The 144179-nt window shown below is 42.4% G+C and overlaps 5 protein-coding genes across 7 annotated transcripts; 1 reads left to right on the plus strand and 4 right to left on the minus strand.

Annotated features, from left to right (window-relative positions):
* Positions 1 to 6659: 6659 nt before the first annotated feature.
* mych (myelocytomatosis oncogene homolog) lies at positions 6660 to 12543 on the minus strand. Of its 2 annotated transcripts, none has more exons than XM_067504909.1 (3): positions 12318 to 12543; positions 10179 to 10737; positions 6660 to 9216 (listed from the first exon to the last, which is right to left on the minus strand). In XM_067504909.1, the coding sequence occupies exons 2-3, from the start codon at positions 10720 to 10722 to the stop codon at positions 8633 to 8635; spliced, it is 1128 nt and encodes a 375-aa protein (XP_067361010.1). In that variant the 5' UTR covers positions 10723 to 10737; positions 12318 to 12543; the 3' UTR covers positions 6660 to 8632. The 2 variants fall into 2 exon arrangements, with proteins under 2 accessions (XP_067361010.1, XP_067361009.1); XM_067504908.1 differs by having other exon boundaries at positions 10179 to 10748; positions 12318 to 12542.
* A 36150-nt stretch (positions 12544 to 48693) lies between these two features.
* On the minus strand, positions 48694 to 64843 carry ergic3 (ERGIC and golgi 3). 2 transcript variants are annotated; one of them, XM_067504482.1, is made up of 14 exons: positions 64647 to 64843; positions 63801 to 63871; positions 62546 to 62633; positions 62338 to 62457; positions 62073 to 62169; positions 61782 to 61947; positions 61533 to 61590; positions 59219 to 59233; positions 57732 to 57763; positions 57316 to 57412; positions 52500 to 52564; positions 52051 to 52187; positions 51805 to 51860; positions 48694 to 51711 (listed from the first exon to the last, which is right to left on the minus strand). In XM_067504482.1, the coding sequence occupies exons 1-14, from the start codon at positions 64732 to 64734 to the stop codon at positions 51632 to 51634; spliced, it is 1170 nt and encodes a 389-aa protein (XP_067360583.1). In that variant the 5' UTR covers positions 64735 to 64843; the 3' UTR covers positions 48694 to 51631. The 2 variants fall into 2 exon arrangements, with proteins under 2 accessions (XP_067360583.1, XP_067360584.1); XM_067504483.1 differs by lacking the exon at positions 59219 to 59233.
* Positions 54844 to 56760, plus strand: romo1 (reactive oxygen species modulator 1). Its single transcript, XM_067504484.1, has 3 exons — positions 54844 to 54967; positions 56105 to 56235; positions 56497 to 56760. Exons 2-3 carry the CDS (start codon positions 56105 to 56107, stop codon positions 56603 to 56605), a joined length of 240 nt encoding a protein of 79 aa, XP_067360585.1. The 5' UTR covers positions 54844 to 54967; the 3' UTR covers positions 56606 to 56760.
* A 550-nt stretch (positions 64844 to 65393) lies between the features above and the next one.
* On the minus strand, positions 65394 to 71031 carry hesx1 (HESX homeobox 1). Its single transcript, XM_067505177.1, has 4 exons — positions 68682 to 71031; positions 67657 to 67811; positions 67410 to 67511; positions 65394 to 66465 (listed from the first exon to the last, which is right to left on the minus strand). Exons 1-4 carry the CDS (start codon positions 68800 to 68802, stop codon positions 66244 to 66246), a joined length of 600 nt encoding a protein of 199 aa, XP_067361278.1. The 5' UTR covers positions 68803 to 71031; the 3' UTR covers positions 65394 to 66243.
* Positions 71032 to 71180: 149 nt separating this feature from the next.
* On the minus strand, positions 71181 to 75683 carry cyc1 (cytochrome c-1). The gene is made up of 7 exons (XM_067505176.1): positions 75540 to 75683; positions 73852 to 74042; positions 73483 to 73609; positions 73167 to 73324; positions 72919 to 73079; positions 72557 to 72657; positions 71181 to 71837 (listed from the first exon to the last, which is right to left on the minus strand). Exons 1-7 carry the CDS (start codon positions 75618 to 75620, stop codon positions 71733 to 71735), a joined length of 924 nt encoding a protein of 307 aa, XP_067361277.1. The 5' UTR covers positions 75621 to 75683; the 3' UTR covers positions 71181 to 71732.
* Between the last annotated feature and the right edge of the window lie 68496 nt (positions 75684 to 144179).

Below are 144179 nucleotides of genomic sequence, written 5' to 3' on the forward strand. Positions count from 1 at the left end.
CTGCTCTTCTCCTGCCTACTACATTCCCCCAGGCTCAGCACATCCTCTCAGCAATTACCCATTATACATTTAAATGCTGTCACGTGTACTAACAAAGCAGAGATGTGTTGACTTTAATTGGAGGAGCAAATTTTCTTGTTTTACACGCCCCTCCGAAAGTATTGGAACAAGGGGCCAATTCCTTTATTTTTTGCTGCAGACAGTGTAGGTAATGTCACGGCTTGGGCCGCCTGGCTTCTTCTGGGACGGGCTCTTTAATCATCACTGATGATGTAGCACATGATGGCAGCAGCGAAATGAACTCAGAAGTCTACGGAAACAGTTTGTCTGCCAATTAAAAGAAAAGTGCGACCAAACTGACTGGGAGATCCTTCATCGTGCCGCAAGATAAGGACCCGGAACAACAAAGGAGATTATCAGGGGCAAGAAGTGGAGGAGCTGCAAGAGGGGGACTGAAGGGAGTAACCTCCTCCCCCCCCCCCCCAAAACAAACACCACCCGAAAGAGGCTGTGGTGAAAGCCTGGTGAAGCATCACAAAAGAAGAATGTAAAAGTGTGACAGTGGGTCACGGGCTTGATGCACTTATTGCGAGTGGAAATGTTATTCTCTTTTTCTCTTTGTCTCTTTTTCATCTTTTGATGTCGACCCCAAATGTTTTCAGTCTACAGCAAAAATAAAGGAACTGGCCTCACTGTTCCCATGCTTTTGGAGGGGATGGTATTTTCTCCCCCTGACCAAGTTGAACTCAAACATCTCGTCTCCCTGTCTCCCCAGGGGCTCCTGTGGCTAATTTGAAATTCGGTTCCTTTTCTTGTTTGAGAGGAGACAGTAGCCTTCTTCATCTTGCTGTAAACGGCCCGAGGGTCTCAACCGTCGGAGAAGCGTTTTCATACTAGGCATAACAGACACAATTTAAATTAGGACCAAACTGAAGAATCCAAAGGGTCCAGGACAAACCAGGTGTGAATACGTCAAGGACCTTCAAAGAAATGTGTTTAAATTTGTGTATCACACATTTCTAGAATTTGTCTGACAAATATCGATGAGTGAAACATTATACATGCAACTAGATTTGTTATAAACTCATTGCTGCCAGTGTGGAAATTTACCCTTCAAACCACTGACTTCAGTGTGTGAAGCACTTCAGGTTTCTATGTCTTTATACAATTATTATAAGGCTGTTTATCAGTACTCAGCAGTGTAAATTGTATTTATAGTTCGGCTGCAATAACTGCTGTGACTCTTTCTGGTTGTCACCCTCTGCATGGAAACAGCAGTCGGCTGAAAGCTGAAGTAGGAGGCAGACTCTGCGGAGTCTACTGCGCCTCACAGCTACGATCTAACAGCAGGCGGAAAGCGAAGATGTGAGACAGATACGGGGCTGCTTCCTTTAGCGTGCTAACGACGAGTTCATGTGAGCACTTTCACACTTTAGATGGGCTGGAGGCGCAAGGTGAGCGGCAGGGTGGAGAGTGGGGGGTGGAAAGTGACAAGAGGGGAGAACGATCAGTGTGGATCAGTCTTCAGCCACCATGTCTCAGTGTCCCACTTCACAGCTCACGCGTTATTGTTGACCCAGTGGAGGCAGCCCCCCCCCCCCCCCCCCCCCCTTGATTTAACATCTGCCCTTATAGCATGTCCAGGGATTTAGGAAGGAGAAGCTCAAAGGAAATCGATGCAAACAATGGGAGAACGTACAAACCATGTGTGATGTGAGTAAAAGAAATATTTACATATGCAAAGAAAAGGTTTGTGTGCTTCCATTGTTTGGTGGAAATGACGTACGACGCACGGAGAACCATCCGTGCTTTGTCACTTGAGTGGGAAGCAGTTTAACAAGAACTACTACAACACACGCGCACGTTTGGCACAGATAGGCAAACAGACACACACATTCATGCTTTCTCGGCATCCAAGCTGGCTGAGTTCCCACACACACACACACACACACAGTGGGCCTCTGGATGCCGCTGGATGTTGTGCTCGTGACAGACATTATAATAGCCTTATTATTTTAACATGACTCTCATAGCAAAAGACATGCAGACAGGAAACGCATTGTTGGGGGGGGTTTGTTCGGTTAATGGTTAACAGCTGAGGGCCCGGCTTCGTCAGCCTTGGAGCGAGCTGAGAAGAACTACAACTCACAGTCTGCTGAATCACGTCCAGCTTGAACAAAAATTTCACATCTCAGCATGAGCACATGAAGATGATGATGATGAGGAAGATGGTGACTGAGAACAGCTGCTGCGACACACTGAATGTCCAAAAAGGACAAACGGCCTCTAGAAAAGACTCCAAAGGTCGTCCACTGGTTCGACTCCCGTTTCCTCTCGTCCAAGTCTCTTTAGGCCAGAATTTCAAATCTCACTGGGACTAAAAGGAGGAAACTGGAGAAAATCAGCATTTTGCGTAATTGTCTTATCTCCTGATCGGGAAAGTCAGCAGGAAAACTATTTTACTTCAAAGAAAAATAAAACCGTTGCATATATATATATATATATATATATATATATATATATATATATATATAAATTAAAGAGCAACTGTAATGTTTTTTGTCTCCTTCAAATGTTGCAGACATTTTGCCCAAATATGGCAACGGGTGAGAGCATTGGCTGTTTGGATCAGTCGCAACGACTGCACCCACCTTGTTTCCTGTTTGACTGAGTGCAGTCCGAAGACACAAAGAGACGCACAACAACCACAACAACACTTCAACAGACTCAAAACAACCATAAAGAAACGGGTGGGGGCTCCTACTTTATGCACGGAGGCTCATTTTCTCCTAACGTGTCTAACGTGTCCATGAGCCTTCTAATTGGAAAACACAGTCAGCAATCTCAGGAATATCCAACTTGGCAAAAATAAAAGTGTTTGACGCAGTTGCAATGATTACAAATTCATCATCTCTGACAATCACAGCAACACGGCCAAATCGAGCTTCCCCGCGTTAGCACTAACTGAGCAGGAGGTGAACAGAAAATGTTAAATCATAATTGTGCACATTCCACCCTAAATCAGATTATATAGAGTAGACAACATCTGGAATATTCCAGTGAGCAGCTTCACATGTTTCTGTGGATGATCGGACTGATTTTGGGACTCAGCCCACTTGAATCCCATTAGTGGCTGTAAAGGCTGAATCTTTCTTTTCTAGTTGAGAAACTAAATCTTTTCAACATGTTTCCATTGGAGTAACCTTTAGTCTAAAAATGTAAAATCCACATGCATGCGTGAATCGTGTGTGTGTGTTGCTCTGTGGCTCAGCTCTGTGGTTTGGATCGTCTTGTGTTCTTGTGTTTTAACATTCTCGCTGAAGTCCCTCATCATTTCCTGCACCGTTGGAACATTTCAGCCTTTCGCCCAATTTTCCATCCGTGCCTCTCGTGCATTTCTCTCTCCATCTTCTCCTTCTTTTCACTTTTTCATCTCCGTTGTATGGTTTTCCGTCCGTCCGTCCTCTGATCTCTCTCTCTGTCTGCCTGTCTGTCTGTCGTGATGTGGCAGATCAAAAAGAATGAGTCACGACATTTGGGTCAGTGAACCACACGAGACGCGAACACAATCAGCTACTGTACAAATGGAACCATGCTACAGTTGGATTCAGACCCAGACCAGCTCTTCTGCTCAGACCAAATTCTACTACTTTGGTCTTGACTGAGGGTCCAGACCTAACATGGTAGGTGTGACATCAACTGTGATGTATGTTGTTTCAATGTATTTATCACGACTATTTATTTCAAGACTTTGTCTAATTTGTCTGATAAATGTCCATGACTGAAACATTATACAGCATATATGTGTGTCAATGTAGAAACGGACCCTTTAGTGACTAATTTCATTAAATCACATTCTTGAGGGATTAATAAAGTTCTTTGAATCTGGACTGAATCTTGAGAGCTGAGAATTCATCTAATATTTTAGTTTCCTCTTTCATGGAGAACTCCAGAAGCTGGACATATCTTAATCCACATTGGGAGCCCTGGTTAACTATTTCCTGCAGCAGGATGTCGCATGGCAGGGATTCAAAATAAACCGCAGTGTGCCACCAATGGATGTCACCCAGTGGAACTGTGTGGCTCAATAATATGCTTCCCATTCGGGGTGACTGGATGGCAACGGGGGGTCAGTCGGTCGGCCGATCTACGATTACAGGCAAGAGACTTCTAACACACAGCCGTATGATTCAATTACACAAGTGCAGCGTGGGAACAAGCAGTAACATAAAAAGAGATACGTACCGAGTGCCAGGCACCTCCAAGTGCCCTTTGACCTACTGCGTGTTTTGAAACGAGTCAAGGAGAAAAGAGACTGGGATGATATGAGCGGTGTTCGTGTTATCAGGCCTCTCCCTGCACTCACAACAGGCCTAATCTGTCACTTGTTGATCACAAGGCTTTTATGGCAGCAGGGGCAGCTTGTTAGTTGCTATCTGAGACACCTGACGGTCACAGTCCCTCGCTCAACTTGACCTACATAACTGCACACACACACACACACACACACACACACACACACACTACATCCATGCTTACATTATTTACTACGTTCTTTCTTTAATAGATTCTTTCGCAAACCCTGAAACTGATCTTCACTCTTCCCCCATTACCTTTGCTCTGTACAGAAATCCTTTTAACCCACTTCTGTCTTTTATGCCCATTCTGGGTGTTAGATGATTAAAATGCTCAGACTTAACGATTTCTCCCTTGTATTGCACAAAATCGAGCAAGAAACCCGCTAAAAGTGATTTTGGAGGAACCTTCTTCGGTCTCCGTGGTCTATTTTATACCCTTTTTATCACTAAAGTATGTATTCAAACCACTGACATCTTCTCTTTGACGCCTAATGACTAAAGTATTTGAGGACCAACCAGAAATCGAATAACTGAACTGTGGCGTTTTGGCTGCTGAACTGGTGAAGGAAAACATCCTGAAAAGCTGCATGGGAATAAGATAACACAGAAACTCTATAACACACCTGTCTGGCACATTTTCACCTGTTCCACATGCGCACTGGGATACATGGACTTGAGTTCAGGTTGCACAACACCACTGCCTGCAGCAGCCTCACACTTTGCTCCGAGAAAAGCATCTGCATATCTTCACACCTGGGAGGGGGACACCGCCCATGACAGGTGTGTGACCACAGTGATTTTCGCACAGAGTAAGAGCTGTGGATTTCTCGCCGCGTGTTCAGACTGAAATTTGCTCCACGTTTTTTGTTTCCTCCAGTGAGGATGGTGGATCAGTCTAGTTCAAGCTAACTGAAACTTCGGTGGCTCCACGGTTTCTCATTGTGCCCATGACTTTGATATATTGAGTTTTGATATCCTACTAATGTTGTGGTGAACTGGGGTGAGCGAGCATGAGAGGGACGAGCTGCTCATGATGAACACGTCATAGAAAAACATTGGATGTTTGCTGCACACAAACAGCCGTTCAAACAGAGGTTTTCTGTATCGAGTGCATGAAACTGATCATTTACATACTGTCCAACGTCGGCAATGTTTGCTCCTGCAATTTCTTCTTACAAACGTCCCTGGACACTGGGATTTGTGCACCTACTCAGTTTATTGTTATTGTATTTTAGGTGATTATTCCAGTATAGTGGAAATTACACTACTACAGCACCTGCAAGTACCTAGAACTTTTGAAAGCTGTACAGTCTGCAGACATCCAGTCTTGCTGTGATTGGACAGACTAAGCCTGGGTTAGAAAATAGGATCTTTAAACCAACATCACACCGTGGTCACACAGAGAGCACTGTGAAAAATGCAGCATGCTCTTCATTTGTCAGAACAAGCAGAGGCACAAAACACCATCAAACCTTCTGGTGTTTGCATGTAGGAGGTAGTTGTCTTAAAGATTACTACTGCAACGGAGAACAAAGCTGTATGAGGCCTGTAATGGCTCCAGCATCGGCCGATAGGATAATCAGTCACTAAAGTGTTGGTACAGATAGAAGACAAGATTGGAAAATAATTTGCGTTTATGAATTTTGTAGCCCACTCCTCATCCCTGCTTGGAGGTGACATTAGCTACAAGTATAACGCACCTGAACCTCTGAACTAACTAATACTACTACTGGGAGGGTTTAGTTTGGGCTTCAGTCTTAAGTGCCATTAATGGCCAGTTCCTGGTGCAAGTAACACTAAAGAAAGTAGTAAATGGTGAATGTTCTGAACTTATATAGCACTTTTCTACCTATTGGCACTCAAAGCACTTTACACTGCTTCTTATTCACCCATTCACACTCACACACCGGTGGGGGAGCTGCTATGCAGCTGGCCAACACTCACCGGGAGCAACTAAGTTGGGGTTCAGTGTCTCGCTCAAGGACACTTCGACATGTGACCGGAGGAGCCGGGGATTGAACCAACAACTGAGAGATTGGTGGACAAGTTTCTAAAATCTTCCAGGTCGAGAGACATTCGTGTTTTGATGGGTTGTCATTTGTCTTGGTTGCTACTAGTTTGTAGGCATAAATTACTAAATTAGTGAAAGTGAATTATCTTTGACTGTATTATGAAGGTAATTCCAACAGTTAACTTCAGGTAGCGACAGCTGACCTAGAGAGTGTGGACAAATCAAGGCAAACCTGAAGAAACACACATTTTTCATCGTTTATATTTCACATAAAACATACCACTGCCTCATTTGTTTAGAATTTTGTTTTAATGCAGCATTAATTTACAACATAGAAAAGTCAACATTGTATCTGTGCAACAAACCACAAACACTCCAACTACTGTTGACATAATTAAAAAGTGCTGCAAGGTAAATAAAATCTTTTAAAATCAAATGAAGACAAAATAATTTATGATACAACAAAAATATGTACAAAATACAGCCACATCGTGGCCATGTGGAGGTAGGTTTAATCATGCCAAAAACGAATAAAATAATAGTCCCTGCTGTCGTTGTAAAGCCTCAAAGCATCTTCAGAAGGCAACTCTTTGTGAAACAAAACAAAGCTTTTCCTGAAGAACATACAACTGTAAGAAAGAGATTTTAACGAGACAAACGCGGGGCTCTGAACAGGGGTTTCAAAGACAGGTTATCGTGACACCGAAACAGCCATTTCTAATTATTCCTACAAACCAGGATGCGTTCAAGGACACTTTACACTGGTGTAGAACTCTAGTTGCGAAAAACAGGATGTGATTTTAAGACTTAACACGTAGAACAATACTCCGACATTTCATTATATGAAATCAGATGAGCAACGTTGGCAACAGGCAATTAGAACAAATGACATTCAACTGAATATTCAGCCCCATTATTAACATTTGAACAATCAACTCTGATGTCTAAACTTAACAGAACACTTAATGAAAGCGGTACAACGGCCCTCCACTGACCAGTTTTACCTTTACACAATATTCAGTGGTGTCACAGCTACTGTCAGCGCTTACATTGGATCACACGGACACAGGATAATAGTTTATTGGGCACAAAATGGTGCCAGTAAAGGTTCTTCATTTCAAACGGGAATGTTGGTCAAAGTCAGTGTCACGTATTAATGCAATTGATCCAATCTTACAAAATTGAATTTCACTGCAAAAACTTTGTTAAATCACAAATTAGGTGTTATTTGTTTCATGTTTGATGAGCCCCCCCCTCACTAATCAGACATTAATCACCTTATACATGAAAAACAAAAAAGATTTACACTTAAAAAAAAAAGAAAAGGCTGCTCCGTGAGCGACAACTACATATCACAGTATTACTGCAGTTGCTGCTTCCTCCAAGCAGAACCTCAAATATTCCAGGACATTATCTGTCTGTCACTCTGTTTCAGATGTAGAATAAATGTTGAACAATCAGAGGTTTTCGGTCTTTGGCTGATTTGCTACGAGAAGAGAGTAGGAAAAAAAAAAAAAAAAAAATACAGATCATAGTTCCGTTCGCACCCAGATTACATTGTTGAGCTTGACATAAAGTAACTCAAGAAGTAAATTGACTGGTTGTGACCTGAATCAAAGGTGACGACTGTTGCATTTATGGTATCAAACCTGGTCAATACAGTATTGTCATTAAAACAGATTAACCTGACAGAGTGGTGTTGAGCCCAAGGGGGCTGCCTGAGGCCAGACATGGCTGAATGCACACTGAAGGACCCTTTTCCCTGATCAAATTAAAGTAGCGTTAGAATTGGAGATCAGCTGGAACCAAATAACTTTAAAGCCACCTACAAACATCTGTTAAGAATGGAGGGATTACCGGTGAGTATGGCTACTGGACATTCTGAAATCACAAAATTCAAGTTTTAATCAGCTACCGAGTTGTGGTGGCTTCCAGTTATGGAACAGGCCGTTCTACCATGTATTAGATATTTATTTATTTACCCCCCCACGTGACATCTGGTGTGCCCACAGTAAAAGATCACCTTTCAGGGTGCATTCAACCGATATACAAATATAAAACCTGGTCACTTCATCCAAAATAAAATCCTACACTCTACAACAGTCAGCAGTCAAGGCATGATCCATTGTCATGGCTTGACACATTAAAGTCTTTGAAATGCCACACTTTGTGCGCTTTCTTTAGCTCAGTCTTTGTACAAAGTCTCTAAATAGCTAAAATAAAAATAAAATAAAATAAAAGTCAATAGTTCAGTCCTGCTCCACTACCTGCGGAGCTGCTCTAGTCTGGCTTTGAGCTCCTCCTGTTTAGCTCTTAGTTTGTCTCTTTTGGATTGGAGTCTGTGTTCCTCGTCCTCCAGGTTGTAGATGCAGTCTCTGGCCTTCTTCAGGATCACCACCTTGGACGCCTTGTCGTTGTGCAACAGGTCTGGCACGTTATCGCGCAGGCGCATGAAGCAGTTCTTCAGCTCATTGCGTCGTTGCCGTTCCATGACATTGTGAGTCCTTCGCCGCTCCTCGTCGTCCTCCGTTTCAATTGAATTGCGGGACGAATGGTGGCTGTACCGCGACGATGACGACGACGACAGCGACGAGCTGCGAGAAGAGTGGTGAAAACGCAACGAGCCATCGCTCCCTCTCGTGCGCTTGTTGGATGAGGAGAACGGTGGCGGTGAGGCAGGGCAGGGCGCTGCATAGTTGTGTTGCAGCTGGATCTCGAAGTGGTGGCGGCGCTTAATAGCCTCTTCTTCCTGTTTCTGCTGACGGACCGACTCCTCATCCAGTGAGGGCGGCAAGGAAGAGGGGCTGGCTGGACAGCGGACCACCGTCACCACATCTATTTCCTCCTCTGTCAGGAATGAGATGAAAAGAGAGACGGCTTAGGCAAGTTTTCTAAAACAAGCTTGTTTCCTGACCCTAATTTTATCTGATCTGTGATGGTGTGACATTTCAAACGGCTGCTGACACTAAACACGAGACTGTACACAGTGTACACATGTGGGCCCACAGGACACTTGTGAGTAAAACTGTTTTCCTTCTACTGTAAACACAAAACGCCATAAATGCTTGCACACTTTGTTAATGAGTGAGGGCAGCTTTAGTTTACAGCAACAGTTGCCCATATAAACTAAAGTCTCAGTGTTTGCAAGTGTTTCCAGTGAAACCTGCAACATGAAAACAAAGTCACTGATTAAATGAATGGGTAAATATGGTTTTTTGAAAAACACAAAACTACAAATTTGTTTTTTGTTTTTTTTTAGAAAGGTTACTGACCCACTAATACCAAAAACAGAATTCAATAAGTGCCAGTGTACCACTTCCCCTTAAGTAGGGCTCGAGTCAGTACAATGACTCATTAGGACTTAATGGATGGAGGAAAATGACTCATGCACACACAGAGCTAATCATCTTCCTTAAAACCCTCTTTTTACTCACATCAGTCAACAGCAAAAACCACGCCCATGCTCCCAACAACATCCACGAGCCATCTAGGCTCCTGCGGATTACAGGTGAGCTGCTGGCCTCCAGATAAGACAAGTGCAAAGAACAATTTGGGCTTAGTGCCTTTAAATATTAACAGTGAATTATCAATGAATGGCCAGTGAGAAACCGTTGTGGGCAGTGAGTATAAACGGATAAACAAGGGAGGGATGAAATTTAAAGCCTTATCTGACAATCAGTCCTACAATGTGCAATAAAAAATTAATAACAACAAAACAAACATTAGGCCCAAAGTAGATCACGGACACTGCCCCATAAAAACTAGTCTAATCATCCCCGGGCAAAATAAGGATAAAGTTCTGAACTCACCGGAGTCACTGGAGGAATAGGTGGACAGCTCGCCACCGGTCGAACCGTAGTCTGATGTGGCCTCGCTGGGTTCCTGAGTCTCCATCAGGTTCTGGCAATCTAGCATGGAGCCAGCAATCTCCTCAAAGATGCTGGTGTCAATGTCAGAAAGCAGCGGGCTGGTGCCGAGCATTGTGGAGGCGAGCTTCTCTTCCAGGCTCCTCTCCACCGACAGGCACTGCCACAGGCAGTCTTCACCCCCATCCTCTAGAGGAGAGCAGGGCTGGCTGTGCTCCCCCTCCTTCTCGGCAGCATCAGAGTGGAAGAAGTCGCAGTTCCAGTTGAGCTGCATATCGTGGTCCTCCAGCAGAATGTCTGACACGTAGCTCAGCTGGTCCTCCTTGGACAGGGGCTTACTGCTATCCAGTCCAGACTTCATTGGGGGAGACTGTGGTGGCGTTGGCAGAGACTGAAGGTCCTTCATCAAACTCTGGCAGAACTCATCGTCAAAGAGCAGCGGCTCAGAATAAAGCCAGTCTTGCGACTGAGCGAAGCTTTGCAACATTTTTGATCGTAGAATCTGGGAGAAGACTACAAAGCAAGACAAAAAAAAAAGCTCAATCAGGAGGTAGTGGTAGCTTATAGAGTTTTATAAAGTTGAGCCTGTAGTGGGTTTTAACTAATGCGTTGGTAGAGCAAAAACCCAGCAGCAGCACCTATTGTAGTGAAAGTTTAAACCGGTTTCCCCAGACTGAGACCCTAGCCGGCAGCGTGCCACCTTTTATCTGTGTTTACATCACTGCGGCCCCGCCCTCTTTGATCTCCACAAACCCCGCCCCCTCCCATTACATCATAGGAGCAGCTGGAGGAGACAAGGGGGGGGGGGGGGGAACTCAACACCTCTTTCCACAATTTGCATTTTTTTACTTCTCAGAAAGTCAATAAAACCACGCACCATCAGTGCTCGGCTGATACGGAAAACAATAGTTTTAGAGGAGGGTGGGGGAGGGGGTGGAGGGGGGCTTGGTGTCCCCCTTTGTTACTCAACACTTGAAACCACTGCTGCTATTTCACGCACATGACTGAACACTGCAGGGAATTCTTTTTAGAGAGAGCTTAACAAAACACTTTGCTCAGCACAAAGCCTCGGTAATTATCTTTTTTTTTTTTTTAAAGCCACACACACACACTTTACATGATAACGAGTCAGACCGGGCTGAGTTTCTGCTTCTTGGATTACAACATTTTAATTACACGGCAAATGTCTTGAAACGGTCTTATTAAATGCACTTAAGGATGGAAGAGGCTAGAAAACCGGTTCATTTAGTGGGTGGGTGGGTGGGTGGATGTGGGGGGGGGGGGGGGGGGGGGCTATAATATTCCACTGGGGCTTCATGGTATGTGTGGCAAGCGGCGTTGGAGAACAAAGCGGCAGTGTGCGCGCTGCAGACAGGCGCTGGAAGTTAAAGGCAGCCTTTCTTTACCGTCGCAGCTTGTGTAACCTGAGCCAAAACCCAAATAGAGGCGAGTCTGCGCCGTGACAGTAAAATGGCCAATTCGTGTCATTTGTGGCATTATTATCGTCATCCAACACGACACTGAGCGACTGTGTGTTGCATATGAATACACGTCTTTGAGCAAAAAAAAAAAAAACTGCAGAGTCCGACGCAACGTGTAAAAACCGCTAAATTCTCTATGAGATTTTGAATGCAGGTTGGCTGAACGCTCGCTTTCTGCCTTCACTGCACGTTTCCCCACCAGACTCCGTTTAAAACCCAGCACATTGGGGAAAGATTGGCAAACCTGAGTTGTATTAAAAAAACAAAAGACGCCGTAACACCATCCAGTAAGTCTTATTTTCACTCTACTTCTGTTTAGGGGGGGTTAAAAAAAGGCAAAAAACACCATTTAACTACCCACAACCCTGATTATGGGCCATTTAAAGCCCACATGGGGCTGGGCAACGCCGGGGTGTCCACGTGAAACCGGCACTCTCCGTAATTCACCACACACACACACACAGAACATGAAACGCATCACTAATTGCACCAAAACTCTAGTTAACAACCAGCTACAATGCATATTAAACCTCCAGTGTACTAGGCAACTAGCAACTAGTTGCCATTAGTTAAGTTAAAGCGAAGTCGTGCAAACTCTTACCTTCAACCGTCCTTAGAGGAGAAATTCAAAATGAGGAAAAACAATTGGAAGAAACGTCCAGAATATCCAATAAAGTCCACATCGAGGTGTTTGCATCTACAACTTTGTGTGTGTGAGGTTTTTTGTGCGTGTGCAAGTAAAGTTAGAACAGGGCAGCATGGTGTGTGTATGTGTCCCTCCCACGGTTCCTCTTCCGACACGACCGGACAGAATAGGTGTGGCCGTCGGAGTCCGTTTCTTTATACGGCTCCCTCACGCTCGGTGTCCTTCCGCCGAAAAAAACGCGCCAAAATCTATAAAACTACAAAAGCTCGTTGCCGGCTATCAGCCCCATTGCTTTCATAATCGTCCTTGGTTGCCGTTTCGGTTGAGTCCCCGCGGGAAAACCGGACGCGAGTGCGAATATCGTTAATGTCGCAGTGAAAATGGGTCTATGTCGTCCCACCAGCGGAGTGATACGGTGCAGGCCACAATTCCAGGAAAATGGTGGCGGGTAAAAGTTGGGACAGGCGAAACACGTGTCCTCTTCGAAGCCGGGTGTCTCACTCCCCGCTGTAACTGTCTGTCTGCCCGGCACAGGGCGTCACGTGGAGGCGCAAGGAAAACCAGAGACGATGCCTAGATCTATGCGGTGTCCAGGACAGGAAGCAGTTCAGTGTGCGGTGATTAAGACGTGTTCATGATTCATGGCGGAGAAAAAATAAACCTCCTTTCTCTGTCATTACTAAAGCATGTAAATTGGTACAGTAACCGGTTTGGTATTTTTACAGTACTGGTAGAGGCGGGTGGGGGTTGCAGAGGGTGCCCCCCGCCCCCCTGTCCTTCACTCCTCACTGTGCCTTTAACTGCAGGAATGTGACAAAGAGAGACAGATGGACCGGGAGACAGGCTGAATGCTTTCATAGCCGCCCTGTCCTCTGGTTCCAGCTCTTGCTGGCGCATTTCACCATCCATCCATTCAACTCCTCCTCACTACTACTACTACTACTACTACTACTACTAACAATGCAGCTAAAGCCACAAACTATCTCAAACCATCATCATCATTATTTACATAAGCAAAGCATTTTATGCTGCACGGAAAACTGATATGTACTTCCTGTAGTACAGGCTGTTGTGCGCGTGCATGCAGTTTTGTGGTAAAATCTATTATGTCAGATACGTTGTTACCGTATTTACAGTGTGTGCTCATCTTTTTTGTTGTTGTTGTTGATTACAGACAGTTCATATGAAAACAACACACACACAATAAGTGTAGGTGAAAGAAAGTGCATTGGGATGAATTATTACACTATCACTCATTCCGAAGACCCCCCCCCCCCCCTCCCTCCAAACCATCACACGCCTCGTTCCTCTTTTGCACTGCACGTTACATAATGGACATCAAGGGTTTGTCGGTGCTGTGTGACTGTTCCCCTTTTACCCAAATCTGATCCACATTGACTCCAGCCTGCAGATTCATAGTAGTGGCCCTTGAAGTTGTCTCTGCTCCTGCCACACTAAGGAGGGGCCACTACATCCAACACCAATTTCATATTTGGCTCATATTTGCGCACACATGATTCGTAGCATTTCACAGGGGGAGGTCTGGGTCTAGATATATACAAAGGCACGCTTCATAGCCTGTAATCCACATTTTTAGGTTGTGTTTATTAGCACAATCTTGCAACAATAGCCAAATCCCTGCTAGGTTAAAACTGGCGAAATGTCTATGGAATCTGGTCTATATATAACAACGTGTTACATGTAAATAAACTGCACATTTATGGTTTAGACTATTGTCAATCGTGCATCTTTTCTGCATAAGTTCTGCACGTTTAGAACAAGCCGGGACTCCACAGCCTAACACAGTGAACTGCAGACAGGGTTTCTGTCTGTAGCAGCTGATGTAGGGTGGATCACAGCAGCAGAGCAGGATAGTACATTATGTAACGAGAGCAGCAGAGGACACGCTACAAAGAGGGAATGTGTGTGTTAATGTGCCACCTACAGGTCAACGGGCAGGCTGACTGACTGACTGGCCTCCAGAGCTCATCTGCCTTATTGAGTCACTCGTGACTAAGTTCTGGGGTTTTTCGAATCGTTTCACACAAGTCTCCGCTCACACACATCTGAATTCGTTTAATAACGGTCAGAGCTTACCCTGCAGTTTAGATGCGCGTTTTGGAACGAGCTGTGTGCTGATAAGTGAGTGAGTGGTGCACCAGGCTGAGTTACACATGACTCATTTACAGTTTCAGTCTGGAACTGAATTCAGTATTAAGTAATTAACATATAACAGTCGTACATGTTGAGCTCAACATGTGTTCGGGTTTGACACTTGCATGTATGCAGGGGTTTTTTTTCAGAGGGGGGGGTCTGTACCATTGTATGCTGAACGTCCAATGCTCAGGGGTACTGCAGGAAACAGAGGGCCTTTTATTTAAAGAAGCAGAAAGTGACTATGAAGGGGGTCAGATCAGAAAGGAAGCATCTTCTGCATCCTGTCAAATCATACAGCGAACGCACTTTCTGGTGCTGGGATCTTTCTCGGCCGTGTTGCAGATGCAACATCACCATAATAAGGAGGTTTTACAGAATGTCCCCATGGCAGATTACTGGTAAACCTGCATCCCTTCTTATAAAACCCCAAACCTATTAGGTTTTGCTGTTAGAGGTGATTTCATAGAAATGTGTGTGTACAATACAAAAGCTGTATTTTTTAATACTGGCACATATTTGTTACATTTTCTAGTTATATTCTATTAAAGCAAAATAAACATGTATGGCCATCATAGCCTCGCTAAAAGCAACACAGGACTCTTTAACTTTCCCAGCCAGAAGCTTATTGTGGAGAACAACCTATTTAGTAGGTGCATACCACTATTGTGTGCTCGCCTGCTCTCTTCCATTGAAACAATGAGCTCACGCTGCACAAATGTTGCACCTCTGCTTTTGGTGCAAACACCTTGCGTGAACCGTGGACTCCTCTGAACTCCCGGCTTGACTTACGTGTTTAAATGTCGACAGAAATCAATCATCTCTCTGTTACAATGGAAAGATTGAGATCTTTACTCACCGGCTGGTTGACTAGTTGCTCACCCATTGTCCCTCACTTGTTGAAATGCTGATCAACTGGTTGGACGGCGGGATTTCAAGAAAAGTGACAGTGTAAACGTTTTAACATCCTCACAGGCTTAAATAGCTGAGTGATGTTCTTGCACTAATATCCAAATGTTCGCAGAGATTAATGTCAAAAAAAAAGTTCCTCCAATGTAAACACTGCTTCTTTTTTTTTACATTTAATTTCTCACCTGTGCATAACTCAAGCTCACACTATGTTTTAAAGAGGATTCAACGATCCGCTGTTTGTCAGAGTTTCATTGGGTTTTATTGTTGTGTTTAGGAGACAGGGTGGAACAAATCGGCCAGATCTTGCAAATCAGCTTAGACTATCAGTGTCGGTGTGTCAGCGGTTGATTTTGTGGACTTACCTTATACAAATAAACATTACAAAAGATAAGATAAGAAATAAAAATCAGTCTGAAGCAGACCTGGGGGTGGGGTCTCTTATCATCACCCCCAAGAGTTACTCAGGCATTCATGTGTAAGCAGCACTTTATTTTTTGAGGTTGGCTCAGGACTGAAAGCAATTTACTATTTTTATGAAGTTACACAAGTAGTATAATAGCTGTTTTTGGTATTTTCCATGGAAATTGGCTTTTAACCACAGTAGCATTTTACATGCTTTTGATATCTTTGCCTAAAATATTGCAAAATTAGAATTCTGGCATAAGAAACTTTAAAGTAACTAAAGCTCTTAGCTAAATGTGTTAAAAGTACAAATTTGTTCTTTTTCAAATGTAGCCTGTAAAGCGACATGGAAATAAATTGTCAAAGTAAAAGTGCTTCAGATTTTTAAATAGGTGCAAAAAACACAATTCATCTTCGAAAATGTAATTTTTTACATCCGTTCCTTTTGTATGCTCTGCAGCTGCTTCTAATTTACCAAATCTGGGTACAATTATTTTATAAATAAAAAGCTTATAGAGGCTGTTAAATTCGTTTGATGCCGCACGTAGTAAACAGGTCTTAGACCAGTTGCATTTATTTTAAGTTGTCTTAAGTGATTGTGTAGTTTGAGCTGATCAAAGACAAACGTGTGACACAGATATAACATATTTAATAATCTGTTACCTCCAGCTGGATGGATTTTAAATTGTCAAACTGTAAAACGGTAAAAGGTTTATTAACTGACTGACTGACCCCCAAACCAACTGACTGACTGGCTGAGTGAACTCGATGACATAAGAAAACTCATAGGACCCACACACACACACACACACATACACACACACACAAACACACAGCCGAAGCCCCGGGGGCACAGAAGGCAGCCAGGGAATGGGCTACGTCTCTGTGTGAGTACCTGCTGCTGTGATCGCCTCCTTATTAGGAGTCTTCATCCTGCTGTGTGTCTCTGTGCAGACAGACAGGCTGCTGCTGCTGCTGCTGCTGCCTGCCTGGCTGACTTCCTGCCTTCATGCCTGCCTGTCTGCCTGCCTGCCTGCCTGGCTGACTTCCTGCCTTCATGCCTGCCTGTCTGCCTGCCTGCCTGCCTGCCTGTCTGCCTGCCTGTCTGCCTGCCTTACTGCCTTCCTGCCTGCCTGCCTGCCCGCCTGCCTTCCTGTCTGCCTGCCTGCCTGCCTGTCTTCCTGCCTGTCTGCCTGCCTGCCTGCCTTCCTGCCTGCCTGCCTGCCTGTCTGCCTGCCTTCCTGCCTTCCTGCCTGCCTGCCTACCTGCCTGCCCGCCTGCCTTCCTGTCTGCCTGCCTGTCTGCCTGCCTGCCTGCCTTCCTGCCTTCCTGCCTGCCTACCTGCCTGCCCGCCTACCTGCCTGCCTTTCTGCCTGCCTGTCTGCCTTCCTGCCTGCCTGCCTGTCTGCCTGCCTGCCTGCCTTCCTGCCTGCGTGTCTGCCTGCCTGCCTTCCTGCCTGCGTCTTTGCCTGCCTGCCTTCCTGCCTGCCTGCCTGCCTGCCTGCCCGTCTGCCTGCCTGCCCGCCTGCCTGTCTGTCTGCCTGTCTGCCTGCCTGCCTGTCTGCCTGACTGCCTGCCTGCCTTCCCGCCTGCCTGCCTGCCTGTCTTCCTGCCTTCCTGCCTTCCCGCCTGCCTGCCTTCCTGCCTTCCCGCCTGCCTGCCTGCCTGTCTTCCTGCCTGCCTGCCTGCCTGCCTGCCTGGCTGTCTGCCTGCCTGCCTGTTTGCCTGCCTGACTGCCTGACTGCCTGCCTTCCTGCCTGCCTACCTGCCTGCCTTTCTGCGTGCCTGCCTGTCTTCCTGCCTACCTGTCTGCCTGCCTGCCTGCCTACCTGTCTGCCTGCGTGTCTGCCTGCCTGCCTGCCTGCCTGCCTGCCTGTTTCCTGCCTGTCTCCCTGCCTGCCTGCCTGTCTGCCTGCGTGTCTGCCTGCCTACCTGCCTGCCTTTCTGTCTGCCTGCTGCCTTCCTGCCTACGTGTCTGCCTGTCTGCCTGTCTGCCTTCCTGCCTTCCTGCCTGCCCGCCTGCCTGTCTGTCTGCCTACCTGCCTGCCTGCCTTCCTGCCTTCCTGCCTGCCTTCCTGCCTGTCTGCCTGCCTACCCGCCTGCCTTTCTGCCTGCCTGTCTGCCTTCCTGCCTGCCCGCCTGTCTGCCTTCCTGCCTGCCTTCCCGCCTTCCTGCCTGCGTGTCTGCCTGCCTGCCTGCCTGCCTGCCTGCCTGTCTGCCTGCCTGCCTTCCTGCCTTCCTGCCTGCCTTCCCGCCTGCCTGCCTGCCTGTCTTCCTGCCTGCCTGCCTGTCTGCCTACCTGTCTGCCTGCGTGTCTGCCTGCCTGCCTACCTCCCTGCCTGCCTGCCTGCCTGCCTGCCTGCCTGGCTGTCTGCCTGCCTGCCTGCCTGCCTGTCTGCATGTCTTCCTGCCTGCCTGTTTGCCTGCCTGACTGCCTGCCTTCCTGCCTGCCTGCCTACCTGCCTGCCTTTCTGCGTGCCTGCCTGTCTTCCTGCCTGGCTGCCTGCCTGCCTGCCTTCCTGCCTGCGTGTCTGCCTGCCTGCCTTCCTTCCTGCCTGCCTGCCTGCCTGCCCGCATGTCTTCCTGCCTGTCTGCCTGCCTGCCTGCCTGCCTGTCTTCCTGCCTGCCTGCCTTCCTGCCTATCTGTCTGCCTGCCTGCCTGTTTCCTGCCTGTCTCCCTGCCTGCCTGCCTGTCTGTCTTCCTGCCTGTCTGCCTGCGTGTCTGCCTGCCTGCCTACCTGCCTGCCTTTCTGCCTGCCTGCCTGCCTGCCTGGCTGTCTTCCTGCCTGCCTGTTTGCCTGCCTGACTGCCTGCCTTCCTGCCTGCCTGCCTGCCTGCCTGCCTGCCTGTCTTCCTGCCTGCCTGCCTTCCTGCCTGCCTGCCTACCTACCTGTCTGCCTGCCTGCCTGCCTACCTGCCTGCCTTTCTGCCTGCCTGCCTGTCTACCTGCCTGTCTGCCTGTCTGCTTTCCTGCCTGCCTGTCTGCATGTCTGCTTTCCTGCCTGCCTGTTTGCCTGCCTGCCTGCCTGCCTACCTGCCTGCCTTTCTGCGTGCCTGCCTGTCTTCCTGCCTGTCTGCTTGCCTGCCTGCCTTCCTGCCTATCTGTCTGCCTGCCTGCCTGCCTACCTGTCTGCCTGCGTGTCTGCCTGCTGCCTTCCTGCCTACGTGTCTGCCTGTCTGCCTGTCTGCCTTCCTGCCTTTCTGCCTTCCTGCCTGCCCGCCTGCCTGTCTGTCTGCCTACCTGCCTGCCTGCCTTCCTGCCTTCCTGCCTGCCTTCCTGCCTGTCCGCCTGCCTGCCTGCCTGCCTGTCTTCCTGCCTAGCTGCCTGCCCGCCTACCCGCCTGCCTTTCTGCCTGCCTGTCTGCCTTCCTGCCTGCCTGCCTGTCTGCCTTCCTGCCTGCCTTCCTGCCTGCGTGTCTGCCTGCCTGCCTTCCTGCCTGCGTGTCTGCCTGCCTGCCTTTCTGCCTGCCTGCCTGTCTGCCTGCCTGCCTTCCTGCCTGCCTGTCTGCCTACCTGTCTGCCTGCGTGTCTGCCTGCCTGCCTACCTGCCTGCCTGCGTGCCTGCCTGCCTGGCTGTCTGCCTGCCTGCCTGCCTGTCTGCATGTCTTCCTGCCTGCCTGTTTGCCTGCCTGCCTGCCTGCCTGCCTGCCTTCCTGCCTGCCTGCCTACCTGCCTGCCTTTCTGCGTGCCTGCCTGTCTTCCTGCCTGTCTGACTGCCTGCCTGCCTGCCTGTCTTCCTGCCTGTCTGCCTGCCTGCCTGCCTTCCTGCCTACCTGTCTGCCTGCCTGCCTGCCTACCTGTCTGCCTGCGTGTCTGCCTGCCCGCCTGCCTGCCTGCCTGCCTGCCTGCCCGCATGTTTTCCTGCCTGTCTCCCTGCCTGCCTGCCTGCCTGTCTGCCTGCGTGTCTGCCTGCCTGCCTACCTGCCTGCCTTTCTGCCTGCCTGCCTGCCTGCCTGCCTGCCTGCCTGCCTGCCTGCCTGGCTGTCTGCCTGCCTGCCTGCCTGCCTGCCTGTCTGCATGTCTTCCTGCCTGCCTGTTTGCCTGCCTGCCTACCTGCCTGCCTTTCTGCGTGCCTGCCTGTCTTCCTGCCTGGCTGCCTGGCTGCCTGCCTGCCTGCCTTCCTGCCTATCTGCCTGCCTGCCTACCTGTCTCCCTGCGTGTCTGCCTGCCTGCCTTCCTTCCTGCCTGCCTGCCTGCCTGCCCGCATGTCTTCCTGCCTGTCTGCCTGCCTGCCTGCCTGCCTGTCTTCCTGCCTGCCTGCCTTCCTGCCTATCTGTCTGCCTTCCTGCCTGCCTACCTGTCTGCCTGCGTGTCTGCCTGCCTGCCTGCCTGCCTGCCTTCCTGCCTGCCTGCATGTCTTCCTGCCTGTCTGCCTGCCTGCCTGCCTGCCTTCCTGCCTGCCTGCCTTCCTGCCTGCCTGCCTGCCTGCCTGCCTGCCTACCTGTCTGCCTGCCTACCTGCCTGCCTTTCTGCCTGCCTGCCTGCCCGCCTGCCCGCCTGCCCGCCTGCCTGCCTGCCTGTCTGTCTGCCTGCCTGCCTGCCCGCCTGCCCGCCTGCCCGCCTGCCTGCCTGCCTGTCTGTCTGCTTGCCTGCCTACCTGCCTGCCTGTCTGCCTGGCTCCCTGCCTCCCTGTCTTCCTGCCTGCCTGGCTCCCTGCCTCCCTGTCTTCCTGCCTGCCTGTCTGCCTGCCTGCCTGTCTGTCTGCCTACCCGCCTGCCTTTCTGCCTGCCTGTCTGCCTTCCTGCCTGCCTGCCTGTCTGCCTTCCTGCCTGCCTTCCTGCCTGCGTGTCTGCCTGCCTGCCTTCCTGCCTGCGTGTCTGCCTGCCTGCCTTTCTGCCTGCCTGCCTGTCTGCCTGCCTGCCTTCCTGCCTTCCTGCCTGCCCGCCTGCCTGCCTGACTGCCTGCCTGCCTTCCCGCCTGCCTGCCTGCCTGTCTTCCTGCCTGCCTGCCTGTCTGCCTACCTGTCTGCCTGCGTGTCTGCCTGCCTGCCTACCTGCCTGCCTGCGTGCCTGCCTGCCTGGCTGTCTGCCTGCCTGCCTGCCTGCCTGTCTGCATGTCTTCCTGCCTGCCTGTTTGCCTGCCTGACTGCCTGCCTTCCTGCCTGCCTGCCTACCTGCCTGCCTTTCTGCGTGCCTGCCTGTCTTCCTGCCTGTCTGACTGCCTGCCTGCCTGCCTGTCTTCCTGCCTGTCTGCCTGCCTGCCTGCCTTCCTGCCTACCTGTCTGCCTGCCTGCCTGCCTACCTGTCTGCCTGCGTGTCTGCCTGCCTGCCTGCCTGCCTGCCTGCCTGCCTGCCCGCATGTTTTCCTGCCTGTCTCCCTGCCTGCCTGCCTGCCTGTCTGCCTGCGTGTCTGCCTGCCTGCCTACCTGCCTGCCTGGCTGTCTGCCTGCCTGCCTGCCTGCCTGCCTGTCTGCCTGCCTTTCTGCCTGCCTGCCTGCCTGCCTGCCTGCCTGCCTGCCTGCCTGGCTGTCTGCCTGCCTGCCTGCCTGCCTGCCTGTCTGCATGTCTTCCTGCCTGCCTGTTTGCCTGCCTGCCTACCTGCCTGCCTTTCTGCGTGCCTGCCTGTCTTCCTGCCTGGCTGCCTGCCTGCCTGCCTTCCTGCCTATCTGTCTGCCTGCCTACCTGTCTCCCTGCGTGTCTGCCTGCCTGCCTTCCTTCCTGCCTGCCTGCCTGCCTGCCCGCATGTCTTCCTGCCTGTCTGCCTGCCTGCCTGCCTGCCTGTCTTCCTGCCTGCCTGCCTTCCTGCCTATCTGTCTGCCTGCCTGCCTGCCTACCTGTCTGCCTGCGTGTCTGCCTGCCTGCCTGCCTGCTTGCCTTCCTGCCTGCCTGCATGTCTTCCTGCCTGTCTGCCTGCCTGCCTGCCTGCCTTCCTGCCTGCCTGCCTTCCTGCCTTCCTGCCTGCCTGCCTGCCTGCCTGCCTGCCTGCCTACCTGCCTACCTGTCTGCCTGCCTACCTGCCTGCCTTTCTGCCTGCCTGCCTGCCCGCCTGCCCGCCTGCCTGCCTGCCTGTCTGTCTGCCTGCCTGCCTGCCCGCCTGCCCGCCTGCCCGCCTGCCCGCCTGCCTGCCTGCCTGTCTGTCTGCTTGCCTGCCTACCTGCCTGCCTGTCTGCCTGGCTCCCTGCCTCCCTGTCTTCCTGCCTGCCTGCCTGCCTGGCTCCCTGCCTCCCTGTCTTCCTGCCTGCCTGTCTGCCTGCCTGCCTGTCTGTCTGCCTGCACTAATTAGACAGTGGCAGCTACTGTACGAGGTCGTACACTCACACACACACACCAGCAGAGCATGTGTCTGTCAAACTCTGGTCTGAGGGCTGTTTCTGCTTCACCAGCTGTTGATTGATGGACGGATTTTTTTGTCTTGCTTATTCTTAGAAAACCCAACGACCTATTATGTATTTATTATGGCTTCATAGTACGTAGATCGAAATATATTATCATCATGTTCAAGTAAAACAAAAAACTATTATCGTGAAGGTATGAGACGTCAAATATTATGGTCTCTCTTCTCACGCTTGCCTATCTCACGCACAGTTATGAGCTACATAATCCAATGTTTATGATGGTCAGGATTTTTAAATCTGTTAACAGATTAATTCTTTTAGTTCAGTGAACTATGTCATCCACCTAGTTTCACCGTATTCAGAGCAGTATTTGCTTAGTGATCCAAACTATTTCAGGCTATTAATCAAAGTTTGTGGTGCATAGAGGACAAATCTTCAGTTTTGTATTTGTGAAAGCAAACTTGCGGACTCATTTTTTTATTTGGCGTCACATGCTGTTAGTCATTTAGCTAAGACGGCGGCCCTGGTGCAGTGTTCTCCTTCACACGTCATCTCAAACAAAGTTTTAGAGATGAAAATATATTCAACGTCAAAAACTAAACTTAAAGCAGCTTAGTTGCTTTTTCATTTCTTTAACTTGACCTTCACTGACGGAACAGTATTGCCAATATACCAGTCACTGGGTTTTATCAGATACATCAGTACTTCCTCAAGATAATACTGTGACAACTTTCACACCATATAGCATTCGTGATTATCACAGGTCTTTGCGGTCAGAGAGGGAAAGTGCTTTGTTCATCCTGTCTTCATTCCTCTGAAATTACAGTTCACAGTGTGTCACCACAGGATCTGACCAAACTGTAATGACAGACCCCTCCCAAAAGAAAGACACTCTTCCTCTCTAAATGTTTGTGCTGATGTGTTGTACAACTGAAAAATCCTCCTGCACACAGGCCCCAGTGTGTTCAATGTTTCCGAGTTGCTTCTAGTAAAGACAAGAAGACATGGGCCATTATCATCATGACAAGAGTGCTGCTCCATATAGAAATGAGAAATAAAAACGTGGAATAGGGTTTTATGAAACCCAAGTGGTAGAATGTATGAAGGTAAAATGCCGTGATATGCTGCAGAAAACAGACCACAATCCAACAAAAGTGCATACAGGGTCGTCATGGCAACGAGGAGAGAAACAGAGTTGGATGGCAGCGATTGTAACTTTATTCCATGTTTGGTCCTTTATGAATTTGTGAATCTAATGGTTCATATACTCAGTGAAAATCTCCCATTTTTTTATAGTACATCAAATGAAGAAAAAAAAAAACTTCAATGGTCAGACAGATCATTATGGTTTTATTTGTTAGGGCTTTGAGATGTCTGTGTCTAGCTTTTTATTTCTTAGGCGTTGTCACTTATTGGAAAAGAAAAGAACAATATTACAGTTTGTCACTTTTTTGTGACACCTTTTTTTCTCTGTTTTTGTCCAAAACTCGGTAACTTAAGCCGTTTTCAGGCATGGACTGAAACCCTGAACATATCCAGACTCCACCAGAAGGCACACACAAACACAAACGTCCAAATCAGTTAGACCCAATTTTAAACAGACTACACTCAGCCAGCTACACATGATGAGAACTGCAGTCTGGATTTTTCCAGCTTCACCAAACCACATGGACTGACTGGATCAAATTCCCCCCCCCCCCCAAAAAGAAATCTGCACGGCTGCAATGGCTCCAAAATCTGCAGAGAATGAGTTAATGGTGCGTTCATAAAGACCAAAACAAGGATAATTGTGTTTTTGTAGCTTAAGCACATTGTGTGTTCTTGCTTGTGACATGATCACACAATCACATTTTCTGGTTGTACCACACCAGATCCATTCATCACCATCAATTTGAACATCAAGAATCAAACATTTACACATGTTTTTACTGCCGTCGCGTTCATAATGTCTGACGTGAGAAATGTTTGCCCTGTGTAAGATGTTCCTTGGAATTTCAAACGTAAATGCTGATAGAATGTTTGCACCACCAGCCCCCCGTGAAAAATTAAAAATAAACTAATTTCTGATGAAGGAACATTCATCACAACTTGGTGGAGCCTTTACAAAAACTTGCCCTAAATACTGACAATTCTATTGTTTCAAAGCAATGAGCAAGGAAACCTTTTCCTCCGGCATAATGGAAATATCAGGACTGCAGAACAAAAACACCAGGCCGAGCCAAAAGTCGGCGGCAGACCACCAGCAACTGGCTTTTAGAGGTCTTAAGTGGTTTTGGGAGGAGTTTTTTCCTTCAAGGATTTTAACTGTGAGGGAACATTCGTCTGACCTCAGTCAGCTGCTGGAAGGAGGAGGAGGAGGAGGAAGAGAGGCAGGCAGCCGTGGATTCTGGGAAAAGCCTTCATGTGGTGTGTGTGTGTGTGTGTGTGTGTGTGTGTGTGTGTGTGGTTCAGCATGCTTGGTGGTAGTCATCAAAAGGAGCAACCACAGCTTTACCAGGAACATGTAAAAGTGCATCCTGCTGTACTTTCTCCAACGCTGTGTGTGCGGCTCGCTGATAGGCCCAGTGTCCTTTTAAACATTAGAAAGTAGCTGTCAGTTCGATGTTAGACACGCTGACTGTAGGCGCTGCAGACCCCACGCAGGTGTTACCACTTACTCCGTCTGACACGCTGGGATGGAGGAATTTCACACGGCAGGGTGAAAGACTGGCCGTGTCTCAGTTGACTGTCGCAAAAGTAAAACAAAACCCCGCACGCTGCAACACAGCGGCCTAAAAATTAGATGTCGTTTGTTTTCTGCACGTCAGATTCGAGAGGATGAGGACGAGGCAACGAAGAGTAATTGACTCCCAGAGTGGGTACAAGAGATCGAGCTGCATGTGTGTGTGTGTGTGAGATGCAAATTGATATTTAAAAACGATAAATAATAATTATGTCACTTAAGCCGAAAACTAGATCGAGCAGGTAAATCCGTAAACGTGCCTTTTCCTTTTCCGCTCTCCATCCAGACTATGGGGGAAATGGGGGGGCTCTGCTGCAAATGTCAATATTGTATCAGTGGTGACATTTTATTCACACGTCAGACTTCATTGTCTGGATAAAGAATCAGTGGTCTGAGCGATTCGTTGGTTTTAGTTTAGCTGTAAATATGGTTGAATGAGGAAATAGACAAGAGGATCCTTTAAGGAGGAGATCTTCTCTTTCCTCTCCGTCTTTGCTTAGTGGACACATTCAAACAAAGTCCACTTAGATGCACACACAGCACTGTGTCTTAGTTCCTTTTACTCTGATTGGTTGTAATTAGATTATCTATAATTTCTATATGTTTAAATGAAGATGTTTTCATTTACACGGAGGCAGCTAATATTGATATCAGCTAATTGGCTGAATTTGAAACGTCCTGCTGCAGGAAACAGTTTATTATGTCTGTGTGTGCTACCGTTGTGTTTCAACACAGAGGAAATCAGTTGCTTGTGCAAATGTGTACGTCTGCGTGTGTGTGTGTGTGTGTGTGTGTGTGTGTGTGTGTGTGTGTGTGTGTGTGTGTGTGTGTGTGTGTCTGGTGTGTGCGTTCGTATGTATAATCAGTTGCCTGCTGTGTCAGGACAGATAAGTGAATCCTGACAGATAATCAATGGAAAACAGAAAACACGTTGTTTATGCATAGAGTGACATCAGCGTTAAAATACTGCTCTCACACACAAACACACACACACACAAACACACACACCAGATGCAAGTTCATTGATAAAAAAACTGATGGTAAATTGCAACACTTGGTATCTGATTACACACAAAGTTACACTATCACTACACTTCATACACATCACACTTCCTCCTGCCTGTACCTACCACACACACACACACACACACACACACGGCTGGTATCAGGGTTACTGAAACCCCTGACTTCTCTTTAAGTGGAAAAACGTTAGGAGACAGTGTTTTTTCCTCAGCCCACACTCACCAATACGAAATGAACACACACCATTACATCCAACCCCTCACCTAAATTTGTACAATGAATAAAAGCTATGACGCTGAACTTGAGTTTGTGAGTTTGTGTGTGTGTGAGTGAGTGAGAGAGCAGGTGGCAGCTGTGGTGGCCTCATGGGTCAATCCTTCAGGATGCCCAAACACACAACAAAGCCTCCATGCAGCTCAGATTCCCATCACACTGATGGATTTTTGCCAGTGCTGCTGGTGCTTAGCAGTGTGCAATCGACCTGTTGTGTTTATGACAATCAGCGAGCAAAATCTGACGAGGTTCAACTGAAATTCGTACAAACCGGGACGTTTTTTTCAGATCGTGCAGTAGTAGTTTTGACAAACTGTTGCCCTTTTTTTGTTTTTTGCTGATATAAAAAAAACACTCTTTATTCCTCTGACTGGACATTGGTAAGTGAATGCTCCACACTGAATCTTCTTGTTATCTCCTGCTTATTGATTGGATAGTTTGTTTTTCCACTTGAGCCATCGGAGGCCAGTAAGACAGGCCGCGGTAGCAGACGTCAGCATTCAGTGAGCTCTGCCTGTTGTGGGAAGTATATAGATTTTTGAGGTATGAACTTTAGGGAGAAAGTTCATTAAGGAAGATCTTTTTCCTCCCGTTCTGCCTGTTCCTCTGTGGGCTAATGTTTCTCCCCATCACTTCTGCTTTCCCACGGCAGTCAACTCTCTCTCCACTCACAGTCTTGCACTTCATTCACTGGTCACGTCGTGACAACTGTATATGTGAATGAACACAGGGCAGCAGTTTACCTGGTAGCTAGAATGTAACGAATGGGAATACAAATGGGCACAGGAGACATTTCATAAAAAGTTTTTTGGGCCTCCAATCTAAATCTCCAGCACATTCTCACGAGACACATTACATTGTAACCTTCAGTAACCCGTTAGTCACCTGTTTGTATAGTAACCTATAGTCACACGTTTACGAGGCTGCACAGTGAAGACTCCACTAATCCTGTCCCATCTCCTGCCCAACAATAACCTCTGCTGATTTCGAAGTCGGCTTGTCATAGCCGGTACAGCTGTGTCCTTCTCATCCATGCTTGGAGGCATTGTTCCAGTACTGGCACAGGAAGGTACAGTACAAACCCTTTCTTACTCCAGTTGCATGAGCACAACACATACAGTAAAGGAACTGCTGAGAAAAATCAGAGCAATAACTCTTCGAACCGCTGCCCTTTAGGCACAATAAAGTCATGCTTGATCTTGATCTTGATCAGGCTGGTATGATGAATAGCAGATGCACCAAGATCATATGCAGCATTTTTGAAAGTGGTTTCTGCTAAAAAAAAAAAAAAAGAAAAAAAAAAAGTCCAACGTGACTGTTACCATCCCGACCACAGACTGAAATTTAGCACACAAACTGTGTCATGAAAACACCTGCCTTTCTACCCCCGAGCCCTTTCCCACCCATTGCCACTCATCATCCATCCATCTACCCATCATCTTTAGCGTTTATCCTGTTCGTGGTCGCAGAAGGGCTGGAGCCTATCCAAGCTGTCATTTGGTGAGAGGTGGGGGATGCCGTGAATCAAGCCGGGGAGGCGGCAATGCAAACCACTCCACCACCTTGTTGCCTCCTCACACACACACACCAGTATTTCACTATAACCTGCTCAGCTACTCCCTCACATCAGCCTCAGTGTAAACACTGTGTTTTCCTCGTTGACCATTGACCAGCATGAGGCCTTCAAACCGGCCAAGAGAGTCATGATAAAGAAAACTGCTGGAGCTCCAAGCAAAAGCTGCAGATAATCAGTGACAGCAGACATGATGCCAGTTTTCTTCTGTTGAAACTGACAAAGATACAGATAATCTCAGCTGAACCAATAGGACTTTGCAGTCATCCAGCTTATATTACAAGCATTGCTGTTACATGACAGTGACAACATGTTCAGTGATACTAGTTCCACTGCTCTGTTCTTATTCTTCCTTTTTCGAGCTTTTTCGTGTTGACAGATAGAGGAGTGTCACAAACCACCTTACACCACAGCGCTACCCGTTCATATGACCAACAGCACCATTTTCTCAAAGAGCGGCCCCACTTAGGGTGTGATGAGCTTTTTTCTTTTTTCTGAAATAGCAACGAAATGGAGGCTGGTGTAACGTTTTTTTATTTTATTTTTCTGCAGTGAAAAGTGCAGGATTAAAACTGGATAAGCATTAAATGCAGATGGTAAGGGACAGAATAAAGTTGAGGATTGCGTTGTGCTGTTCAATGACGAGTCTGTACAAAATGTTTGCGAGCGACCAAACGAAATTGTATTGCATCTCGTAATTACGAGTTACAGAACTCCAGATCTTTACGACTTGTGCTTCTCATAATTGTGAGACACGGGACTTAGGGACCTGATAAATATGAGAACATTTCAGAACCTGCCTTGGATTCATCAGGTTCATTGTCACAGTAGTTCTGTGACAGTTTTCAATCCTTTCAAAACTCTAAGGTAAAACCGAACTGTCGACTGTCAAAATGTCAACAAATACCGAGGTTTCATTTGAGGTTTCATTTTTAACGTATGTTTCTTCTGAGGCAGGAATTTTAAGGCTACACTTCAGAACTTGCCTGAGAATCAAATAAAATTAAAGAACTTATTTCGAAAATACAAGTTACAGAACTATAGATATCGTATTTATGTGTTACGTTTCACGTTAAAACGAGATCTATAGTTCTGTAACTTGTAGTTTCGATATAAGGTCGTAATTTTATAAGCGTCCTTCTTGGTTCATGAGCTGTAGTGCTTGCTGAAAAACAGTTAGAACCCTGGGTCCTTCACATTGAATGGAAAGATGTCTCCCTACGGTTGCGTTCAACCCACACCTAGAAAGGCCTCAGGATCACCCAGGGAAAGCTGGAGAACAGAGCAGCGGTGCCACAGCAACCTGGACCTGTGCAACAGTAAAGTCTGTGGTGGAAAAGGAAGAGATGGAAAACATATCTGGGAGTATGTACGTCTTTATTAATTGGACGATAAGAAGGACTTGCTGTTCTGTCTTTGTGCCTTGACACAGTTTTAGTCATGATGGCTCACAAGATTTTATGCATCAAGCTTCAGTGCTCTGTGCTAAAGAGAAAGGTCATCAGCGAAGTGTGAGAGCTGATTACATTTTCTGCACTGCGGTCAGTTTCACTCTTTCGGTTTGGATTTGAATCAGCGCCGGCATCAAAAGCTCACACTGATTGGTTTGAAATCAAGTCTGAGCCTCGGGCAGGTTTTCATGCCTACTGTACTGGAGCTTGGTTACTCACGAGTTACACGTGATCCGCAAGGAAAGGAAACTATGTGCGAAGTGACAGTCATTAACTGAATGAATGAAAAGCATGTATAAGAGATCTGCTTGCAGACATTCACACACACACACACACACACACACACACACACACACACACACACACACTTCCCCATTCAGTCTGCCGGGAATATGCTCATTCATGACTTTGACTTTGCAACAGGATGAGCAGGAGGAAGAGGCCATCAACACTGCAACTGCCCTGCTCTCACTTCCTCTTTTTGCTTAATAATAGAAAGTATCGGACATTCTGGACTTTACATTTTGCAAGTTTTAAGAACATGTTGCATGCAGACTGCGTCTCTGAAGACATCCTGAAACAAAAGACAATGCCTGCAGAAAGATGTAAAGAGCAGTTAACAGGAAACATTCGCAGCATTTTCCTTTGAAGGCACACATCTTCCTTCTACTTCTTTCTTTTTGACTCATGCAACAAACCTAAATATACTGTAAATAATTTCATTGTATAGATGGTGTCTTGTAGTTTTATCACATCATTGAACACATACATGTTACAATGAAATTCAACCTCTGCGTTTAACTCAGCTCAACATTGACTTTAAATGTTCAGCTATGATTCAAATGTGTTGCTTGCATGGTTGGACTTGAGGCCCCGGTAGAAGTATAAAATAAAAAAGGACTGAAATTGGTGAATAAAAGCTTTTTTTTTGTATTGCTTAGGTTGTTCTTCACTTTATGTCGAGACCTTACTGAATTATAGAGAAAAGTCTCTTGACAAAACCACAGGAAGGTAAAGGGTCCCTCCGACAGATGAAACCTCCAACAGAACCAGTCTCACCACGAGGACCATCGGTTTCGATCGGCCAGGGTGAGCGGAGAGCGGACAGAGGGCAGAAATGAAGAGCGAAGCATTGCAACAAATAGATTTGCACAATGGAAACTTGTTGCTCAGAAGCTGAGGACACCTGCAGAAAGGTACAGAGAGTGTCACATGAGCCCGATCTATTGTAGGCTTTATTAAACAAGAGAGTAAAGAGGGTATCTGCCTCTGGTTCAAAAGGAGAGGAGCTTAATAGTTAAAGGCTCTGCCTCACACTCTGCTTTTGGAAACTCTAGGAAGCAAACGAGGACCTGGATAAATGAAATGCAGTCAAGAATGTCTCTGGTACAAAACACATTGTATTCAACCAAAGTTTTTTGGCCAGGCCACCTGCCTCACATTTAGATCCAGATTAGTTCTAAACATTTAAACATATTTGCATACGTTTATGTGCCCTTTGACATTTGAGTGCGAGTGAGATTACGTGTCATGTTTATAAAACCAGAGATCTGCATGGTCAGCATGAGCAGTGCTAATCACCAGAGATCAACGGACAGCGGACAGTGGAACGTTTTCTTTTACAGTAGAGTGTGGCAACACCACAGAGACTTAACTAAAAGAGAACGTGAGGTTAATTCTTACTCCCTAAAAAAAAAAAAAAAAAAAAAAAAGTTCTGACATTTAAAGTTGCTCCTGAAAACCAACTCTGAAGTTTCGGAGCTCATGTTCGCGACATTTCATGCTGCTTTCTGAGGGAACAAAGCAGCTGACACAGGACCGACGCCAACAGTGAGGCGCGAACTGCCGCCGGCTCAGACAGACTCATCTCCGCCTGCTGAGCCACCAGCCTGCTCCACTTATGGTACAGTCACTCACTTACACTGCTTCCATTGTCACTCTGCCAAAATTGTACACATACAATAATAAAACACACTGTCCCATTGAGCTGAAGTGAATCACCAGCAGGCCAATGAACACACTGTCACAGATGCTCCTTTGTGGGATTGAACACCCGTTCAGGCCTGTGGGGACATTTTTCTGTGTTCCTGAGTCCCTCATCACATGTCTCCTTTTCCGGTTGGTTATAATGTAGAAGGTCCAGGACATTTGAATGTCACAGCTTCGGGCTGTTCTATTTTTTTAAATTAGTAATTGGGAATCTTGATTTGATTCTTGTGGACACTGGTGCGTGTTGTTCTGTGCCGTCGTTAAGAAGAATGACGGCCAGGAGACACAACTTTTCAGAGACCCAGCTTTTATTTTTCATTAAACCAAAGATAACTCATATAGCGTCAACACTTTGTTTTACATTTGCATGCTTCAAACCTTTACACGAATCAGCCACAACATTAAAACCATCTGGAGGTTAATGTTGCGTGGACAGGGCCCAGTATCAATGCAGAAAGGAACAGACTTGTGTCACCGTGTGAGAATAGACTTCCCAGAACGGTGAAGCTGTAGGCAATCAGCTGGCAGGAAAATGTGCAACACCGCAGTTAATCTAAAGCTTGACAGCAGAAATGGCAGGAGTTGCGTAAGAGGCGGTCACAAGTGGTGCAGCATGTACATACCGTAAACTTCAGCAATTAGACTAAAACGGTCCACTAGACCCAAGAGGACGAATGACATCTAAGCAGGACTTGACATTAACACTCGCCAACCTGACAGTAACACAGTCAGTCTCACTGGCCCCCTTTGGTGGGTTGAATCTTACACCTATACTTTTAATTCTAGTTTTCTCCGAAAGCATCAGCAATAATTGCAACGTGACACTACAACTCACGGTCTGCGCTCGTCGGCCCAATGATCTGCACTGTAAACAAGGGGTCCCTGTGGAGAACGTGGTGGAGATGGGAGCTGAAGGGGATATGTGGTGGTACGGGTGTGAGAAAACCCAGACATAAGCCTGTCACAATAATTATGCGTTTGACTTATTGTGCGATATATAAACACGACTATGATACTTTTTGCTGATATTGATGTAAATCAGCAAGCTAATCAAACAGCTAATTCAATTTAATATGCATTTGTTAAAGTCTCCGAAAGATCTGCCTGCCTCCTAAGGCAGCTTGAACCTTCTAAGCTGGTAGACGGATTATACCGTCTCGACAGCCATCTTGGGTCCTAGGAGATCGTGGATTCCTCCTGACTGTCTAGGTACTGGATGTGATTTTTGGCCAGCGTCACCTACCTTTTCCTGCCTGTTAGGAGGTCAGAGAGTTTGTGATCCACAAGTTGAGTCAGTATAATCAGCTGGGCGAGTTTGAGTTCAAGACCCCAGTGGATCCTGGCGAGTTGGGGCTGCAGGATGTGGTGCAGGCCCACGCTGACTGCATCATCCACGGCCCTATTTTTACAGTAGGCAAAGGGCAGAGAGTCGAGCCGGCGGGTTCTGCACAAATTACTCCAAGTACTCGATGATCGCAGGCATCAGGGCTATAAGTTGTGATGCCTCAGATCGAGCACGGGAGGGGTGCGAGTTCAAAACCTGTTTTCCAGCTGTTCATTGTAGCTTCTTTTTTCTAACTCCATCTCCTTTGTCGGAGGTTTTCCGTCCTGTTTGGACAGGATTCTGCCCACACATCTTTAGGCCTCCTCCGTAGCCTGACGGAGCTTAGCTGTTCACCACGGCTTGTTGTTGAAGGTGGAAAAAGTCTTAGTGGGCACACACACACACACACACACACACACACACACACACACACACACACACACACGCACACACACGTCCTCACAAAACTGGTGTTCAGTGTCACAGTGTCAGTGAATTTTTCCATGCGTTTAAGCCCACCTCACCACAAAGACAGGGAGAAACTTTTGGCCTCTGCCAGAAGAAGAAACCTAGTTCTTCCAATAGCTACAGATTCTTTTCTGTCAAATTTTCCTTTACAAATGATCTCGTTTTCAAAAACGCAGCAAAAAGCGCACAATGTTGGCACAAGTAGTAACTGACCAGCGAATAAACCACATCAAAGAGCAAAGACTGATGAACACAGAGCTGATAGGATTATTCAGTGTTGCTGTTCGTCTGATTGTTTGCTCAGGTGATTGTTTGTCACAGCTTTAGAGTTGACGACACATTCATACGGGTTCAACTCTTATTTTTGTGTTAGTTCCTGTTTGTGCACACTTTACAGTTTTGGAAATTTAGTTTGAAATGGAAAAAGACAATTTTACTTGCCATCAGTCTACAAACTAAAAAAGTTAAAAGTTTTTTTTGCAAACTAAAAATCAACTATAACGGTGAAGAAAACCAAATAATCTCACTCTTAATTTAGTTATGGTGTTGAAGGGATTACAGCTTTCAGCCTTCTTGAGTGAGTCCCAACAAGCTTTTCACACCTGGATTTGAACATTTTACCCCATTACTCCTTTCAGATCCTCGCAAACGTCATCAGGATGGATGTGAGCGGCCATCTTCAGGTCTCTCCACAGATCATGGGACCACTCAGAGGCATGTCCTGATGCGATTTGGTCTCCACCAAATTCCAGGTAAAACATGAAGCTGGATTGTTGCTCGATGTTTTCTTTACCAGTTTCCTTATCTAGCTTTGCCTCTTTGTTCATTTTCACTGGTGCAAAACAAAAAAGCAAAACAATTAAAAATGTGTTTGACTGACAAACACGAATAAAAAGGGAACTTGCAGCTATGAACTCGTGCATATTTGTCAAACCAATGCATATTCTGATATGATGCTGAACAGATGGATCTATTTTCAGCTATCGCGCAGCTTGGCTGACAGCGATGAACCAGTTCAGCGGCAGACAGTTTCACATGTGAACTACATGTGCAGACAGAGGAACAGTTTGAGGCCAGCCATAGGTTTTGGAGCTGGCTGGTTCTTGACGTTCCAGACGTTCCCTGGAAGTGGAACTGTAGAAGATTCTAGGAAGTCCAGGAACATGCCAGTAGTAGGAGGAGGAATGGGAACCGGGAGTGAGATCTGGGTTAGTGTGGAGGAGTGGTGTTAGAAGTGGTGAGTTTTATTTTTAGGACTGCAGGAAGACACACACACACACACACACACACTTTACATTGATGCTGATGTTGGAGACTGAGACCAATAATTTGACCATTTTCTTTAGTATTTCACATGAATGTTCACGTGGGACCATTTGGAATAAAGTTTAATACTTTGTTTCACGTCCTTTGGAGGCAACGACATCACCAGTTCCCAGCGATCTTCTCTGCTGATGCTTTGCCAGGCCAGATGGTTACTGTCCTCCATATCCCTTAATCATTTTAGCGGAGTCATGGGTTTGGGTCTTTATGTAGTTGGTCTGTCTGTCTGTCTGTCTGTCTGTCTGTCTGTCCAACTCATTAAAGACACAGCTCTGCCTTTTTAAAACATAGCGTAAGAGATGAGAAGACAGACAGTGTATTGTTTTTCAGGAACCATGAAGTGTTCACAGACTGACCGCGGGCAGAGTCAGTCCACAAGTGAATCAGTAGACATCCTAAAATGTCCACTTAGGATACCGTATGAAGACCTGTTCAGGGTGTACCCCACCTCTCAGCCCCTCTCAGGTGGCATGAGCTTCAGCCCCCATCAGGATAATTAATGTAGATCAGTGATTCTTTGTCGTCCTCAAGGTCCCCAGCATTTGTGCTAAGGACTTTTATGGGATTTTATGTCCGTCACCAACATATTTGTAGGTAGATAAATAGTAAACTGGCACTAAGGTATTGGAGGCATTGACATCATGCACGGTAAAATGAACAGTTACAACAGAAATTAAAGCATGTGTATTTTCTGCAGTGAGTCATATCTGAGTGAAACAGAACGTGTTGGCTTCGCTCGATAGGGGATGTGTCTTGGCAATTACAGAGTGAGATGCAGCAGGAGTAGAAAAGGACGAGAAAGATAAGGAAGAAATGATCAAATGAAATCTCAGCTGCATTCTTTGCGAGTGTAAACTCACTGACACCCTAAACACAAGCCTCCTCCGAAGCCACAAGGTGAAGACTGGTTTTATGTGATGCATCGGACGGAGGTGTTTGGGTGGCGGGAACGATTTGCGAGTTCAAAATGGGTCGTGTTATGCAGAAAACCGCTGTCATTGGTGAAATTGACATATAAGAGCATATTTCATTCATTGCCATCAATCGTCGGCTCCCAAAGAGCAAAACACTTTCCCAGTAATGCTGCTACGTGTCTGACACAGAGCGCTTGCATCACGTCCGCCCTCAGTGCCAACACTTTTGAATTCAAGGTCTCTTTTCGTTTCTGTGTTTGCATGTAAACATGGAACGTGTTCGACATCAGCTGATACCAGCGAAGAACGAGAGCAAATTTTTTCCAGGAGACACTCGACACACAGGCTCACTCAGCGCCAGCAGTTTGAGAGGGAACATGTTGCAGTCGTCACACATTCGCATGCTTGCAACCCCCCCCCCCCACTATATTTGGCAGGCCCTTGCTGCCACACACACACACACACGCCCCTGTTGTTCCCTCTCTCCATGACCAAGAATGAACCCAAGAACCTGACAACCCCTCCCCACACCCCACCCCTGAAGGTTCACTGGGTGATCTTCTTGGGATCAAAAGTAGCAGTGCTTCTTTTTGGACAGCTGGTTGGCGGGAGTGTCCCCCCCCCCCCCCCCCCTCCCCTCCCCTCCCCTCCCCTCTGGACGACGTGATGAAGTCTTTGCAGAGTGAGGCCGAGCCCGTGTTTGGCTGCAGACTCCTTCAGTGTTTGTCATGTGTCATTTCAACACGCTTGCACATCCTGTGCACGTTGGGAAAACTTTGCCTCTTGTGAGAAATATTTAAGGAATTGCAGACGGTGAATTTGTCCTGTACTCACAAAGCCAAAAGCGCACAGCACTTTTAGACGCTGAGAACATTCACTTTTAACATCCCAGGGAGGCACTTTGTCTCAGTGATCCACTGCTTTGCTCCTTCGCTCCAGGTCTTGTGTTTCAGCCACCGCCGGGCCCCACCCATGTGCACGCTGCCGTGGCGAGCCTCTTTCCGAGTCCTCTCTGAGAATAAATGCGCTACGATTATCACAGAGGATACAATCTGTGCAATGCAGCTGAGTGGGTCAGCTACGAGTAACGCTACACTCGCTCTATTTCTGACAGGAATGCCTTGGCTGCGGCTCGCTGCTTTGACGCTCCGGAGAGCAAAAATGAAAAACAGATTTGTCAGGGTTCGTCACAGGCTCCACACCTGACTCCTCTGGGTTGTTGTTGTTTTTTTTTTTAAGGGGTTTTCACTAGTGACTAAAACGCCGGGTATCAAACATTTACAACTGCACTTTGACTTGTTTGCAGACACTGTATGTGTTGAAGGGATCATTCTGCTAACCAAATAAATATTTCAAATAGCTGCAAAATGGCAGAAATTCAACTCGTTGGATTTCATAGCCATCAATCTTAAGTGCAAAACGACGTTGCATTTACCGCGGGAAAAAGCCACAGCGACGGCAAACTGGAACCCTGCGTTCAGTTGCCTGAAGCTGAAGTGGCTCTTTGTGGGGTTTCAGTGGAGCTGTACAGAAAATATTAATCTCACATCTGCATCCAAAAACCAGGACCCGATGATAAAATGTAAACTCTGCTTGCTCCCCGCTGCCGGAGAAAGCCTTATACAGAGCTCTGAGTCGGGCCGGCACAGCTGACGTGGCGTCCACACTGCACGTGGACTAATGTGTGCTGAGGAACAGAGGAATGCTGAGAGCTTTTCAGCTGGAGGGTTTTAAAAGGGGAGGTTTGCCTTTAAACGTCTCGCACACACACACACACACACACACACACAGGAAAAAAGTTCATGTATATAAACACACCATTTCCCTCACTGTTTTAATTATGTACAGGAAACTATGGAATGGCGCTTAGTTTCTCACACAGATGTACATGGGGTCACTGAGTACACAGACATGTACAGTACAAACACACAGATACAGCGACATATAAATGAAGGTGAACGCATAGAAACCCAAATGAAAACACAATATGAAGGATGCATTTACAGATCATCCTGTGTAAAATGAGATAGTTTTCAAGGGTAACATAGACTAATTAACTCCCTGTTGTTATGCTAAGCCGTGCTAAGCTAACAAGCCTCAGGCAGCGGGGTGATGTTTAGTGAACAGGAATAAGAATGGTGTCATTCTTCTCATGTTTGCACTGCAGCTTCCTGGGGCTCACTCAGATCATTTGGGGTTTTGTTTCCACTGGAGTCATTTCGCTCCGATGAGAGAGTGCGTTTTATTTTATTTGGTCATAATTCGGGACATCAGTGAATGATTTAAATGAAATTTCATGAATCCTGCTTCTCATTATTTTGCCAACTTAAATAAGTGGAGAGGTCAATCATTGATCATTTCCTGTTTACAGTAATCATCTGACCACACACACGCACACACACACACACACACCATAGTTGTAATTAACAGTGAAAACTGACTTCTCTGTATTTGTTGGGGAACATTATATTAAAGCATCGTAAACACAACAACAGGTCAAAGGATGAAAAATAGAAAGGAGCATCTCCATTCTGTCCTATTTGGGATGTGATCCATCTATTAATTAAAAGAAATGGAAATGTTTTGGATCTTTAATTGTGATGAATTCTCCACTATTTTTCTTAATGCGAGACCAAGCCAAGAACAGGCACGTTGTAGGGATGTTCTCATACTCTGGACACGGTAACTGGATTACTTATTAACATGGCCAAACATAAACTTGCTCATATATTATAAGTTCATCTTCACTTTTTACAGCACTAGCACACTAATGTTCCTGTCGAGGCAGACAGGCGAAAAACAGAGAAGGTTGATCAGTCGCAGGTAAAGTAGGAAGATTGGAGGCGTTTTCCCATCCAGTCAATGTGTTTGTAGATGTTAAGAAGGATTCAAATGTTAATCTGGTTGCTTTGTGCATGTGCTGTGGATCGTTATGAGCCCTACTGTCATTATATGTCTGAAGTGTGTCTGCAGCAGGATTTCAGTCAAATTCTCATTGTTCTGCCAGTGTTCTGCCTTTCGTAGTGCGATGGACTCAGGGTTGTACCTTTATACCTGTAGATCTGCTGGCTTCATCAGACCTCCATCTGAGACCAGTTGTAGCCGATTGTGAAGCAGCTGGGATGAGCTTCAGCTTCAGTTTCTCACCATTTCCATCTCCTGGCTAGATCAAAGCTGCATTTTTTTTTTTTTTTCCTTTTCTGCTCCAAAAACACTTTTCCAACAGCTTAGTTTTGGTGCATACGGGAGCTTTTCCAAAAGACAATAGAAACCAGCTGTTGACACACGTTAAGACGACACCTCTGACTCCTCCTGTGATATTTCATTTTAAATGAGGTGTGACAGGTTGTCAATCAGCAAGGTAATGGGCTGTGTCAGCCTGTCAAGTCACAAATGGAAGAAAACACAATTTAAACTGTTTTTTTGTTTTTAAAGCATACATAGGGCTGGTCATACATATAGTCATAAACCTGTATTAATAAGGTTTTAATATCATTATGTTACAGCAACTTGATCACCTGGACTGCCCGTCCTCCTCTTTAGCTCCCTAACATGTTGGCTTTGATAGTTTCATTTTCACTATCTGCAGAGGTTCCTCCAAAAAGTGGCCACAGCAGTGTGTCGGAAGCCGACCGGGCTAAATAGGCTTACAGTCCATGTGTGTGGCCATGCTGCTCAGCACGGACTCTGGGGGAGTTGGGGTATGTCAGGAATTTGTTCACAGGTCAGCGAGGGAAGTATGAAACCAGTCGGACTGGTGCAGTGTGAGCAGTGGTGCAGGCCTTTGCACCATACTGGTGAAAAGGAAGATTGACCATCTGATCTGCCCGTTAACGGCGGAAGAGGGATGATTCTGCTGGTTGGGGGGGGGCGTCATGTGGTACATGGTTTGGACTGGTAAGCCTAACCCTGATTCTTATGAAATAATAAAAACCTACCAATGAAGAGATTTTTATTGTAGAAGCTATTTAATATACCAACTTTTCCTTTATGAAAAGGTGACATGGTTTCGTATTTGAAATTGTTCTGGAAACAAATGTACGACTGAGCTTAGAACGGAAAAAAAAAAAAACAACAGGAAATTTGTCAGCAGTCTGACTACAGTTACAGGCCTTTGTACAGACAGAATCTTTCATATTTTGAGGACAATGAATGAAGAAGTTTGCCAAATTGTTTTTTTTTTTTAAATCCAAATACATACAGTCCATGTGGTTTTGGAAAAACCGGAACTTCCCTTCTCAGAGCAACAGAAGCTGGGCTGACTCATTGTGGAGTCGTCTGCTGCCTTCAATTCCTCCACAATAAATCAACAGAAGGAAATTAAGAGTCAGATTCTCGATTCCTCATCGGTAAATATAAAAGAACATGTGATGGTGATATTATGAAATGAAAATCAGACCAAAACAGTCTGCAGTTTGACACTGTGTCTCTTCTTCAGGTCTGTGACTTGAAAAAAAAGTTATTATCTTGTTATTAGTTGTTGTCCAAGGGGCACAAGCTGAATAAAATTTATGAAGAATACCTGCACATTAAGCAAATAATTGAAAAGTAAAAACTGCAAAAAATTATCCAAGACGTGCAGGAAAGGAATAAAAACACCGAGCATTTGGTTTGATCGGTCAATGAAGGGTCAAAAATATAAGCTGTGTCTGTAGTGTTTAGTGAGACTAATGATCTTGTGGTGTAGCCCAAGGCTCCAATATGGGCCCCGTGTAATTTTAATTAGATATGTTTCTTCTTTGGTCTATTTAATGAAAATAGAGTTGCACAAGCTTCAGTTTCTAAAGTTTGTTGTTGTCTCGGTCCTCAAACGTCAGAAATCCAGGTGTCATTGTAAGCGTTTTAAAATGCAATAAAAGTCTCCTAACTTGTTTTCTGCAGCTGGTACAAACAACCTGCAAAGTCTTTTTTTAACAGGAAGATGGTCTAATACTGCCAAAATGGAAGATAAACATTGTTTAAAAATTGTGAATTGACGCAAATTAACTGTGCCTTCTTACGGCTTATGGCAGGTGTAAAACTATGCCAAACTCTGGTCCATCAAGCTGAGCTGAAAACAGTTCTAATGATTCATTTGTTGAGACTCTTTGTGGAAGTGATTTTTATAAACTAATGAAACACACAACAGCGTGAGTCACAGTGGATCAGAGGTGGACTCACGGCGGGAGAACATTGGAATTAATTGATGGTGGACTGTTGTGGTTGATGTTTTTCCATTTTGCCGTGGAAGGAAGTGAACCGCTTCGGACGACACAATGACTCAAATTGCTTTCTCAATTCTCTGAGGGAAGTCATTTCTTAAACAATCTGCGTCTAGTTGGGCAAAAACCAGTACAGGAAGCTCATTGCTCAGTCACCACGGATCCCAACTAATTTCAGACTGCTCCTGTTTTCCAAAACCCAATGTATCTTCACGGTGTTTGATTTCGTCCAATTTGTGTCAGTGATTCATGCAGAACTGCAGAGTTCAGATGAGGAAGTGATGGAGCACAGCTGTTCCATTTAAAATCATGATACAAAATATGATTCAAAGTGTGTCTGACGTTAGTGTGTGTGTATATATATATATATATATATAAAATATTTATATTTGTCTGGGTCCCCCTCTTTGTGTTTCCTAAAGTTTCCTGACGCAGCCATGGAGGGATTGAAAATATTATAGAAAAAGATAAAATCTTTGGACACTGTGGATTTTGTACTCAATTACTTCTAGTGCACATTTTCGATGTCCAGCATGGACAGACAGCTTAAACTACCAACATCCCCTTCATGCTGACACACTAATGAAATGAAAAACATTGTTTGCAGTGTTGCAGATTAGTTGTGTCATTTTTAAGAGACAGATTTGAAACTGGAGGACTGAAAAAAGCAAAAGCTAAGAAAAAAAAACCCCTCATGAGCAATAAAATGAAACATTTCTGAACATATGCTTTAAAGAGGTTAACTAACTTTCCACCTGCAGATTTCAAAGTGCCCGAAGGAATTTCTGAGTTCAAATTCATTTGGTAAATAATGAAACAGGATCCAAATCTACAAACAACACTCTTGGAGCCCCTGTTGCTGCAAACTGAGGCTTTTGAAAGTTAGTGCCAGCTGTAGGTAATGGGACTAATCAGAGCACACGCACTGACTGAAACACAGGGACTGACTGGTTTCAGTAGGAAGTGGGAAGCTACAGTTCTTATTTATAACAATCTGCAGAAAGATGAGTGTTCAGTTTGAGTCAATTCAACTTTATTTATATAGCGCCAATTCACAACAAAGTCATCTCAAGCCACTTTACATAATAAACTCAGTCCAGACTATACAAGTATGTAGAGGAAACCCAACAAATCCCCCTTGATCAGGCCCTGGGCAACAGTGGAGGGGGAAAAAAACTCTTTAACGGAAGAAACCTCCAGCAGAACCAGGCTCAGGGTGGGCGGCCATCTGCCTTGACCGGTTGGAGTGAGTGAAAATTGAAGAAAGAAAAAAAAAAGAGGAACAAAATCAACAACAAAACATCGGGCAGGTTGGTAGGACCAGTAGCTGGACACTGGAAAACACAGAGCCCCAAAGCCGGGGACACCTGCAGAAAGGGAGAAAGACAACTACGGGAGAAAACACAGAGTTAATGTCTTACATTAGTAGCATATAAATGTATAGATAAAAGTGAGAGGACAGCGGGGGGGGGGGGGGTCCCCCACAGTCTAAATCCATGCCCTCATAACACTGAGCAGATTTAACTACAAGCTTTAGCAAAGAGGAAGGTTTTAAGCCGAGACTGAAGTAGAGAAGGTGTCTGTCCCCCCAATCTGAACTGGGAGCTGGTTCCACAAGAGAGGAGCTTGATAGCTAAAGCCTCTACCTCCCATTCTACCTTTGGAAATTCTGGGAACCACAAGTCGGCCTGCATTCTGAGATCGAAGTGGTCTACTGGGATGATATGGTGCTATGAGGTCTTCTATATATGATGGAGCCTGACCATTCAGAGCTTTATCTGTAAGAAGCAGGGTTTTAAATTCTCTTCTAGATTTAATGGGAAGCCAATGGAGAGAAGCTAGTGAAGGTGAAATATGATCTCTCTTGCTAGTTCCAGTCAGGACTCTTGCTGCAGCATTTTGGATTAATTGCTTTGCAAGTTCTAAAGATATATTGATCAAATCTAGTATGAATCTGTCTATTAAAGGACTAAATGGAATTCTTCTAAATCAGTGGAACGCCACTTCCTTTTTGACTTTCCTGACGCCTGCTTTAAGCTGGGCATTTGTGAATTGTACCACGGAGGTTGTCTGTTATCATCAACTAGATAATCAGCTTGGACACGAGTAAAATAAAAGTGGCTACTCACCATTGTATTGACAGATGGTGAAGCAAATGATGAAAGAATCATTTCCTTAAATTTGTTCACAGCATTTTCAGATAAACATCTGTTGTCGTGAAATTTCTTTCCGAACTGCTGTATCGTCCATAATTGCAAATTAAAACGTTCAGACAAAAGAGAATTATGGGAAAATACTGTTAAATTATCCATTTTTATGCCGAACGTAAGGACAAAGTCTAAGGTGGGACTAAAACAGTGAGTGGGTTTATTTTCAATCTGGGAAAAACCAAATGAATCTAATAATGAGTTAAACAAAGTGCTATAATGACTATAATGACTTTATCTGTACTAAGCACTAAATCAGATAGAAAATCCAAAACTCTGAATAAGGGACTGGAGGACGGTACACGATAACAAATAATAGTGGTTTTTGAGTTTTCCAGTTTGGGTGTGAAGGGCTAAGAGTAAGACTCTTAAATGAGTTATAACTATGTTTAGGTCTAGGGTTTATTGACGAGCTACAGTGGAAGATTGCTGCTACTCCTCCACTTGAAACACTAAGGACGATCATAGGAAGGATTAAAATTGTCTATGTGCGAAGACTTGTGGTTGGAACTATGCTTGCAGACTGAGCTCAGACTGTTACCGTTCGGTGTCATTTGTGCCAACGTGTATCACGACTTTTGTTGCCGTAGGATGTTTTGCTATCAGGTTTGGAATTTGAACAACTGTGGAAGGTGGAGTAGCCACCCGAGCCATCTGGCATCTCACGGGGGCAGGCAGTCAGAGGGAACAGTTGCCGGGGAAGTTGGCCTTTCCAGTGAACTGGTTATCCACCTGGTTCGGAGAAGGTGGTCCGAGGGACTGTTCGATCACGGCGGACCGGTTGACTGAATAAGGTTTGGTGGGTGCTGTCCGATGTCTTCTTTCAGCCGGGATCCAGGCCTCCTGTGTCAAGGAGCAGGCCCGTGTCAGGACAGGATGGTCAGGACCAGAAGACCACGGGTTGGAACTGTGAGGTTACAGAGCCAGAAAACGGCAGCATGACATCAGGGTCCTGGGTCACACCCATCACCCAATGAGCGGATTTGTTCCACATTTGCTTTTATCCGACTGTCTGTCAATCAATGTCGGTCGAGAACTGCTCAGTTATGTTTGAGGTGTCTCCTCCTTGTGTGAAATGTGAAATGATTTTCTTTTCTGGAACAGACGAGAAAAACCTCCCAGCAAACACAGCTCACAGTTTACATATAACTGTTGTTCAAAAGCATTTGAAATGATTGTATTTAAATCGTGACATCTTCAGTAATCAGTGATTATTCTGAGACATTTCACCATCCACTGAGAGACACACCCTGGATTTAGTTGGAGGAAGAGGAGACCAGTCCATCACTGGCAGACAAATTGTTTCATTTCTTCAGAGTTTTTTTGGAACATTTGTAACAGATCCAGCGTCGCTCACTCTCAAACTTTCAGTTCTCATTCACAAACTAGCACATCTGGTCGGTGGAACCACTGACTACGCCTTTTCCTTTCTCTAGTGTGTGTGTGTGTGTGTGTGTGTGTGTGTGTGTGTGTGTGTGTGTGTGTGTGTGTACGTGCGTGTAAATCCTAAAGCTAACATCCGTAGCTGGTAGATCCCAGCTGATAGAGCAGAGGCTCTCACATATGGCTACATCATAATCCAGAGACAGGAAGTAGGTGGATGAATTTGATGAACACACACACACACACACACACACACACACACACACACACAGCTGAGATAGTGGGAAAGTATGTGCATGCACAAGCATCATGGGATCATAATTTGTAATCTCGTTTTCTTTTTTCCCTTGAGTAAGAAAATCAAAGCAGAAGAACGAAAAATCTAGTTTTGGTTCAATAAAATCTTCCTGAACTTTTTTGCTAATCGATCATTTTGACATTGTTATTTACTGTATTTGTTTATTTATTTGTTTCACAACTAAGCCTGTTATTATTATTATTATTACATTTATAGCCGTGGTGTATCACTGTGGTTCACACTGAAATATCTACACCTTTGACTGCTAGGGTTCCAGGACGGCGTTTAGCCTGCTGGGCTTCCAGTTGAATGCGTTGGAACTAAATACTGTTGAGACATTCATGTTGCCCAGACGACAGCTCCTAATGACTTTGGCGATGCCCTGACCTTTAAGGTCCCCATGGGGTTTCAATAACCTCTGGGTAGATTGTTTTGTCCATCCATCCATTATCTCTAAGCACCTGTACTGTTCAGGGTTGTGTGGGGGCTGGACCCCATGTCAGCTGTCATTGGGCGGTCAGTGGTGTGCACCCTGGACAGGTCTCCAGTCTATCTCAACGTAGAGATACATACACAGGCAGACAACCATTAACACCCACGATTACACCTTTGGACAATTCTCGTCGCTAATTAAGCTGTGGACACCCGGTGCACCTGGAGGAAACCCACGCAAGCACGGAGGGAACATGCAAACTCACCCACAGAACGGCGGCAGCTGCCCAGAGACATAATGACATAATCTTTAGGCATAAAATAATTGAGGTGTCAGGGTTCAAATGAGTACCGTGAGTCTAAGCATGGAACTCAAAAGGACTGGACAAGGCTGCACTTCTTGATGCCACAGGAATAAAAAGGAGCTGACAGACCACTTAATGACCACTAGCCCCATAAAAAAAAATACTAAATACTAAAATACTAAAATAAAATCACTCATTCTCTCGTTCATGACCAATACGTGGACTTTGTTTGGGTGTAAAGTGAATAGTCAGACCTTCCACTGCATGTGAACACACCACGAGAGAAGCTCTTCTCCCGATTGAGTCAGCTGTATTGCTGACATAGACAAAACTGACTGTGAGCCAGCTAATGAAGATGACGGGTTCGACAGAAGCTCCGGGGAAGGTCAGAAGATATGAGGGTCAGTGCAAACAGATGTGGGAGGTGACCGAGTGCTGTGAGAACTCCATGGTGACGCTGTAACTTATCGCATTTGTTTATTCACTAATACCAGTAAGTCTGTCAGCCTGCTGGCAAATCTACGAAAGGCTTCCAGGAAAGGGAATGATTCCAATCTTACAAAATCCAATAAAAAAAAAAAAGTGACTTTTCTTTGAGAAAGGACAGAAAGGATCATAGTAATGAAGACATGTACAGGATATCAGAGTTTTACTTCCCGTATGTAAAAGCGCAGGACACTGATCCCACAGACAAACTGTACCAAACTCTGTGCCGATTAGTGTGTGGGGTGTATTTCAATCGTGCAGGGACCAACTGTAATTTCACTTGTGAGGTCCAGATGTAAGAAGATCAGCGGAAAATTGTCTCCGATAATGTTGTAATGGTGTGTGTGTGTGTGTGAGCACTTTTACAGAACCAGATAAGGGTGTGGGTTTCTGTGGTAGGGTGGGACACTTTGCGAGGTGGTATGTGTGGGAGTTGGATTAAAAGGGTCTTTCTATCCTGATAGTATGTGCTGCGTTTTGGTTGCCAAGCAAACCAAAAATCCAACGGTACAAAAGGGAGACGCTCATCCTAAAGGGATGTGGGCGCCATCTTTTGAGGAATGCAGTGTGTCTTCCTGTCCCTGCTCCAGTCGATTATGAATGGGTTATTTGTTGGAGTTCGGAAGAGGAGAAGGTGAAGAAAAGCGGCTCCACCTGCAGAAATGAAATGGCAATATAGCCAGCGACACCATCTCCTCTCAATTTCTTGTTTCATGTGTAGGTTTGTAGAGGAGCAGGGTTAGTGTTCAGTATTTGCTGCTGTCAGTAAGAGTTGTGTGTGATTTGATCCTAAATCCTAAATGGGTGTAAGTGTGTAGTCCCCCTGTGTCTTTAATGCATTTGAGTTGTCCAACACATAGTTTAACTGCACGTCCTAATGATTTTACAGTCATATGAGCTCTACGTTACATCGGGAGCAGCTGGAGCTGGTGAAGTTCCAACATTTTGTGAGGATTTCCGTCCCCGAATTCCCTTCTTTTCCAGACCGTTTGCGCCTGGCTGAGGTCGGCTTACGGTCAAACGGATCTGAAATCCTTCAGGTTACACGTGGACAGTCAGAACCAGCTCACAGGGGGAATGAGGTCGGTTTTATGCCAATTCAGCTTTCTGAAATGCAGCAGGTTTTTTTTAGCCTAATTGTATTGCAGTCGTTCATAGACCACAGGGTCAGCAGTTCGATCCCCGGTCCCTGCCATATGTCAAAGGGTCTCTGGGCAACACGCTGAACCCCCAACAGCCTATTCCCATCCCAAGCTGTGCAGTGTCGGTCCAAGCTCGGTAGAAATTGGGGAGGGTTGCGTCAGGAACCGTTGTCCAACATGAGGACAATGATCCACTGCGGCGACTCTGAACTCGCAGGATAAGCCGAAAGGACAAAATAATAATAATTATTATTTAGCCCATAAAGTGGGCTCAGTTCTACTGCAGTTCAGTACATTCAGCTAAAAGTCTTTGGAGAGACGTGTCCAACCCTCCGAGACATAAAGAGCTCGAGTCAGAAATTTCCCTCCTTACTCTTTACCCTGAATGCATAGCAGACCTCAATCATCCATTTAAACCCCAAACCTCAACTCCCACCATCATCTAAAGTTTAAATCCTGCAGCGTCTAAATAAACCCACAATCCTAAAACTTCAAATTAAACCTTAACCCTAATTCTAGACCCAACTCACTTTGGACTATAAAGCCCCAGAGATAAACACAGAAAGGTAAACCTCAGGCCTAACTCCAGACTAAGTCCTTCACCAAAGACGCATTCACCGTACAGTCCCAAACAGACCCCAAAACCAGGTCCGACCAAAACAGAACCTAACACAGTACAATAAATTCCATCGTAAATAATCCCTGAACATTGGTTTGCATCCACATATTCGCCAGATGTATGAGCTCGTTTTAGCAACACCAGAGATGCAGTGATGGGGGCTGTCGTCTGAAGAAATGCATGTGGACAGCAGCATGTGAGGGCGTGTGGGCAGAAAACATTTTTAAATGTTCTTAAATGTCAAAGAAACCTGAGATCTAATAACTCCATCAGCCAGACATTTATCAAATTAATATTTGCATCAGATGATGAACAATGACGGAAAATTGAATTGAACCTCCATCAAAGCTGCACTGTCCTGTAAAATCTTCAATGTGGATGATTTAGAAGATGTGAAAATGATGACGTTTATTTTCAAGTGGAAAAAAAAAAAGAAAAGGAAATTTTCCTATTTCACAAAAGTCTGGGATCTGCACCAAAACGCCTTGTTGTTTTCTGGGCCAGTGACTTAATGTTCTGCTAAAAATCTGCAGGATCGCAGGATTTGGGGAATATTTTACTCGCTGGCAAAACTGGTGGACGGGACGGCTCGCAGGGGGCAAACACACGAGGCAAATATGAGTGTGTCACTGTTCGAAATCTCCGATGGCCATGTCGGCATGCGAAGGGTCGAAACCCAGCCAATAAGAAAAGTCCTGCGTGAGCCGGATGACGCCTTTCTGCTCCTGTGAGGAGTCGAAAAACCATGTGATGACTCTAATATAACACACACACACACACACACACACACACACACACACACACAGAATGTACTACGCCATTGACAGTTAATTAGGTTTCCAGCATCAACCTATTCTCTGTGGACAGCAGTGCTGGACTACTCCACATAACACACACACACACACACACACACACACACAGGAAGTGTGTGTGTAACTCAAACCAGCTGTAATTTCATTCAGATGTTTCATTTCTGTGTGTGTGTGTGTGTGTGTGTGTGTGTGTGTGTGTGTGTGAGGACAGTGGGGTTACAGTCTGTACAGTACACAGTTGCCATCCAGTGGCAGGCAGATGTAACTTTTCCTAATTAGGGAAATAACTCAGACTTCTGAGTGACCTGGTCGTGGGAAATTTCAAACACCCACTGTTTGGATACACAAAGGTAAATCAAGGTTCCTCATATCAGCATAAAAACCAATTGGTCAGTATTATAATATTTAATTCATTTCACATAATAACAAGGTGACATGTTGTGCACTATGCAATTTGCTCCTCGACACCCTGTGACCTTCCGATCACAACTGTTACAGCTCCAGCAATTTTTATCTCACTAACAAACTGGGGTGTAAAATTGAAAAATTGAAACTCCCACTGGTTTAATGTAAGATGAAATTCATAATAATCTATGATTAATGTAAACGATAGGAACAAATTAAAGAGAATGCAGACAGCTGACGCTGGTGGATTTAACATTTATTTTATGTCATTTTAAAAACTGTTTGAGGACAATCAAAATATAAATACATTTCGCTCTTACGCTGACCCACACACACACACCTATGCACTCACTCACTCACACACACACACACACACACACACACACACACAAAACCCCTGCCTCTGATTTTGATGTTAAAAGGTGCAACAACAGATTCATCAGGATCAATCTGCATCAATCAGACTTCAGAAGCTTTTTAAACACAGAGAGAGAAGAAATATTGACCTTTATCATCATCGGCAATGTGTCTCTTTACAGCCACACGTTGATTTTAGCCTGACACAGTTACGAGCCTCAATCTCAGCCACAGATTCACACTGAATCCACACGTTTTCACCGTGATATCAGTCACATCTGCCATCGCGTGACCAAGTTGTCTGTCCCATTTTTTAACTAACGACTCAATATGTGATTAGTGGGAGAACTTCTTCCGGCAAAGATGACACTGTGTGCGAACACGTGAGTCAACAGAAAGCTGGACTGCGCATGTTCGAATCCCGTTCTCCTTAAACAGGAGTTTAATAGCATATAACTAACTCCCATAGGCCAAATAAAAAAACAACAAACAAGTGTTTAATTATTCCACAGAATTAAAGAAAGGAGATAGAAGATAGAAGAAGCCCTTTGCCCTTCGTCCAAAAACAGTCCCATCCATTTAATCCAAGTGAGTTTTTAACATTGATACAGTTCAGTGCTGCAAATGGTCGTTGGATTCACACATCTTTTTGTTATTTCCTTTCTTCCTCCGAGGAGGCAGTGATTGATGTGCGTCTACACTCCCGAATGCAAAAACAACCGAGGAAATCTCACGTCCCAATCGTTGCATGATCACACTGAAAGAACTTGATCTTCACGTATTTTAAAACTTTAGGGTGTTTTCACCCGATTCAGTTTCCACTGAAACAAACGAATCTGAAGCCAAAGTTGAACTTAGCTGAGGTTAAAAGTGGAGGACAAAGGAAACTAAACCACACGATGCAAACTGGCTGGAGCTTGTTGGTTTTTCCACAGCTGCCACTTAAAATACTAAACAAAACGGACTGTTCACTGAGGGAATCTGGCTTCTTAAGTATATACGGCTCTGATCACTGTGCAGGACTTCCAGTCGCACGGCCTCTGGTTATGTCATTTAATCTGTGCTAAAATGTCACTTAACTTAAAGCCACTAATGGATTTGTAATGTATGACTCTGGCATCCTCCATAAGGGCAACAATGAACCTGGTTCTACACATCTAAAATGCTGCCAATGCATCTTTTTTCCCAAAAAAACAAACAAACCCCCCCCCCCCCAAAAAAACTCCCCTGCTGGTCAAGCAAACAGTGGATTTTAGACAGCAGACCAGTTTGACCAGAAAGTCTGCGTCCAGCTAAAAAGTTACTTTTCAGGCTGTGACTAGCAACTCTGGAAGCCTGATTATCAGGAGACACAGAGTTGAGAACTAAATGAAACACACAGAAATGCACTAACGTCCATCCTGCTCTCATCTGTCTACAAACCTGGGCCATCAGATAAAAATCCAAGGGAGGTCAAACATTAACAGATTTACAGGCTCTTTAAGAACTTGACTTCCAGAGTACTTGATTATTGAATAAGCTGAATGTTTTTATATGTAAAGCTACAGTATGCAACATTTTTTGGGGGGAAAAAGAAGAATTTATGCTTTGTTATCGATGCGTTGATCAGCAGTGGCAGCATTTCGGCTTGCTAAGTACCAAATAAACTTGTGACGAGTACTTACACTGCACCTCTGGCAACATTCTGTATGTTACTGTTCACAAGTCCCATGAAAAACCACCGGAATACTGATGAATTTAGGCTTTAAATACAAACAGACATATAGCTTCCTTTATAAACTGGGCTACTTCATGTCCAAAAACAGCAGCTTCAAAAACATGCGTTAAGCCAACATTGCTCCAACAGGAATAAATTGTGCATTTGTGAGGGACTATTTTCTGTGGCGGATTAATTCCAGCAGCATTACAGTGTGTGTGTATTCGTGGTCATGAAGGAAGTTGTCGCCCAGCTCTGCATTGTGTTTGTGCAGCTCTGTACACAGAAAATACTCATAGATGGGCTCAGAGCATAGTTGGCCTTCTCACAGGATTGTTGGACAGGAAGAAAAATACAAAATGTCACCACACTTACAACCAAAACTGTTATTTTGTGATGTCAACATACATTTCTTAAGATCACAAAAGGGCTTATTTGTGAATGTAATAAAAAATAAAAATAAAAAATAAAAATCTAGTGAGACTTTAATGATTTAAAAACAATAAAAAAATTGTTTTCATCAATTTATTCAGGTTACAGGATGTAAGTAACTGACTAAAAATATCTTGGGTGACATATTCCTTTAAAAATAAACAAACCAAAAGGTCTCCTGGCCTTCCGTCCTCGCTCCTATAGAAGACGAGCTCCACCACAGATCTAACTCAGCGTGGTGATCTGGGCGCCGAATGATGCTCAGCCAGGACGTGTGGAGGGAGGGAACTTCACCTTCATTCATGATGAAGCTTCTGATGGCGGAGTCTGAATCGGCGATGTGTCCTCTCTGTTCCAGTTTCATCTCAGAAAGTCTCTTGTTGAAGTTGGGTTCTGACTCGGTCCTGTTGGCACTGAATTCAACACTGGAGAAGAGAAATAAAATCCTCTCCACTGCTTTTCCAGAAGGAGGAGAGAGGTATTTAAAACGTGACCGATGTAGAACCTCTGTGTCTCTCTCTGTGATTCTCGCACACGAAGACATAGAGAGGGAGGAAACAAACTGTTTGCTCTTGTTTCCAAACCTCCTCCGCTGCCTGTCTGTCCCTCGTCGTCTCAATTTCCTGTCTCGGTGTCCGTGTCTCGATCTGTGTTGCACCATGGAGGCCGGTGGCGGAGGACGGAGGGGACTGTTAGGACGCCTTACCCAGCTCTATCTTCTTCTGGATGACGCGAGCTGAGTGGTAGATGAGCGAGTCGATCAGACCGGCCACTGCAGGATTTAAGCAAACAGGAAACACTTAGACGCTGGTTTTAGTCTCAGGTAACACACGGTCAAATTAGTCGTTCACGTGAAGTCACTCGCCTGTAAATACACCTCCAATAATGGCACAGACTCCAGTTAGGAAGTGTGTGAATGATCTGAGAGAGAAAGAAAGACAGAGAGTAAATCTTTTTTGTTAAACAGTATTTGAATTTGCTCTGAAACTGACAAACAGCATTTTGTACTGTATTTAACAGCTTTTCACTTGTAAGTCGCTTTGGATAAAAGCGTCTGCTAAATGACTAAATGTAAAGGTTTTAAGTGTGTGGGTCTTTCAGCATCTCCTACCTGTGCTTCTCTGTTAATTTAACCATCATGGGTGACAGCTCGTATAAAATGAATACGCCCGGCAGTCCCTGGTCTCCTATTAGCCCGTTGGCTACTTTCTCATGTCTGGTGACTGAGAACTGGTTGGTTTTTACAACCTGCGACGACAAAATGAAAGCAAAGCACGTTTCAGCAGATACATAATTAATGCTATATGATAAAAACAACAAAGCAAGGTAAATAGAAAAACAGATTCAAAAGTCTGTCTCATGTCTCATTAAATATTTTAAAAAGTACCAATCATAGAGGACTATTACCAATTTGTCACGTCAATGTCTGCACCTCAAAGGATGGATAGATAGATAGATAGATACATATATAGATAGATAGATGGATAATTTATTCATCCCAATGGGAAATTCACAAAATCCGGATCTGAGCTAAAGATATGAACAAAATGTTGGACTCACTTCTCCATCAGTTTTCACATAGATGGTAGGAACGATTTTCACAAAATACTGGTACATCATTGACGCTGTGTGGAGAAAAGGGAAAACGTTGTTAAACTAAAATAAATCTACAACCATAAAACAGATCACTAGTGGTTTGTCTTCAAAGGTTTTACAGCTTATTCATTTGAACCCACCCAGAGAACGTGTGAGCTCCTTATTAAACCACAGGGCGGCGCTACTTAACCCACTAAATCAAATAAAACTGCTACAAAACTGACAGCACTGTCCCTACAGAGATGTCAGTACGGTTAAGGTACAAAGTATTGATTTTAAATCCACCTACACTGCAAGTAATTTTATGAAATACATGTACTGAACAATAAACCAACCAAAGCTCAGGGTCAATTAAAGAAATATCAAAAAACAGAATAATGACAAAAATACATATATAATATAAAAGAGTTAAATGTATTCATTTCTTGATTTAACGTAAAAATGTAGGTGAAGGTAGAGAACTGGACTGTAATGTGTGTTGTGTTATGTTTCTTGATACTGATGATGTCATTGGTGACGTCATATGGCTTTGATAGTTTGCCTTTGTAGTTCTCCTTTTAAGTTTGTTGTGTGTTTGTCAAGGGAACAATGCAGTGCATAGGGTTTGTGGCAAGAGAGCTCAGCTCAGCTTCTGAAGGGTCCTGATGTGACATGGTAGCTGGGGGAAGAGGAACTGGCTACAAGGTGGTGTGGACCCCAACAAGGTAGAAGAAAAAGGTTCAGCGTGTAGCTGTAGAACCACACGGTTTCTTACCGAGTTGACCAGTGAGTTCAGCCATACTCTGAGAAACTTGTTTGATGAAGCTTTTTGTGAACTTGCAAGTGAGTTAAACTTAAACTTGTATGTCCAATTGACCCATCATGTTGAGAAGCAAGTACAATAAATGTTCAATGTTCATAAAACAACGATCTCTGGACTGAAAGTTTTTGATGGAGTGTCAGATTTGTCCGATTCGAGTAAGACCACCTCTGCACTTCAGAGCAACGAAGAGTGTGGGAAAGAGGGGAAGTGCAAGCAGGTTGGAACGGGTGGAGAAAAGTGTCAGGTGTGTTGTGTGATAAAAGAGTATCAGCGAGAATGAAAGGTTTTCAAGACGGTGGTGAGACCAGAGATGTTGTTTGGCTTAGAGACAGTGGCACTGAAGAAAAGACAGGAGGCAGAGCTGGAGGTAGCAGAGCTTAAGATGTTGAGGTTCTCTTTGGGAGAGACGAGGATGGACAGGATCAGGAATGAGGACATCAGAAGGACAGCTCATGTAAGATATTTTGGAGATAAAGTCAGAGAGGCCAGACTGAGGTGGTTTGGACATGTTCAGAGGAGAAACTGTGAATATGTTGGTAGAAGGATGCTGAGGTTGGAGCTGCCAGGGAGGACGTGTAGAGGAAGAGCAAAGAGGAGATTTATGGATGTAGTGAGAGAGGACATGAAGTTAGTTGGTGTGAGAAGAGGAAGAAGAGGACAGGGGTAGATGGAGGTGCATGAGTCGCTGTGGTGACCCCTGAAAGGGAACAGCCCAAAGAAAAAGGAGAACATAAAAATGTTCGGAAGCGTTTGAAAACCAAAGATTCACGGCTTTCAGCTTGTGTCCCTTCAGGAGTCGCCCCAGCAGAACGTGTCCCTCACACTGATTTGGCCTGAGTTTTTGCCCTTCCTGGCTCGGGGCCGACACCAAAATGGCACTTGGTGGATGGGCGGGGCCACACCTGTTGGGGTGGGATTCAATCCCATGGCCCCTCTGCATCCCAACCTGATGCTCTACCCATTGAACCACATTCTGTAAATAACACCCCGGGCAACTATGAAAATAATAAGGAAATAATTTGACATACGAACACCAGGTTTTTGCTTTACGTGTTAAAAGGGACGGTGACACCTGTTCGCTTTTCTACATAGAATAAGATTTTGATCAGATGACAGTAAAGGAAACATCACAGTGAATAAAAATCAAAAGTCTTCAAATAACATACTAGCACAGTTGGTAGAGTGGCTGCTTACCGACCATTTTTTTTTCTTACTAGATATTATTGATTGACACATAAATTGTCATTATGATAAGTGGAAATACAAGACAATGATCTTTACACATGATAATTTAATGTTCATAATTTGTTGTTTTAATTTGTTAATTGAAGATTTTTACTTATTATTATTATATATAATATTCATTACTATAATATGGCATAACAAAGCTTTCCATGGCCAGAACTCGTGAAACCTGATTGGAAAACGTACATAAAAATCATAATAATTCCGACAAAAAAAATAAACCACAGGGTGGCGCTGTTTGTTTTAACCTCCAGGATCCTTCTATACCTTTGTCCTTCCTGTTTCCGGTTATGGAGGTCTGCTAGAAAAACGTAGCCGCTCTCAAACGGACGACAAAAGCCCCGCTAGCAACAAGACAACCGCCGCACCGAGCACGTATTTCGAGGTAAGGTCTTTGTGAGACACCTGGTAGAGGACGTGTTGAGGACGGAAACAGGTTGTCGGTGGAAACGCGTGGCGTTCGTCTGTCAAGGCCACGGGTGACGTTAGCATACTGAGCTAGCTTAGCTAACGACAAGGTGGAACAGAACCAGGATCTAACGAGGAAGGCAACAGGAATCCGCAACAACGTCTCTGATTATGGCAGTCGAGTAACCGCAAACTTTAGCAGAAGATGCTGACGCACCATCCTGTTTACACTGATTAACTAAGCTAAGCTACTTGGGCGAATCCCATCCAGACAGATCTAGCTGGGCAACATGGTCCTAACCAGCAACTTACCAACTAAACCACATGTGTTTAGTTTGGGCAACGTTAACAACTTGAATGACTCCGGTTAGAAATTACGTAACTTACTGGGCCGCGGCCGCTGAATGGCGAAGGTCGTTTTGATGAAAGTCATACAGATTTTAATTTCAAGCAGTCGATTCTAAACGCTTCAAGTCCTCCACATTATTAATAAACCATTTTTACATTAAAAAAATGCCAATTTATTTATTTTAAATCGACTCATTCTAGCTCTACAAGCTACAGTCATTATTTAAATTGTGTGTTGTCTGTCGATACATTACAATAACTACATTTTGTCTCCATCAATTACACCGAAAGGACTTTAGGAAAAGATCCATTCATGACAAGTGCAAAGGTGCAACAACTGGTTGATTACCTGTTGATTCAATCATCAGGTAAACGCTTTGACTAGTTTGATCAATTTACCAATTGATCAAGAGTAATTTCCATTAAAAAAGGTTCAAGCTTCAGCTTCTTCCTGGGTTTTGTTTTTTTGTTTTTGTAAAAATTATATTTATGCCACTGGCGAGTTAAAATTTCAATTTGGCTTTTCAGAAGTCGTAATGCACAAGTCTCCTCAAGCAACATTGATTCCCCCTGAACTTATCTAGTGAAAAAGCTTCGGTATGAACATATTATGGCACTTCAACATTACATGTCTTGGTTGTCAAGTTATTAGGTGGATGTGAACAAAGCCACTTATTCAGGGTGTCATCTGTTAAAGACGTTGCCCATCTGGTTATTTGTGTGTCACAGAATCCTCACGTGTCCCGTCTTTCTCTGTACTCTCCAGATGCCAGTGGCTGTAGGTCCGTATGGCCAGACCCAGCCCAGCTGTTTTGACCGCGTCAAAATGGGCTTTATGATGGGGTTTGCGGTAGGAATGGCTGCTGGCGCCATGTTTGGCACTTTTTCCTGTCTCAGGTAAATGTGCACTCAAGCTTTTGTAGTTTTTAGGGAAACAGCACACGTGATGTGACTAAATAAGTAGACTGGTCTTCAAACATTCAACTTAAAAATGGCCTATAATCCACAGGACAAAGCATTTAATCTGCACCATGCTATTGCATCTTTAATACTTGCAGCCACTGTAAACCTCAACAGACAAACATTTGTTTTCACCTTGATAATTGTCTGCCTGGTGTCAATTAGATTTAAAACTGTAATTGTCTCTCGTGTCTCCAGGGTTGGCATGCGTGGCAGGGAGCTCATGGGAGGCGTAGGGAAGACCATGATGCAAAGCGGGGGGACATTTGGTACCTTTATGGCCATTGGTATGGGCATTCGATGCTGAGGACTACGGGGGACAAACTGTTCCACCTCACTGAAATTCTACAACTATGGGACTTCTCCAATATTTACAACCTCAGCTCTCAATCCACTCGATGCTGTCACATTCTGAAGCTGCAGCCTAGTTTTGTCAATAAAAGTTCAGATTTGTCAAATGGGTTTTAGAGTGGATGTACTATGTGGTGCTGCCCAAGTCCTGCTCAGAGTGACAGACCTAGAACAGCTGGTTTTATTTTGAAGGGGAATTTCACCTGCAGACACGACACTTTTTTTTCCAGCAGTGTGACTAATTGTACATCAATTCAAACTATCCAAGATGATCTTTTCAGATGTTCCAGATGTTGAAAGAGTGTAGTAACTGGCAGGGAGAGTTTCTCTCCTTCATATTCCACTTTATATAAAAAGAAACTCGTATGCTGAAGGCCTGCCAGCAAAATGTAAAGGCACAGTCAGGCTGGCTTTTTTTTGGGGGGGGGGGATTACATAGAGTATACCAGAAAAAAGCCCATAGATGTGCGCTGCCCCTCTCTAACATGGTCATAATTTTTGGGTGATTAAGAAACTTGCATCATACAAATTACTGATTTTAATGGGGATTTCTAACCCAAGAAGTTAAATTAGGAATTGAGCACCAATCGTTGGCAATAACTTGCTGCTTGCGGTGTTTTTCTTGCCAGAATCATATCAGAACAGTAAAACCATAAAATCACTGACCCTGTGGTGCTCTGACATCTGTCCCATCCAGAGGGTTTACGATGCCAGGATAATCTTTACCAAATGACAGGTGTGTTATCAGATGGGTCATATTTATCTGCAAGAAAACACAAAGGTTACATATTGACACTGCCTTCGTGTGATTGGCAAGAATCATATTCTGTAGAAAATCTCTTTATGAAAGATCATAGCATCAGGACTGTAATGTCAAAAGAGGAAAAATACATGTCAATTTTAATATTTTATATTAATACATGTCTGACGGTTAAGTTGTGGGTGATGATTTTCCATGTTCATTTGATTATACAATCTGACACTAACAAATGCAAATATGCACAGAAAAATAAAAATGAGAAAGTTGTGCAGTTGAATAATAACCTATACAGAAAATAAAAAAAATCAGCTAAATTACTTACATTGTCCAAGCCAAAACTCTGGAGGTCATGTACTGCAAATAAACACATTTTTTTGAACTTGTTAATCACAAAACTTTCAAATACATGAACAGTAAAGAAAAAAATATGTGAATGTATCTACAGGTCTGTCAGAAATGTCATTAGTCAGTCTGACTGATTACTGCCCCAGTGATACAAATGTCGTGGTCAAGTCTGATTGTTCACAGATGAAAGGCAGTAAATAAAGCTGAAGCTCACAGTCACTCATGTTCATGTCAGAGTTAGTAGCTTCTCTGAACGTTCTTTGTTCTTTACGTTCTACGGTTTGCTCGTAGTTCTATGAAAATACTATACCAGTGTATTCGGTATTACAGAAACTGTTGTACTGCCAAAATAATCACTGCAGTTAGGAAACAACATAAAGTTAATTCTGTAAATCAAAATTAAAAGTTCAGATTTGGTGTCTAACATGATTTTAGATGTTGCAGCCGTAGGACAGAATGCTGTTTAAATATACGGTAAGAGCACGTCCATAGTTTTGTTAGAGAGATTTCAGCTGGACCATTTAACAACCGCATTGATCTCGATCCATTTGAAGTCACTGTGAACACCCAGTAACTGTTTCTTAGAGCGACACAAATTTAGGTTTTCTGTGTGATCGGGAGAAGACTTCCACTCTGTAATAATGAGGAGTAAAGTCGCAAAGTTGACGCCATCACATGGAGGCAGGTGTCCACAAAAGCAACACGGTGAGGAGATGTGGGCAGCACATTTGCTAAATGAGAAAAGATGATCCCGTGGTAATGTTTGATTATAGGGCTGCAAATAGGGTTTTTATTTCCGCAATAACTTGTCTAAAAAATGCCCGAAATTTGTGCCCGCTGCCTATGATCATTTCAAAGTAATTAATTTAAATAATTAACTATCACACAATGAGGGAAAAGATCTAAATTGTTCCTGAATAATGTGCATTTCTTCGTATAAACACTATTCTGGTACATTCACTACTGTAACGTGTAGTATGATAACATGGATAATATGTAACATGCACAATATGCACAGTTTCTTTTTTAACATGGAAAATATAAATGACAAAACAACCCCGACTCAAGCCCCACGTGCTAGTTTTTGCTGGAGCTTCCAGCCAACAGTCTTCTAATAGGGTGTGTTCAGCTGCACGTGCAACTGGCTGTTAGGATTTCATCTATATAACTTTAGAAAAGCTCTGATACACTTGTAAGCTCAAAGCTAGTAGGTGGTAATTTAGTAAAACTTGAAATACCAGTAGCCAACAAAGAACTGGAAAAAAAACAAACTACATCCTCTTAAAAAAAAAAACAGGCAGTTGAACAGATTAGAACCATGTGCATTTTTAAACAATTCTGATCCGCTTCTGCTGGGAAAAGGACCCACTTAGATCATTTTAATTACACACACACACAAACTTAAGAGAACTTTGATAAATGATGTCTGTATTAAAAACAATCTGCAAAGAAAGATGAACTTACTTTCCACAGCGTGCACTGCAGAAAGAAGAGAGAAGAGTCACTACAACGATGCAGGTAGACAACAAAGCATGTTGTGTTTAAGTGTGTGCTAGTCGTGGCTTTAAATGTCTGTAAACTCTGCATTTCAAAAAATAATCATTCTAAGACCTGAACAATGGTGGGTGAGGGCACTGCACGGCACTACTGTTTAAACTTACTCAGTGTTTGAATCGTTGGTAAAAGACTGTAATCATGGGAATCAGAGTATCAGCATAAAGTAAACACTTGTAGCTGATCTACCAACTGAACACGTACAAGAGACAACTTTTGTGTATGTGCATAAACTAAAACAGTAAGAATATTGTGCGGAAAATGGGGAGGGCAAGTGTGTCCTTAATTTCTGTCACCGCTTATTATTGATTATGATTATTGTCTTGTGCTTTGGTTGAATGCTGCCCTAAAACTTGCCGAGTGAATGTAAACATGCAGGACAGTCTGCACTGGATAGAGGACTGTCGTGCATAATGACTTTTCTGTTTTTTGGTTAACATAATTATGAAAACAAAGATTAATATTACCTTAAGTGACAAACTAGCACGGTACAAAAAATTGTTTTGCATAAAAGCAGCAGCACATGTTATAGATCTGTGCAACATTCAGAAAAAAAACAACAGTTCAAAATCCACAGGACCTTTAGTTAGGCTGTGTGTAGAATAACAACTGGAGGAAGCGGAAAAAAACTTGAATATGTAAGATGTGTCTTTTTTTGGATTTATGATTTATGATTATTTGGAAAAAGAAAATGTAACTTCCTCATGCATTGTTATATGTGATCAAATGTCTGGCATGAAGATTAGCCAGTTGCTTAGTGTAGTGCTAATGGCTCATCCTAATACAGAAAGAAGCAAAGGTCAGTCCACACTGAATATCTGGGAACAATGAACGTTAGCCACAGCCTCATCTACAGTCACTCACAGGATGTGAGACACTGCTTCCAAAAAGTGAGACAGTAACATCCAACCAGACTGATTCAAAGACGTCTCACATCACACAGCCAGAGGTCAGAGAAGGTTGATGTTGCTTTCAGGGTAGGAAACTAACAGCAACAGTGTTACGTATTCAAATTATGCTTGGATGTCTGCAGACTCATTGGCTATGGTCTTGATTTTCATTAGCAATGTACAGTTTGGGTTAGGTTACAATCAGTGGGATGCTTCCTGTTTATTAGCCAGTTGCTGTTAATATCCTGCTCTGATTTAATGTTTGGATGGAGGAAGGTTTTAGCAGCATGACAAACGCTGACACACATTGATGGCAGGGCAAAGGTCAGCAGCAGCACTGGAACAAAGTAACACAAAAGGCAGACAAATGGTGGAGATTTCTACACTATGACGGGTGCTAGAGCCCCATCACGGCCTACGTTATGTTGCCATTACGAACACAAAGATTGAATCTATAAGTCAGGAAACACTGGCACCATCTTTAGGAAAATAGTGGCAGCCAAGCCCGTCTACACGGAATGAAAATGACATGAATGGCGTCCACTCATCTTCGCAGTGAGGCAAGACAAACATGTGCATCCATTTTAAGTGTAAGTTCACTCTGATGAAGACTGTGAGATGCAGCTTTTCAGACTTGAACTCCAGCATCAGCTCCTTTTTGTCACGCCCACATTTCTACTACTCAGTCGGTTTTTAACAGCGGGTGTGAGAATGTGTATAACAAGGTGAACAAGTGCAGGATCGTTTCAACTCGTCCAACTATATCCTGCAGAACACTGATGTGCATGGTTTAAACTATGTGTGTCCTGATATATTAGTGAGAGTATTTAAATATGGATTCAACTGTATTTTTCTGAAGCCAACACTACACTTAAATGTTGCTTCAAATAACACAAAATCCCAAACTGTCCTGTGCAGCCCTGAGTTGTGATGTTTAAATGGTTTGTTAATGGGTAGTGAGAGCTGATGGCTGGATGGACGGACGGACACTAATAAACATATATACAAGTCAAAGTTTCTGAACCCCCTTTATTATAGTATTTCGGAGTAAAGCTATGCGTTTACAGTCATTTTGTTTCGAAAAAAGTAAAAGTGACCTGAGGCATATTTTCATGAGAAAAAAGGTTTTAAATATTGAGTCAGATTTATAGCTGTGCATTAAAACATTGCTTCTGTATAAATGCTACGCATTACTGAACTGCACTTAAGCTAAATACACAGCTAAGCTACAGTGATACCAAGTGGATACGGACTGGTCAGCACAGTCCCGGGGTGTTCAGAAACCTTTAGGTGGTGATGTCTGGGCAGATGAACAGAGTAGGTTACCAGCTTACCGTGGACGTGAGACTGCTGGAAACTTTTTCCAGGAGCGAAGTGGAAATTTCCTGCCACCTAAACCACAAAGAAGACAAATGGGTAAATAATAATAAGCCCAGCTGATATCAGCCAGATGCAACAATGTCACAAACCAGGAAAGAATTTTACCATGTAAACAGCTGAGATGCGTTTTATTTTTAATGTAGCATTGGATCTGGGTGTCCTCCTAGCAGAAACAAGGCTGACGCCAGAAAAGTCTAGAATACCTTGTTAACTTCCAGGAAGCCGTACACTTGACAGCCTTCATTCTTCTGCTCCTGCATCCTCTGCGTGAATCCCTCCCTCTTGCATTGCTCAATGGTATCCGCGCTCTTGAAGGCCCAGCCTCGCCGCCGGTACGCCTCGCGAACATCATCACAGGTATTACAGCATCTGCACACGCACGCACAGTAGAATGTAGAAGCGGAGCAAGTTAAAACAGGATTATGGAGACAAAAGACAAAAGTACATAGAGAAAAAGTCTTCATGCAGAGTCATTTTGTGTGTTGGTGTCTTACTTGAGGTCTTCTGTCTCAGCTCCGTAGCAACTCTCACATCTATTTGGGTCCAAAGTACTAGGGTCAAACGCGTCACCATCGTCAGCCTTACCAAGATCTACACAAAACCCAAAACTGTCATTATCACGATGATCTTTAAAAATGTGATTTATACCTTTCAATACTTCAGCACTGTGCCACAAACATTCGCATACCAAAATGTTTGGTCTGAATCCCAACCAAGAGCTGTCAAAGCATCAAATACGGTTCGAAATGCAAAGCGTACCATGTTTCTCTGCTTCGAGGCTGACAGTTTTGAGGTCCTTATCCAACCGTTGTTTGAACAGATTATGTTCAACATCCAACTGCTGCTCGCCGGCGACATCCATCGCATCTATACTGAGATCTGAGGGATGAAAAGAACAACAGGTTATTTATTTTTAACACTGTGTTCCGATGGCTTCACCAGCAAAGGTAGCAGCAGTGCTACTTACAGGCACAGGGCATGTGAGGGAAAATAATGTCTATGTTGATTTTCAGTTTGTCTCCTCGCGATGTGTCAACGTACAGCTCAGGGTGAACCTGCGGAAAACAAACAGCGTGGACGAATTTTAATTCAGCCGAAGCACAAACATGTAGGACACTACTGCATAACATACGATGCATCCTTCCTTTGGTGACCTGTTTCTGCACCAAAGTGAAAATTTGAAAACTAACTTTCTGAGGACCAGTATGAAGATGATCCTCGATAAACAGGGATTTTTGCTATTCAGCTTGGAGAAAATTTCCTACTGGAACACTGGAAACCAACTGGCTCCTACTGACATTTCAAGCCACATTTCATTTAGTTTTAATGAGACTATAATAATCTTGTTATATGATAATTAAAAAAAAAAATAATCTTCTTAATTTTAAAGGCTTGTTAAAAACACACGATTAATGGGAATAAATATGAAAGCACCCTCGTAGCTTAACAATTAAAGTGTATGCCACATAACTACAATGTCTTTACATTTGTTTCATTTCATACCCCCACTTCTCTTTTCATGTTTACTGTCTGCCTCCTCACTTGTAACAATCACATTTTTAAAACGTCTTAAAAATAAAGAATGTGAATGTCATTGTAATTCACAAACATTAATAACACAGGGTGTTCTGATTTTGCACTTTCAGCATACTGAGGTAAGTATTGTGTGACTCGACCAGTCTGACTGGAAACACTAGTGAGGCCTGACTATGTCACCACCAGGGAGCCTTTAATTATTATCATTATAAGTGTGGATTCATTTTGGTTAATTTTTTTTCCATTTGTGCCTGTCCACACATGCAGAAACCAAGTTAATTATGAGAGAGCATTTCGAGAAGTTCTCGCTCCTTAAAGAACTAAAAGTGAAGCTCGATAAGAAGTTCTGAACGTTCTCAGAAGAAATGAACGCAGGACAGAACGTGGATCCTGAAATTACTCTGATAATTTTCTGAAAATGATAATTTTCACTGAACTAGACTAAAATCAAACCCCACTTGCTTTAATATATGAAAACAACAAGCCGCTAGCACGTTTGAGAAGCAGGAACAAGCACATCTAAGAGTAGCAATCAGTACATTTACAACCTGGTTACTTATTAATCAGACTATAGGAGAACGCTGATTATTACCAAGTGCATGTACTGCGAACATCACATTAAATTTCCCCTGTAGCATCCTGTTTATCTACACCACGAAAAAAAACGATAACATCGCTAAACTCACCTCTTTAGTGAGATAATACTGCAGTTCCGACATAAACAGGATAAACATGATGACGCCACTGATGATGGTCACTGCAAAGACACAGAGAAGGGGTGTATGTTACAAATCACAAGTTATTTCAAATGCTCGTTTAAACTTTTGAGTGTGAGAATTTAAAAGGCAACTTTAACCAAGAAAATTCAAACTAAATTCAAATCCTCACATTTGAAGATCTAGAAAGACACACCAAAAGCAAAACAATGATTAAGTTATAACGATATTCAGATATGCATTTCTGTGGATCAATCATTATTTAGGGTTTGAAGCTTTCACTTATATATGTATATTCTTCGTATGGATTTCTAATGTCACCTCTCTAATATATTAATATTAGCTATTTAAATATCCAGTGTCTGTAAGCTGGTAGAAATGTGATCTCCGCAAGCTTTAAGTTAACCAAAATTCGAAGATCCCAGCAGAATGAAATGTAAAGCGCATGTATTACAATGCATGCACATTTTGCAGGTATGGTAATTTAAAAGGGAATATGCCTTAAATGCATTAAGAGATATGACATCACAAAGGTTTATTTTAAATACATTGCCTGCGTGTGTATATATTTTTATTTTTATCAGTAGCATTCATGTAATGTTGCTCTATTTTAACAAGCCTGTTTCTCTGCTGCTCGTGGTTATAAAGACATTCCACATTATAAAGTTATTATTAAAACTGAAACCTGTTCTTGCTCTTTAACACGTTTGTGAATTAAAAGGAGAAATGTGTCAGTTAGCCTTGTTGTTAGCCGCAACAGCTAACAGCCTGTGGGTCTGAATGGCTGCTGCTCTCTGACAAATTAAAGCCCCTCACCGGTCGCCCCTCCCCAGGTCTTCACACGAAAATCCTCCAGAGTTTTGGGGTAAGCGTCAAACTGTTTCAGCTTGTTTAACGTGTCCATTTTAAAAAGAAGAAATCCACCCGCCGAGCGCAAAAATATTACCGATAGATTCCTGCACTCAAGACCCACATTCAGTCCGCCGCTTTCACTTCCGGGACGAACACGGGGCACGGCTCCACCAATCAGAGCCGGCCGCGTAATTTTTTTCTTTTACGAAATTCACACAGGTCGTGTATGGGAGCTCAAAAGTGCCACTAAACAAACGCGTACAAAATTTAAAAAAGTTATTAAAAATGCAACATTATCATTTTATTTTTAACACATATTTAAATAAGACATGTAGGTAGAAGGCGGAACATTTTAATTTTATTTTTCTAAAGGTTCTTATTAGTCAGTAGGCTTTATCATTGTCTATGTGTAAGTAAAGTGCTCTAATTATTTTTCTTAGACTCCCGAAATACAGATTAAAGAAAGAATCAATGCAGCAGAATAGTATTTGTTATTTCACAGCATTTAGGGAATGAAATCAATGAAATTTTTATTAATAGTCTCACAAGTATCACAAATCACTAATTTGTCATAGTCTATAAATGTTTGACAGACTATGACAAATTTGATGATGAAATTACATCATCTTGAACTCTCAAATCAAACAGAACAAACTTTCTAGAAAACATGTTAAAAATGGAGAATAAAAACATAACTAATTAACAGTAATGTGTGAATGTAAAAATACAAAAAAGTTTACATAAATAAATGTAGAACTAAAGATGATGAAAATTACTTCCATTATTTATCATTTATTGCCTTTTTGTGTTGCTCATGAATTCAAGTATTTATTTAGTTCCCGGAAGTTTTCCAATTGTGTTATAAAACACAATAGTCTCATGCTGGTGTCAAGCTGGTCTCGTGACCTCATTCAGACAATGATATTTCACCCCCATATTTACATGATTCCAACAGAAACCATGTTTCTGATCACGTGCATGCAACTTTACACTCAGCCGCCAGTGTTTTGGGAGACCAAGACTATTTAAATAAACTCTCCTTCATGAAGTCACGTTTTTTTGGAACTGCTACAAATGTGCAGATTAACAGATTAAATTGTGTCATTGTTTGTGGTATAATTGTATTACTTTATACAGACAAAGTGCTGTCATCACACTTTTGATACATCATAATGACACACTAATACTAGGGCATAGTAATGCAGCAAGGGAGAAACACAGCATTCAAATACTGTAATTTTAATAGATTTTGTACAACATAGAAAAACTATTAACATATTACAAAAATGTAATATTACAGACATAGAGAAAGTGATACAGAACAGACCACACCACAGCGATCTTCACACAGCAGACCTACACACTTCCTATACTGACAATCAAAGAGATCCCGGTTTTGGGGTACTACATCATCACAGTGGGTTTTTAATAAAGATGTCAAAAAGCCACTGTAACTTTCACTTGGCACCAACAAAAGACAGACAGTGAAAGAAACAGATGATGTGCGGATAGTAACTTTACAGCAAATCTAGTTCAGAAATAGAATGAATGGGAAAAGGAATTAGTCCTTCTTCAGCATCTGACTTTCCTCCTCCAGCTCATGCGGATGTTGAGAAGCTAGCTGTTGGGTTAGCTCCAAGTCACAACGCACATCCTGCCTGGCCTTCAGTTGACCGTTGACATCCTGTGTGACCTTGAGTTCAGCCACAGCTGTCTGGACCAGCCGCAGACGTGTTTCTCTGAGGGAACGTCTCAGCTTGGCCCTGCGGTTTTGAAACCAGATCTGAGAGCAGGAAAAAGAGAAGAACTTTATTACGGTGTGTCATCGTAGTGCTGTGCAAACAGTTTAGGTTCTATTTTATCTGCCATGAAAAAACCATCAGGGAGGCTCTGTCCCAAATCCATGCTGGTGCATCCCAATACCCCTACACACACAGTCAAAGACATAAAGAACCAAGTTCAGAGACAAGAAAAACAAGGGGTCCTGCATCAGATTGTGCTGGCCCCACAGACCCCCGATCTCAACATCATGGAGTCAGTCTGGGATCACATGAAGACACACAGAGACAGACCAAATCCTCAGAAGAACTGTAGCAAGTTCTAGATGCCTGAAAAGGAGAACTTTAAAGGTAAAGTGTGGCCATGAGAAATTTGAGATTTGTTTTAGAATTTCCTTCACCTGTGATGGAGTGAACTGAATATTATTTTTAAAATCATCCTTGCTTTATTTAAATGAATCAAATCCAACCAAATGTATTCATCACCGGCGGTGGAGACAGAGGCTGAAATAAATCTTTACATCATTATAAACAATTGCAAATCAATATAATAAATGTCTTTATTATGTAAATGTAAGTATTCATATTTTGGTCACATTATAATTTTATAGCAGTAACAACCAGCCAGATTAAGACACACAATGCACCAGAACAGACACCATGTGGCTCAAACAGATGTAAAAAAAGACACAAAACCTCTAAAAAGAGATCTGACCTCAAACAGGCTCAAGACATCCATTCATGGCTTTTTACTTCCCCCCAATTGTTTATTAGCATTTGTTTACAACAGTTTAAACTTAAAAATATTGATTAAGTCTGAAAGTGTGAAACCCTTTAACTAACGACACTAAAAGAGTTAAAGTACTTTTGTAATTACTATTTAATGAGCTTCGTAACAAAGTTGTATTAAGTTTTAAGTTAAATAAATTGTGAGTGTGCTTGTCTGAACCTGTATTCTGTCCTCGTCCAGGTCCAGTCTCCCTGCCAGCTGCTCCCTCAGCTGAATACCTGGATAACAGTTCACCTGGAACACTGTCTCTAGCACATTCACCTTTACAACACACACACACACACACACACCCATAATAAGATTAACGTTTTGTTTAAGTTGTAAATCTTTAAATCTAAGAATAAAAAAAAACTAAAAGATCATCGATATCCATCTGAATGAATTAACTGACTCGTTAATTGATTACCTGACTGCTGGTAAAGGCAGTGCGAGGTCTACGTCCCGTATACCAGTTTGATGTCGGTCGGGCAGAGTTCAGCTGCTGCTGCTGCTGCTGCTGCTGATGATGTTGTTCTTTAAAACAGAAACTGTTCTGTTTGCTCTTATTCTCTGCTCCAATGTCTGAAACCGCAAAGAAAAATCAAAGAAGAGCAAATGACGCAGTATCATTAGTTAGAAATAACCAGGTAATTCTCTCAGTAAACCAAATAAAAGATCCTCTCCAGTCTTTTGAATTTAAGCTTTTGAGACTCAACAACCTCAAATGTATTTTAGTGGGTTAATATCAACCTGGATAAAGTCCGTTTACTCTTTATGACCAAAGAGCACTTTAAAAGTATTTCAAAGAAAAGCTAAATGTATTGTTTTCGAGCAAAAATGCTATTTAAGTTTCAGTGAAGTTGTATTTACCTGAATGGCGCATTCTGTAAAAAATAAACAGAAAAACTGCATCTGTTGTACTAGAACAACTCCTTATGATAAATATTTGTTGTAAGTACAAATATATACGATGCAAAGCCAAAAAAGCTACATACATTGTACTTAACTTGTGTATTTGAGTGATACTTGACACTTCCACAACACTTTCATATGAAAATAATGTACTTTTTACTACACTACATTTATTTTCAAGCTATAGATAAAAGTAGTTATTTCAAATTAACATTCAACGTCTGCACATTCACAATAAAAAAAAACTATGCATTTTTAACAATTCTCACTACTAAGTTTGAGTAACTTCATTCATCCAGCTACAATACGAAAGGAAAACCTGTTACTGTATCAAAATGATTGGTTTATTAATTATTCTGAATAATGAAAACTTTTGAAAGCTGCATTTTGTTGCCTTTACACTCAAACCTTTAAACACAAGTCTATGTTATAATGTGTTTTTTGCCACTTACTTGAGCCACTTCTCAAATATTTACCTCCAGTACAGTTGCTGCTTGGCCACTACAAGCAATTATATTACATTGAGTTTCTGTTCCTCACCTGTCCAGGGTCGGTGGAGTTTTAGGCAGTTTCCAGGTTTTTCCAGCTCCAAACCCAAAATCCGACTGATGGAAAATGCCGGCCTGCTTTCCGTAGTCTCTGGAGCCACCGTGGAGACCATGTCGATGAATCTGACGAACTAACGAGCAGCTCTGGGATCACAATTTGTCCAGCGTGGAAAGAAATCTACCAACAACTACCAAAAATAAAGTTCTAATTCTGATTTCACCCGTTTCTTTCAATAAAAACTCAAAATCTTGTACTGACACTGCAGGTCCTGTACGTAGGAGCTGTGGTCTAAAGTAAAGGTGAAATCAGTGTTAGGTACATGTGAAGCAGCAGAAACAAACTGCTGACAGCTGGTTTAAATGGAAGAGGAGGATTTACATTGGCCACCAATTAGAATTAAGAAGCAGTTTTCCATGTGAATGAGATTCCCTGAGGTTCCATACAGCAGCTAATCTCTGCTGAGCGAGTGTGTGTCTGTGTGTGTTTGTGTGTCTGTGATTGAGAGACAGACTATCCAGTAACTTCATTTCACAATCAATCGCCACAACTCTGCAAGTATCTGCAAACTGTACATGAAACAAACAACCGAAAAATTAAAAAAACAAAGAACCTCAGCATTTGTATATGCACATAGAGTATGTGTGTGTGTTTGTGTGTGTTTACAAATGTGTCTTTAACTCATTTTTCTCTCAGGTGACACACTGGGTGAGTGTATATGCAAGATTAGGACAAGGAGGCCTTTTGAAAAACTGCCACCATGACACCAACACAAAGCAGAATCGTCTCCTTTTCTTCTGAATTACCAAGGTAGAAAATCACTTTAGTTTCCACTCTTCATCCAACCTTCTGTTGCAAGGCTGTGGCTGAGTTTAAACTAATCATAATAATGGTAATGATGGCAATAATAATGGTCCGCTGAGATCCACTAATGCTATTTGCCTAATCTGTGTGTGTTGTGATGCAGATGAAGCTTGTAGTGGCTGAATGCAGGTTAAAGCAGCAGGGGAGGAAAACCCCTTTCAGAAGCAGATTAGCTCCTAATGAAGGCCTGTAGCAACTTTAAACCAACAGCACACTTGTTTATTTATCCCTCAATGAGAGGTGGGATGGATGTATGGATGTGATGACTCCGGGCGAACGGGAAGGTCACTCGAAATGACGTGATTGGAGGAGTTAATAGCTGAGCCTTGTGGGAAATTTACCCCCTGAACTTTCCATCCTAACATCCTTCTTGTGGAAAATTAGATGGAAACAGCGATAATGACTTAACGCACAGCACAGTACACACAGGTTAGTAACTAACTTCACACAGGTCAAGTTGGAATGTGCACATTGACAGAAAGGATTTGTGGGTTTAGTTGTGTGTAATGAAACCTCTTTGTCACAGCTTATCAACCATCCAGCATCATTACCTGTTTTTCGATAGTGGAGCCATTTTGTCCAGAAGGGTGATTCAGGGTCTTCAGCAGTGGCTTACCCCAACCTGAACGCCCCCTTTTGCCTGTCGGCACCCGATCGGTACAGCTTATCCTGGTTGTTCCACACATGAAGCACCTTAAAGGAGTTTCCTGTTACCTCACTCAATCATCACCAAGCGCACATTCACAGAGCAAACTGGGTTACTGTGTGGATATCCTCCTTTTAAGTCTGACAACTTCAAAAAAATAATTAAAAAAACGAGTAAAATGCCCACCGTAAATCGGAACCTGTAGTAACTTCTGAAAACTTTGCAGTGAGTTATACAGAGCAGGACACAGAAGAAACATTGTGCAGTAAACTGAATCAGACAAACACTGGTCTAAATAATAATCAAAGCTGGACAACAGCCGCTTTTCTATTAGAACTTCACTCATGTAGATTCTGAGATACGTTCTAAAGCTTTATTGAATTTGCTTCAAGTAAACAAAAAAATGTGACAGTTTATAAGATACTCATTCAATTCCAATCCCACATTTGATGATGCTTTTTGATGGTGCTTACGCTGCTTTGGATAAGTACTATGACACAGTAATATACACAAGACTGTAGTACATTTTGTACTTATCCGCACTAGATTATTGAAAAGTTAAATATTATATTTCCCAACAATTAGTAAAGATACAGGTCTGTGTTGTACAGATTTAGGTTTCAGTCCAGTGCCAACATGCCAACTTCTTTGTGGGAAAGTGCTACATGTTTATAATCGTTTTAAGTTTAACATTAAAATTTACATTAACAATTAAAAGTTCATTTTTATTTTTGGGAACTCAGAACAATCTAAATGACTTTCTGGCTTCTCTAAATGTCCATCTCCCCTACAGAATGGACCAGATACAAATATTCACTTTCCACTTTTAGAGTTTCAAGAAACAAAAAGGTGTCTACTAAAAATCCACAGATCCTCTCGAGATAGATTCAATATTTACACGACAACGTGTTGACGCAGGTTCTACAGTGATTCAAATTCTCGTGCTAAAAAAAAAAAAAAAACCACACTGGCACAGTGAAAAATTCCTTTAAGATAATTTATTTTGTACAGTAAAACTGGGATTCAGAGGTTGCATTTGAGTGACTGAAGGAGATAGGGGAGGATGGATTTACGTACACCCAGGATGTTCCAAAGTTGTAGGGCAACCATTTCCGAGCGCTCAAATGATAATTGAGTATCTTACAAAGTGGGACAACTGATTTATCGGTCAATTGTGAATAAGTACCTGATACATGATGTGACCTGCTACCAGCAGCGACTCAATGCAGATCAAACAAACATACACTTTGTGGAGGCTGCGTTCAATAATGCCACAACTGTCACAAACTTGCACAACAATATTCCAGATGCAGGAAAATCTGTCAATCAGTTTTATCATGCCAGCAACTAAAAAAAGGCATTGCAGCAGGAATAAACATAGTTTATATACTCCTGTTTCCTTACTCCCTCTTACAAAGGCATACATGTGATGGTCAGTTGTTCTGTGTATAATCATCATAATGTGTTTTGGGGTCATTGAACGCAGCCCCCTCTGGATGGTTTTAGGCCCATGTTTGGGGTGTGTTTGCTTCCCTTTATTTTGGAGGCCTGTAAGCAATCTTCCTACTCTTCATCACAGACCACCTGTGCCTCTTCATGTAGTAGAGCAAAGGAAGCAGGATGGCTGAGCCAATAAGCAACTGAAACAGAAGTACAAAAAAAAAAAAAAAAAACAAGTTTTACACCAGAAGCTCCACGTTTACACACTGTGTAAAATTGGTACATTATCTCCTTAAGCCGAGACAAAATGGACTCCCAATAAAACCTCTACTAAATGCTGATATAACAGTGGAATCAATTATTTTTCAAATTTTCAAATTTCTTAACTCAAAACATCCAAAATAACTTAAAATTACTAAGTCTAAATCCTGTCAAAAAATGTTTCAGGGATACTGGAGCATCAAAACAGAATGAATCCCTACGCTGGAATTGACTTGTTCTACTCGACTGTGTGTTTTGAGAAAATTATAGGTTTGAAAAAAATGATAGGTCCAATTACAAGAACAAGAGAGCAAATACCTTTCACAACTACCATCCTGAGTTACGGTACAGGAAAGTAAAAGCCGCTTTCTGGTTATCTTCTGTCACACACCAGTCACAAAAACTGACTGCTGACAAATCATTTCTGTTGCCTGCTTTCTTACTGGTTCTTATTTTACTGGAAGCAAAACAAACTAACTGTTGGTTTTTACATCCATTCTGATTTGTCCCCTAAATGCCTTTTTACATTCATTTGGCTTAAGCCAACTTGAAACATTCACACATGTATATGTTAATTCAATCAAACCTCAGCATTCTTGCAGTTATATCATTGCCAGAATGAGATGCCAATCTGCTTAGAATAATAGTGGAGTTTTACCTTCAGGCCCATGCGTTTGCGTTGGTCATGCTCTGGCTCAGCAGCCCACCTCAGGAAGGTACAAACATCCTTTGCAACCTGGCTCATGGTGGCAGGGGTCCCTGTGGCAACAAACAAATGCCAAATATTAGAAGCCCATTTTCTACTATAACATCTCTCCAGAACACAGGATAAGAAACATGACATAATAATAGATGGCTGCATTAGCGATCTGATTAAGAACAGTCCCACACATTGTGAAGTCAACAGTTACACCGCACGCACTCTTTTCAGTCTTACTGCATTTTGCAGAGAAAAGAGCAATTTCTCCTTTTCTGCACAGCCCACCGTTCATTGGCAAAGTCCAACACACCCACACTTACCATCATCAAACTCCAGGACCTCATTGTAGATGGGTGGGGCCATGCCAATAGCCTGGCCAGGGAAGTAAGGGTTGTAGTAGAGTCCCTCTCTTACTGCCACTCCTGCTGGAGGATCGCAGTATCCTGTAAGCAGGCTGAACACGTAGTCTTCTCCCCCGTGTCTGAATGAAGCCGAGGATAGTAAATATCAAGGTTAGACAGGTTAGATTAAGCAGTGAAGGTTTTTTTTTTTATTTTGCAGCTGTTACCTGGCATTGACAATGTAGCTAAGGTCTGGAGGCAGGGCTCCGTTGTTGGCTGCCCGGGCTGCCTCAGGGTTAGGATAGGGCTTTGGGAAGTAGTCAGACAGTTTTCCTGGCCTAGTGAACATTTCTCCGTTCTCATCAGGACCATCCACTACCTCAATCTAAGCACAACACACATGACATCTTTAAGGCACAACAAAAAAATCATATCAGCAGATTACAGCCCAGTGTTGCCACCTACTGGCAATACAAGTATATATATGCTGTGATATGATGTTATATGATCAAACTGAAACTGCTTCACCATAGGTCCTCTCACCTCTTCAGCGAGAGTTTTAACCTCATCTTCTGTGTGCGACACTCCCACAAGATTTCTGAAGGCCAGGTACTCCATACTGTGGCAGGCTGCACACACCTGCTTATACACCTGGTAACCACGACGGACACTGCCGAGGAGAGAAAAGAAAAAGTCATCGTTCAAACATGGTCAAGCTCCATTGTACCATTAAGAACGTTAGTTGGCTCCCAGTTTAGATTCGGGGGACAGACTAGGCTTAAAACTTCTCTTTTTAAATAAAGCTTATGGTTAGAGATGTCTCACGTGACTGAGCCAGTTTAGTTAAGTTGCTTTACACTTAGAAAATTGTGCAATGATGCAAGAATGTTTGTGTGTCTCCATCCATCACACCTAGCATGGTCCAAAGAGGAAAGAGGTCCAGCGTGGCTCCAGGGGTATTGAGGGGGATGGAGCTCAAGGTCTGAGGCTTTAACAGCCTGATGCAGCATGAGAGCGAGCCCTGCCCCGCCAGCTGTGAGAACACCTAGCGTGGTAAGCGCAACTTTCTTGTTCCGTGGCAGGCTGCCAAATGACATGCTGGCCTGTAGGAGAACATTAAAACGGAAAATACTAATAAGATACTTGGGCCATCACAGTCGAATCACGAACGGCTGATTATACAATACATCCGAATAACACAAAATCCAGCCTAAAGTAACTTTTAAAATGAAAATGCCAAGAATGCACTGGTTCAATAATCCAAATATCAGCATTTGTTTCTATGACAGTTCATTTAATATCTGAGTTCTGTTCTGCAACCCGAATCATTAGACTTTATCTTGTAAACTTAAAAAGCCAGACACATCTTTTCACTGGTAACATGTTTCATCATTCCAAACGTGCTGATCTGCGTTATATGCAAGACAGTTTTCCCAGACGCTCATAAAAGGGGTTTCCGTATACTGTGGCCAGTCAACTGCACATGTGCAATATCTCTAGTGGAATAATCGCGACTCAGGTCAGTTGGGACAATATTTATAATGAACAGCACTTTTGGAATGAACAACCATGTCACTGGCAATGAGTTTTAACATGCTTTTGAATAACATTTAGGTCCATGGCACAGACAAACAAGCTAATCTAGGCTGTTGGCTAACAACAATGAGTAGAGCAGAATGAGTGGGGCTTTTTTGGTGTCTTTACGGTGACACCATTTACGGATTGACCAAAATTATTGACACTACAATAAAAACTCATTCTATATACTGCGAAAGAATCATAATTACAGACAGATACGTAAACAATTTCACAAATATATGGTCCTGTGCAAAGGTGTTGGCAATAAAAGCCAGGAAATAAAACAAACACACACAAGAAATGTTTGATGATGGCCAATCGTTCAGGACCAAAAGGGTCATCAATTAGGTAGGTGATTTGTTCGGATCAATGCATTTAAACACTGAATACGTAGACCTCACTAACAGTGAGCATTACACAATTGGAGACGCTTTTCTTCACCAGAAGTCCTCTCAGTCCTTGAAATGCTAACTCGTTAGCAGACTGAGTCGCTCAGCTAACTCAGCCATTGTGGGTTTTAAAGACTGTATGTATCCAGCGGGGCCGGTGACAGAATTGATTCGATACAATCAAAGACCCTGGTATGTGCACTCGCATACCAGTACCGTCAGAAGGAGGAGTACAACAATTTTAACAAAACGGTCTATTTGCCGGGTGGTTGACACGGCATCATGACTTAGCTAACCGGCTAGCTAGCTACATAGAGCGACGGCTACCGGTATTTAAATATATGTTGCACTGATGTGAGAGTTATTGTCTTTGTTGTTTATACGTTGTTGGCGCAGGATTCAGCTGTGCATTTTAAATACGATTGAATATTTATAAAGCTACAGCCACAGTCGGTGGCGGCATCCTAAAATGTGTGGGAACACGAGTGACCTTGTCTCCCTCCGACTCCCTGCAACCAAGCTAACACAAGCTAGCACAGTGCTAGGTCGCTTAACGTCGCACCTTTTCTATTAAAGTGTAATAAACACACTGTGCTCCGAGTGACAAATACAATACACGTCTATCCGACCAACCTTTGGGGTCTTGATAACTTTCGGCGTGCTAAGGAGAGCTCTCCCGCTCCCCGATAGCACCGCGACTCGTAGCGCCGCCATCTTCTCTGCGGTTGTGCGAGCGGAAACGGAGCTAGCTACCTGTACCAGCCGCACAGAGAGTGCTTCCGGTGTAAACCCCCACAATAAAAGCAGCAGGCGTGAGCCGCGCCGGTCACATCTCCCATCTAAGTAGAATTAGCAATACAACTATGTCAAGTATTATTCAGCACTGCTCCCTTTGAAAGAATCAAGATAAATCAAACACAAACACACAAGCATTTCTATTTAAGATATTCTGTTCATAGTAAAAGTATGTTGTCACTGTGTAGGCCCCTTAGTACACATTTACATTTTTTTTGGGACGTGACTTACAAGCAAGATATAGAGTAAGTCAAAGAGATGACTGAAGCAAGGTTATAACAGAGACGATGTACATACGTACTAAAAAAATCTAATCTTTGTGACACAAATGGTGCACTGATTAACAGGAATGAATGATGAGCACTGTTTTGTGTGTAGTCTTAGTGCAACACATAACAAATGTCCGTATATATGAATGACGAAGGAATAATCGTTTTTGCCAAATTACTACGGACCCAAACATGTATAACTAACCTGTCGTGCCTCACTTACTATAAATGTGATGTGAGTTCTGATTACTAATGGACTAAATGGTCTTAAAGTTCAGGTTCCATCCTAACACTCCTAAGAAATCCTAAATTGTCTAATAATTCATTTTCACACTTAAATTGAACATAACTATAAAGAAATATCTTAGGAAACAGGCAGCATGGCGGTGGAGTGGTAAGCGTTGCCGCCTCACAGCCCGCTGAGCCGAGGCCTTTCTGTGTGGGGTTTGCGTGGGTTTTTCATCCCGCAGGCCAACAACATGCATGTTGGGTTGATTGGGAAATGAAAAGTTGGCTGTAGGTGTAAATGTGAGTGTGAATGGATAAGTGGTTATTTGTTATATATTAGCAAACAAAACATCCAGTGCTCCAAGAACTTATTGCCAAGAGCAGCATTGAGTTAATCCTGCTCTTATTTTGAAGGGACCGCTCACTGTCTTAACCAGAACAACTTCGCTGCGTTGATTCTGGATAAATTCTCACTCGATTATTTTCATTCATACTTTTAGGAGCTATTGCAAAACAAAGACAACATATTTAAAGATGCCAACCTATGCTGAGTTTGCTGTTTTAGGATTAGTTTATTTGTAATAAAACAGATAAAAAAATAAGTGACTTTGTGGGACTGTGAGGTAAATTGACCATCCAGCAGCTGCTGGAAGTTTCCTAGTAACATTTGACCTAGATTAAGAAGCTAATGTCAGACAATAGGTCAACAGTAACATGAGTCAGGCCTGAAACATTTTGTTCTCATAGCACCAGTGTTTGCTATTTAAATACCTTTAGGGCGATTAACATCTGAGCACAAGGGGAAGGTGGAGACAAGGGGCAGTTGGAGACAAGGGCAGATGACAACTTGAGCCTCTCGGATTAGACTCAACATTTTTTGGCATTCGTTATATCCAAAGGACATAATTTGTACTTTTTACTCAACATTTTACTACAATAATTTTACTAATTATTATTATTATACAATTATTAACTTTTTATTCTTTCTTAAATAAAGTGTATAAAAGCATGGGGCTGTAACTAATTTTCATTTTCATTTAATATTTTTAGATATGCAGAAGCGAATTATTAGTTTGTATTTTGCTTGATCTGATTTTTTTCTGTACATTGGCTGACATTTGATTTTAGTATGATTTGGTTTTAATATATTTGACTTTACTCATTTTATTTGCTTTGATTATTTAGTAGTTTACATAATTGTTCGTTCTGTTGCTGGGATGATGGATCAATGAATAATCCTAAGAACATTACAAAATCTACATCCTCATGATGCATCAGTGGCAATTTGATTTTGGATTTTCTGCCTTGGTACCCAGAAACATTTTCCAGAAATGTATAAGGCAGTTCTCTTGTTATCTGACTAACTGATCAAAGGAAGATAAAAATATTGATACATTGGACCTTCATCCATCTTAATGTGATAAGTTTTCCTGCAGTCATTATTCTGATTATTTTTAGGAGTCACATCGTAAAGAAAACCTCTTTGTTTTTTATATCATTCATCCAATACACCACATAAGCAGCATATTTACAGTATCTCAGTGTCCTCCATCACTTTAAATGTTCTCATGTTAGTAAAGGATCTTTACTTAAATGATTCCTGCATCTCACAGCACAGACTAAAACCAAGCGTGCTCTACATTTGCCCACCAGAAGGTGGAAGCAGAGCATTTTACAAAAATAGAACAGGAAGGAAACCTCAACTCAACTTAACCAAAACTGCTGAGACTTTTAATTTTTAATGTTTAATCTATATTTAATGTGTGCTTTGGCTTTTTATATAACAAATTACACAAAAGCATACAGAAACTATGTCCTGTGTCACCTAAATGGGATATTGTAAAGGTTTACACATGATAACGTTAAAAACAGAGTGAACAGGATGAACCTGGGGACCGTTAGCCTCATCACAGGGACAGTCCGAACATCAGCTATTAAAAGTATTCATGCGCTGCAAGGATAAATGTGACACAACAACTGGAAAGAATAATAGTGTCTGTAAATGTCAATGCCTGAATCAGGGATTTTAAGCTGTGAATTACACCGAACAGACCTCACAAAGTACGAAAAAAACGAATCAAAACCACAAACTTTTCAACAAGTAGAAGATGGAGAAGGAAGATGCGGAAAACCAGGGAGAAGCAAACATCTATCGTAAAATATTAACATTCATAAAAACACCTAGCATGTTGGAATGAACCGAAGTTGGCTGACACTGTAGCTGCAGATGGATGTTTGCTGTTTGACGGCAGGTAAGTAATAAACTATTCATCAGCCGCCGCAGTCACTGTCATCTCCTGTCATGTTTGCCTGACAGGGGGTCTTTCCTGTCACGCTGCCACCAGGTACGTGCTGTGCACGCGAGCGCTTTAATTATAGAGCTAGAGAAAAACAGAGCTACGGCTTCAAACTAAACAGAAAATTCAAAGCGTAGCTCATCTCATAACACACACGAGCAACAAAACAAAGCCCCCAACAAATAAAAAGACCCGTAACAGCTAAGTGCAATGACAATACTCAATAAATGAATGAAATGAATAAATGAAAAAGAATGCATAACAGCTCCAGGAATACAAACAGTGAGATGATCAGACAGGTTGGACAACAGTCCCCGGTGTAAGACAGACTTTTTAGAGTCCAAATCAGAGTTTTGCTAGTCACCACTCAGCAGCTCTGAGTTTCAAGCCACTGTAAACCCAATGTGTTTTCCAGCTGACTTATTCTAGGTCACTGTTCTAGTACATTCAGCCAGTCAGCTGACATTCTGACCCGTGATGAAGTCTAACAACTAGTGTAACCACGGCCAGCACTTTTAGAACGACGAAGGACTCAAATCAAAAGGGCAAAGGGCGACGATTGTCCCCACACCTCCCAGCCAAAGATCAAACGCGGCTCTGCGGCTCCGTGGATCCACGATGGTGGACACCCTGCACGCTCAGCAGCTACGCTCCTGAATTTAAAACCTACATAGCACCTGCCAACTGGTCATCTGAAGTCACTAAGAGGAGCTACTCCTCCTCTCTGCACCGGCCAGAGCCTCTGTCCCTCTAAATGTGTGTGAGAAAACACTTCCAAGATATTCAGTTCCACAATGTAGGCAGCAGTGGCACTTAAGTATGTTTTACACATCACTGCTTCGCATCTCCTTCTTTCGGCCGCTCCCTTTAGCGGTCGCCACAGCGGATCATCCCATTCCATCTCACTCTGTCTTCTGCGTGTTCCTCTCTCACAGTGTCCACGAACCTCCTCCTTGGCCTTTACTCTTCTCCTCCTGTCAGGTAACTCCATCTCAACCTCTCAACCCCCAACATATCCTGCATCCCTCCTCTGCACATGCTTGAACCATGTAAGTCTCTTTTTCCACTTTGTCTCCAAGTGTTTTTTTATCTTTCATTTTTTCACTTTCGGCTTATCCCGTGAGTTCAGGGTCATTGACTGCATGTTGACTCGTCACAGCCCTTCCTGACGCAACCTTTCCCAATTTCTACCGGGCTTGGACCGGCAGTGCACAGCTGCCTTACCGTCCGTGGACGACTGCCTTACCCACTGAGCTACAGCCGCCCCCTCTGATATACTCATTACTAATCTAGTCCACTACATCTACGAGTAAAGATCTTTGTTTTTTACTCCACTACATTTCTAATTGATGTTGCATTACACGTTACAATCACATTACTTTACAAACTTCATAATCCAACAATTTCTTTGATTTTATTTTTGTATTTTATTTATTTTATTTTTTTATGAAGACGAATTACAAGCCAGACATCAGTCGCTTCACTAAACCAGGTGCAGGCAGAGTGTCCAAAAAATAAAAGAATTATTAGCAGTAGCATATTAGCAGTACTCAAAGTGAGCTGGTGTGCAGTAATTTGACTCTTTGGTGTGTTGTGCATGTTAAAAATAAAAAAAATAATAATGGTAGAAGATAACCACAGACCTCTACACTCATCTTGTCTCCTTGTTAAGGGACTCCTGTGGGAATTTGACAGCATAAATTGGCATGAAACGTAAACAGTCAGACAACATTTTAAGTTTTGTCTGACAGTGGCTGACAGGATAAAAAGCTGCTTATAAAAGAAGAGCATAGGTCTGGATCATTTGCTTTTTTGGGGGGGTTTTTACGGTTTAAAAGAGTGAATCTGAACGCTCGCATTCTGTTTGCTTCAGTCTAATTAATTATGCTTTCTGTAATTGCTTTCCTTTGTAAATTTGTGTTATTGTGCTCAAGTGTCAAGAGACATTCAGTCAATCTGACTTCCAATTACCATTCACGCTATTTTCCTTAAGTGAGATGCACACTTCCATTTTCCTCTTACTTAGGAATTCACGCCGCTTCATGTGTTTGTTGCTCTCCAGTGCAACGACGGCGCAAAAATGACAGAGCTGACAATAATGCTGTGATGTTTAAACCCAGGGAGCAGGTGTACTCCCAGTTTGCTGTGTTGCTGTAGCCTCGAGTACGTTTTCCAATCAGCAACAGTTTTTTTTTTTTTTTTTTTGTGCAGAGCCACTAAGCAATGAGATCTAAGTAATTAAAACAAGAAAAGAAGTGATTAGCTTTGCACACTGACAGCGGACGACTTTCATATACTTGCATATTTTATGATTTGGGCGTCCAGGGACAAAAAGTGGGGTTTTTAATTGTGCATGCACTGTATATACACAGATGGAACCGAATACACGTGTTTTGATGAAGTCATACGAAGAATAGATTTGGAACAGACCAACATTCCCACGCTGGTGAGCAGAGCTGACAGCTGGAGTAACTGTCTCAGATCTTTTTAATGGCTGCTGCAGATACATGCTGTGTAATTATAGACGTGCTGGCTGTCATGAAGATTATGGGCTGTACATCACTTTCTGTGTGAGTATGTGTTGTCGAGATTTGCGTATTTTTTTCAATGTCTATGGCTGTGACAGCGAGTGTGAATGAAAGCACGGTTGGTCTGTGTGCGTTGGACCTGTGTGCGTCACTTGCGTCATGCCAGATGTTTTCATCGCAGCGTCCACGGCACCTCACACTCTCACTGTACTAATCTGTGCAAATTGACAGTCAGCAGCATTGATGGCTCCTGAAAAGAGCAGGTGGTTGATTTGTCTGCTTACAAACTTCCCAACACAAGTAACAGTGATGTTTTTTTTTTTTACAGCCACTTGTGGACAAATGTCATCAGTGTAATGTAAAAAAAGAACAAACGTTGTATTTGCTCTTATTTTTTTCCAAATGAAGCACCTGTGTTGTGAACATTGATTAAGTTGTTTTCTGAATTTAATAATTTTGCCTATGTTTTTTTTTTGTTTTTACTTTGCAGTGTTTTGAGCTCAGGGGTAGAACCAGATGCTGTAGACACTGGGAACTTTGCCCCCTCTTCCCCGAATCAATAAAAAAAAATAAAAAATATGTAATTCTGATTATAATACACTATCACAGCTATTGGCTTTGTAATAAAACTTTATTTGATTTAGTTTGGACTTGGGCTGCATATTAATCTCATTCCCCATCATACTGATACATTACTTTGATAAAATCCTCATCTTTAAATACCTGACAAAATCTAAGTTACTTTAACTTAGTGTCAGGACAGTAACATTTTGTCAGCTAACATAGGTTTAACAGATGGTTCATAATATGTTCGTAATAGCACAATATTCCAGTATAATCTTATACCTATGAAATATTATGTCCTGTTGCTTAATCTTCACTTTTTTTTTATCGGAGCATCAAATCACTGCACAAAAATCTGACTTTGTCAAAACTACAGAGCCGGTGACATCTGGGAGAAAACAAATGAATCCTGTGGATGTTGTGAAGATCTTTAGAACTGCAGAATACTTAAGCCAAAAATAAAAACCAAATAAATAAAACTGTTTCTGTACCTAATGCTGTGTTTGTTTCTGCGTAAAGTGGAATGTGTTGTAAATGTCAGTAGCTTTTCATCTAGACTAAAACTGGTGCACAAGCATGAAAGGATCCTCAAAATGATGTTATGCACATTACGGGGCACGAACACAAAATACATCGTATTCCTCATAGGCCAGAAAGGTTGCTGTCACTAAACCCTCAGTGCGGTTATTTGTTTGAAGTCTCTCTGTGTGTCTATGCTGCTCAGAACCTGTGATCTGGATCAAAGCTCCACATTAGCAGGCAGCATTAGCTGATCACTGCACTGATGCATTTCATCTTATCCATAATTTCCTTTTTCCCTCTTTTTCAAGTTCTTTGTCTTTAGGGAAACACATCTCGTCTCTGCTCATTTGTATGTTCCAGTGATCACAATTCCCAGTCAAGATATGAAATAACTTCACGAAGCTTTAATGAATGCTATGTTAGATACGTGAGGCACAGCCGTTTTGCAAAAGTGTGACTTATCAGAGTCTCAACCAAGGTAAAGTATAGAGTCAACTTCTGGGCAAATAAATGGAAGGACATGGAAAGTCACATTTTGGAGACGTATCACTATCACTCAGAGCAAAGGAAGTAAATTTGGTTGCATTCAAACAGAAGAAAAGTCCTTGGCCATCAGCGGTCACAGAGCGCTGACGCTGTGCTGTTTGCAGTGACTTCTCGGCCTTTTCTCCTCAGAGCTGCCAGTCTTGGTCTCCGACTTTCCCTCTGGTTTCCACGTGCTTTTATTTTCTCTGTTTTCACAGCACAACATATGCACAGCGCGGATTTATTCACCCGCCCCCTACACCGCTGACTGTGTTTGCTTTCTAACCACGTTTGAACGCATTGACTACGAGAAACAGTTGCAAGTCAGTCTCCTGAAAATTATGCTTCTAAACTGCAGATGCAAAATACAGTTTTTCGGAGAACATAACATTACGTTAACATAATGAAGTTATAATGAAAATGTAGTGTTTATAAGAAGTTACACATGACTAAAATATTCCCAGACAACCTATTTCTGTACAATACAATGTCCATCTTGTCTAAATGTTCATCGTTCATTTGATTTTTAACAAATCCATAATATTGTCTAACCTTAACCAAAGTGCTTTTGTCTTCAACCAACTCTCAGACTTCCTTTCCAAGAATAACCTCCTCGATGTCAACCAGTCTGGCTTCAAGAGGGGTCACTCCACGGAAACGGCACTCCTGACTGTTGTGGAATATCTTCGAGCTGCAAAAGCCACAGGTCAATCATCTGTCTTAATTCTACTTGATCTATCATCAGCCTTTGACACTGTGAACCATCAGATACTCTTGTCCACACTCTCTGACTTGGGCATCTCTGGATCAGCTCTAGACTGGCTTTGTTCTTACCTATCAGGAAGAAGCTTCAAGGTATCCTGGAGGGGGCATCTTTCTAACTCTCATAGCCTCTCTACCGGTGTGCCGCAGGGCTCAGTTCTTGGTCCTCTCCTCTTTTCTATCTATACTTCATCCCTAGGTGCCATCATTCACTCACATGGTCTTTCCTATCACTGCTACGCTGATGACACACAGCTCTTCCTGTCCTTTCCACCGGACGACTCCACTGTCTCATCACGTATTTCTGCCTGTCTCTCAGACATCTCAGCCTGGATGAGTGAGAGACACCTTCAACTCAACCTCTCTAAGACCGAAGTCCTTGTCTTCCCAGCCAGACCTTTGATGCAACACAACATCAGCATCAACATTGGATCTACAGTGATTGTCCCCACTAATTCGGCCAAAAATCTGGGGGTCATCATCGACGACCAACTGAGCTTTAAGGACCACATCTCCTCAGTATCTAGGGCTTGCAGATTTGCTCTTTACAACATCAGGAAGATCAGACCCTACATCACGGAATATACAACCCAACTCATTGTACAGGCGCTGGTCACATCTCGTCTTGATTACTGCAACGCTTTGTTGATGGGGTTACCGATATCCACAATCAAACCCTTGCAGATGATCCAAAATGCGGCAGCTCGCCTAATTTTTAATCAGCCAAAAAAGACCCATGTCACACCACTTTTTAGATCTCTACACTGGCTTCCTGTTGCTGCTCGCATCAGGTTCAAAGCTCTGTCTCTTGCTTACAGGGTTGTTAACTCGACAGCTCCCGCTTACCTCAACTCACTCATTCAAGTCTACAATCCTTCTCGCCCGCTGCGGTCTGCCAACGAACGACGTCTGGTGGTCCCAGCACCGCATAGAAGACACCAAGCAAAACTGTTCAGCGCAATGATCCCACGATGGTGGAACGAGCTACCAAACACTGCACGCTCAGCTGATTCTCTCCCAATATTCAAAAAACTGTAAATGTAAAATGTTGGCTAAACCTAACCACACGCAGGAGTCTGCAGTGGAACAGTGGTGTGACAGTTCTGCAGTTTATGCCCAAACTTTCTCCTTGCAACTTCCTTTCCATTACTAAATGTAGCAACTCACTGATTCAAAAAATCCACTGATTATGCTCCTTACAAAATGGTTATCGGGAGATGGGGATGATGAGCTTTCTGTAGGTACTACTACAATAACTACAACAGATTGAGCCCAGGGCACAAGGAAAAAAAAATCACCATAGTTGAGCTGAATGTGAGCAGTGTTTGTGCTCGATAATACAGTATGCAGTGTGAAAAAGTATTGTCCACTCACTCCCTGGCTCATTTCAGTGACCTTGCATGACTCTCAGCAGAGATGTAAGTCCTTCAAAGTCTTGCATCACGCCAGATCAATACATTTATTAATGAGCGCGGACGACTGCGGTCTGTTCACCCCACAGCATCCTTGAAACTCACAAGCAGGTCATTGTGTACTTGCGACCTCAATGGATTTTTAATTCGGACAAGTAGGGCGAGCATCAAACCATCTCTTCCGCCTTCCACGACATCACTGAATAATTAAACGAAGGCTTCCAAGATGAACATCGAGCCGAGGGAGGAGAGCTGGAGCGAAAAGAAGCGGGTGGGGATGTTTTAGGAGGTTCATGGAGGAGGGTAAGGTAAGAAGACAGTGGGTATTTGGAGACGTTTTCTTCTCTCACTCTCTCTTTCTTCTCTCTTATTGTTAGATGATGTAATTTTTTTTTGTTATGTTTGTTTCCTACACAGCATGTTTTATTCAGACACTACACTGTTTAGAGCATTAGAGCTTAATGTGAGACTTAAGCCCAGACTGTAACCGTTTTAATTTTAAAAAAAAGTAAAATACAGCAATAAGTTAACAAAGAATACTGACAGAAGACAAGATTCTGACATTATAATTTGACTTTACTTCTGTTTTTGTGAAAATGGGTCGTGATTGCATGAATATGCAGTTAAATGAATCTCACCATGAATCTAATTGTAATACATAAAAACAAATGATGACTATTAGTTTTAGATCGTATGCAAGCTCTTTAATTGCCTGGTGTTCAGACTGTCGTCTTAATTTTACCTTCACTCCTACAGTGTTGAATCATTTCTTCTTACTTTCATCTTACTCGGAACAATCAGTGGTGTGTGACGTTAATCCTGCCGACGCAATTTCCACTTTAAACTTTGCCACACGTCTTTAAAGCTGTTAAGCTGATACATTTTATTTTGTGGGTGTTTCTCTTTTCATGACCGTAGCAGTGGGAAGATGATTGATTTAAATCCCAGCAGCCTCCTGAAGGCAGTAGAACAAAAATGTTTGGACAGTTAAGGCCTAAGTGCAGAAAGCTTTGGGCAATTTCAATTCCTTTATATATACACAGTGATGCATTAAAGAGGCCATATTATGTAGAATTTGGAAGTTGGACCCCGGCAGACCTGGAAATCTGAGTCTGTGTCCGACATCACCCCCTACTCGCTATATGGTGTGTCCGCCATTTTGTAGCAGTGTCCGAAATAATATACTGTGCACTGAGAATATCCCACAATGCAAATTGCCGTCATGCAGCTCAAAGGGCCGTTCGTGATGACGCAATATGACAACAGTTAGTTATGGTGCAACATTTTAACTGACTGCTTGTTATGTTGTGAACTTCTTGGTGTACATTGTAAAGGGAGCACGGAACGAGTGACTAGGGAGTCATTTTGGAGACAGCCAAGGTCTTGACAGATGTGAATGTTGACAAGAATCTCACAGACTGAATGGGGTATATGTGCTTGGGACTTGATTGCAACAGAAATCAGGTGTGTGTGTGTGTGTGTGTGTGTGTGTGTGTGTGGAGACAGGGAGCGTAATCAACCCGAGTAGAGCCAGGTATAAGTAAGTGTGAGTGTGTATGTGTGTGGCAAACTGAGGGTTGAACCAGTGTAGAACTAAGATCTGAGGGCAGGGGGAGGCAAGGGATCCAAACAAAACGTCCAAGGAAACAACGTAACGGACCTTCACGCAGAACCTCTTCTCCTCCTCCGTCTTTTTAAGCCCCCCTAACTTTAATCCCCTCTTCTGGTTGGCTTGTGAAAGCCTGCCACTCTGGAACCATAGATGTATTAAGGGAACTGGAAACAGTGGCGCATTTCTGCAACCGTATTTTACTTCAGGACAGTCTAAATGGGGGTTGATCAGCCACAACATTGAGACCACTACCAAGTAAAGTGTATTACATCACTTATCTCATTACAATGGCTTCTTCTGTCTAGAGATATATTAGGCAGCAACAGTCAGTTGCTGAAGTAATGTTGGAGGCAGAAGACACAGCCGCTGGTCTTGCTTTGCAAGCGTGCAGTGGTCCCCAGCAAAAGTGGTGCAAGAATGGACAACCGGTGAATTAGCGAAAGGGTCACGGGCGAGCAGGGGTCAATGGTGCACATGGAGTGAAGGGTATCACAGTTTCACAAACACTCATTCACAAAAAAACATTTCAACCGACCCAGAAACTCAGACGTACACCTTTTAGCCTGTGCTTTCCCTCCTTCACTCTTAAAATATGTTGCCTGCATTTTGCAGAAAGCAACTTGACCACTGACAGTTCAGGTGGACATTTGGTTTAACTGTTACAGTGTGCACAGCATTTGTGGAGGGAACCAAAGCTTTGTGCAGAGTGAATGAAAGAGTCTTTGCTTACACTTCACCACTCTGTGTGTGTAGTTGTTCCTATTCCATAAATTGTTACAGCTGTCACCTGACGCACACACACACACACACAAAGCACTACACAGGTAGACAGAGAGCGGTGACACACATACATCAGTTCATCTTCCTTTAATGGAACAACACTGAGAGAGAGCGTTGCTCTTTTAATGTGACACATGCTCACATGTTCAGATGCATGTGAGTCTCTAACCACCAAGAATGAAACAGAGCTGCTGCAGTGGAATCACTTAGTTGGATCTGTAGCTCCATTCTGTCATAACCTCTGACCTCTGCCACGGAGTTAAATGGAGGCCTTGATTTGATGTTTTGTGGTTTGTTGTTGCTGTTGCAGTTCTATGTTCGTTTAGTCTCAATCCTTTTCTTCCTTTTCTTGTGTTTTTTATGTAAAGTAATAGTAGCTCCAAGTATCTCCAACCAGAGAAATACAGGAAAAGTGTGTGAAAATGTAGAACATGAAATAGTTGCTGCACGTTGCCTTTCTTTTTTCTTAGCCCCGTGGTGCTTAACTACATTATGATGATTTCACTCTTTCTTCTTCGTCATTTTTTATTGATAATAATGATGTTCAAAGTCCATCCTGCTGTTGCTGCTTGTTTTAGAACATCTTGTTTAAAAAGTCGGCTGCAGGCTGTTGTGTTTGTGTGTGTGTGTGTGCACTCTTTGGGTGGCACTCGTTGCTGTGTAGTGATGCATTCACGCACTGTGCAACATCTACCTGCAGCGCGAAAAACTAAAGATGATAATACATTTTGTGCAGTAGAAATGTTTTTTATCTGTTGCTGTAAATCATGAGATGTGGGAGAACCTGTACTATGGTGGAACACACAGACACACACACACACAGTCAGATCCACAGCAGGAACGAGGAAGTTGCTGCTGATGTCAATAGCAATTACAGCTGCAGGTTAAATCTCCTGAGCTGACGACAGACTGAACCTGAAGCTCTCTGCAGGCCGTTGTCCCCATTAACAGCCGACCTGCTGCCCATAATGCAATCTGGCAGGGACGGACAGCCAGGGAAAGGACAACGCTCCACAATGCACGTACCTATTTTTGGTCACTATTTCCTACTGTCTTCAACAGATTGAGGAGTGTAAAGCTCTATGTTCAATAAGTCACTACAAATTCGTTTGCGAAAGAAACCTTTTTTAAAAATCTTATATAAATCTGAACGCTGACTTTAACCATATAAAGCCCAGTTCATATACTACAATACTTATTTTACAGGAGTAAATCAACAAACTGGTTCTTCAGTTTCTGTCACAGACTTAGATTGGATGATCAGTATGACTAGCTTAGTGCAGACATGGGGAACATAAGGACAGAGTTACTGTAGCATGGCTCTGTACAATGGTAGCAAACCCACCTACTCACTTACTAAGTGTGAAAACAATCATTCGCTGTTTAATGAGGTTTTAATGTTGTATTCTCATGAGCTTTGTAACTGTGAGTAATTCACGCTTCAGAAATAAGTGAAATTCTCTGATTGGTCAGAAGGACGAGTCCCACTCAAAAAAACTGCTGCCAGTGCTGTTCAGTGAGTCTGGATTACAGGACCATATTTCTAAAAAAACATTTTCAAAGCTAGGGAAGGATTAAATGAAAAAAGAAAAATACATTGAAAACCATTGAGAACCTATGTCTATTAAATTAAATGAATCCAGATTCAAATACTTTGAAAGGAACAGGACCACACCAACACAAAAGCAAAGAAAATCCAGTAAGAAAAGAAAATCTACACATACAGAAAATGAGGTTTACAATACACAGCATTGCAATTAAGTAATGAATTAAGAGTCAATATGAGTCATGATCAATTTAGCATATAAGAATATTTAAAAAGTGAAGTAACAATTAAAATAAACAATCATGTTTACAATCAAAGAAGCTTGATGGGAGTAAAAGAAAATGTCAACATTTATCTCAGGTTCTACCAAACTGCTACACTGATCATGACTAAATACGAAAGCTTCCAATCTCAGATAAATGTTGCTGGATATGTAAATGTGCATTTTTGAGTTGGATGAGATGACATAACTTGGGTATTTTTGTTACTCGTGATTGATCTTGTTCCACTCTGGACTCTGAGTTCAGGTGCAGGGTTTGGTGACTGGTTGCAAAGGAGCAGCTAAAAAAACTCCACGCTTTTACATTAGGATCACACATAATCAATAAAATGTGATGCCATGAATGAGGCAGGAAAAACTTTGAAATTCAACAATAAAAGAAGTTTTGAAGTGACTTTTCATTGGAGCCTTTCACATTAACAACAAGACAACAAACAATGGGATATTATGCAGATTGCCGGTCATCACCATCTTCCTGTACGGCTTGAGAAATCATATCTTGAGTTGTGCATTTACAGTGGTAAAGTAAAAGCATCTTCTCAGTAAACGTCTGGCTGATTGTGTGTATGTGTGTTTGTTTTCCTTTACCACAGTCTAGGTGAACTCTGATCTTCTTTACATCTTCTTTACTGGGAGAACTTCTGGGATGTCTGAAGAGGTCACCATCACAAAACCCAATTCTGAGTAATCTACTGAAAGAAGGTTTTTCTAGTCTAGTCAAGACAGATTCTGTTGATACTGACACCAGTGCCCACACATGACTATCTCAACCCCAACCTCTAAACTGGGATTCGCAGAGTCGAAGGCCTTTGACTCCAGGACCGAGGGATAAACATGACACAGTTCTGTTCTGTTTGATGCCAGCAGAACAACTTCACATACACAAACACTGCCCTGGGTTTAGGGTAAGGTAACGCCTTCCCTGATTTTAAACTTGCTTGGGTTGTACATGTACATAAATGCCATTAATCTTCCTTATGATTTCCCTAACCTCGAAATATCTCTCTACTTCTAGCTGAAAAATGCCTCCAGGTGACATCACTTGGGGGAACCTTCAGTTTAGACCATGTTATATATTTGCTCACACTATGAAGTTTGAAATCATGGTCCACCTGCTTTTCCAGAGCTCCCCCCAGATGACGACATCTGAATATCGTCCAATGAAACACTCCTCCAGGTGATGTCATCTGGAGGAGTGTTTCAGCTAGAAGCAGAGAAATATTTTAATATAGTGAAGTCAGAGGGAAGTTTAAAAGCATTAATGTACATTTACACTGTAAACTAAAGCCACAGAGAGCAAATAGAAAATTGTTGAAGTTGCCCTTTAAGAGAAAACATGGACTAGTGTTAGGCACAAAAAACGTCGACGTACGGTTAAGTTACAAGATATATTACAAAAATAGGAAACGCTACAAACAGGAAAAGTCCTGTGTTGTACCATCCGCCACCCGTCCACCTCCTAATGAAACTTTTTCACTTTATATTCTACATCATTGTTATAGGGATCAAATGTTGAAGGGTCGGTATTTCCTTTGAACCACACGCAAAGGGGAACCCGAAGCGTCGGCACGTAGCGTCTTGCAGCCATCCTCTTCCTGAGTGAAGACCCAAACAAAGCAGCTGCACAGAACAGTCAGTTCACTCCTATCACCTTTGAACTAACTGAGACTACTTCAGGTTTTAGAACTTGCGGCTTGTTTTTGGGCCCTTATTCACTTTTATTCACTTTCCTATTTTTATCATGTCTCAGTGTGTGTGTGTCGCTTCTCAGAACCATAATGTGCATTTTCGCTTTGTCTCGTGCATGTGAGTCCGTTAAAGTGTGACTGGTGGAGCACTGTCCTGTTCCTTTGTCCCAGAGCTGACTTTCTCCACTTGCACACTGGTGGCTGTGAACTGATTTCCACTGGCCCACGTAGCTTGTGTTTGAGTTTGATCTGTAATAGCAGAGGTAGGTAGGGAAGATGTTGTGATACAGCTGTAGATTACTTTTAGCTCAACTTCAACAAGTTGCATGTTTAAGTCCATTATCATCTCATTACAGTGTCTTTAAATCAATGTGCACTTCCATTACCATATTGTGTAAGTGTGTACATTTGCACTCGTGATTCTATTATTATCTCTGTAGAACCGAGTAATTCTCAATCTAATGAAGCATCACTGGCCACAAAACATGTGGCTCTGTCTCACTTGTACAAACAGAGGTTATGTTACAGTATTAGCAGAAAAACCCGCTGATTTACACAATAAAACACTTTTATTCAAAACACTAGTCATTTATAAAATCTCAACATTGGCTCTATATGACACAGACAAGGTTCATGTGATCATATTCTGCTTGAACCAGTTATACACTGCATGGTTTAGCATTTCTACTTTTCTAATGATTTGATTCTTTTCAGAGATATTTTTAAGTGTACAATAGATAGAATCTATCTGCTCCCAGATCTTCAGACAGCATGAGTTCTGGATGAGCAGCAGTCGGATCAGAAATCACAGGATTTCAGGAGACTTTACTTCATTTGTCCCCAGATGTTGGAGGTCAGGTTGCCCAGGTGTTTGGCCACGTCTGCCCGGGCACTGGGGCTGTCAATAAAAACAACGAAAACTTGCCGGTTCCTACAGTGGCCCCGAGAACCCAATGCAAATAGCCACAACACAAGCATATTAAAATACCATGTTCACAAGGTTCCCGTCAGCATTTGGAGCAAAACAAATTGTGCAAATATCACTACAGAACAGCTGGTCCTTCATCAGTCCCAAATTGCAGCAACAGCAGCCACGTCCAGTGTGTTTCTGTATTTGCTAGTAAGTTTTTAAAAATACACATAATTTTAAACCGTAACATTGCAGTCTCTCAGTATGTGCCTCCATCTTACTGATCCAGGGGCACCCAGGCAAGTCGATGTTATCATCAGCCCAACCTATTGATCCATGTGCATTATCATTTTTCAGGACGGGGCCTGGCACCGATAAGGCTTCAGCGTTGGCTGCAGTTGCCATTGATCTACGCTTCTTTCTAACTGAATACACACAGTCCCGGGTATCGACAACAATGAGATATGATTTGATACAATAGTGGGAGGTAACGATTTGTGAATTTGATGATGTTATCAAGTAGCGGGGAGTGTTAATAAATATAATATGAGAAGAGTATGGATAGTAGCACAGTGAATCAGTGGGTAGAGCATTCGGTCGGGGTGCAGAAGGCTGGGAAATCAAACCCCACCCCACCAGGTGTGGGCCCGGCATCAAGGTGCACTTTGGTGTCGGTCCCAAGCCCGGAACAAAATGTGGATGGCGGCAGAAAGAGCATCCAGAGTAAAAACTCACGCCAAATCAAACGTGCGGAACTCGTTACACTGTGATGATCCCTAAAGGGCAAAACTGAAAGCCACTGGGTTGGTGTATGAGCCTAATGAGGGAATCTGCAAAAAAATGAACTGGTTATGGAAATGACTGTAATCAGCAAGGTGTGTGAGGAAATGGTAAAAAAACAATAAATTAGTGTAGCAGTTGCAAAGGTCAGAAAAGGTTGGGGCTGATGGTTGGATGACATTGGAATCAGACAGTTTTTTTAGTTTCAGTGCTTCTGCACGCTGCACATTCTGGTTCATGTGTGTTATGGCCCCCATAGTGCTGCAAATTGAGAAAACATATGCAAATTAACAAAAACATCATCCATTTGACACAGGTGCAGCATTAAGGAAGCCGCTGCAAAAAACACGAGTCAAATGTCTAAAACTAAGCTACTAAAAATACATCTACAAATCTAAATGTCCATCAGTTTTTAGTGGCCCCTTGAGACAGGACAGTTGTCTCCAGTGGTTCCAGGGGACGTCACTAATAAGTGATGGACATGACTGGGACGCACTTGTTGCAATTGCTTATTACTGGAGACTACTCTCCCTCGGTGGGTTGGAAAATGTGCTGGGTAACACGTAAGTTTTCAGATTTTAACTACATCACTGATGACTGATGACTAATTATTATAACATATCATTTTTATCCTTTGTTTCGTCCTTTCGTCCCGTGAGTTCAGGGTCGCCACAGCCGATCATTGTCTGCATGTTGATTTGGCACAGATTTTTTTTTTTGCCCTTCCTGACGCAACCCTCCCTAAAAAAACGCAAATAATATGATGAAATGAACACGCACATAATTCACTGGGTTGACAGGTGCTTTTCAGTTGCCAAGGGGGATTTTTCTGTTTTTGTCTGTGCTCCTTGCAGTGCATTTCTCAATTTCGACTAAGTCATTTTTTTCCCCCTTTGCTGGGGTTTTGTTTATTTGCATGTGTTCTCTTTCTTTCTTCTTTTTTTTTTTTTTTGCAGCGTCACAATTAGCAAACCGGATCGGAAAGTTTTGGGTTACATCATTAACACTAAGCAGGAGTGTAAAGTCAAATCATCCTCACTGTGCCACATTTTGATGTGACAAAACCTAAAACCACCATCACAGCTGCTTTTCCCTAAAAAGTGTTCAGAGAAATTGAGTTTTATTGACAACACACACACACACACACACACATTATCTTCTTGAATTAATCACCTTTTATTACCACTGTGCTATAGCAGGAAGTCAGGATTCCTCCCACAGTCTGAGTCAAATGTCCAATGGGAGCTGTATGAACAAAATGTTTCTGGTGAAAGACAGACAGGAAGATGGAGCGTGAGAAGATTGAGAGGTGAGGGAGTGTGAGATGAGAGAAGATCTAAGCTGACTTCTCTGAGTTGAATGCTGACAGGAGCATTTCTGCAGAGTCACAGTTAATAACAAATTGACTCAGCTTTAAAAGCCAAATGGTGCAAGGTGTTGGGAGCATCGATCACATGAGTGAAAGTAAATATTCCTGCTAAATGACTTCTTGGTATGAGTGACTTGTCCTCTGTTCGCCAGACAATAATAAAAACCGTGGAATAAATGATTGTTGCAGTGGTAAGTTGTAAAAGGCACTTTTGGTCTGAGTCTTTAAAAGCTTGTCAGAGTGGTTGTGCTGGAGCATATTTCACCATCTCACTGAAGCAACACGCGTCAATACTGTACCAGCAGTTTTGTTTTACTGCAGCAGCCTGAAAGCCTGCCCAGCCTCACTGAAGCATCCATCCAACTCCATGCGACCTCAGCCCTACACTGCTGCATCATTGTCCTAAGAAGCAGTTTCAAAGATACTTAAATTATTATTATTATATATAGTTTCCCCTGCCTACTGTATGTCCACATGCCTTATGAAATTGGGAGTGGAACTAAAAACCTTTAGTTATTGGCTTTAGTTATTTTTCTAAGCTGGTGAAACACAGTCCGATTCTTTCATGTTTTTATTGAACACATCCAGATGCATCTGAAACATAACTCGTTGAGCCACCTGTGGCAGCAAATATCTTAGGCCAGCACTTCCTGTAGTTGTGGATTAGACCTGCACAACACCTGACCCTGTTAGTTTAATGCCTAACCCTCACCAAAAAACTAGCTTTGCACAGGTTTAATCCTGCATTTTCAGGCATTTAGAGACAAATAACCTAATCTGGGCGTTAAGGTTGTAAGACTTTTTAAAAATTATAATCGGATTGTCACTTATACATAGGCACCAGCCCCTTGCCATTAAAAAGCACGGCTTTGCACAGTCCCTTCTGGGTTAAATGCTGACGTTTAAGGTACCCATTCGCGTCGGTGACCGACGCTCGGAGCTTTTGCTGTAGTCAATTACAAAACCCTGGTGCCTCAGCATTTAACGTCTAAATCTTTCACGTAAAATAAGAAGAGAAAAGACACAGGACTTTATCATGGGAGACCGTGGTTCGACTCCAATGTGAGACATTGTGTGTTTAATCGATGGTTGTTTCACAACGTGGTGCACGTGGTTACTATAGTAAGGAAGAACATATGTGCCATCGTCTTTTTCTTCTAACTTAACCTTGCCCTGAAGTTTTTGTGTTTTTTTGTGCTTAACCCTAATCGTTACGAGACACCAAAGGACGCACAGGGCAACGCAATTTGACACCTTGGGAACTGTCAATCTCGCTGTGGGATGAGATTGTCTTGATTGCATCATGTACACACTCTATTTGCTGTTAAAGGGTTAGACTGGTTGTATTACTGTATTATTTGACAGGTCTGTGGCCAATCAGCACCAAAGCCATATAGTTGAAATTAGTGAAAAGTCCGCTCATTTCCTAAAACGGTTTTAATTTTTTAGCAAAGTTATACTCAAGCTCAGAGCTCGTTTTTTTTTTTTTTTTAGCAGTGAATTGGTGCTCTAGTATTTCAACCTTGGCTCCATTGTAAGGAACGGGAGCCATCATTTTGTCCAAAGGGATGCAGTTTTAATAAAAGCCCGCTTCCATACGTTGGCAGTGCTATTGTAACAAATAGTTTACTGCCCCGTATCAGACTTTAGGTACCAGTGACGTCCTGGAATGTTAGAGTTGTACAAGTTGTTGCCACAGTTGAACAATTTACAGTATTTAATAGTAACGAGTTTAGAAAAACCACCAGCAGTTAAACATCAATGTTTAACAAATATAATAATTGGCAATTTGAGCAGATTATTGTAAAAACCGCTTTCTGTAGTTTCTAACTGTGGGGACAGGGAACCTCCCTGGTTCAAAAGGACACAAAACAATCACCAAAGAGGCACAAAATGACAACAAAGCTATTAAAAAAAAACTATTGAAAATTTTTAGGGAAAAAACAAACAAATTTACTACAAATAAGGTGACAGGCTCATTGCAGTTGTTTTGTGTCTAATGACGAGTGGCTTTCCTGTACCCAGGGCCCCGTTTTCTCACGAGCGGTCTTTTCTCCAGCAAAGCCCAAATCATAAATGCAATCATTTCCATCCCTGGCGGCTCAGCCGAAGCATTTTATCAGTCCCCTACAGTCCTTTATTTCTTCCAAATATACTGAGAGGAAACATGAGTGATGCATTTGTGCAAGAAGAAAATATTGAAAAAAAACACAGGAGTGAGTGTATAAGAGCAAGATAGAGGCAAGAAACAAGAGAGAATTCAACCTCAAATATTCTCTAGAGCTGATATGGAGACACTGAAATGTGTGTGTGTTTGTACGATAGACTACCTTGAAGCTCAAATGGATTGAGGTGAAATAGAGGGCAGTCAAGCCACCACTCTAAAGCAACCAAAGAAAAGATGTAGAATGAAAAACGATTTGACAGAGAGACAAGGAGAGAGGGAGTGGGGTGAAAGACGAGGAGTGGTGACAAGGTGAAGAGTGGCGAGCGGACGAGCTGCCGCCGACATTCCCATCTGAGACAACCGCTTGGCCTTTCCATCAAACACACACACACACACACACACACACACACACACACACAGTGTTAAGGTGAAGATTTGTGAAGGGTGAACAACTTGTCATCCACCACATCACGAAAGCTAAGAGGTTCTTCTTTCAGAGCAGTTACCTTTGAATGTACTCTGACAAACGGGTTGTTAGAGTGACAACCACGTTTGTTCCAGGTCAGTTATGGGAACATATTAATTCATAATTTTAAATATAATCACTTGATTATTTTCTTATGAAATAAAAAAAAAAATGTGTTGCTGCAGCCAAATCAGTACATTTAATGGGGTGTTATCAGTTGTTATCAAAGCAAAGTGATGGTTCAGTAGGTGGCCTTCTACCTTTAGGTGATAGAGGGGCAACATGTGGTGGCTATAGTAAACATGAAAGAAATAGGAACGACTGCTAATGGACTGAAAGCTCGCAAGTGACCATCGTTGTCATGGTTACACTGCGCTTTAAGGCAGCTCGGTGGCTCAATGGGTTGGACATCAAGCTTGGATGCAGAAGTCTCCAGAATCAAATCGCAGCCCACGCACCAGGTGTGTCCTTGAGCAAAACAATTAGTGCTAGCTCCCTGAGCACTGCCCACTCTTCCCCCTGCTCCCCCTGCTCCCCCTGGGGGAGCTGGCTTAAGTGCACAGGAACATTTCATTGTATGTGTAAATCTATTTTTACTCAATGATTACACAATTACCAACAGAAATATATTACTGTGGGGTGTGTGTGTGTGTGTGTGTGTGTGTGTGTGTGTGTGTGTGTGGGTGTAGTGAACAAAACACTGTATGTTGCCTTTGTCGTTAAACGGCAACTTCACCAATTTTCGACGAGGCTTCATATGTCTCATCATGTGACGCAAGCCTCCATTTCGGGTGCAGTTTCAACTGGTTGCTGTTGAAGGATGTTTGAGTGGGTAACGACGAATGTTAAGTAAAAACATTTCTGGCCATGAACCATAATTCTAGGCTGGTAATAACTGATAACAGTGAAACTGTCTGCTCTCACATTAGTTAAATTTGCATTCCAAAGAATTCAAATTCTTTGAATCATGTGGTTAAATCTGACATGTCTCAGTTAGCTTACCTGGCATCATCACATCTCCTGACAATGGTTTGAAATTAGGCAAGGCAATTGTATTTATGGAGCACATTTCTTAAAGTGCTCAAATCAAAGTGCTTTACAAAATAAATAAATAAATAAAAGGATTATAATAATAAATGGTAAATATATAAAACCAACAAAACATTATACTAGAAATTTTGAAATATACCTAAAAACAATCAAAACAATAGGACAAACTATAAAACACATTTGCCAATACAATAATTTATCAAGAAAGTTGCTCAGTCAAAGGCTGTAGAAAACAAATCAAAACCAAAAGCTTAAAAGCTGCCACGACTCTTGTCCTCATTGAGGTAACTGTGCTTGTTTACACACTATAGTGTGTTGCCTTCAACATCACTGAAGACAGAGGAAGAAGCCGGAGAGTGGATAAGAAAGGGAAGGGAAAAAAAAAAGATAAAACCAGATTGCTTTTAAACTGAAAGTGTGGCGACTTTCCAGCTTATTTTTAGGTCAGAGGAAATAAACAGCATTTCTCCCCCCCCCCCCCCCACTCTTTGTTTTTAATATAATCAGATAATAATCTGACCCCCTTCCTCTTTTGTCATTTTAACTCCTTCCAATAATAGCCGGATTTAAATATAGCTGGAAAAAAAACTGTGATCTGTGGGTTTAAATGTTAAGTTCCTCTTCTATTTTAATGGATGAACTTAATTTGTATTCATAGAGGTCCTTGAACACACCGCGGCGGCTCAAAGTCCTTCACAGAACAAAGGACGTAAGCTCAGATTAAAAGCACAAGCGAAGAAGAACTTAAAATAAGAATGAAAGAAAAAGAAAAATGCAGGAAATTAGGTCAGTGTCAGTGTGTGTCTAAACAAACGGTGCTTTAATATTTAAAATCTCATTTAAGTTTTAGCATTTAAACCAAAATGTGACCAATTATTTATTTGTGCGAAAGTGAGCAACAATAAAAGCACATTTTTATATTATCGAATGAGCAAAAATGTGTGCAAAGGTACCGAAGTCATGAAGATAAATAAACTGTCATGCAGAATAATTCAATGCAAGCCAATGATTTGTATGTCGACACCCGTGCGAACTTTTCCTAAATGACAAAGAATAATGAATGAGGCCCCAAATTCACTCTGCCTTGAATTCATAAAACCCGTGTGATTGACACATTCAAGAATGCGTGTCCACTTGTGGAGCTATTGTAGGTTGGCTTTGGCTGATCCGTATTGTTTGTCTCAAATGCACAAATAGCAAGAATCTCAAGCGTCCACACAATGTGCAGATGACCATGTCCTTCAGGAAGTTGTGATTGTTGACATCCTCGCTTACATAAATGTGAGTGAATGAACACAGCGGAGAAGGAGGCGATGCTGTACGGCTGCATTTAGTACAAGGACACGGATATAAAAGGTGAAAATATAGGAGTATTATTCACAACAATCTGTAGATTGCTTTTATTGTTTACCTTCAACAGTTTTGTGTGTCACCGTAAAAAGACCAAAACCTCTGGCAACAGTTGCCTACATATCTAGTGCTTTGTTTACATTATTCACCTGGGCCACAGGTCACCAACGCAATAAACTAACTGCACTAATCAAGCAGAAATTGTTGTCTTCATCGGTGTTGACTTAATAAGGGGGCGAACTTTGCTCCAAAGCGTTTAAAAGTAAATATCTCTGCATTGTTCTTTGATTTTGACTATGCGGCACTTCTCCACATTAAGATAAGCTCCAAATCTGTTTGTAGAGGTTTGAACCTTTTGAAACGGAAGAATTAATGACTGTACAGCGTTTTGAAATATTTGCCATGAAATACAAATAAAGCATATGTGAAAAATTTAAAATTTACCTTTGCAAAAAAATAAGAATGTGTCTGAAAGCAAAATTCTTCCAACTTTATGGGCAACATGTATATGTGTTATAATGAAATGTATGTATGTATGTTTAATGAAATATTCTACACATGGGTGATATTTAAATTTCTTTTTGGGCTATAGATGCCTTCATGAATAAATCTTTGATCATGATTATACACTAGAATATACAGTATGTGGGTCAAATGTAAATGAGAGTGGGAGGTTTAGTTAAATAATGAGAACCCAAAGATGGACAGACACAAATCGCTCAGTGTATTGTCACGGCAAAAGTGTCACCTCATGTGTAATCAGTAAAAAAGCTTCAACATCCATTATGTCTTTTAGGGTTTTATTATCTTCCAAGAGAGAAGAACATCGACAGAGTTTCAAGCCTCCATCCTATGCAGTTCTAAACTTCATACATCACACATTAGTTTATATCTTTCTGTTGCCGGGCAGAACATTCTCCACCCTCAGGCTACTGCTCCCAGACCTTTTCTCCTTTTATGGAAACCTGTGAGCATGGAGTGACTCTGGGTCACTACAGCTGCTGTTAGACAATAACTGACCCTGGAGCAGTTCTGCAAACACTTCAACACAAAACATGTACATGAGACAAAGTTTGAACAACATTTAAACTTCAAAAGTACACTGAGTACTAGTTGCCATTATAACAAGGTAAAATGCTAAGAGTAAAATGCAATCATTTCCATCACAGTATAAAAGATTTAATGGGTACTTGCAGGGATTCCTCCATCTCACTAGTAGCCCACATCTACAGAGGAGATAAAGAGGATTTTCCAATGGATTTACAGGCAAGTAGTTTGGTGAGGATATGAGGCTCATTCTGCTTACAAGGTAAATCCAAACATCAACGAGTTTAACAGAATCCAAATCTTAATTTCCGGAAAAATATTTGTGAAAGAGTAAGACGGCAAATAGGGCACGAGGCAGAGTTTAGAGTCCAAGTCTACAGAATTAGTCAGGGTAACAGTAATAGTCATGAAACCAGGAGGTTAGGCAGAGAAGGCAGGCAAAATAAAGCCGCAGGCTAAAAGCGACAGGCTTCACCAACTTGGAGGCAGGGAAGGGACCAGCAAACTTATGGGCCACTTTTCTGTTCTCCAGACCGAGTAGTAGATCAGATGTAGAAAACCAGACCTTTAGTCCAACAGAATATCCAGGTGCAGGTGAGCAACGCTTGCTGTGCTGGCCTATTTTTCATAGGAAGATATAAACTTGAGCAGGGTGTGATGAGCCCTCTTGCAGGTCAGGTGGCATCTCCAAACCAGAGCGGTGAAGAGAAGAGAGGGGGCTGGTAGCCATGAACGGTCTGAACCAATTTTAGCCCTGTGGCTGACCATGGCAAGGAATTGTGATCTGTTGCAGGGTCCTGAGAGCACAGTAACCGGACTCCCGTTTCCAGTTCTTGGTTGAAACGTTCCGATTGACCATTGGATTGGGGATGGAACCCGGAAGGGAAAACTAACCACGGTCCCTAGTAGGGAGATGTGAGTTAGAAGAAGCTCAGCTGTTCTCTTGGCTGTTGGGAGCTTGGGAATGGGGATAAAGCTGGCTATTTTCGAAAACCAGTCTACCACAGTGACGGTGGTGGTGTTGCCTTCATAGGGAGGAAGTCCAGTAAGACAGGGTTGGAGAGAGAGTGCGTCCTTCAGAGGTCCCTTATTTAAGGCGTAATACAGGGCGGCCTCATTCCAGGCTCTTTCAGCTGCAACTGTATGGAATTCTATAATGTAGTCAATATCTGGCCAGGGACCTTCGGACTGAGCAGGTTGATGGAGCGCTCCACCTCCAGGCTAGCAGGGTAAAAATAATCTGACCAAAATTTTCAAAAGAGGAGCAACAGATCTCTTGCTTAGCCCAAGCCGGCATTTCCCATAGACGGGCCCGGCCTGTAAGTAAGGCCATAGGATAGGCCACCCTGGACTCCGATTGGATACCGTTCGGGTGGAGACATCCTTAGTTTCCTGTCGAAACTGGGTCAGGCAGATACTGTTGAGGAATGGTTCCCGGAAGCACTATGGCCAGAAGAGATGTTGAGCGGAGCAAATGGTAGAGATAAGTGTCGAATGCTAGAGGTTATTTCACTAAGGACCTTATCATGCTTAGAAAGGGCTCCCTCTATCTAAGTTTGCCAACCCTGCTGCGTCCATTTTGGCCAGATTGCGTTGTGAGGTTTAGTGAAATAATGAGGAGCCAAAGATGGCCAGACACAAAAAGGGAAGACTGATAGGGGGGAAAAGACAGCGGGACAGCCAATAATAGTGGCTGGAAAAGAGCTGGGATGAGTGAAACTGGTCATCATCCTTTCCAGTCAAAGTGGAGTGTTTCTCCACATTACTTAAGGTTAAACATGTCATTTTTGAATTTCTGCCGGGTTGCACATATAGATATGTTTAGGGCCCGACTGTAATATATTGAATGGGCGTCAGATTCAATTCAAAACAGCGCTGTGGAACGACTGAAAGCTTTGAATTATTTCCTATGAAATAATGAAGCATATGTTGATGTAATGCCTTACATTTTTAAAGGTAAGTGGACATAACAGGAATCATATTGTTTTTCCCTTTGTCAGCTTCATTCTGTTCCAGACTCATTAATTACACATACCGTAGAGTATTTGCACTGGGAGCTGCTGATAAGCACAGAACAGCTGGAAATTAAACTCATTATTTACTCCCCCTCATGTCAGGAAAAAAAAAAAAAAAAACACAGTTGCAAGCAAAAACAAAAACAGGATCAGTTTAACAAAAGAAAAAAGAAAAAAAAACATTCTTTTATGTGAGAGTGTGATTTGATGCCGGATCTCGCCACAGCTGACTCTGATATCGGGGTTACAGATATTAAATATTCAGTTTTTCGGTCTTCGTTTAGGAGCAGTTTCAGGGTTAAGATTTGGCAGCACCGAGTCACACAGCTGTTCCTGTAGTGAAAGAAGCAATTCAGTTTTGATGAGATCCCTGTGGATTTGCCAGCCGGCGATGAACAACTGTCTGAGGTGCCAGGTGACTGAGCCCTGCATGAATTCATGAGTTTCGAGGAAGGGGTTTTTGGTTTAAAGCAAGACGGGATAACCTAGAGCTGATGTCATGTGCTTTAGAAAAAAAAAAAAAAGATGATTTCCTTTGTAAGCACTTATGAAAGAGATGAAGGAACTCGTGCCAAGCTGAGTCACTGACCCCCGTGACCACTCGGGCGATGCTGGCACAGCACAAATGCCTTTTTCCAGCACAGCGGGCAAAGTAAAAGGCATTGTTTACTCTGGAGTTGGAGCGATGCTGGTTCACACCACCCACCACTGTGGCTGTGTGCAACAATCAAAACCAATCCGCTGATCAGGTAGCATCCAATATGTCCACATTCTGTTGGTCATTTCCTAAACCAATACACACTGTAGTCTTTCCCACAGCTTTTCAAAATAGAAGTCTTTGTTTTTCAAATCAATCATTTTTTTATTGTCCAGCTGCCACTTTAGAAAAGGTTAATATTGACTCAGCAGTAACTTAACAGTTCTGATTTATCTTCTCTATAGATCAGTGCTTCTCAAACCTGGTCCTCAATTTTCACCCATTCCACCTCATTCTAAGAGGGGAAACTTCCAGCCTCTGGATGGATGAACATATCTGATCCAGGAAATCAGCAGCTGGTTGTGCGGGGTTAGTGGTTCCGGAGCGAGAAGCACTGCTGTACATTCAACACATCTCATCCCACAGCGTCAGGATCCCGAAGCGTCGGCATGTAACGCAGAAGCGACTGGACAAAGAGACACTTTTTGGCACCTCGGAAATGAGAACCTGGATTTGTCTTGTACGCGAATATCCTCTTCAGTTGGCATCCGTCAGCCCTGCGACCAAGTGGGACCATGAGTGTAAGCAGGTCGAGAATTCGGTGGAAAGAGGTGCTGATGGCTTTGCACAGCATGACACGATAAAGGTGGGCTGAACCCGGCCTGTGTAGACACAAGCTGTCTTACATCAAAATGTCTGAAAAGCAACAGTTCAGCGTGAAATGTATTACATCAAAGGTCCTGGTGACGTGTGTGCATGTTGTGGAAAATCATCTGTTAGTCTGTTTAGACAGTTCGGGATCAAAGAGGCCAAGAGGCTGTGATTAAATGTGGATGTTCCACTCCCATTCCTGTGTGTGTGTATGTGTGTGTGTGTGTGTGTGTGTGAGTGAGAGAGAGAGAGAGAGAGAGAGAGAGAGAGAGAGAGAGAGAGAGAGAGAGAGAGAGCGAGCAGATGATTGATGTTGAGCTGACAGAGCAGAGGAGCCGAACGCATTTACTTTCACCTTTCAATTTTTTTTATAGAGGTCTAAACACACACACACACACACAAACCCACACCCACACACACACACCATCATCCTCTCATCAATTCTACTTTTAATTTTTGCTCATTTCTTTGTGTCCCTGATCAATTATGGTTCATTTTTAGGCTGTTTTTCATTCCCTTTCTCTTTACAACTGATGCTTATTCAAACTTAAATCTCTCTCTTGTTCGGGCAACATTTATTTTCTCCTAATTATCTCGTCTCCAAAGCTTTTTTAGAGACAAAAACATTGAACACCTCAGTCCTAACAAGAGTGCTGGGACTCACAGTGGATTTACTGTTTGTTCAGTTTCATCTTAAACAGATGAACATTCTTACTGTATTGGACTGCAAATGTGTGTATTCATACTGTGCACATACAGCTTATGATTTGTCTGTCATCCCTCCGAAGGTCATGTGTCAGATTACAGTTTCATTTGAAACATTAAACAGCCCTCTTAGTCTTATACTCGTGCCTGATTGGCAGATGAAGTACTTCTGTGGTTTGTCATCTGTGAATATGAGACTGATGTTTGACATAATGACCCGCTATTCACTGAGCAAAAAACGGCTGATTGCTGGTTGGGGGCTTTATCTTGTGACATGAAACGGTGAGTTACATAAATGATTGCAGGGTTGCATGAAAAAAAGAGAACGAAAAAAAACCGAAAAGACATTATGTAGCATCCATGTCAGAGCTGTAACTGGTTTTGTAGGCACCTCAAAACAAAACTGTCTGCATGAATAAATACCACAGTGAACTGAGCAGACAAAGGCCGTTTCATTAAAACACGTCTAATGTTTCAAATTGTAGTTAGACACAGACACAGATCCACAAATTTGAGTTCCGAACAGGAGCATCTTCACTTACAATGTGCATGACAGATCAATCCCACTCAGAAATCTGAAGCCCAAAGATGCCGACGAGCAGAGAGCAGACATACAAACTGCAAGCAAAGCAGCATTAGTGCACCATTTTCACACCACTCTTACTCACCACAGACTAAGTGCTTTTAATTGAGAAAATGTCTGAACAGCCAATCAGAGTGGTCTCTCTCTCGCTGACATCGATTCAACACGTTGATGCCAGTATAACGTTTTTAAAGTTCCATTGCTGGCACCCGGCTGAAAGACCCACAGTATTTCCAGTCAATGCCTAAGAATGTTTATTATATTGTATATATCTCTATGAATATGCAATTTAATATCACTATATACAATATCTCTGTGCAATAACAATAAAGTGCAATATTGGGGCTCATCTCCACTCTTGTATTGTTATTCTATATTTTTATGGTATTGTTTTTGTTTGTCTCCTCATCTCGTATAGATATTTTCATCTTGTTCAGTAATTATTTCATGTCTTTTTTTGTGATTATTCGTAGCACATGGATAGTATTTTTTTGCAAAGCTATTTACAGCACATGTGCACTGTTTATTTTTGTTATCTCATTTTACTCGATGCCCTCTGTCTTTCCCTCGTGAGCAAATGCATCGGAATCTCGGTCATATGCACACTCGTAGTGTCTGAATCCTCATACACTGCAGCTTTTTTTCATCGCAGATACGTAGAAAATCATTTCTAAAACTACAGCTTGCAAAAAAAGAAAAAACATTTTTCTCTGCATTCTTGTTACTCGATTCCGCCAATGAAAGATGCTAAAAAAGTTAATTTATCAGCATTAGTCTGGTACTTTCACTGTAACCACATTTTTTTATAATGATGAAACATGCAAGCTCAGTAACTGTTATTCTTTCATCTGTAGCACTCTTGGGATCAAAGTAGGATTGGTTCCAATGCTCCTGGTAAATGGTCAAAGAACTGGCAGGATTTTAACCGGACGCTGCACAACTACTGCCTTACGGGTCCAAACAAAACTCACCACACAACTGACTGTAGTGGCAGCTTCTCTATGAAAATGCTTTGGGCGGTGAACTTCACAAACAAGTGTCAAATCCTCAGTAGAGTCACTGCTCATCTTTGAGAGAGATGGAAGCTGGGAGTTATGTCACTGAAAATCATAAATGGAAAAGCACAAATGCCTAATGTTGTGATGCAATGTGGACGTGGAAAACTATTATTTTAATGTGATTTTTTTGGTGTCGAGTATGGTGAGATGTTATCTGGAAAAATCTGTCCAGTATTAAGTGTGGACAGAGACAGGAGGAGGCTGTGATTAATCCTTGTAGTCTGTCTCCGACACACACACACACACAGATACAAGTGTTTCTATGTCACACACACTAACTTCCAAACATAATTCACCTGCTTCCTTCATGAATACTCTGGACGGACAGACGGAGGGACGGACGCACGAGCACATGCACGCACGCACACAGAGTATTAAAGTCTGAGGTTGTTAAATGGTCCTGAGGGTCCACTTCTTTACACGGTCTGCTAGCAATTAGCACCAGCTAATGACAGGACAGTGACTGATGGTGTAAATACACAAACACACACAACTGCAGACACACAGTTACGTAGTTACACAAACGCACACGCTGTTACAAATGTGAACACTAACTAATGGGTGCAACACACACACACACACACACACACACCAGAAGTAGTTTATTACTTTCTTGACTAGCAATTAGTATCAGTGATAATGACAGCAAAATGATGAAAGATGCACACAAACATGAACACACACACACGCACACACGAGCAAACTACTTCATTATTCTCTCTGCTAGCAATTAGAATCAGCAGTAATGGCAGTAAACACATGCAGCCCTGCTCAGAACGTTAAAGCTGAACACACCCACCCACACACACACACACACACACACACACACACACTAAAACAAATCAACGAGCAGAGCAGAGCTGTAATTACCGACTGAATAACAGTTCAACGTTTTTAGAAATGTGGATTCACTTTCATTTTCGAGAGTTTCAAAAGATTTCTATCAATGTCGCATTAGTTGCGTTGAGTTCAGAGGGGGTGGAAAGCCAAGCTTATAATGACTGGAAGCAGGGGAGAACAGCTGGTGTGGCTCAAAGCCTCAAAATATTTCTCACGTAGATGCTGATGATGATAACTATGTTTCTAATTAAATGTCTATACCTGTGGCCAATATGATAAAGGATCTAGACAGAGATTTTAGTCTAGAAAGCATAATGATAAATTGTAGCTGACCTTACCCTTTGACCCTTGAGTCCAACTAATTATCCGTTTCCAGATAACGCTGATGCTTTCTTTTCTTTTGACAATGCACACAAAGCAAAGTGCCGACTCACGTACATCTCTAAATATATTTTTCAAAATTAAAAAATCTCACCCACTCTTCACCACAACTGTATTTCCCAAATGTTATGAGCCGAGGGGCCTTTATTGGGGGGGGGCCTTTCCTGAGGGAGTTTACCTATAATCGATGTCATCAGGTGACCAGTTTATCCTCACAGGTCAATAAATAGAAATAACAAACATCATACATAGATTCAGATCACGATCATCATCATCACACATTTCAAACAAACAACTGGTGATAAAAAGTGGGACAAGGTACATGCAACAACAGGTGATGGGAAAAAATGGAGACTATCAAACTGACACAATTAGCTGGCCCTCAAATGGTGTCAGCCACAGGTTAAAAATGTTAATCAAATAAAATAAAGGAAATTTAAATTGCGACTTGCATGATTTGCTCATTGTTACTCAACTGGGATGTGCAAAGTCTGACCACAGAAAATGCTTTTTATCAATCAACAGAGGAGGAAAAAGGCCTCTGGTCACCTTAAAGCTTAAATGCGTTACGCAGTCAGCAGATCTAGAGACTCTAGAGGCGGCAGGGAGTTTACAGAGGATTTATCAAAGCTTGTTTGCTGAAAACTGCTGCCTGCTGCTGAAAATGTTGATGAGAAACGGGAAGTGAATCACACAGTATATGTGACGTACAGCAGAAACATGAGTTAAAAGAGCCTAAGTCGTTGATTCTTTCTTATTAGGAAAATAACTATATATAAACTAATGTGACTTGGCACACAAACGGAACACAGACATCCAGAACTTTTGTTTTTTTTTTTTTTAGCACACAGCACACACACTCATTCAAATGCATAGATTTCACACACAAACACAACTATAGAGATGTCACACACACACACAAGCAGATCAATACCTATAGATTGAGAAAGGGCCGTAGAGAGTTCTTCTCAGCAAAGAAAATGAGGTTAACTGACTCACTGACAGATAGACTGATCACAGTGTGTGTGTGTGTGTGTGTGTGTGTGTACGCACTCCATCACCTTGACTCTAATTGTAGTGTTTAATAGAGTTCTTGTATGTGCATATGTAAGATGTATTACCTGCTCTCTCCTCCATCAATGTGCCTGAGAGAGTGTGTGTGTGTGTGTGTGTGTGTGTGTGTGTGTGTGTGTGTGCGTTTCAGGTACCGCACAGCAGAATCGCTGTGTGTAAATACATCCAGGGACATTGTTAATTGTTAAACTCATACCGCACCTCAAATCTATCTCGTTTGTGATTAAATCCCCTCCACCTCTTTTGTTGAGGCTCTTTGAGTTAAATCTCCCAGTGGATTAAATGAACAAAGTCTTTTCTCAGTGCACAAAGGAAGAAACTTACATAACTTACACTTCATATAGTAATAGTTTATCAGACAGTGGATTTCAGTGAACAGTTGTGAAAAATGTGATAAACACAAGAGCATGTAGAATCAACTGGAACAGGTTTGCTCCACTGTAATTAATTTTTACATTGTAAAGAATTTGATAAAACCTGGAAGACAATTTCCTTCTGTCCCCAGACGTGGTCCGTGTCACCAGGCAAAGGCTTGAGGCCTAGTGTGGCTTCAATTGTGGTGAAGAGACAAGTTGAATAACAGAACTTCCACTGGTTTCACATCATTTCTTGTGTTCACTTTGACATTTAACATGAGCTAACTTAGCTAACAAAGCTAGCAGAGCAGCCTAATGTGTCACTAGAAGTCAACGTGTTAGCTTAGTTAGCAGGCTGCAGATAATTAGCTATTGTATTTTTCATTGACTCTAGGATCCACACTGTCTGTCACTATCCTGTGTGTGTCCCCGTGTGTGTGTGTGTGTGTGTGTGTGTGTGTGTGTGTGTGTGTGTGTGTGTGTGTGTGTGTGTGTGTGTCAGCCTACCTGGAGCAGCAGCAGCAGTCACACCTGAACCCAATCACCCACCGTGATGATGGCGGCTGCTCATGCTGGTCTGCACTGTAACCTCGCGGTCTCAGTCGATGGTCTTCTCCCTGCTCGCGGTCTTGCAGGTTTGTTAAATGTAAATTCCAATTCAACCAAGTACAGAGCAAAAATTACATTCCTATACAACTAAACTGCAAACGCGATTACATTTTCCCGGGAAATGTAATTTCAACCACATTACATTTCCTGTGAACACAACAACAATATGTTGATGTGTAACATAAATGGTGAGTTGCAAATATGTTGATACTGAACATATTGATAAAATGTTACCAGACATGTTTGGTCGCTTTTAAACACATCTACAGTTGTACTCTAACCCACCGCCAGTGGTTTTCTTGCCTGAAACTAAGCAGACACAGGACTTGGGAATCGAACGTGGCTCTTTGGCTTGACAGTCCTGTGCTTGATAAACCTTATCCAAGTGCCTCCTTTAGTGAAAGTACCGTTTCATTCATTAAAGAAATAAGTTGCATCGGAATGTCGCTCCAAAAACCCAATCGCATTGGCAGTTTAGTTGGACAGGAGACAGGGTTGCTTCAGAAGCTGACTGGTGAGGGCTGGTATCCCAGAATGCCGAGCAGAAATCATGGCGAGTTTAAACTCAAAGAGTTTAGCACTTTGTCATTTGAGAAACTTCCCCTTTCGATTAATAATGTGTGGTCCATTTATTTAAATAAAGTATGTTTGTAAAACATGTTTTCGGCACCGTGAGGACCAGATGAGACAGTTGTCAGAGGATTTGACTGGATAATGTCCACTGTAATGGCGAAGTTACTCGAATCTGACGAATCTGATGCTCCAGCAAAAACTCCACTCCAGAGATCGTTGTTTGACGAACATTGAACATTTATTGTACTTGCTTCTCAACATGACGGGTCAATTGGACATATAAGTTTAAGTACAGTAAACTCACTAGCAAGTCGCAAACAGCTTCCTCTAACAAGTTTCTCAAAGTATGGCTGAACTCACAGGACTCGCACAACTCCGCCACCACCTTGTAGCCAGTTCCTCTTCCCCCAGCTACCATGTCACATCAGGACCCTTCAGAAGCTGAGCTGAGCTCTCTTGCCACAAACCCTATGCGCTGCATTGTTCCCTTGACAACCACACAACAAACTTAAAAGGAGAACTACAAAGGCAACCATCAAAGGCAAACTATCAAAGCCATATGACGTCACCAATGACATCATCAGTATCAAGAAACATAAGTCGACACACATTACAGTACAGTTCACGATACACGCTACATAAAACAAAAACTAAACTGAGGAAACCCGCCATCAACCCAGGCGAGAACAGAGTTATCTCACTAAGCTGTGTGGTAGTTTTACCCCTTTGCTCTGTTGTCTGCATCCTTTAAATTATAATTCACTTTTGACAAAGGCACCTTAGACGTGTTATATGTTGCTGGCAGTTTGTCTGAGGAAGGACACACACAATTTTACAAGTTTATCCTTTTTATAAAAAATCTTTCCCCAAAAAGTCAGTTTGCGTAACAGTTATCACCGTCAGCGCTGAGCTAAGGTTCTGCTCCTGTCACCCCAATGGCAAATAATCGTCTCGTCCTGGTTCAGGAGCTCTGAAGTTCAGGAGTGCGAAATTGGCGTACTCTGTATTGAATAAACACACGTTTTATTGTTTTAGATAAGGTGGCAGCAAATCCTCACATGTGAGAAGCTGGAACTACTGAATATTTGGCATTGCCCCTTGACAAATGTGGAAATTTATTCACAGTATTTTCTATTATTGGACTAAACAGCTACTGTATGGGACTGTCATTGTTTCATACACATGGAAACGATGTCCGATCCGACATCACAAGGAGAATCAATCCCATATAGTATATATGTATTTGTTTCCTGTGAGGTTGTTGAGATTAAATCATCTGACTGTGTACAATCACTGTGTGGCAACATTGCAAAAATGGTCTGATACAATGTAGGTGTTTAAGGTCATTTAAACCCCTACACACACACACAGAAACACTTTTGCAATTCAGCAGCAGGCAAACACCAGTGAGATAGGCAAGAGCAAAAGTTCAGTCCTAAATCTTTAGAGGTTGTGGTCTTTACTGTAAGCAGCTGAAGAAACGATACGTGCAGGATCACTGGAGCAGCTGAATCACACGTTTCCCAGCTATTGTATCGGTGCGAGCTCATCAGGGCAATTACTGATTGGATGGTGCTAAAGAACCCTTGGTGTGAATGGAGTCTAATTGTAGTGGCCTGTTTTTTGGTGAGATTATTGTGGTTAAGAATTTATTTGGGGAGATAAGAGGCTTTCGTGGACTAATTATAAGTAATTGTAGTTTGATGCATTGGTAAACAAGAAATGTAAAAACGAGACGGAATTCACAGAGCAACATTAATATTGATTTATAAATTTTCCTCAGTGTTGTAAATAATGTAATATAGGGACTGATAAACACAGGCAAACTGTGGGGCTCAACACATCAAACCTCAGAATGGTTTATCATTCAGTTCACACAGCCAAGCATCCTTTTAGTTATAGTATTTATAGAATCCTCACACCATGTCAGTGAAAACAAACTCCAATCTTCAACATGTTCTCATCCCACAGCGTCGACTCGGATGCTTCCTTTACATCCTTTGGCGTATCATATTAACTCTACAGGTGCCCTTTGGCATTACTATTGGACGCCGTGGGAACAACAGCTTCTGATATTGTCACAGGCGTCACACTATGGCGTCAACACTGGAGGCTCCATCATTTGATGCAATGTGAATTAGTTTATGTACACACAAAAACTGCATTAGGATTAGGGAAAACTTCAGGGGAAGGTAAAGCAACTGGTACCCTACATAACACACATTATGTCAAACAGGACATAAGAGCCTGCTTTGAACAATTTTCTTTTTTTTTTTTTTGTCCTTTCATCTTATCCCGATGAGGTCAGGGTCACCACGGCGGATCATTAGTCCGCATGTTGATTTGGCACCGTTTTTACACCAGATGCCCTGATGTAAACCCTCCCCAATGTCTACTGGGCTTGGGACCAGCAGTGAATGGCTGGGAATGACACTTTGACATGTCTTCGGGAAGAGAGGGGCACGATCCTATGGTCGGCGGGGGCCACTCTACCAACTTAGCCACTGCCACGCCTTTATATATAATTTGAAATATTGGCACACAGGTCTACGGAGTCTTTCGGCCTCTCTGTGCACTTTGAACCCGAACTTCTGGCGTCTCGCTCTCGTCTTGAATCTTTCAAACTTACTTGTCAGTCACAGAGGGGTTTCAGGTCAGTTACCCGTTTTGCAGCGCAGAGGCTGCACATCAGTGTTTGCGTGGTGCAGAGAGGTCAGTTGACCTCCATTATGTTTTCATCCTGTGCTCTGGGCACTTCAATGAAACATATTCTAACACACAGTCTTTGTAGGCTTTTGTGTTTTCGTGTTTGTGCGTGTGTTCAGCCCGTCCCACTGTGCTGCTGATCACAAAGCTAATTGTGATGAAGTGTTAATTAAAATGGATATGTGGGATAGATACAGTGGCTCTGTCAGGAATCAGGGCCGGCTGGTAAACACTTGACTAATCAGAGAAACTACTTAACTACCTAATAGCTGAATGAGAATCAGTTCTGTGGCTCGGTGGGGACAGAAACATTCGCTTACTCACATTCATAGTGAAATACTTGCACACAAAACAGTCGTGGCTGTTTAAGCTGTCACATCAAGGCCTGCACTTGATTATTTTAATCAGCGTAATCACAGCCCAGTGTAAGATCCACTTTAATCAAATGCCACTGTAGGATGGCAAAACATATCAGTAAGTCTTTATTCTATAGGACTGGTGCTTTCCAGCTTATTTCATCAAACCTTTTCTCATATTTGCCTAATAAAATGAGCTGGTAATTAACTGTTCGTTAGTGGAATATTTCCAAGATAAGGCTGCATAAATGACCTCAAATTACATGGGAATGTGTTACAGTTAGGAAATAATTAAAAACTAGAAAATGATATAGCAACTACTGTAAATGAAAACTGGTTTGATACTACTTTAGTTCTGAATTTATAAAAAAAACTGGCAGCTACATAAAACTTTTTTAATGTAACCATAAAAAGTAATGTGGACTTTTGTCAATATGTGAAAACTTAGATCCCATCTATTATTGTATTTTTCAGTTAAACATTGACATTTGACCCCTTTATATCAAAACGTAAACATTGGCTTAAAAAACATGCTATGATCCATATTTTATCGTTTCATGCTTTAACTTAAATCATCTGGGGAGTGTTTCTGTAATGTGTGTGTAGGTGAGCGTGTGGGTGTAAAAGTAACTAAATGAGCACCGAGCACAGATGGTGTATGTTTAGGTTTTAGAACCAGGTGTGATGTACCTTTTGTGAGTAGATGTAAATGTGGATTATTGTGTATATTTGCCCAAATCTCTGAGTGCAATAATAAATTCCAAACATATTTTGTTGTTGGCATCACACTTTTCAGGAGTTAAAATGAGTGCATGCAAACAATTTGCAGTTTGTTCAGGAATTTGCAATGTTGCTATCGCCACAATTAATTTAGACAATCCCATCCCGTGAACTGTGCACAGGTTTGCAATCTAAAACGTCACACAAACATCACAACACGCCTCGCAATTTTCAGAAAAGCTGTCGCAAAAGGCCAGAACTATCAGAAGAATTTACATGAAATTGTGAAGAGGCTGAATAACATCCATAGAGACCAGATAATGTATTTATTTTATTTTTATAGTGTCACCATATTATATATTTTATAGTGCATGTGTGTGTGAGTGTGATGGTAGATACATCCAAATAGTTTTCTTTCTACAGTTGGGAGGACTCTCACTGACATAATGCATTCAGAGATGGTCCTCTAGTAAAATAACGCTCTGTAGGTCGAATGTATCAGCAGCAGAAAAATGGCCAAAACTAATTATTTTCATTTGGGCGACACCAAGTAACCGTCATATAGCAGATGTAGCAGGAGCTATGAGCTGGTGGATAGGTCACCGAAGCGGGACAGCTTTCCACAGGAAGCTTGAGATTGAGTCCAGTGTGAAACGGCTTTCTGTTCTGGCCACAGAAAAACCTGCACATGTATAATGTGTGTAATAAGTACAAATGTTAACAAAATGATCAAGCAGCATTTAGTCAGGAGGCCAAGTCTTGATCAAAATGATTTTAGAAGTGATCTATGCTGTCAGAGGTGGATCAATGGGTAGAGCATCGTGATTGGATCCAGAAGGCGACAAGATCGACAAAATAGGAGGATTGTGGCAGAGTTTACAATAAATAAATAAATGTAAAAATAAAAAAAGCCGTTGATCTGTCTACGCCGTCACAGGAAGCGTCCGCCACACCTCTCCACATTAGGATAAGTGTCTTTTTTGAAACACGCTGTAGCTTCATTGTCTCTCTCGTCGTGCCGCTGTAACTTGGTGGATATTTTCACCAGATGCCACATTGGACGCTGATTCTCTGTGGCAAGTCTGTCCGTGTGCGTCCATGTATGTGGTGTTTTAGTGTCGCTGACGATAACTTGTAGTGCTTTTTTCAATGTAATCTATTAAAAAATATTCTGTACTTTACTAAGAGTGATATTATACAACACCTAGTCCTCAGCACATTAACTTTAATGCATTAAGTCAGGGGGCTGCAATATGTTTCTACTGGAGCCACATCAGTGGGAAACAGTCACTGTTACATGTGAGTGTTAACATCTCCCCCTTTTCATCTGTCAAATTAACCCTGCAGTCCCAGAGCTGGGAGCAGCGAGTCCCCAGGTTTTCAAGTTCTGCACTTGAAAAAAAAATAAATGTCCGTGTCAAACCAGTAATTTCATCCTTTACAAAACGACTTCAGGTGGAAATGTGAAGATAAGCATGGAGCGGATTCGCACGGCCCTCGCAGTGTCACGGAAGATAAATGGAAGAATTTAAAATCATTTAAAGGTGCTGAACATTTTTAACAAGTATAATTACAACTAATTACTGCTTGGCACTTGGTATAATTGACTTTGGTGAATGAGATAACGAAACACTTTTTTTACGGAACACACTGTCCGTCCTTTCCATCCTTCCACCCAGATGTGCGGACACATGTCAATGTCCTTTCATTTAAGTATTGATTTTAAAATGCATCACGGAAGCAGCTTTAATTTTGAATCACCGTGTCTGTGTTGGCGTTTGCTGTTCTGGCCTGATGACATAATGTCAGAATTTTCTTATGACGTTCAGCGGCCTGTATGTTTGTTATAGGAGTTTGTCCTTCTTTCTAGCAATACTTTGTTTGCCCAAACCTATATGGACACCTCTTCCTCTTTGGTGCCTTTATTAATTGGAGCTCGTGGGTTAAGGTCTGCTGCTTGCTGGATCTATTGCTGGATCTATTACCTGACTGCTCACTCTCTTTCCCCGCATCTTCAGACTTGATGGAAGAATCTTCTTTGTGTCACCAACGCGTGAAGCAACGACAACACAGTCGTTTCTCAACTGGTTCACATGGGAGTTATGTTATAAGTGTCACGATAAAAATAAAAAGCTCTGACAAGTTTGGATATCTTGGCCTGACATGTGCAGGTGGATGCACAGATGGTGTAGTAGGCGTAGCAGAAATGTTTCGGCATATCGTTATATTCACTTAGTAACTAACAAACATTTGCTCCTTTGTATATTTTTTGAGTAGACTGTTGAAAGTGATGTGCCCTCAGACAGCTAAGAGCAGGCAGCCTTTCCTAAAGTCAATCAGGCTGTTGATCCTCACTGTCCTGATTGAGTTATGGTGTAAAGTTATGCAGATATGCAGATTGCAATCACCTGTTTGTCACCTGTGTGTTGGTTTTCACTTGTGAAGTTATTTATTGTTTGTCTGGTGGAGTCTGAGGATTCTAGTGTGAACAAAAGCTTTGCTTTTTTTTCCCCAATTTATTTCAAGCTATCGACACAGTGTGAACATCCAGTTTCCTTCATTTTATGGCTGCAGTATCACTACGTCGACTGATGATCATAGTCGCATCAAGATGAACGTCACCGATGTTCCGACTCCCCTGTTGGCAGCCACATCGAAGCCTTTGAAGGGCTATTTGCAGGTTTCTGGACATCGTGTTTTCTGTGGTTCTCGTTTTAATCTCTACATCTACACTGTAAAACCTGATAAATTAGTTGAACTCAAGGAAACCAGTTGTCTTAAACCATTTTAGTTTGTTAAATCAATTGCAACAATTGCAAGCAACCTGTGGTCCGTGAACGACTGCCTTACCAACTGAGCTACGGCCGCCCCCGCGTTACAAATACCGCTATAAATAAAAAGGTCTTCATGGAATTAAAAATGTGTCCATACAATTCTGCTTTTTACATTTGGGGGTGGGACTTAATGCAGGATTACATTAACAAAAGACCATGACCCGTTTTGATCCTCGTAATGCTATCCTCTGCCTCTGCGCTGCAAAACGGGTAACTGACCTGAAACCCCTCTGTGACTGACAAGTAAGTTTGAAAAATTCAAGACGAGAACGAGACCGAAAGACTCCGTAGACCTGTGTGCCAATATTTCAAATTATATATAAAGGCGTGGCAGTGGCTAAGTTGGTAGAGTGGCCCCCCGCCGACCATAGGTTTGTGCCCCTCTCTTCCCGAAGACATGTCAAAGTGTCCCTGGTCAGGACACTGAACCCCCCACAACCCATCCCCAGCAATGCACTGCTGGTCCCAAGCCCAGTAGACATTGCGGAGGGTTTACATCAGGGCATCTGGTGTAAAAACTGTTCCAAATCAACATGCGGACTAATGATCTGGCGTGGTGACCGTGAACTCACGGAATAAGATGAAAGGACAAAAAAAAAAAAAAAAAAAAAATCACCCGGTAGCCTTTTTCAACAGCCTTTTGAAGCTCTAAGGACACGCACACTCCTGACAGCTGTCGGTCACTGGCTCAGTGACCAAATCAGGACATCTGCACACGTCCTGCAAAGAGGAAACATCAGCTTGCTGTGTAAGGGAGGACAGGGTGGTACAAGCCACATGGTGGGACAACAGGACAATTAAGGCATAATACCTTATTTTCTCGCCCTCTTCAGCCTAATGGCATTCGTGCGCCCGCCAAACAATGCTTGTTGCGGGTCACGATGCTCGGGCGTTGTGTATCCTGCCGTAAAGTCTGTCGGTTTTGTTTTTTTTTAAGTCTCTTGTACCATGTGCCCTGTGCTGTTTCCTTAAGGCCACTAGTTTTCTATTAAACTGGTGGTTTAGCACACTGTTGCTGATGGGGTTCAACTCTGCATGGTTTTTACACCTCATGCATCCGTGGAAAATGCATCCAGCAGACTCATATCGTGTATTTGAGCTTGCGTGATAACCATCCACGTAGTACACGTGATATAAGTGTCACGATAAATCAGACATGTCTGATGCAACACTTCCACATCAGTCACAGCGTAGACTTTGTTTTGGATAAATGCATCGGCAGAAAACTGAAACTGTCGAAACCTGCCTGATCCTCGTGCTTGGATGTTTTGGTCTGAGGTTTGCTTTCCTGTTTGTCTCTGAGTCCAGGTTTTGTCTTTATGGTATCTCTGCTTGTTAAGCCCTGGTTTTGTGTTTGAGTTCATTTGTCCCCTTCAGTCTGTCAGCGCTTTATGTTCAGTTGGTGCCTGTCTGCCTCCCCTTAGTTACTGCGTTCGTTCCCTCTGTGATTACTGTGATTTAGTTTCTCTTTTCCCCCTGGTGTGTCTTAAGTATTTATTTATTACTACGTGTGTTATTGCTGCCCTCCTCATGGAGTGGTTCTGACCCCCTATTCACATTTCAAACCTCCCTTTGCCGCCTCCTCTTTTCGGGTCCTACTAAAATTGAATATACACTTAGAGAAGTGTGACAAGCAGATTTATGATTCATACATTTTTGCCTAGGGCCCCAACTCTATGATCGCCACTAATTACAACGTCCTTAGCGCTAACAACAAGACAACATGTTCTGTGCTAAAGTTTCCTTTCAAGTGCTGTCATCTGGAGGCGTTTTTTTAGCTAGAAGTAGAGAAATTTGTATACAGGGAAGTCAGACGGAAGTTTAATGGCCGTCATTTACTGCTCAAACTAAAACCAAAGAAGCAAGTTCAAAATCAGTGAAGTTCTCCTTTAAATAAAGATCAAATGAAGTAAATTCCATAACCTTCACCTCTGAATATGTGAACATGATGTGCTGCTTCATAGGGGATCAATTGATGTGTGGGCAAAAAGAGATCACGACACATGGGGAATTAAAAAATGGAGAGAGAAAAATGCAAAGAGAGAAAAGACCAATTAAACTGCATATGTGAAAAGCACAACAATAAGAGCCTTTGTGAGCCTCCAGAGATGAGGGGGCTGAGAGATGTTTGTCAGTCAGCCGTCTCCCTCCACATAGTGTTACGCTGATGTTGATCCATAGCCATGGAAGCCAAACCCCTCGAGTCTAATGAGAAGGAGGTTCCAGTTTCTTTTGGATTGTCTTCGCCAGGTGAATGTGTCTGTTCCAACGCATAATGATGTGCATCTGTTCATTAAGCTTTATATTTTTATCAAACATACCATTTAAAAAAAAAAAAAGTATCATTAATATTTGTATTTTTTCTTTTTACACACACAAGACTGAACTTTATGAATCTAGTTGAGTGATTATTTGGCTGCAAACAGAGAAACTCATTAAAGCATGTTGCCTATTAGTGGAACATGGAGCACATCTGTTAACTGTTTTCCTCACAAGCATTTGTAGCCAGGTAGTAAATTTAATAACATAAATTTCCCCTTAGGTATAAACAGGAAGTTGGTCGCATGTAAATGTACTTTGTTATACAGGAAAAGCTAATATAATTTATATGTAATGTAAACTTAATGTACGGCTAATGTATTGAAAGTGTGCGACCAGAGTCTTGCTTTTTTTTTTTTAATATCCACAAGTGAATTTTTATTTATTATACTTTTTCTTATTGTAAATGAATCTGCAAAGCAGCACAGCTAAAGTAGTGGAGCTGTTGTGCCGTAAACTAACAGCTGTTGCACTGTTTCTAATGACTGCAAGTCTGGATTCTGCAAGAAAACATCCCATTTATTGTCCCATGAACGCGACGGAAAATGGATGCATGACGACATCAGATGCAAAAGTAAAGGAACAATGCAACCTTATGCTCTCTGCCGCTGACTGATGGCGCTATCGGTCGCACGCAGCCTTGCTGAACGTCAGAGCCAATGACAAGCTTGCTGTAAATTAATTCTTAATGTGACCATACTCTTAGCGTTGATTAGTGGCTAAAAGGCTTCAAATCCCTGAGCTTCGGTTTTGTTGCTGAATAATCAAAACCAAAAGTTAGACAAGAATATAGTGATGAATTTTCCTGACACCTAAAGCCAGATCCCAAATGCACCTGTGTAACCCTGACAGACCCACATATCTGAGATTGTCCATGATATCAAAATCTCATAATTGACATAAAATGTGACAGGTTCAGCTGAAGGGATGAAAACACAGATCTGTGTGGAGCTCAACATAGTTCAAACATAAATGTTGCTTCCTCATCATGTTTGCTGCATTGTTTCTTTCATGAGTATTTAATGGCACCAGAGTTGAAAATTAACGCCACCTGCTGCTTCTCGTAGCATTTCTTTCCATTTTCTTTGGCCAGTTGTGATGTAATTATGTTCATTTTGGTCCTTCATTTGGATGAGAACTCAGGTTTGGTTGTTTCCTCCTCTATTTTTTTTAGATGTCAACTGTTTCATGTACTTATTCTACTGATTCCCTTGACTTTTTCAGTCTCCACTTAAAACTTTACCTGTTTGTTTGGAATTAACCCACCCAGGTTTATCTACATGAATACAAATTTGGGCCTTTTTCCAAACTTTATTTTTTTTTCTCACTGGACAGCAAACACTGCACAATTGTAACGGACTCAGTTATTTTCATCTAATGTGGTTTCCTTTCAAATGTTTCCGTTGAGAATAAAACATACGGTGCAAAGCAAAAGCGAACCGTAAAGTGTGTGTGTGTGTATCTCAACCTTTGAACTTCCACAGTAGAATAGAAATGTAGAGCAGAGCAGCGTTTCAGAATTTCCCCTGTATGTCCGGAGACTAAATAGTCCTTTTGCCTCTGCCCACTTTCATGCTCGTGTAAAACACATTGGTTTGATGACACACTGGACTGGAGCAACAACAGCCTCTAGAGGCCTTGGTGGCCGTGTGGATTATATATATCTAGCAAGCTGGTGCAATCACGGAGGTCCACTGCAGAACAACTAGGCTGGAAACAATGGGTTAGCTCATTTAGCTGTGACGCCTTTTGGTCTCATTTGTCAAAGTCCATTCACATAAATAATAAAAATGATGTTGACATTTCGTCTGATTTGGTGCTGACATACGTGGTGGTGTCAGCACTGTGTCAAAGAATAGGGAAGAACATGGAACAGAGAAAATCTTCTCTGGCTGTATCATTCTGCAAAAGCTGTCAAACTCTCAACAGGCATATGGCAAATGCTGTGACACTGGGGTCAACAAATGTCCTGTATGCACCTTTAGACATCCTTTCGTGTTGTGGACCACCATGTCTTTTGATGCTCCTAGCACACACACGCACACACACACTGAAGACTGTTGATGCTGAAAACAATCAGTGCAGGTGTCTTGATGTGCAGCACACAGTGTGCTGCTCTGTGTTTCCCTTAAGAAAACGAAGAAGAGTCTGGAAAAGCAGGATAACTATGATTACAAACTTCATATGAAATTAAGGTTTCTTTTCAAGTGATGTGCAATTTTCCGATAGAACTAGACCTATCTTAACGCAGGGAAGTCCAAGGGAAGTTTACTGGCATTTCTTTACATGAAGACGTCCTTAACAAGGAATTTAAAGGCTGAGCTAGAATTATCACTTCGTGGGCCTCCATGAGTCGAAGTCGATACTGGTGCCAGTAACCAAATCCGAATGTTTGCAACTATTCCCGCACCTGAATTTTTTTTTTTGGGACTTGAAATGTGCTCCCATGCTTCTCAGGTTGTGGAAAGCAGGTGTCGATGCCTCCTATGAAGTCTGACGCACAGAGCAGCCCTGGCAACTAGTGATGTTAGGTCTGGCTCTTTTCAAAGATTCTGCTCTTTTGTCTCGGTAGCCTTAAAAGACCCGGCTCTTACGGCTCAGTGCAGTGTTTTATTTTTATGTCGATTAGTACGTTTTGCAGCTTTATATTTGTGAGTAATGCCTGCAGGGCTGCGCAGGTTGAAAAGAAGAGGTTTGCAGACCTTAATAGAGGACAGTGCACCAGGGACTTGGAGGACTGGGTGGATTCATTTTAAATCTCAATCCAACACTAGTTTAAATTGCATGTTGTAGCTTTGATATTTTCTGTAAGTGATATAGAAATCGATGAGCAACATCCTTTTTTTTTTTCTATGCTACTTCTATATAGACGTGCTGCAGTAAGTCTCACTCTTGCTATGCAGTCAGCAGCTAGTAGAAGCATCTGTCTACACCCTTGGACACATTCACAAACACACACAGACACATGATCTCGGTAGAATTTGCTGCAATAGAGTCGGCCAAGACGCACGCACACACACGCGCGCACACGCCAACACACATCTAGGCAGTTAGAGATGTTGGACACAGCAGCAGCAGCAGAATAGCTGTCAGTGCAAATAGTCACACTTTGCAGGGTTGAACCATTTCATCTGACAATGCTGGAAACAGTTTTTCTTTCTTCACCAAACCTCGACGCTTTGGATACAAAAGGTTTTCATAAAAACAGCCCATATGAAGCTGAGTGACAGGCAGCAGGGAGCAGAGTGGTGTGTAGTGAGATGGAATCGCTAAATGCTTCTGTGTGCGAAACTTCAGAGGTCTCCAATTAATTTTTCAAAAGCCCGGACGCAGCTACTGTAATAACATCAGTGATGTCTCTCTCTCATTTAAGTCTCACAGCTTTTTACGAGTGACTTTTTGACTGGTCTGATGTAGGTAAATGGTAACAAGAAAGTCTATGAAGCTCTTAAATGATGCCAGTGTGCAAACGTTAGCACAAAGTGAAAGTCTGATACTAACCACAGACATAACAGAAAATACTAGATTTTAGGTTTCTTACACTTGTACATGTTATCCAGTTAGTTTAGGTTTCCCTCTGTAATATCTGTGAGCGCACGAGGAATGAGTTGACACATGCGTCCTGTCATCGCCTATGTGGGTTTTTCTGTCTCTATTTTACACTGCGACAGTTCATTTGAAAAACATTTCTGCCTTCTTCTGCTTTTGTTCTTCTTAGGAATTGAAATGAAATATCTCACCCCATCCGTCTCCTCTTTCTGGTTTAAGAGGGACGACAACCTTCCTCAATTATTCCCGCTACAAATATTTGCATTGAGTCAGTGAGTGTTGTTGAAGACCAGGTGTCTGACACCTGATCAGGTGGATATTGGTCGGCCATTTTGGTCCCTCCTAAAGAGTTTTTTTTTTTTTTTTCTGTCTTGGAAAGTAAACCTGACTCGGTGTTTTAATTTTGATGAATGAGCACAGTACAGAGTCTAACTGAACACAAACAACACACAGACAAATGATGTTGCTCTGCCGAAGGCTGTCAAGCCTCAAAAGGCTTTTATGCGTTTTTACCCATTATGTCTGTTTTCAAACCTGTGTTATGTTCTTGTTCATTTTTGCACACGTGGCTCCAAGAAACATGTTTTTTTTTGTTTTTTTTTTTTGCTCAGCTATGTGTTCGTCATTGTATGCTCTTTGAAAAGGGAATGACAAACAACATGTTCCTTACTTCATTTGCAGGGTTCGCAGGGAGAAACAGGACACGTAACTAAAAGAACAGCTCCTATGGGAACTCGACCTCTATCAACCCATTAGTGATTATGGCGAATTTAAAGAATGGAGGCAAAGTACGAACCACATGGTTTAACTGAGTGGTGGTTTTTAGCAAAAGCTTCTCCTAAATGATGATTTTTGAAAGAAAAAGTATACAAAGGTTCAGCAGCAAACAGCTTTCCCCGCACACTGCGTCCTGAAGTTCAAACTGTGGAGCAGTTTTTTGGGGTTTTTTTTTTTTTGCAGGTTTCACCTTCTCACCTGAAGCAACCCTCTGCAAACTGCAAGTGCAATTAAGGTTTCGTAGTGACTGCAGATACATTCTACTCGAGCGACTGGAAAAACAACGACTTGGCCTGACTGTCGTGGCGCTGTTTGTCCTTTGTCATACACTGATTCACCGTTTTGAAGCTTCGGGATTTATCACTCTATCCATCTGCTGCATCTATGACATCTAATGATGACACTTTACTTCTTTTCTCGATTATCTTCAGCCCGTGTCCCTCTCTGACCTTGTATTAATATTGAATTTCACAGCTTGTCTGTATCCATGTTTTCCACTCATGCATTAACACTGACAGCTGTACCAAGGTTTGCTTGTTTTAGCTGCTTTCAGCCCTGCTGGTGTTCTATGGAGTTTTTGTGATCTTCAGCTCACGTGGACTTAAATGGCATTTTCAGGCTGTAACCTGTAATTATTGTTCCCGAGCACAAAGAGATGTTAAAGCAAACCGCTTCCACTGGTAGATTTCTGGAGGCGGCAAAAACCCACCCGATGCTCAGTCTTGGAAATGACTTCACCTCAACACAACTTCAGAGCCTCTGTTTCTGCCAGTGTGTGAAGAGCCTGTATGATATATCAATTATCCTTTAATGTACATTATAGAGCATTTACTCTGTACTTCAACTAGTATTTTATTTTGGGAATTTTTTGTATACTTCTACCACATCTACAGGTCAAACGTGTCAGGGCATAAACATCTCTCAGAGGTTTCTGAAAGGGCTTGATGCAAAGATGCAACCAAATCCAGTGGATCACATCTCAGTAGCTTTTCACTCCTCGTGCAGGCTGCACAGCTCCTTAGGGTGAAAACTAGGCCTTAGCTTTTTAACTGCTCTTAGCCCTGAGTGGTGGTAAGAAAACTACTGACGTCAATGTCAACCACTTGGCTTGTGGTTGTAAAGGTGTAGGGTTACTGTACATTTGTGTTTACTGTGTCTGCTTTTACTTTAGCGCAGGTCAAATCAAAGACAGCGGGAACGACTGAAGTTTTCAAAGCCTTCTACTGCGTGCGCAGATAAAAAAAAGAACAGCTTTCAGCAGCCCAACCTCCGGCTCAGCCAAAAGGCAGGAGTCAGCAGGTGGGTGCTCTGCCTGTGATGAAATGTTACTCCCGCTCGCCTTCTCCCGGTAACTCCTGGTGAGCTTTGCAGGCAAAGTCGAGTGAAGCCACCGAATCCTTTCTCCAACAAGCCACCTGCCACCTTCCTGCCTCACCAGCACATTTCTCCTCTTAAAAAAAAAGGGCTTTGTATCCGTTCATTCTAAATAAATTCTAAAAACAATTTCGTCTATTACTTTGTTTTTCTTCTATACTCCATGATCATCCTCCCCTTCCTTAATCTATTTTGTCTTCTACCTCCACTTTTCATTTCTTTTTCTTTTCCTCTGCCTCAAATTTTACTTTCTTTTTTTCGTTTCTTCCTTTTAAGGCTCTGTGATAACCACCAAACTTTCTTTTCTGTCTCATCTTTAAAATTCTAGGCTCTTATTGAAACTTGTGTGTAAGACAAGAGAAAGTCTGACCAAAAAAAAAAAGTCTGACATTTTTATTATTTGCTTAAGGTATGATGCTGCTCTTATCATATAGGTTTATAAGCCTCTATTAATCTCCATTGTACAACAGTTTCTTATTCTTATATTTACCTTCACGCTTTCAAGAGGAAAACTGTCGAGCACACTTTTGAGCTTTGGTTGCTTCTTGTTGCTCCATTATAATAAACACCTGCTGTGTTCATCGTCATGGATCCCCAAAGTGTTTTCTGTAATGGCTCTGAAATCACAAGTGTCATACTTTATTGTAGTCGCAAAAAGCATATAAAATAATAACTGTCTAGTTGATTCATTTTTTTTTTGTTGTTGTTGTTGTTGCTTTTATTCCTGGAAATAGTTTTAATAGTTCTCTGCAAGTCTTTTAAAGTGTCAAAATTGTTGAAAATAATTGTTTTGGAAAGGTTTTTTCTCCCCGTTTTCAGAAAATGAGGATAAAGCTGAAGCAAGCGACTTTGGGAGGAATCACACCTTTCAGGGGTTGTTACCTGTGGTTACCAGCACCATAGCTATAGGCCTGCAGGTCATTATGAGGCAACATTACTCACAAAAGTGTTGCGTGGTTTTGACACATGAATGTTTAGATTGTGGAACAAATAAAAACATGGGACAGGAAAAAAATTTTAAATTTAAAATTCAGTGTCTTGTCCCTCACCCATCCACTCTGACTGCCTCCCCACAAAGGCCTCGCTTTTTTTTAACCATTTGTTAAAATGGCGTCATACAGGGAGAAAGGCACCTGTTGAAACTGCACCCTGTCTGGTGGCTGGCACCAAAATAACGGATACTAAAGTGTCGGCCAGTGGAACAACCTAAACTCTCTGTTTGCCGTTTGGTTGGGCTTAAACACAAAGACTCGGTTAGTCACAAAATAAACCTAGTTAGATGACTTGTGTCAAAGTCCTCTGCGTTGTTGACTCATCCACACCAACCACCATTCAGTGTCTAAATACTACATAAGGTGGTTTGTACAGTCGCCCACTGTACTTTTGTTTATGTCCAAGCTACAGGCTGATCATGACTCATAACTGTATAATTCAGCAGATACAATCTGTGCCCATAGAGTCAACCTAAAATATTATTGCCACCGTTAAGAGTTCTTAGAACTAAAAGGATACTCGTGGTTGACTTGTGGTTCTTGGACTCCTGACCCTGTTCTTGTGGACTCTGTTTCTTGGATGGAGGTTTGATTTTGGTTCTCATTCTGTGTGAGTCCTTCCCTGTGTGTGATTTTTGGTTGCAGGAATATTTAGTTTTCTAGTGTGCATTGGTTTAGTTTATGGGTTACGTGAATGTCTTAGCTTTTCCGATGTTTTAGTTCCCGTTTACATCTCTCTTTCCCACGGTTTGTTTGCTTCACCCTTGTGGGTTTTAATTTTTATTTTTTGTTCCTATTGTAATTCTCGGTTTCTACTCCCCTGGTTTATGTTTAGGTTTCAGGTTTCCTCCTGCCTTGTTGGTCCCACCCTAAAAACTCACCTGACACCAGCAACGAACTTTTACGGTGTGGACAGTAGGTTGTTTCTGCCGAGGATCAGGTGTCAAAGCAGTAAAAATTTTACCAAGAGTCACTTTGATTCCTTGACAAACAGGGGAAACAAAATGATTTTTATTTTTCAAATTCTCCTCCCGTTTGCTCGTCTCGGGAACCTTTTCGTTTCTTCGCTCCACTTTCATTTCATCTTGCCGTCTTCTCCCACTATGTCTTCATCTTTTACGTTGAAGCGAGAAGCTTTTATCTAATTCCCTCTGCGCTATCACGGTGGCAAATTGGCTCATGTGTTTGTGTTATCAGGAGTGTCCCATCTCTTATAAATCTCTGTCTCTGTTTCCAGAGAAGACTAATGTCCTCTGATGAAAACATCCTCTTCTCATTTATACCTTGTGCTTGACTCTCCAGTTTTTCCTTGTTTTGTCTCTTATTTTCTCTTCTTACCTTCTTTTTGTTTCTCTCTCTCTCTTCACTGTAAAATATATTTTTATTTTATTTTTTTTACACCTATCTATACTTTCAATCAACTTTACCTTCACAGTTTCTTAATTTTGTTATTCATCACCTCCATTCATCTTCTTTTCTGGTCATGTAATGTCAAAATGTCATTTTCTGTGTTTTTGTGTGTCTTTGCTTCCGCACCAATGAAAAAGAAATGTTCATAAAATTGACCTGAAAGTGAATGTGACAGACTTATTTGGGGTCCTTTGTTGCAGGGTTTAAATCCTTCAAAACAAATTGGAAATTTATCAGTATTCTATTAAATAATTATTAAAAGGTAAAAAAACAAAACTTATTCACAGTAATAATAAAATAGCATTATGCATTTTTCCTATTATGCTATCAATCAAATTTGTTATTTATTTTTTAAATATAAATGTCTCAAAATGTGAGCGTAGGGAGGTGGACACAAAGTCTGTACCTATAACTGTACAAAAGAACAATTTAGACATGTTTGAATGACTCACTATTGATTTCAGCCTCTTGCTGTTGCAAATGATTTATCTATAGGGCTCTGACTTAAAGTGCAGCTGGCCAACGGTCACTGGGAGCAACTAAGTTCAGTGTCTTGCTCAAGTGCACTTCGACACGTGGGCGGAGGAGCCGGGGATTGAACCGGCAACTGGGGAGCTGGTGGCTCACCGCTCTACCTCCTACGCCACAGTCGCCCTGCAGATTATCCAGTTTAGTTATAGTTACTTTTTACTGTGTCCACTGTTAATGAGAACATACACATTTAGAAATCAGACTTGTTAGAATCAAGAAGAGGAAATGGGGGAAATATTGGGATTGGAAGTATCGATATTTCAGGACTGATCTGCATATCACTGCTAAAAAAACTCAAGCTGGGGAGCTAACTTCATCACGTGTGGGTAGTGTCGTAGTCTCATCTATGTTTTTTTTGCAGTAATAGCCCCACAGCAACACATCGTCGCTATCAGCTTTCACTTATGGGAAACACGTGACAATACAATACGTTAGATCAGGCTATAACTAGGGTTCAGTCGATGACCTTTTACAACCCAATAGGTTCAGTGAGTTCGTCAGCCATAACTCCACTTAAAGATGAGGCCATGGAGGATGAGTGGGCCCCTAAACGACGCTTTGTTTCCCACTTTGAACTGATTGAAATGTTTTTTAAAAAGTTTCGTTTAGTATTTTAACCCAAATCACAGCTTTTCCCCAAATTTAGCTTAGATGCTTTGTGCCTAAACCAAATCAAGTGGACTTTGTTTCTAAAACTAAAAAGATTAATGTATCAACATAGAGATGCAATGTTCAGGACCCTTGGAGCACGTGATAACAACCCACCAAACGATGTGGGCTGATTAAAAACCGATGATGGCGTGAATGAATTCGAATGGCGTGACAACATCCAAATTTGGTGAAAAAGTGTGAAGGAGATGCTCCTCTGTGTTAAAAAAATAAATTAATTATTTTAAAAAATAAGAAGTGACACACACACACACACACACACCTGGAGGCCCCTGACTGCCACAGAACCATTCAGCAAAAGGATTAAAATGAGTAGACTGTGAGCCAGGGTTTTAATAAGCGTGTGTGTGTGTGTGTGTGTGTGTGTGTGTGTGTGTGTGTGTCACACCTGACGCTAGTCGGGCACACGTTGTGCCAACTAAATGTCTGACAAATGCCAGCAGCACACACGTGGACGCTCTTTCAGCCATATCCACAGCCTGGGGATCAGTTTTGGGTGTGGATCCATAATATGATCAGCCTGAAAGTGTCACTGTGATTTATTTCAATTTGCTTGAATGTTGAGTGTGGATGTGCCCCTGCTCCAAGCCTCACAGTAACCCAGTCTGCAGGATGAGCAGCAGCAAGCAGCGGACACAGGAAACGCGATGCTGCGGAACAAAGTTCAATCCCAAAAAGAAGCGATCAGCGAGAAATTTAGTCCAATTTTTATTGTGCGCCAAGCTCCACTAAGCCACCGAAGCACTGACGAGTATTATGAAATATGATCGCGATTGGTTCGCAATAATGCAGAGGAATCCATATTTGGTGATTCACTGCACATTTATGTGTAGCTCCAAGATGATGTGTGTGAGATTTGTTCAAAAATAATCTGGAAACTGTGTTCATAGTGCCGCAGCAACATCCATTAATAGATGCACAAAATAGAAAGACGCCACTTCAAACCTGCCATTCTTGGGCAGAAAATGGAGAAAACATAACGGCTCAAAAATCACTTGGACACAGCTTTGCAGAGAGGACTTTAAGGCACAGATCCTGATTAGCTGGCAGCTTCCACTTACCCTTCTCTTCTGTGATGCCCAACAGTTCCACAAACATGAGCAGATGAGACCAACAAATTGTATTTGGGAACATATCATGCGAATTAGCCTCATATCCCCCTCTATTCCCTCACCAGAGACCTCCTCCAGACCTGGACATTGCCCCAGTCACTGTCCAATTTATTCCAGAATGTGGTTTTCATCTCGCCAGAAATCCCTGTTAGTGTGCAAAGATTTCCTGTTTGCATAAATGTCCGACCTGCAGCTGACTGACAACATGACATCTACTCCAAAATAAAAAGTCACGGCCACAGACTGCAGATAAACGGGGGGGTTTGCCATCACCCCCCCAGGTTTCCGAAAGGACATTTTGAAGCCAGTCCCTGTGATGTCCAGGCACCGGTGTGGAGCTGTAAAATTCAGCTTTTGGCAAAATGGAAGAAGCCTGGCTGCAGCTGAGGGGAATGGGATCCAACAGTACATATGCTCAGGGGATATTTAAAGATACTGTGTCGTCTGAGATGCAACTTCACATCTCTGTCTTATAGTAAAAGAAATAAACATTTTCTTGAAAAAATTTGTTTTGGTTATTAAATAAAATCTCTCCCCCTGATATGTGTTGTTGAATATATATATATATATATATATATATATATATATATATATATATATATATATATATATATATATATATATATATATATATATATATTAACTCAACTAAATCATCATAATCAATTTCGTTTTCAAGTCACATGTTGTATAAATCGAGTTCACATGATTTCAATGTGACCTGTTACTTGTCAGAAAACATTAATTAGCTTATCATGTCATATTACTGGATGAACCAATAAAGTCCAAATTTTCCCTTTATACTCCTTCAATAGATTAGCTAATAATTTGTCACCAGTGAAGTTCATCTTAGTTAGACGACGATTTAATTTGCTGTATAAGAAGCTACAAAGATGAACATGAGCGGTTTAAAGGGCAACTTCAGCAATTTTCAAATTCCTTTCTGTAGCTGTAGTTTAGGTCCCTCTGACCTTTCTTTATTTCTCTGCTACTATCTGAAAAACTCTTCCAGATCCCATCACCCGGAGGAGATTTTCATCATTGGGAATTCCGATGATATAATCTGGAGGAGCTCTGGAAAAGCAGGTTGACCGTGATTAGAAAAGCCATAGTATGAGGAACGCGATGACGTAACATGGACTGAAGGTTCCTTCCAAGCGATGTCATCTACAGGCATTTTTTAGGGATATTTTATTACAAAGGCACATTTAGCGGCATTCAGTTCCATGCACGACCTAAACTAGCACCAAGAGATGCAAGTTTAAAATCACTGAAGGCGTCTTGTAAGGTTACACCCTTTGCCCTCAATCTAAAGCCATTGTCTTCCCTTTTCATGGCGGGGAGCTTCATTGTGAAAATCGCTGGACATATTGGACGAGACTTTCTTTTACTCTAGATAAAGATTGAGACTGTGAGCAGAATATTTATTACCATTATGAATAAGTTATGTGGGGTGCATCATTCATCATGAGCCCCGGGGTTTTTTTTTTTTTTTTTCCTTCCAACAGCTGTGCAGAAACAATATAATTGTTCTATGTGCTGTGCCAAATTACATGATTGCATGAAACTAACCATCACCTTCAGCTTCACTTTCTTTCCGTCCCTCAGTATGTGGCCCTCACAAGCAGCGGCAGCTCTCTCCGCTCGACTGTTTCGAACTCACTTCAAAAGAAAAGCTGCTGCGCTAATTACTCCCACAAGTGGAGCCCCGTTGTCAAGTAGAAAGCGCGAAACGTAGATTTTCAGTTCTCTCTTCATCTGAAACGCCGAAATGCTGCACACTCCTTCTACTCACTTGCCCTCTTCCCTTGAAGTCATACTTCGCTGTACTCCTAATTTTTTTTTTACATCTCAGCATGCAACACCTCTGCAGGAGCTTGGAAATGATCAGCCTCCCACACTCGCTGCCCCGAAGATGCACATATCCACCAAGAGCCGGACTATTTACCACGTCTCTGATAACTGGAAAAGGAGGAGACGTCTTCAAAGCCAGGCCTGGTTTGTGATGTTTAGAGAGGGTTGGTCTCAGAAGGCTGCCCTTAATGAATTTGGCCCACATCTGTGCCACTGTCACTGGATTGATCCTCTATTAGTACAATATAAACCTCTTTTATTCATCTGCTTGATTCAAATTCAAGTGTTACAAATACGACATGTTGAGTTATTTGATGTTATTTTATAACCTGAACAAGTGGAAGATAAGTATTAAACTTTATGAGACTCAACACTTCCAAGTCTGAGGCTGCAAAATGATGGATTGCTCCTTTTGAATTGTTGCCCCACGTGAAGGCTTTTATGCATTTTGGAGTCTCAGCTTTGGGAACTGGCTGAATGAATGGTGGCCGGACTCACCCCCTGAGATAGGGTTCGGTGTTCGGAGATCCCGAGGGAACTGGGAGTGAAGCTGCTGGTCCTTCGCGTCAAAAGGAGACAGCTGAGTCGGTTTAGCGTTTTATCGGGATGCGTGCTGGACACCTACCAGTATCTGCATTGTGTTAAGAGAAAATCTACGCATGTTACAGCTACAATCTTTACAAAATGTTCTTTTGCAGTTTAGACCCTTTTTGGTTGATCCTGTGAATTCCTTCGTTTTGGATCCACTCTGCGTTTCACATCTGCCCTTTGTTTGATTCTCCGCTAAGAGCGAGACGTGACTTTTGTTTCTTTACCGCCATGATTTGTCGTGCAATTTCTAAAAGCCCGACACACACCAGCAACCTTAGCAGCGCGATACAGAATCACTACAGCACCACTTGCACCAATTGTCTAAAATCTTTGTTCATAAAAGCTGTTAGTTTTCTTTTTTTTTTTAGCTTTGTTGAATTTAGGATGGAATTTTATTTTACAGGTTTAGTAGGCGATCCAATTGTTGGACTGATTGGCAAATGATGATATAATTGATATAGACAAAAGAAACCCAACCCACAATCCACAGGCAGGTGGGCAATCATGACACCTCTATGTATAGACTTTAGCTGACCTACAATTCCAGGAATATATATGTGGTGACATCTGAATTACAGAGTGTGTGGTAGGATAGTTCCATAAATATCTGAAATACTCTGTGTGACGTGCTGAACATTAATAATGTGCCTCCACACCTGGTACCAATCAACCAAATCCCTGAGGTAGATTAGGTGTTTGTCTGCCCTGCTCAGGCTTCTGACAAAGGTATCAGGCTAATGATCCCACGACTGGACTGGTGGTCAGTTCACACTCTCAGCAGCAGAGCTGCAGTATCCTGACTGCACCAGACACAGCTGGTGAAGTCAGAGCTGTGCGATAGGAAAATATCATTCAGCCTAAATCAATGTGGTGCCTGTGTTTGGTGTGTGTGTGTGTGAGTGTGTGTTAAAGCCTCCTTCACTCCGATCAAAGGCACAGTAACTGCTGCCTGTTAAAAAAAAAAAAAAAAAAGAAATGCATTAAACGAAAAACATAAAGCCTGTCCATGCGTCCAAATGACCCCTAGTAAACTTGAATTATTTAATTATAAACTTAAATTATTTCCAAGGTCAGTGCTTAAAGAAGCCACTGAGAATCCATCTTTACACTGCAGCTGTGCTCGCTTACTTGAATAGTGTCAGTTTTTGGTGACCTCTCACTTTCGCTCCTCTTCTGTTTGACTGCACTTATTGTCATTCGTGTAGCACAAAAGCATCTGCAGAACGAGCATAATGTAGCATGGTTCATTCACATTAGGTGGATTTCAACTGTGACCCAGTTTCAGGATAAAACCACGTTGGAACCGACAGACCTGCTGTAAAAACTTCTCAAACCATTAACCTAATAACCTTCTGTCGATCTGTAGCTCAGCATGTTCCAAGCAAAATGTTCCTGTAATTCACCTGTTTGTCTGTAGCTTTGTTAGGTGTAAATGCAACTTGTGCACGTAGTGTGTTTTGACAGATACATATAGCGTGTGCATAGCCACAGTGGGTGCTGGGTCCACCAGGACCAAGTTTAAATTTCCTAGCGGCAGCACAGATACCCGAGGTTGTTCGTTCCATCAGCTAATGGGTACAAACTTTTGGGGCAACTTTCAAATGCCTTCGTGTCACGCGGGAGTTTCCGTGGTTACCAGACTCTTCTCAACAGTTCCTCCGGTAATTAGCAACAAGTAGGTAGCAACAATGAGTTCAACTAGTCCCCAACAATCCCCTGCTGTCCTGTTTCCTCTGAAGTTATTAGAAGAATCTTTAGGAACAATTGCACTTTTCATGATAACTGCAAGTGACGGTCCAAGCACAAGAATTTCCATTCTTATAGGATTTGTGAGTTTGTCTATGTCCAGAACTTTACAACCAAGCAGATGTAAAGTGGGTTGTCTTTACTTTACTTTACTCACTTAAATTTGGACTGTGCAGTTTTGGAAAGTCTTAGCTAGTCTTCAGGTGTGTCCACTGCTTTCACTACAAATTCAAAAGGCAAAGTCCATCCAAACCATCAACTGACTCTTATTTTGTCCCAAACATCACTTTCTTTTTTCTTTTTTTTTTTAGAAAAAACACATTTTTACAAACTGGGCTTACTTTTGAGATTTCTTTATTAAACCTGTTTCAAATAGAAAGCAAAAATTCAAGAAGAAGAGTGCGATGGGGGGTAATTTAATTTGTCATTATTTACAACCTGTCTGAAAACTATATTTTCAAATCTTAGTATTTAACCTAGTGAGTGAAAGGGTTTTAAAAGTTATATCGGTGACAATTACTTCAACACTAATCCAATAACTCAAAGAACCACAAAGTGAGCAGAGCAGCACACAGTTCCCTCCTACCAGTCCCGTCTGTCTTCATTTGTCACCGTCACTCACGCCGCATGTCTGCTCACTCAGATGGGCTGGAGGTCGGAGCAGAGGGTCAGACGGCATCTGGGCATTTCATTTCAGAATAAGAGTCGAAGTGGAACCTGTCCGCTCACGCTGCAGAGACACACTTATCATCGCAGAGGCTTATATTAAAGCCCGGGGAGACACACACCCTGCAACAGACACGAATGAAGAAAAATACTGCCACGTGCACGAACAGTGTGCAGCTCCAGCAATGTTAGGGACACACACACCTGCGAGATAAAGTGGAACCTGTTGGCGCCTTGCTCGGGGACAGAGCTGAACTTTAACGTGTATTCAACCCTAAACCTCTGCACCTTCACACACTCTGTTTGATCTTTCTCTGCCACTTTATTCCCTTTCGCACTACAGCAAAAGGTTTAATAAGGACAAAACGTCTGCAGCTTGCACAAAGCTTGAAGGAAAAGTGTGAGAGAGGCTGGAGGGGGATTTTAGTGTGATGTTGTGTCACCAAGTGTTCAACCACGAGCACAAGAAGTTCATGAGAAACAAATCCACGATGGTTCAAATCTAAAAGAAATGTGCCATTGGTGTGTGCTGGGGTTTTAGAATTTTTTTTGTTCAAGGTTTCTAGGTCCGGACTTTCTGAGACTCCAGGATCAGTGAGTGTCCCTCCAGCAGTGACACACACACACACACACACAATTTATGATGCCTGGTAATGCAGATATGAGACACGCACAGGTAGCAGCTGGTGTCACCGGGGAGAGCAGGAAGCATGGGATCAAAGCTGCATCTTGCCAATGAGGTTTTTCTTTGATGTGAGTTCCTTCGTAGCAGGACTGGATCTAAATAGGAGTCTTTCAATGAGATCCTCCAGAGAGAAGAAAGGGACACATTAAAAACCTTCTTCTACAACATTAAAATGCATGTTCTGTTGCTTTTGTATTGGAATCGCACGTATGACGTGTGGGAAATGAAATTAGTAAACTTGAACTTCACCTAGAAACATAAGACACATGGCAACAACGCCGCCATTTGACCCCACGGGGACACACTAAAACTGCGTTAGGGAAAAACAACCTCAGGGTCAAGTTACAGAAAGACAAAATGCTACAGTGACAACAGCAAACACAATGACCACATCGTGATACGATCATCGTTAAAACGCTCAACGTCTCGCGCTACAGTCTCCTGTGGAAAATTCCTGTATCTCCATGTACCGTCCCCCACCCTGTCCACCTCCTTCGAGACTTAACTTTATATACTACGTCATTGCTTTTAGGCGTCAATTATTGAAGCGTCCGTGTTTCCATCGATCGACACTGAAAGCTCCGCTGTCCAAACTCAAACGGGTCCAGTGTAGCGCGGAATTGAGTGGACTAGTGACAGCAATCACTGCGAGACGCCGGTCTTGATCTGTGCACGGTGTAATGGCATAATTGCAGTAGAATGTGTGATAATGGCTGTCGTGGTGCTAAATTGTAGATAGCAACTAGAATAACCACCTTGCTCACACACACACACACACACACACCATCACCTAATAGTCCCAACCATGAGTACATTACAGGCCACACATCATCTCGTTCCTTTTTTACATTATGTCTGACAGCTGTCTCCACATCCCATGAGTAGATGAGACTTGTATTAGCACACAGCCGGCCCACTGATAATTTATTGTACATGTCATAACTCCCCATCCTTTGACTGTAGGGTTATTACAGCAGTGCCTATGGAGAGTCTGGGGAGAGGAGGGTAAGGAGCAATCGCTCTTTTCTACCCTCACCTCCCTCTTCCCGCTTTCCCTTCTCTCTCAATCAGCCCACACGGGGATGGATGGCTGTACGAGTGACTTCAGAGAGGGGAGGTGTGGAGATGAATGAGACGCCTGCTCCAAGGGAGAAGCAGAATGGAAATGGGCCGACTGAACCCGTAGGAAGCGCTGGTACGGAGACTTCAGAGGGTGAGGTGAAGCAGAGGTGAAGAGTTGGTTTCCATACACTAAACGGAGTTGGCCTAACAAGCTTCATCTAATTCTCTATTCCAGATTGAAGTATTACATATGATTTTAGAGTTAGTCACATTTTCTTGGGACTGGAAAAAAAAAAAAAAGACAACTCTTGTTCAATAAATTAGTAAAACATCAAACAACAGACTTTATTAGTGACTCCAAACTGCCCGTCGGTGTGAATGTGCGTGTGAACGGCTGTCTCTTTGACACAGGCTGGACCCCTGGCCCTGCCCGGCAACCCTGACCCTGAACAGGATTACAGTGGGACTTATGTTCCCTCTGCTACGTTACCATTGCACCCAGGTGGTTTCACTTATTGATTATACATCTGCTCTTCTGCTCCTCTCCCTCTCTCCGTATAGTTTTATTTGACCGTAGTGCAGTTCTCCTCAGCGGCCAGGACTTTGTCACTAAGTTCCTTTCTGTATTTAACTCAGTTCACTGGCAGCTGGCTCATCTCATCAGTTGTCCACTCGTCACTCTTTGATTCCGGTCCTACATGCTGCCACTCAGATCTGCTCCGCCAGGTCAATCGTTTCCTGGACCCCAGTGTCCCTCTCTACCTCACCAGAGCCCTGGACTGTTCTACTCTCTGGTTCACACCCTCTCCCTGGTAACTAGACCCTGTTTTTCCTTCACTGTAGTGTTTCCCATTTGAGTTTTGGACCATTGTACACCCCTGGTCACTCCCTCCCTCACTTCCTTCCCTTTTTTTTCCCATTACCCTCAGTTTTCTTTCCCATAGAGGCATATCTGACCCCCATGTAGTCGTTCCACTTCATTTTCTTATTATCAACAAAGATTACTCTGAGTTTTCTATCTCTTGTCTCATTGTTGATAATTCCCCCCAATCTTAGTTCTTTTACTTGCTCATTTTCAATTTAGTCAATTGTCTTCCCCTTGTAGTTATCTCTTTTTATATTCCCTGACTCTGTTTGGACTCCTTCCCTTCTTACATCACCCACCTATATTATAGTATGTTTTCGTAGCCAACCAAAAGACCTAATCATAATGTTTCGGATGCCACAGAACCTTTAATCAATGAAATGGTTCTTTTATTAAGGAAAGGAAAATGCCAATATACAACTGAACAGGAGGGTGTAATAATATGAAACCAGGCTCTTCTCATTGCTCCACACAGATCTGACATTTTTTCTATTTAATTGAAACTTGAGTATTTTCAGTTACCCGATTTATCACAAGTTATCACATGTCTGTTTCACTGCAGTTTTTTCACTGCAGGAAGAAAAAGCTCATGCACACAGAACAGGCGGATGGAAACACACTTAATGCACTAATTTTGGTAAAGTTGCGTGTGAAATCCCCTGAAGTGAATGTTTTTGAATGAAATGTAATGCTGCAAAAATACTGACTTCATTATTTAAGAGCTTGGCTAAAATTAACTTTTTTTTTAAAAAAGGTAAACGTTGGGATAGAAATTTTGAAAAAAACAAAAAAAAGAGTCCGTGAGAAATCATACATCATCCAAAGAATAAACAATGGAAAAGTTTTCAAAGTGAATAATGACAGGTGTGTGAAAGAGTGAAGTGAGATGGACTGATAAACAGCGAGAGCAAGACGGATGATTAAAGCGGTCGAAGCTAGACAGCGGACGGGTGATGGACGTGGAATGAAGTAACCGATAATAAAATAAAAGCCACAGATGGAGGATAGAAGCATGTCAGGAAGATAGACACGAGGCACAAAGAGCAAACCACTGAAAAGGAGAGAGAGAAAAAAAAAAAAAGGCCAAATGATTTAAGAGCAATCAGCTGATAAATCAAATGAAAATAAATGGACTGGGGCGTGGACGGGAAGCAAACAGAATCCCAGAGAGATGACATATGATGGAGAGATGTGGATGCGGGTCAGATTAAAAGGAGACAAGGGAGATGAGCGATGTTTCCTGAAAGATTATAGCACCTCATCCCGTCCTCTGCAGAAATTATTCACATTCAAATGCGCCTTTGCTAGCAAGACAACAAAGATGAGGGTGATTAGAGGTGATTAGATTAGCATAGTTAGAGTTAATGTTAGCATAGAGGCGCATGTCTGTTTGCATGGTAGAAGGTGACTTCTTCTCACGGGAACAAGTTGCATGTAATATTGAATGGATTCAACAACAGCTGCTACTGCGGTTTTGCGACTTTCACTTGCTTCTGAAATTTCATTGCAAAGGAGGAGTTGTGATAATGATTTAGTAGTCAACATGTTGGAAGTGAGGTGCTAATGTAACCACAGATGACTTGTTTAATGGCAGGGAGAGAAAAAGAGCAAACACTAAGAAGCAGAAGGAAAGAAGAGGCTTTTAAATGCGTGAAGGACTAAGAGGAGGCTGAAAGATGACGTGCTTTAAAGCTCCTAACTAACGGAATAAAAAAAGTGAGAAGGATGAGTTATGTTCCACATGTAATCAACGTGAGGACAAAACAAGCTGGTTCACAGGGTAAGATGGAGGTGAAATAAAAGTGCCAGAGAGAGAGAGTGGCAGAAAAAAATAGACACATTGTACATTATACACTGAGCGTGAAACGCCGCGACTGATGGTGGATGGAGAAATGGGGAAAGGTCGTCCTCGATAAAGAGAAGTGTGAGCTTGGAAAGAGGAGAGAGAGGAGATGAAGCTCATCAGCTTTTTAACCACGTAAACAACAGAGCAGGAAGAAGAACGGAACAAAGTAAAGGACTCGAAATGGCAGAATGGGAGAATAGAAAAGATTTTAAAAAAATAAAAGTGTAACCTGAATCTTTAACATGTAGAAGAAAAAAAAGGAGATGTCAAGGTTTTGTCTTGACTTTAACTGAGAGCAGAAGAGAACTTGAGCTGCTGATACATTCTGTAACCTTTACATCCACTAGGTTTTGGGAACTTCCAGTCTGGCCATGTTCTCTTTGTTCCTGTTGCAGATTTAGCATTTTGGCTTTTGTGCGGTGGTGGTTCTGTTCTTTCTTTGGAGCAGAAAGCCGCTGTAACAACGCAAAGCAATTTTCCTGTTGACTAAATAAGGTTGTGACCTCATGACCTTTAGTATAATGGTGAAGAGCCAGAACTGAACAGAATATGAAATCTATTCAACAAATACATTGATGAAGTTTTACCAGGATAAATACAAGTGATGTGCAGGAACAAGGGCTCCTTCAAGACTATGAAGCCAAACTGAACCCTTAAAGGTTGATTAAGGGACAGGAACACAAATGCTGTTCAGAGCCGTCAGGAATTCACAATGTTGGGATCACAACAATTAACACAAAGTGCAAGAAACCCCAGTGAATTCTGTTTAGTCTCTCGACAGCGGACTTGTATTTTCCCTGGACGACGTAGTAGAGCAGCTGAGGAGAAGTCGCGAACACACACAAAAATCATGGGTCCAGTTACAACAAGAAGAAAATCCTACTTCTGTGATATATTTTATATAAGTGGCAGGAACCCGGGAGCCGCTGTGACGGTTTCCCACAATGATCCACACGTTTTCAAAATCTTTGGCCGTTTTTTTTTTTTTTTTTTTCAAACCTCAAAGTGCAAAGCTATTTAGCAAATCAAACAGTGCATTCCAATCTGTCTCTTCTCTTTCCAAAACGCTTTTGCTTTTACATTTGCATCAAAATGACACTGTCACACACACACACACACACACACACTGATTAGACCTTTCTGGAAAACTGTAAGCTTGTTGTGCTTAGCACCAAACGCCGTTCTGAATATCTTACCAGAAACTTTTTGTCTGTTCCTTTTTCAGTGTTACTCTGTGGAAAAACTGGTGACCCACAGTTTTTCTGAGCAAGCTGCTTGTTACGACTAATGGTTATGAAAATTATTAATCCCATACGCAGAACCCTTCAATCAGCGCTCAGTCCTTATTCAATATAAAAGATGCCACCTTTCTTTTGCTTTTTGAACATATATCAAAGAAAAGGTTAAATATTCAGTTGGTTGGACATAAATGATAAATGATGAAGCTGATTAACTATATGGTCTGATTTTATTTCCAAACTAATCATTAAGTGAGAAGAGAGACAAAGTCAAGTTCGAGAGCCAAAGAGTAAAGTTGGCGCATATCAGATCACTTTGAGTCCTGCTAATATGTCAAATAATATATACTATACAAATAATATATATAATAATATAATATTTACCATTTACCATTTACCAAATAAGTCTGTGCCCGTCTCTCTGGTGATGTGTTTTCAGAAACAATTGGAAAAAGGGGTTTATCATGAAATGCGTAAAGTGACATAAGGCAATTTTGATTAAAAGGCAGTGGAGTAAAAAGTAGAGATATTTGCTTTTAGATGTAGTGGAGTAACAGTCAAAGTAGCTATAATTAAATGTGCTGAAGTACAGATGCATAATGTACTTAAGTACAGGAACAAAGTACTTGCATTTTGTTATTTTCCACCACTGATGTCTGGAAACTCCGCTGCATCTTAACCATCACCAGTACTTAACTAACCCCAACTGTAACCTCAAAGCACATCATGACTCTAAAATTAACTTCTGGAATTGTGGGGCCCAGGATCTGATCCTTACGGGAACATTTCCCCACGAGTGACACGCAAAGAGATGTGCAAGGACCTGATTAAATAATTTTCATTACAATCATTTTTACATGCCCCTGTGTTACTTCTGATGATAAAAGAACCTTTTTACTTCTCTGTTTCACTTATAAAACGTCCTCGACATGTTTTCAAGACACATACAACTTGTTTCCTTTCGCCGTTAGACATTGTTCAGCACTTCTGTTCGTTGTTGCTGTTGTCCAGAGTTGCCATCGTGTTTTGCAGTGAGCATGTGTGGAATGTATCCATGTTGTCCTGTAGATTGAACAGGAATTTGTGCACATCATATATAAATGACTAGGACTTAAACAACGATCTAGATGCAAAGTGGACTATGGCTTTGTTCACGTACAGTATACAGAAACCTGCAAAGGAGCTTACACGGGTATCGGTGGCAAATTCCAGCCCCGGGTTTGAAAGATTATACGCACATTTCACAGATGAGCAATACTGAGGCTACAGACAACCACAAAACGTACCTCAAAACCAGGCTTTGCAAATATTCCTAGACATTCAAATCCACACGCAAGCACCTTCCCCTTGACTGGGAGGAGGGTGGGCCAGCAGCGATTAACAGAACAGAGGTTTTGACTCAGCAGGGGGAGGCAAAACTCGTTTAGCGATCACATTACTCTGCATAATGTTCCATTAATGACATGCTAATCATATGCAAACAAGATGCTAATTGAGCAGGATTCAATTCCGAGCAACAGATGGCTCCTGTACTGCTGTAATGGAGGCCCCTGATGGCTCCGAGCAAAGTGCACGCGTGTGTGTGTGTGTGTGTGTGTGTGTGTGTGTCTTTATGTAATTGTGTGGAAGTTTTCATTCGATACAGTCGCTGGGTGGTCCTCACAACCTTTGGGCTGTTAGGATTTTTTTCAGGCGTCTGGTTGTGATGGTTAAGGTTAAGGTAAAAAATAAGGGGCTAGGAAATGTACAACTGTGGAAGAAAGTAGAGAGAGGAAATGTTTTGTTGTCTGCGTTGGGCAGATGTATCAGCGCTGTGTGTGTCTGCAGTAGAGAGACTATAAAAAAATAGGACGAGGAGAAACAGATCGGAGAAAACCTTTAGAAAAAAAAAAAGAACCTTTTTTTGGTTTTTCCGTTTCAAGGTTTATAGCAGCAGGCAGCTGTGTTCATCAGAAAAAGGCTCTGATAAACCCACCGTGTGCTACTTAACACCAACAACTCAAACTCAAAGAGTTTAGGCAATAAATTTGAGCGGTTTCTAAAAGTTGATGGTGTTGTCTGCAGTATGGGAGCTTTGTCTTCAAGTTCCCTCTTGTTACCAGGGTGATGAGGAAGTAGTCAGGTAGACACTTAAATGAAAGAAAAATCAATTTCATTCATTTGATCACATTTCATCCAGCCCCAGTGTTCTGTTGTACATTTAATTTGTCCGTAACTTGTTTTTTAAGTATTTATAACAAAATACACTCAGTATTCTGTTCAGGCTAAGATAAATATTTTCAGCATATGATCACATGCTAACGTGCTAAACAAACGGCTGCAAGCATCATCGTAGACTGATGGTCGCGGATAAAAATTATCTCAACTTCACGGGTTTGTAAAACAAGGATGCGGAACAAAACTGAAATGTTTATTGGGTTTTTAATGCGGCCGCATAAAACTCACGCGACACAGTAAGTTGCAGTAAGCACATTTAAAATAAGTTCAGCTATAGTAAAGTAGATGTGCTGAATCTGTGTAGGTCCGAGGAGGTCGACACCGCTCACCACTACACCTGCACCTTCAGTCCTTAGGCACTGACCTTCTGTTCACTTTGGCCTCTGAGATCAAGATAACTTCATACTATTGAATAACTTTCTCCACCGCTTGTTATGTGTGAACCCATCCTTCATTTAAAGGCCAATAAAAAGTTTCTTTTCAGCCATTGCTTCTTGGTGTCGTGTCTCTGTATGAGAGCAACGGAAATGACTCGGTGTGATTGGCGCTGAAAAAAACAGAAATAAAGAGACAGAAATGGAAATGGATGATAGATCTATATAAATGCGACAGGTGAGTTGGTGAGAGATTCCAGCATTTAATTAGCTTCGTATTCAATTCATTGGATCGGATGCTGTTTAGAACAATAGCATCCTGTCTGATTTAAGGAGATTTGTATCATTACATCATATTGGACATGAATACAGCTGCACCTAATGAGCTGAGGTGAGGAAAGTACTGGGGGTCCTGCAATTTGGAACATTGCCGTCTGAAAACATTCACATGCTGCAGTTTTTGACAGTCTGAGCTTGACGGAAGGATTTTCTGTATTCACAACCAAAGACAACCATGGATAGTTGGAAGCTAATGACACCAATGTGCCTTTTCACTTTTCACACGTTGCCTGAGGGAGCATTGTTCCGTGTCGGTATCCCACAGAAGCTGCCAGCAGCAACCAATCTCAGGTGGATTTTATTACTTAGTCAGGCAGCCTAGCTAGGACACCGTCTTCCAGAAGAAGGGAGACGACATAGACTGTGTTTGCAGGGAGCTCACGGAACGAGTTTAAATGTACTGTAGTAGCCAGGTTGCTCGCCGCTAAACTTGTAGATGAGCCTGGTTTCTCGCGTGCCTTGGAGATATGTGGGGTCCCGGCTCAAAGATTTTAACCGATCGGAAAATAAGCCGCTTCCTGATCTTTATTTTTTTTGCATCGGTAGAAGAAAGAAAGAAACTGAATGTGCAAACAGTTCGAGATTAGTTCCTACATACACACATACGTAAATATACATGGAAGCTGAGAACCTACCAGAAACCCGGTTTCTTGTTTACATCTTAGGTAACAAATCATCTTGTGCATAAATAAAGGGACGTGCTGCTGTTTTGAAAAGTGTTTTTTTTTTTCTCCTCATTTTCAATTTGAGATTTTATTTTGAAAAGGTGTCTTCGCTGTTACCAAACACAACAGTAACTAATTGTAATGACCCACGGATTGAAACAAAGGCCTTCAACCTTTAATGATGTCCAGCTTCTGTCCTGAGAAACTGGACAGCAAAATACTACAGTGTATTTAGGCAGATCCCCCTTGTAGCTCCGGAGAACTAGGATCGGACTTGGGCAGTACAGACTTACAGCTCACATCCTGCGAACACATTTAGTCTCGCAGTCGAAGTCAGCGTTGCCTTTGTTGGTATTTAACGTCTCCTTAACTTTCCCTGAGTTGCTCAGAGATAAAAAAAAAACTGGAAAGGTAATTTGTGAAAACACTGAAAAACCTAATTGAGTATTAAAAACACAAATAATTTATGTATGAATGTATTTTTAGGAGATAAAGGTCAACGTATATAAGTGTATGGATTCTAGACGGTTGCAGTTTGTGAAAACGAAGGAAACACCATGTTGTAGCCTATGAATTATATAATTTATGCAATGACTCACAGTCTAAGTCTTGTCTTTTAAATACAAATAGTGACTCAGAGCAGCTTGTGCTGCCTCTGTTAAGATGAGTCCTTTATATTCTGACTTGACTACAGGAAGAGTTAAATAATGCTCATTAGGCCCTGAGTCAACTAACTGACAGAGTGACTTTTACAGGAAAAAACACAATTCAAGGCTCTTTGAAAAACACAGCGCTGATGTGAAATTGCCCACATCAGTGCTGTAAGTGTTTGTGGGTGTGACGCAGCCTTATGGCTGAACGAGAGAGTGTATGATCTCAGACGGAGGCCTTGGAAGGTGAAAAAAACCTCAACAATGTCTTGTTTTGTGTGTTTTTGCCTTTGAGTGTTTTTTCGGTTTTGGTCTCTCACTTCACACCCACACAGCAACAGACCGATTAAGTAGGACTGAAAGGGCAAAGGATAGTGTGTTAGTTGTACGGTGTGTGTGTGTGTGTGGGTGTAAATTCTGCAACACTGGCCATGGCCAGTACATACAACATACAACAACTTTACTTGAATCTGAATTATGTCGTAAATGTCCACGTGGCATTTTCAGCTTTAGGGTAAATATGGCGTCAGAATGAAGGGTTAAGTTTACGACTCCGTCTTCAGAGGGTTCGAGAGAGCGAACGGTTAAGAGCGGCTAGGGGAGTGAAGCTGGAAGCAAGGAGCATGTGTGTGTGTAG

The sequence above is a fragment of the Channa argus genome, chromosome 5 (genome assembly GCF_033026475.1).
Source record: "Channa argus isolate prfri chromosome 5, Channa argus male v1.0, whole genome shotgun sequence".
In the NCBI taxonomy this organism is placed as follows: domain Eukaryota; kingdom Metazoa; phylum Chordata; class Actinopteri; order Anabantiformes; family Channidae; genus Channa; species Channa argus.

Bases quoted from the DNA above. Each gene is read 5' to 3' on its own strand.
- mych (XM_067504909.1), bottom strand. From the start codon at position 10,722: ATGTTGCAAAGCTTCGCTCAGTCGCAAGACTGGCTTTATTCTGAGCCG. The intron at 9,217-10,178 runs GTGAGTTCAGAA...CATTCCTGACAG, and splicing joins CTATTCCTCCAGTGACTCCG to AGGAGGAAATAGATGTGGTG.
- romo1 (XM_067504484.1), top strand. From the start codon at position 56,105: ATGCCAGTGGCTGTAGGTCCGTATGGCCAGACCCAGCCCAGCTGTTTT. The intron at 56,236-56,496 runs GTAAATGTGCAC...TCGTGTCTCCAG, and splicing joins GGCACTTTTTCCTGTCTCAG to GGTTGGCATGCGTGGCAGGG.
- ergic3 (XM_067504482.1), bottom strand. From the start codon at position 64,734: ATGGACACGTTAAACAAGCTGAAACAGTTTGACGCTTACCCCAAAACT. The intron at 63,872-64,646 runs GTGAGGGGCTTT...GTGTCTTTGCAG, and splicing joins GACCTGGGGAGGGGCGACCG to TGACCATCATCAGTGGCGTC. The intron at 57,413-57,731 runs GTAAGTAATTTA...GTTTTCTTGCAG, and splicing joins AGAGTTTTGGCTTGGACAAT to ATAAATATGACCCATCTGAT.
- hesx1 (XM_067505177.1), bottom strand. From the start codon at position 68,802: ATGGTCTCCACGGTGGCTCCAGAGACTACGGAAAGCAGGCCGGCATTT. The intron at 67,812-68,681 runs GTGAGGAACAGA...TTGCGGTTTCAG, and splicing joins ACTCCACCGACCCTGGACAG to ACATTGGAGCAGAGAATAAG. The intron at 66,466-67,409 runs GTTCAGACAAGC...TCCTGCTCTCAG, and splicing joins TGGACGAGGACAGAATACAG to ATCTGGTTTCAAAACCGCAG.
- cyc1 (XM_067505176.1), bottom strand. From the start codon at position 75,620: ATGGCGGCGCTACGAGTCGCGGTGCTATCGGGGAGCGGGAGAGCTCTC. The intron at 73,610-73,851 runs GTGTGATGGATG...TCTCCTCGGCAG, and splicing joins TCCTCTTTGGACCATGCTAG to TGTCCGTCGTGGTTACCAGG. The intron at 71,838-72,556 runs GTAAAACTCCAC...CTTCTGTTTCAG, and splicing joins GCAAACGCATGGGCCTGAAG to TTGCTTATTGGCTCAGCCAT.